Source organism: Pollicipes pollicipes, unplaced genomic scaffold, assembly GCF_011947565.3.
Source record: "Pollicipes pollicipes isolate AB1234 unplaced genomic scaffold, Ppol_2.1 Scaffold_3447;HRSCAF=4054_pilon_pilon_pilon, whole genome shotgun sequence".
In the NCBI taxonomy this organism is placed as follows: domain Eukaryota; kingdom Metazoa; phylum Arthropoda; class Thecostraca; order Pollicipedomorpha; family Pollicipedidae; genus Pollicipes; species Pollicipes pollicipes.
Genome location: NW_023596297.1, coordinates 26,046,224 through 26,188,033, shown reverse-complemented (window position 1 = coordinate 26,188,033; position 141,810 = coordinate 26,046,224). Strand labels below are relative to the sequence as shown.

The following is a 141,810-nucleotide window of genomic DNA, read 5'->3' as shown; positions in this document are numbered from 1 at the left end:
AGACGCGGGTCGGTTCACTGACTCGACGACAGTTGTTGACTGAGGACGTCGTCAAGCCGGGATTATTCCACTTTTCAATAACATCAGGCGTTCGGCGCAATTCAGTTCGTGGGTTATGACTTATGAAAAAATGCGTTGTTGGTACAGTCTCACATACAGTCTGACTGCATTTGTAAATTACGTCAGATCTGTTTGCATCCGGCAACTTGAGCTTTTGTTATTGCTGTAACTTATGGTGACGCACCCTCCTCTGCACCACTGTTAGTTACCACCACGACAAGAGCACCGCAGCAACATTTCACATATAATGTAATCTATAGTGCTACCACAGCTCACATTGGGCTTCACATATCTACTGCACACCCCAGAGTCATTGTATAACGTACGGTAGCGGAGAATTACTCTCATGCGAGCGGTCCTTCATGCGAGCAGGGCACGTCCGGTGCGGCTCTCCCGTAATCTCCCTCCATCCAGCTCTTGCACCGTCGTATCAGCCGTCGCCCTCAGCGCGGTGCGGGCCTGGTCTCGGCTGCGGCCGGGCCGACCAGCCGGAATTTGGGTCACGCTGGTCCTTTGCCGGGTCGCGGCCCGCCCGGCCGCCCCGCCGCCGCAGCCTCGCCCACGTCAACAAGGGCCGTGGTCCGGGCCGGGGCCTTCGGCTCGCGACGGCCCTGCCCCGGACCACCCGTGGCAGGGCTGCCGACCATGGCATCACTGTCACCTGTGGCACCATTGTCGTCTCTGGCAGAAGTGTCGATCGTGACAAGGCTATCAGCTCGTGACAAACCGATGGCTCGTGACGTGCTTGTCGGTCTTAACAGGACTGTCAGCTCGTGGCAGGACTATTGGGTCGTAACAGAACTGTCGGGTCATGACAGGATTGTCCGACAGCACTTTGACGAACTCAGATGGTGCAGTTGGGCGCGGTAATGCGTTCAACGATGGACGGATGGCTGGGTGATTGATTTCGACCGAGTTCAAGCGTTAAAGGATCTGGTCACGCCCCATCTCGCAGGTGAGGCGTCACCGAAGATTGGCACCCGCTGTCAATGTTGCCAACCTACGAATGCCGGTGAAATTTGGCAGATAGGATCGTGGCACACATACCAGTCGTTCAGCAGTTGTATCATGACCCAATAGCTTCAGCCTTTGGTATACGTGACCCTCGTGGGGAGATGCATCCCTTCACCGCGGTGGTTCTGAATCGGCAGGTTTGTCACGTTCGTACTCCGAACTTAACGATTATCTCCTCTAGCACGGATGCTACGCCTATTCAAGGCTGCAGATGTGGCACCTTAATCTTCAGAAAAAATAACCTAGGCAGCCTTATCCCATAAGCACAAACTGACGCCTGGATGGATTTACAAGCACCAAAAATTCATCGGACAGCTATGTCTCGCATGCGGTCACCAACAGACGACCAGCGGCCGCACTGCTTCTGCGCCGGCAGTGGTCGCAGCAGCTGTCCGGCCGGCTGCCGCCCCGCCGCCACTCTCCACGAGCTGGGGGAGGGCGGTGCCAGGTTCGGATGTGGGCCAGGCCGCCGCCGCAGCGTACATCAGCCCCGGGCCAACTTTCAGATCCGCGAGCCGACGGGAAAAATATGGCGGCGCGACGACACGCTCCCGGGAGCCGGGGAAGCGGCGGCGATATGGCGCACGTGCGCCACTTAGGACGACTGTCGGTGTCCCGTGGGACGGCCAGATTCGGCACGCCTGCGGCCGCCACTGCTGTTCGCATGGGCGATTGGGAACGTGGACAACTTGTGGGCCAGATCAACAGACTGCCTCGGCTGGCTTCGTCGTCAAGATGCGGAGCCAGCAAAGCAATGTGCTGTGCTCCAGCCAATAGCTAAACTGTTTGCAACAATGCCATGGAAGTTTGCCAGTTCGCTTGATCAGGCGCCACGGCCGCCTGTTCCCCTTGATGTCGTGGAACTGCAACGCTGACCAAAGCATATCAATTTCATTAATGCCGCACACAAACGTAGCACTACAGTTTGTCACCCAACCAGAACAAGTTAAGCTGTCGTAGACAAAACATCGTACGTACGTACGTAAACTATTAAGTTGTCAGCTAATTATGACGTTTAAAGCCACCTGATAGGCCCGCTTGCCACCAGTCGCGCCACAGGTCACGGTCTGCTTAACGAGACAACGGAAACGCCGCGAGGGTCGACCGTGCTCGAGCTTCTCTTCTACCGCACCGGCATCCGGACTCCTGGGGCTGGAGACTTCGCCGAGGCCCGAGGGTCACTTTCTCTTCCCGCGCGCGCGTGCGCCCGCTGTACACATCGTGCGTATGTGTCCTGATTATTCATGAACCTGACTCTCATGCAGACACGGGTTAGAATCCCAACTATTTGAGTCTGATTCTTAGTTATAGTATAATAGGCCGACTCTTAGTACTTGTCCAAAGCATGATCCCTGGTGTCCTGGCGCCCTAGTTAAGCATTTGCTAGAGCAAATTGGTCTTTAAACGAGTAAAAAGGGGACTGCAGGGTATTACAAAACCGTAAAGGAAACTCGTGCGAATCTTAGGCCTCTTATGAGCAGCGGCCGCAGAGTTATGACCTGTGGTATGGCTGAGCGGTCACGCCGCAGACCCGTCTTGTGGCTTATAGCCTGCGGGCCGATGACCTGGGAAGATGAGACTGACGTATTGGTGAATCCATCATGATGCAAGACAACTTTTGGTAATTTCAAATCTTCCATTTTTATTTTCGCTTCTTGACCTTGCGGCTCCAAGTCTTTTCTTACGTGAGCTACCGACAGTTGTGTTTTGAGCTCCATGAAATGTTTTTATGCGCTACATGACAACAGCACAAATACAAATTATGTACACAGGAATGACGTTCCTCTGAACAGACTCGGCCGGGCGTGAGGGTTTTCAGCAACTGGCGGAGAAACTGCCAGCCGCATATCATTCATGCCTGTGCCAAGGCTGAAGGCAAGACTGTGAAAGATCAGGTACCACCGACCCCTGTCCTGGGATCATTCAGTTTCACTTTGATAAAACTGACCTCCCGTCCCTGGTATGTGGACAATTTTTACGAATATGGTCGTCAAGTGTGAGGGCGTAAACCTTTGGAGTGCTTTGTATCATTAACTGACGGACCTTCACTAAACTCGATTTTTGCCTCAGCCATGTTTTTTAGAAATTTAAAAGGGCTGTATAACGTCGAAGGGATTTTTTCCTTGAAAGAACTAAAACGCCGCTACAGCCGTCAGAATTCGGTACGAGAGCGGCCGCTTGAAACTTTCCGGGTGCATAGGAGCGATCTCTGCTGTCACCTGTGACATCACGGGCACCTTTACCATGGAAGGTGGCCAAGAAATGCCACTACCACTACACGCTCTCTGAACCCACTTTATCACAGAGCTCATTTGAAATTATTTACATTCTGTGCTGCATGCCCATCGGTAAAGTAATCAAGTTTCTTCAGACCATGTAACCTGACCGAAGACCCGGCATCAGTGGCTACTGTATCTGCTGTATGCTTACTGCTGTTAGATCACAATTACTGCTTACTGCACTTACCGCGCTTACTGCTTCGCTGCCGTTGGAGCTGTACTGCAGCATTTTTCCCACCAAAGATTCAGCAGTAGCTCTGAGATAGCACACCCGCAACAACATGTCTATGCACTGTCACCTCGACAGCTGCCATAGTCATCGTCAGCAGTTTATAATACGCGGCCCTGGCAGGACCCGTAGGACCTGGCAGTGGGTCTTGTGGGTCAAGACCTGCAGTGGGTCTTGCTCAGCTGCACTGTTTGCACGCGCGGCGACCTGAGGCAGCCATCTCGGCTCTCACAATGTTCTTCGGCCTGCACCAACCAGTGCTAACACACGTGCAGTGGATCTCGCTGCTACCGCCATCCGCATTATCGTGTAATCGATCTAAGGGTGTACCGGGCGAGTGTGATTTATCGACAACCTCGCATGCAAAAGGTACATATGATGGCCTCGGTGGCGCAGCAAACCACGCCACTGCCAGTAGAGCTGGAACCGGGCGCTCTCGTGCCAAATACAGACGGCGAGACAATTATTTTCCAGAAAAAAATCATCAGCGTTTTAACCGTCCTTTGCGATCGAAAAGAAAAGGTCGCGGAGGCAATAACACAGTTCGGGGGTGGGTTCGCGGTGGCCGACACAGGGACGAAGCCGTTCCGCAGGTTTCCCTTGTGACCTCGTCCGTGCTCCGTGCAGCCATGCTCCTCCACTAACTATCGCAAACCAGGGAAGATCAAAGTCCCATCAAAGCGAAGCTAAATGATTTCACGCCAGAGATCAGACGTGACCGATCTTTCACACTGTGCTTAGACTCAAACACGGATGATATGTGGCCGACAGATCTGCAGCTTGGTCTATGGTTTTGTACTTTTTTGGTAGGATTATAAAGATTATGCATCTACTTACATTTTATATTAATTCTGAGCATGACTTTGACTTGGAGTTGAAAACAACTTTTAAGACCTTCTTTTCAGAATTCTTTAAATTTCTAGATGAACATCATATCAGGTAAATCTTGAATCGACTTTAACTCAGTCCTCAAAATCGCGGTAACGTGGGCATAGATGAATGTCATATGTCAATGTTGGTGGAAGGGTCAACCAAGTTCAAGGAGACGTCAAGTCAACTGGAAACTGTCAAAGATGATGTCGTCATGTAGATGTCTCACAATGCTCTAGTGTCATCGCCGAACATGACAAGATGACAACTTGTTGTGGTATTGTGGAATGGGGACGCCTTTGCAATCCAGATTAAGTGGTGAACTTATGAATAAGCAGGCTCACAACTAACACTAACACAAAGATCTATCACGCGAACATCCCACTGAACGTGCATCCCTTTGGAAAATTTTCCATCTTTTAGGCGATATTCATATCAATTGGAGCATAGCGATTTCCCGTAGTTTGCCTAAGAGCAAGAAAAAACAGAGGGTGTCTGTATTCTCAATCTAAGCAATGAGGTGTCTAAGATCTTTAAGAGTGTCATATATCCAAATATTCCATCGCCTATTTAGAGCGTCATAGAAATGACGCTTTAAATGTAATCTTGATTTAGAAGTGGTAAAGATGTCATTGCTGGTAGAAATTCGACCTATTGGAAAGCTGCGTTCCGGAAATAGGCACTTTCACTTTTTATAACCGCTCGCCGTCTCCGTCCGGACAGCGTACGGAGAAATCCGTCTCACAGACGCGCCCAGGCAAATAGCAAGTGGCTGTTGGTCCTCAAACAAGACTGTAGACACCGCTGCCCCACTCGGTGACACTGCGATTAATGCCCTCATCGTAGCAAGGCAATGCTCCTCTGCCATGAGCACTGACGTCCCCACACAGCCTGGTGCCCAGCGGACAACTTTGGCAATATAACTCCAGGGTAATTCTGATATCCTCTTAAGAAACATTTGCTTCTGAAGATAATGATATGCAAAATCAGAATGCTACGATGTATCCAGTAACTGGTCATACTGGCTTCCAAGTGAACGTGTCATAAGCCATGATACATCAGTTTACTTGATGTTTTTAGGCTTTTCAGAATTATCACATAACTAAAGTTGCATTTGACAAATACTATTATCAACTCTGGCCTATATCCAAGCAGATTCCTAGATAGCCACGCGGCAAACATCCAGGGTGGTGAAAACTTACCGCAATGTTATAGCTGCGACCCGCTGCTTAAACTGTTGGTTTCTGTAACAAGTATCCGCAGTATTCTGAAAAATAAAGGCCATATAAATATCCCAAAATTAAAACGCATCGTGTCAATTGCACAAGCAATACTGCCGGTGGCGTAGGGTCAGGGACTGTACGATCAGGGCATTACATGCTATCAAAGGGTGAGCACTAACGACATCATGCCAGTTGAATGTCGCTTGGAACATTTGCGTACATACCATGCCTTTCACTTCCAGGTCCCGCTTTGCAGACACCAACTTTTCAGCCCATTGCACTCCGTTACCATCCGACGTTGGGCCATCGCTGGTGGGTTTCCAGCATTTACCCGCTCGGAAAGTGGTAGGTTTCACCAAGAGGGCCGATCGATTCTCGACAGAGGCTCTGCGCTGTGCCGAGGGCGCGTGATTGCCCTGTTCCGGTTTTCCGCCGGCGGCAGACAAGGAATCGGAGAGAGAGGGAGAGAGAGAGAGAGAGAGAGGGGGGAGGATGGGAGGGAGCGAGGAAGGGAGAGGAAGACGGCGATTTCTCCGAAAACGAGCCTCGTGGATACAAAATTAGGCAGCTCTTATGAGAGGATGGATCACTTTCTCCACTTCCGAACGCGAAACGCGCCTGGAAATAGTGGCCGTTGCCTGCTGGTTACGCGAACGCAGCTGTTCGAGGAGGGAATAGGTATTTGAATCAGACCAGTATTGCGTGTGATATTGGCTCATTCAGCATAGCTGGCTGGACAAAGGTGATCGGTAACAGCGAGACATGAGAGCTAAGCATATGAGAGGCACAGTACATAGCGCGGCAAGAAAGCAATAATCAAGGAATGACCTAAAATGGAACGAGCCTTGGGGCATAACTCAGGGTTATACTCCTTTGGAGTCAACGCGCTCTTGTAACGGACAGGATGATGACTCTGAGCGCAGATTGAATTCGAGTGGTTGCAGAACAATATTGTGATGAGTAATCCCACTCATTTCCAAGACAATATTTTGTGTTGCACAATTAAAATAGTGGACGATAAAGTATTTAGACCATGCAATAGATGGCAGCAGCCTGAGCAGTATGTAACAGACAAGCGATTGCGTCATCCCTACATGCTTTCGAGCGTCATCCCTACAACCGAAGCCTAGTCTCTCCAGAGAAAGGCTAATTGAAAATTACACTGAATCGCTGGGATGGTTGGGATGGCTGGCTGGGTGTCACTAGCTTAAATGTAATGTGGTCGAGAGTAATGTTTCTATTTGGCTGTATTTTCATTTTTTCATTTTCCACTTGCATTCAACACTTACTGGTGACCTGAGAACACGGGGTGGAAGGGATTTGTTGTCTATGTGAGGTTGTGTTCAATCGGAGGTTTGGGTCAGGTTACATAGCTGCCTTGTGGCAGAGCAAGCCGCAGCTTGCCGGCTCATTAGTGACACACGATCATGACAACGATGATCTTGTGCTCAAAAATTTCCTCAGCGGCTACCAGAGACACATGTAGGGGACAGGCAAACAGGAGCGCGTACACTGATGTTTGATTAAAAAGAACACATGTTTTGGGAAATTTATATATTTTTTAGAGAAGAAAGCGCAGCGACCGCGCCACCTTAATTGCCTTTTATGACCCGTGAACAGCTATGAGCTCCACGCACGTCCTTTTAACACGCATGCAAGGTGCTCTTACTATCTCTTGTTCGACCTGGTCCTGGTTCTTTTGACCTATATATCGGTCAATACCATGCATTTACAACTACGGTTTATGTAAACACCCGGACTTATCTCTGCCGTCATAAGACCGCGCAGGTCAGTGGGACGTCAAGCAGTCCGGAACGTTTTCATGCCCAATCATTTGTTTCCGTACAAATATTCGCACTGTCCTTAACGTCCTGCTTGTGTTTTGGATTACCGAAAACGATACGAATGGTTGCTGGGCTTGTCACAAATAGTCATTTGATGTGAGGCCCCGAGCATCCGTAAAGGATAGGAAACGGGGCAATGGCTCATTTCCTATCCTTTGATATTACGTACGTAGCTCATTTCCTATCATTTTCCCTAGTCTTTTATTTGCACCAGCGCAGCTTATCCCGCCATGTCGGTGAGGGAAAGAGCAAACTGCGATGCGTACAAATCCCGATGTGCTCCCTGGCAGCCCCGACAGGACGATCTGTCAGCGAGCGTCCTCCTATTCCCAAGTCCCACCTCTCCGACGGCTCCGGCCGAAGCTCATTTCAGCTGAACCGAGCGACCGGCGCGGCTGCGTGACCGTTGCGCAGCCGTGTCGGCCGTGACCACTGCCGGAGAGCGGGGCCCAGGAGCAGCAGGGCTTCCGCCGGGACTGGGAGGCGCGCCCCCGCCTAACGGGCCGGCAGACCACATCAGACGCGACACCCGGCGCCGGCGGGCAGCCGGCTCAGGCGCGCCAGCTGACCGACCAGTCAGCTGGCGTCTGCCTTGCGCTTGGACCGTCACTTGGGGCGACGGGACCTCCTGTGCAGACTTATGTTCAGTGGGAGATGTCAGCAATTTTGAAGCTTTTTCTCAAGGGAAAAATTCCGCACTTACCATGCCTGTTCACTCTGTAAAATGCGTCCAAAACCACCCTTGCCCCTTATTGTGGGATCATGCCTTTGCACCAGGGCAACAGGCCACCCATGGTTTCCGGATCGCTGGCGAAACAGTGTCCTTTTCGCCATCCCACACTAATTAAGAGGTCTGTGTGTCAGGTTAACATCTGTTGAAGGTATTGGACGCTGAGCCTATGCCACATTTCCAGTACGGGTGCACTCGATACACACGACTGATAGCGACTCACTTGTCTGATTAGCACTCTACTTCTTTCCCATAAAAACTAGGCGCTTACTTTAAGTTGATTGTGTGACGTTGTATCACGAATAAAGCAATGACAGTTAACCATTCCTTTACCATGAATGCATGTCATGCTCACTGATATCGATGCCTGATGCAAAACCTACTCTCCTTATTCATATTCATTTTGTTTAGCATTTGTTCCATTAATTGATTATTCTATTTCCATGTCTTGATTTGTATCATTTGACATCCATCCTACACTTTTGTTTCACTTTGCTTAAGTGAAAGCAGGCTCATTTTTAGATAGTGCACAACCCTGGTTTTGGACACATCTCAGATGCCATAGGCTTTCATCACCATCTGTCGTTGATTTAGAAAGCACTTAGGCTGATGTCACGTGACAAGTGCAGGGATGGGCAATGGTGCGTTAGGTAAACAATGCCAACTGTTGTCACGCCATGACCACGCATAACTGGTTTACTAAAACATGCAAAGGTCTTAACACGCGCTCGGAATGGGAAGGTCAATTTGCCTCTCCTCTCCCTTGAAGGTTATTTTCCAAATGATTTTCGAACGGCACGGCGTTGCCGCGATAAACTTTGCATAGCTGTAAGCAATTGAATAGCTGATTTTTTGGTAAAGAAATTAGGTTTACCTTGAAAGGTCACTGACCTATGGCAGGTCAAGGCAGGCCGTGGTTGTCAGCGAATGCAACTTCTAAGGAATCGTTCAAGGTAATGGAACAACAAAGTGTTCAGACGAAGCCACACATCGCTTTAAGAGTTTCGTATGCAGGTAACACAATTTATTTTATGACAACAACTAACATTGACCAAAAGTTAGATTTGAAGCTCAGACAGAGGTCTAAGCCAACCGCCATTTTTATTCGAGACATTGCTGTATGTGGGGATTTCTGGCGCCCATTTGCAGTTTATTGATAACAGGGATCGTAACAGACATCTTCCACGGACCTTTTTGAAAGCCTGAATAGATCACTAACCTGAAAAGACCCAGGTTAACATACTGTTTTTTTTTTTGGAAGCGTATTGCTTAATGCAAGCTTCGACCCATATTCAAATATAAAATCAAAATTCAGGACTTTGGTCACCCCGATCTTCTTTAGGTCAAAAAGAGCACTGACCTCAAAGAAACATATGTGACTTTTTGCTTCGTACAGGATATATAGGCTCAAGGTAGCCTCATGACGAGCTCTGGAGGCATTTTGGACACCAATTTGGACTTTGCCCTTGTTTGGCCTAATTTTATTCGAAGATTAAGACCTAAGAGCCTCAAATTTTTATACAAGTGAATTCACATTTAGGCTAACCCAACCCGTGTATTTTGGTGTCTCTGAACTTTATTAGATTCCTAGATTTCAGGGTGGGGTCAAATTGAGCCACCACCTGTGCGAAGGGTACTCAACCAGGCACCTGGACGGGTACTAAACAGAACAGGACCATTTTGAATATTATTGCAACGAAAAAGTATGAAATAAAAACTGAAAACATAAATTTTCGCCGCATTTTTTGACGTTTGAAAGTGCCCCGCAACGCGACTTTTGCGGCATACTGGCTTTATCACTGCATGTTAACTGCTAGGTGTATCAGTAATGGTAAAAACAATTTATTAACAGGTAAACCCGTTCATAGTTAACAGGTTTCGCAAGCTCCCCTCTTACATTCAGGTCGGGAGGGGGGAGGGGCAGAGCCACGTGTATACCCCGCATGTCTCAAGGTGTAAAAGAGCTCCAATAGGGTCTAATGAAATCATAATTACATGTCAGAAACACTAAGCATCCTCATCAAACTACATACAAGAAATAAAGGTTAGCATTTACCTGTCTCCTTTACTATGACGTGCCTTTTGTAGAACGCAAATAAAGATTACCGACATGACCGTGCACCCCAGACAGCCAATGTCATGGATACAGTTAAAGGCCCTCGAAATAGCTTAAGACACCGGAGCGATCAGTCGTCGTCAAAACACAGAAGAACCCAAAAACAGACAAGCGGTCGTTTGATTGCGATTGAGGTTTCACGGTCAGGTCAAAGGGTCGAAGATACATTTCCGAAAATGTTTGTTCGGGCTTGACTGAACATAAAGATGAGACAGCACCCAAAATAAACGAGAAGGCACAAGATTGTGACTGAGTCTTAAGACTACCATTAAGGCCAAAACAATTAACTTCTCAGAGATGACCAAGTATCGCCAGACGTTAAATCAACCAATATGAAAGGCAACTGTGTTCTATATTGTGCCCCTGCGAGGCACCATCCTTCCTTAGTGTAGGATCGAATGCTCCAGTGATCCTGAGTTCGGTTGAGGAGGCTTGTAAAGCGCCCCTTCCCGCCAAAAGGGAGGAGCCAGACTAAACGTGCCTCCCTCAAGGACTCTGACTTCGTCAGAGAATCGAACTGCAGATCATTGGCTCTAGCTTCTTATTTTGCACGGGTCTTGCCGTGCCCCGTTGAATCCATAGGAAGTGGTGATGAAGGTATCCCGTACAATGAGGCGGGGAGGATGTCCCGGCTGTCTTTGAAATCTGACCTCCAATCTGGCGGGAGGTGAGCCGGCGCGATGAGCCGAAAACAAAGACCTATGGAATATCACAACACAGACTTGGACCACAACTTGCCCCTCTCGTAGGGGATCAAATGTCCGCTTCCTTCATCAGCTGCTGGGCCTTCGACCTGAGCTACAAGGAATCCAGCCACGTCTATTATTATCACCGTAAGGAGCGAGTAGCAGGGCCAGACACTCTCGGACTTGAACCCGGTACGTCGCCCCCTCCATGGACTTCTCTCGATGACCGGTGAGCCAAAAACGCCACTCGTCAACGCAGTGGATCTTTGCTCGTAGAGTATGACAAGGAGAGTGCCATCGGAAAAGCTATATCGAGTTGTGTTGCCATCTATGAGAAGACGAACTTAAGACACCCACAACCGTGGCACCCCCACCACCTCCGGAACAAAGAGAAGGGAGCCATGTTCTGCAGAGCACTGGAGCTGGCGCCAAGCTGAATGAGGAGACGCCAAAAAGAGAGTGGATCACGAGCAGAGTGGATCGTTCTTAGACGTGACGGAACCAAAAAGCAAACATTTAGCGTCGCCATCACGTTTGATATGCCAGACTTGTCTGAAAAAGTCATGGTGAAAGACATCAGGCAGCGTGTCTCGATTATTCCATACATACCGAGTCCCTTCGATGTTTCTCGTGGCAGAAGTTCGAACCCACCAGAGGTCGATGTCGAGGACGCGCCGTCTGCTGGTGCTGCTCAGTCCTTGGACGATGCTGCAAAGGACTGCGTAGTAGAGGAACGCCAGTGCCCAATTTATTCGGGTTGGCTCGAGGCGCCCTCTTGTTGCTCCTCACAAAAGCTAAAAAAAGTTACAATGAATGTGACTCATGGCATGTCTTTTCGGAAGGTCCCAGCGATTTGTATTCAGACACCCCAAAGAAGGCTTACACCTTGGGCACCAAAGTCCTTGAACCTCACACTTATTATGCATTTAGCCAGGTCGACGTCCTGAGTAAGTTAGCTGTAGGTGATTTTATCCGTTTTGCAGAAAGACAATGCGATGGGTCTAGCTACCATCCAGAAAGCGTCCGACGCGTCTGCGGCTCGCGGGTCCAGGATGGACTTGTGTGAGCTTCTTACGACCCTGGCTGCGCGCGTGGTGGAACTGATGCAGGCGGCAGGAGCACCGGATGACACAGAGGAGAGGTGGACTCTGGTCTATCGTGTGCGGGGGAGGCGGGAGGCGTGCCCGAAAAGCGACGTCCCTCCAGTCTCCCATGTGAGAGGGATTGCTCCCGTGGGACGACGTGGTAGTGGACGGGCAGCCCTAGCCGCTGCCTTATTCCCTGGGCGAGCGGCAGGTCCTGGGCCGTGTCGGGTGATGAACGACGGCTCATCCGAAGCCGGGTGCCAGCTCGCGCCCACTTCTGATCTGCGAGAAGCTGGTAACGGTGCAAAGTCTGGCGGCGGTCCTGAACAAGACTGAGTCCCTGACGTTGCTTTGTTTTCCAAGGCGAGCACAGGCTCCTGATGAGGTTCTGATTCGGGGTGGAAGCTCCCCTGGGCTCGTCGAGCTCGCCGTCCCGTAACGGCGCCCGTAAGTGGCGAGCCACCCCCGCCCAGGCAGTCGGCCTGAGACGCTGGATCTCGGGGCGGTGGGTCGCGCAGCGCGGCTGGCCCGCCCCAATCCACCCACCAAATCACCACCAGCGCCACAACCATCCATAATGGGGGCGATAGACCAGCCCCAACACCGCCACCGGAAGCTGCAAGCATCGTCCCCTGCCGGCCGTGGCACGAAGCGGGCCCCACCATGGCCTGTGTCGTCCACGGAGCAGGGAAGTCCCAGGTCCCGTCCCAGAGTCCAGTTGGAATCCTCTGAAATCTTACGTCGTGACGTCCAGCTCTTAAGCTGATGGATAGGACCTCAATCGTCTACTCCTATCTCTCCCCTCTTATCTTAGAAATGAATTATTTTCGGCCGCTGATCTGGCCACTGGTGTGAGCTTATAACTATACGATGGCAGCCTCATGGCACGAGCCTTTCTTTTACGACGAGACTCAAGAGGTTTTAAAGCCGACGTCATCAACCTGCAGCAGATTTTACCACCTGAGATGCTGGCCGGTAGGGGTCCTGCAGAAGGCCAAGCTCGCTCCGAACGCTCTGCATTTCGTTGAGCGCTGCAGCATGTCTCGAGCGGAACTACTCGTGAGCACTGTCGCCTACGGCGGCGTCGCAGTCCCTAGCGCGACATGAAGTCTCTTGCACGAGCGTACTCGTGCAAACGTATGTTTCAAGCGGTAGCGGTTAGAATAGATCTGGCTTGCTGCCAATGAGTATGTATTCTTACCTACCTCACCTACCGCCAACAGATAAGCCTTACTGCCTACCGCCTCACCATGTTACTTAATCGCGTGCCTTACCTATCGCCTAATTTTACTCTGCTTACATTTGTACAACCAACACGGATGCTGACATCCCGATAATGCAGGTATTGCTTCATGAGGTACTGACGCCCCACCTTGTGGTTGTTGATTTTAATGCACGTGACGGGATATGTGGTGGGGATCACAGCAACAGAAGACGGCGACGCATAGAAGACATCCTACACAGAGACATTTTATGTGTGCTGAGCACAGGTGGTCGGATGCACATAACACTACCATCCGGCATCGACCTCTCCATGTGCACCCCAACACTCGTCACACGCTTCTCTTGGGAGATGATCAGTACAAGACTGATGTGGTTTCTGAATACTGAAGGTATGCTGACCAGTTTGCAATGCGATTTTCGGGAAAACGATGTAGTGTGGACCATCTGCCTGTTTTCAACACCACAGTTCGGAAGTCTTTCGAACTAGAACATCATGTCTTAGCATCATTCCTTGACATTTAAGCCGCCTTGGGCACCACCAGGCGCCACAGCATTCTCTCGAAATTCCACCAAGCGCCGTGAGTGGGCATCTGGGCTGATTTTTTTAGCCAACTGCCATTATGACCTTACTGTGCCTGCGTACGTAGAAACATTCGTTGTTTGTGGACGATTCTTTCCATTTTTGCCATGGTACCCACCACGGCATCGGCAGAGCATCAAGTTCAGCTGCGTATGGGTGAAATTATCAAATAGAGTATCCTCAACGGCTTTTAAACATAATGGCAAGACGGTGTTGAGGCACTTCTGCAACAGGATGTAAACTGAATTCAGGCACACAGGTTGATCTATATGAATGCATTATCTCGTTGGTTGCCGCTTTTGCGTTTTGAAAGTTTGGCTTTTGATCGTCGTCCGGCCTCCGTAGAATCATTTGAAGCATCTGTGTACTTGGTGTGTTTAAGCCCTAGACCGTTCCAGAAGGTGGTTCCGCTGTATGGCGTATGGGGGAGATCGCAAAGCTTTAACCATGCTGTATCGTTCACTGATTAAATCCGAATTCTCTATACATGCACAGTTCACGACTCGGCATGCAAATCCAGTAAGGAGATACTCGACAGCAGCCATCACCACGGAGCTCGCATCACCACTGGTATTGTCTGTACGTCACCCACAGCACGCTTGCTGGCAGACGCCGAGGAAACACCAATGGAACTAAGGCGCCGCTCTTTAGCCATTTAGCCATGCGTTACGCGATAAGAATTATACCGGTTTCGCACACACGCAGTACACGGCATGATCTTCTCCGCAGATCTGATGATAATCTTTTCTTAGCAAAGGGCTGGGAAGACACGGCTGCTATGTGTGCGTGCAAGTGGATGGCTTTACGACGCTGGAGCAGACGCGCCCTAAACACAGCCAAGCGCTCATCCACTTGCGGAGGTCGTGATTAGCCTTACCTGCCACTTGTGACACATCACTCGCCAGGTTTTCCGAGGGATCGACGCGCGCTGCTGAGCTGAGACGGAAATCTCAAAAGGTCATGCGTTGGACGAACAAACGGTCCGCACGTTGCTACACGGATGGATTCAGGACGTAGCTGGATACCGGATACGCATTCAGTGTCGCCGCGGCGGTCTGAACCGGATTGGGTTAGCGCCATCGGCCTCCGTTCTTACCGCCGAGCTTCTCGACACCCTGAACTGCCCAGACTGTATTTTACGACATGGCGCTCCGTCGTGTACAGCATTCACTGACTCGCTCAGCACGGTATCATGCATCCAGAATGCACTGACGTCAGGCACGTGTCTAGGCGCTGCTGGTCGCAAGCGAGCTTACTAGTCCTGTGGCTAGAGGGGCCAGCAGATAGTGCTGGTGTGGATACTCAGTCCACGTCGGTCTGTCCGGAAACGAGTCGGCTGACCAGGCTGCAGAGGGAAGTCACTCTGCTGCCGCCTAACGGGTCGGGTCAGGTCCTCCGAGTGACCAGCATGGGTCAGTCAAACCACGTGACCTACAGAAACGCTGACAAGGTGTGGTCAGGAGAGCAGCGAGAACGAGCTTAAGTCCATTGAACCTAGGCTAGGACATCGGTAGGTCCTAGATACATGGTCATCACTTCACGAACCCAGGAAAGAAGAAGCCCTTGTGACTCGCCTACGCTATTGGCAACACTTTCAGCACCCGCTTATTCTGACTGAGCAGCGCAACAGAGGCCCTGTCTTGTGGTAGGTGCGGCGAGACTCTCAATGTCAGGCATACATGGGTTGAATGTGCACTTCTGGTTGCTGAGATGCAACATTTCCTTGGACGCGAAGTAGCTCTGACCTCACTGATAGGTGAATATCCAGAGATTGGCCTACGTGATGTTCCGTTGTTTTTAACTACCGTTCGACCTCATGCGGTACACTCTCCTCAACAGCACCATAAACTCACTGTGCGAGTAACACGTGGCGAGAGCGCAAAATGGCCTAGGTAACTGACACGCCCCATAATGCCACTCAGCATCATGATTATCACTCCATGTTGTGCGGTGTTGCGTGAACTACAGGCATCGCGCGGCTTGCTTCTGCTGTTCACGTTTCCTGTTGTGGTTTGTTGTGCGTGTAGCGTACCCCGCTTCAACGTTACCAATGCATTTGTACATCCTGTGGTCTACATGTAAAGATTAAGATGGTCTTAGAGGCTGCCTTAACTCTATTTAGGTATTAACGCTTGTAATCGACATGTTACTGCTACCACATTTTTTTCCTTTTGCATTGAGGCCGCTTTAAGACTGATGACAAGTACATGGCATATATGGATGTCATATGAAGATGATTGGGTGTATTCCAGTTTTCTGGCACGAAATTTTCAACGTGAGCAAAACTGCTCGTAAGCAGGAGACCTGTGTTGCCCGTCAAGGGCAACTCAAACAGCTAGCTGATCAGATCAAGGCTAACTGCCTGACTATACATTACCTGACTGCCCGACTGCCTACCTGCCTTACTCCCTGACTTCCAATATGCCTAACTGTCTGACTGGCTGTCTGACTGACAGACAGTCAGGACTGGCTGCACCGACTGTCCACAAGTCAGTCAGCCTGTGTGTATACCGGGCAGTGGGTCTTGAGCTCTTGATTCATTGGGCCCTGACCACCTGTAGGTCTAGACCTGATGGGCTTCGACCACCTGTGGGACTCGATCCGATGGGCCCTGACCACCTGCTGGGCTCGATCTTATGGACCCTGACCACCTGTCGGGCTCGACATTATGGACCCTGACCACCTGTCGGGCTCGATTCGGTGGGCCCCGACCACCTGTTGGGCTCGACATTATGGACCCTGAACACCTGTCGGGCTCGATTCTGTGGGCTCTGTCCACTTGGCGGGTTCCATCCGATGGACTCTGGGTCTCGATCCGATCTGTCCCGACTAACTGGCCGACTTCATCCGATGCGCCCTGACCACCTGTTGGGCTCGATCTTATGGACCCTGACCACCTGTCGGTCTCGATTCGGTGGGCCCTGTCCACCTATTGGGCTCGATCTGATGGGCCCTACCGATCACCAGCCAGCCGGTACTGTGGGTAATGGCCACCGGTCCGCCTAGCGGCGTTTGAGCATGTGTGGAAACATGCTTTGTAAGCTAAAACTGGCTTAACAAGCGGGTCTTTTTTCTATTTCGTCCACAGGTATTCATATCTGTGAAAGTTGGAGGCATTCTTTTCAAGCCAGAACTGGTTCGAAAACAGCTATGTTAATAAAACTAACCAAATCAATAAACGCATTTCCATGTAGTCACCAGAGGCCAGATACGCATCGTCGTGGAAGACGAGACAACGTCCTCCCCGCTCCCGCTGTCGTCCGGCGAGGCGGTAGCGGCGGCTGGGGCCGGCGGTCAGTCGGCGCGGCCGCTGCTCCCCCGGCTGTGTGTCAGCGCGCCAGACGGCCGACCTGCGGTACCGTTACGGTCGGTCGGACCGTGCGGCCTGCATGCAAACCGACCTTAACGCGGCCGACGCTCCGCTTCGCGTTGCGCACGTGCATTGGTGCAAGCGCAACGCCACGCGTGCAGGCTCCGCCCCCCGCACGGGCAGGGCGCCACGATCGCGCTCTCTCCACCTCCCGCTATATTGGCGTATAAATTCTGCACCATTGCAAGCAGCCGTACATTCGTGTTCCACCACTCGTCTGCACAAGTAGCTAGGTGAGTTCCGGCGACGGCAGCGCGCGTTTTCGCGGCGAGTCGACCTCTGGCGAGTCGGACTCGGCATGGTCAGCCGATACCTAGAGTCGTCGGCAGGCCGCCACAGCTTGGAAGACCGCCGCCACACGGCGGCCGTCGGCTGTCCTGACCCGATCTGGCCTGACCTGACCGTGGGCCGGGAGCCGCGCGGTGCCGGCGACCAGACAGTGGTGCGGTGCGGTGCAGAGGACAGTGGTGCAGTGGTGACCGACGGAACTTCGAGTGGCGCCCGAGAACTGAGGACCGGCGGCGCACGCCGAGCCAAGTCCTAAGTCGTGAGCGGTAGACGAGTTGGCTGTGGTCGCCGGAGTGAGATACTAAAGTAGTGCGTGGTTGTTTATACCGGATGGCAATGAGCGAGCACGCCCCGTGCGCAAGAATGATTGCGCCGAACACCGCAGCCCAAGTCCCAGGGCCAGAACGTCGGTCACGAAACTGACCTTTTCCGATGTACTTATTTCGTTGATGAAGTTTCGTGAAAGCAATTGGAAGGCATAAAAAACCTAGTTATCTCTGAAAACCATACCTATGTATGAATTTATGGAAACTAGTTTTACATCCATCGACAACGGCATACAGAATATTGTTGCTCAAATATTTCGATGCAAGGATATTTTTGCTGTTACTAAGAAATCCGCACCTGTTTTTGTCTTACAGTAATCGACATAAAAACCAGAAAATCGCATTATTTTTGCAACAAATGGTACTTCGGAATAATTCAGTTCTAGCTTGGCATTAAATTAAATCGTTTAACGTCCTAATAAAACATACGCCAATAAAGGAACGCAGGCTAATCAATTTCAAGGGGCGAAAAATGTCTATTTGCAATACCAATTGCGATGTTCTGTCCAGACCTACCGCGCGTCCCTGATCCACCCATCAACAGTCCCGCCCACAGAGGTTCTCGAATTGAACCTCATGGTGGTCATCCGTAGATTTTCACGCACTTTGGGTACACGGGAAGTTACGATTACCATTTGTCTGTGATGTGTGAATTAAGAACAGCGTTTGTGATAAGAGCAGGCCAGTGTGATATTTTGTCTTTGCCATACGGGGAATTACACAACCTTACAACGCGTGAGGCTAGATTAGCCAGCTCACGCAACGTTTGCAGGGATTTTGTGACAGCTTTTGTCTTACATATGTTAAAAAGCTGTCCCATAAAACATATCGCTCAGCGTAGCGTTGTGCGTGGCACTGCCTGCAGTCGCCTGACGCTCTGGTCTCTGCCGACAGGATGAGGCGGCTGCTGCTGTCGCTCTGTATGGCCGCGCTGGCCTCGGCCCTGGCTGTCGACAAGCCAGGAGAGACGACTGCCGCGCTGCGGGCGCAGGCGCGGGACAGCTCCAGCCACGGCAGCCACGGCGGCGGCCACGGCTCCAGCCACGGCTCCAGCCACGGCTCCAGCCACGGCTCCAGTCACGGCTCCAGTCACGGCGGCGGCCACAGCGCCAGCTTCAGCTCAGGCGGTCACGGCGGCGGCCACGGCTCCGGCGGCAGCTCGTATGCCTCAATCGGCGGCAGCGGGTCTGGCCACAGTGGGGGCCACAGCGTGGCCAGCGCCTCGTACAGCGCACCGAGCACCTCGTACGCAGATCCCTCGTATGGCGGCTCCTCCGGCAACCTCTACTACTACTACTATCCGGTGCAGGAGCACAAGTATCCGGTGTACCACGAGTCGGGCGGCGGCAAGCCCGGCCTGTTCGGCATCCTCGGCTCCATCCTGCTGCCGCTGCTCGTGCTCGGGGGCATCCTCCTGCTCTTCGGCGCCATCGCCGCCATGTTCTTCACCAACACCAACGGCACCGGCCGCACCGGCGACAACGCCCGCCTCGACAAGCTTAACGAGTGGAAGAGCGAGGTGGAGCGCGTGTTCTACACCTACGTGGACGTTCTGGAGTCGGAGGACTGCGTGCCGCGCACCATGTGTGAGCTGGGCCTGTACGCCCGCTCCTACAACTTCGCCGGCAAGGACATGCTCTTGAGGTGAGACTCGACCACAGCACGCAAACTGTCGGCGATGCTTGGTTCTGACATTGTATGTGGATGTGCCATGCTCCATTGCCGCCGGGTACAGTTAGCCACAGACGCATCCAGAAAAAGTAGGGTAGGACATCTAATACTGACTTAACGGATGTGAGTTTTTTTGGGCTGGTCTTAGTTTGATATCAGGCTTTATGGATTGTCGACAGCCTTTTGCTTCAGCAGTAGCAAATTCATTTGTCGGACTTAGGTGTCGCTGAAAAAAACAACAGTAAACCCAGTTGTTTCCATTTTGTCTGTGTCATTAAGGTCAATCCAAACTAAGTGCTGCGCAAAGTCCTCAAGTATCACATTTTCTAAAAAAACAACTCCCAGATATGATTACCTTGTAACTATCGTGAGTCTTGTATGCAACTAATAGCATTAGCCCCACTATTTGGATTTTTATCTCTGAGGGCCGTTCAGGGACACCGTGGGGTCCATATCGACGAAGACCAAAATCCCAAACACGGGGCGTCCTGTCTGGGAACGCTGGCAGGTGACCGGCCTCTGGTCCGGCTGGTGACCGGTGACCGTCCTCTGGTCTGGCTGGTGACCGGTGACCGGCTTCTGGTCTGGCTGGTGACCGGTGACCGGCTTCTGGTCTGGCTGGTGACCGGTGACCGGCTCTGGTCTGGCTGGTGACCGGTGACCGGCTCTGGTCTGGCTGGTGACCGGTGACCGGCCTCTGGTCTGGCTGGTGACCGGTGACCGCCTCTGGTCTGGCTGGTGACCGGTGACCGGCCTCTGGTCTGGCTGGTGACCGGTGACCGGCCTTCTGGTGGCTGGTGACCGGTGACCGGCCTCTGGTGGCTGGTGACCGGTGACCGGCCTCTGGTCCGGCGGGCGCCCTGGATCGGTGGTTCCGGCCGGTGTCAGTGGGACACGGCCGGCCTCTCAGCCCTCCACATCCGGGGGAGAGAGGGGAGAGAGGCCGGCCACGGTGCCGCCGCGCGCCGGCGCCTCAGGCGCCGCTGGTGGAAAGCGTCCCGGCCGCGTTGCATGACCTGATTGAAAGTCATTAGAATGCAAGCTCGTGCTGCACCGCCGCTCCGCACGCCCCGGGCGTGAAGTCCGTTCTCGGACCGCTGCGCGCGTGCGCGAACAGGTGATGTGGGTCAGCGGGGTCCAAGAGCAACCTGAGAAGGGAAGGCCTGAGTTTCGGTATTGAAACCATCATAACCGCTCTGGCCTGATATGGCGTGACCAATCTGCAAGCAAGACAGCCGTGTGTCTGAATGTAAAGGTGTTCACCAGCTGTGGCCGTCTCCATCATAACCAATGTGAAAATCGCTGCTAGCCATGTGGCAGTCCAAGCCCACTGAAAAGCCCACGCCTTTAGACTAGCATTGATGATAATCTCGTCTGATCTGACGACAGCAAACGTCTGCTCGAAATTCGACATCTCATGATTCGATCTGTGCATGTTCAAGCCGCACACACGTAGTGTGCCATAATATCACTAAGCTCTCTGGCATAATATTGCCTGTTTTGCGTTTCAGAACTTAAGCCTGTTCTGTCAGTCTCTTACGGAAACTGTCGTTTCTTATTGGAAGCCAAAGAAGAAGCGTCATAACCCCGCTAGTTGGACGTCTCCTGACTTGTTGGCTGGGTGGAAACAACTGGGGTGGCTTCGGTACTCCTCACACTACCTTGTCTCTCATTTTTGCGCATTTGCTTTGAGATTGCCCTTTTCATGCGGTTTGCTGCCATTTGTAACACAATAATTTACCTGCAAAACCCTAAATTTACCTATGTTGTTTCATCTGGCCTCCCAGCAGTTCTCACTTTTTCCGGCTTTATCGTTTTACAAAGCCAATTCAGCCCTTACCCTCCAAAGTTATGAAACATGATCACGATTTCAGCTCGACATTTGCGCTCTGACTCTCAGGAGAATTGCAGAATTGGGGTGTCCACAGTCTGACGACCTGCCCGTGCCTGACTTACGACCTCACCGCCTCGGGCTGCTCACGCCTTCTGTCCTCCCCAGTCTGGCGGAGCACTACCTGCCCGAGATGATGCAGAACAACGCCCGCGTGCTGAAGAAGGCTGCCACTGGCGGTTACGACAAGAACCAGTGCAGGAAGATGTTCAAGTGCGAGCCGCCCACGTCGGCGTCGTAGGCTTACCTGTCGGCGGTGTCGGCCCGAAGGGACTCCTCCCTCTGTCTGAGGGGACCTTGCTTGGGCCGGAATGGCCTCTGTTGGCCTCAGGCGGCCTCTCACAATCTGAGAGGCCTCGCTTGATCTGGGGGGACTCACTCGATCTGGATGGCCCTAGGGAACTGCGTGGAGACTGGCAGCACGCGAAGGCAGGTTCCAAGAGGGACACCGATCCATCGCATTCGGCGAGGGCTCATCATGCTCATCTGAATCACCGTCATGTGGTCTGCACTCTTGAGTGGCGTGGGGTGAGAACTGAGGGTGCTGCAGAGCTCAATTCCAGGGCTGGCCGATTGGGAGCACGTCGTCGGACGGGCTTCTTCCTTTTCAGAGGGCTTTGTTACTTGTTGATGCCCCTCTTGCCTCTGCAACTCGTCGGTTTCTCTCCGCACTGGCTGGTGAGGAAATCTTCTTCGTCCGCAGTGCACACTCATGAAGGCGCAGGCTGTTGTTATAACTTTTATGTACCCCGATCGTTCGTTTCCAGTCGCCGTTAAAATGTCTGCTGATTATGCGTGGTGCTGATGTTGACATCCTACACTGCCGAGGCTAACTAACGGCTTTATACCTATCACTGCTGTCAGTGATTCCGCAAATACAAAACACATCTCCAGATACCGAACTACACCGCAGCTGTAGCACCAAATATGCCTCGTTGATATCAAACTTTGTCTGTCTTGTCTTAGTCCCTCTCCAGAGTGTTGTTGTCCTCGTCCCGGTGTTATGTATTTCGCTGTTGTTTATCTGTGATCTCTCATGTATCCGGGTATCTGTTTAAATGTTTGTCCATGGTATCCATGTGCTGCGTTTGTACATGCTGTCGTTGTATCACAATATTTGTAATGTCTGTATGCTACGTTGTCCTCTGTTACTCGTGTTATGTCCATGATGTCCAAGCTGTTTGTGTCCGACCGCCAGTTTCACGTGATGTCTAATGTCGTCCATATTCGTTGTCGTCGTCTGTGTTTTCTTCAGCCCGAGCTCAAGTTATGTTCGATACATTAAAATGTGGTATGTTTGCTGTCCATGTCCCAGTACTAGCCCTTTCCACCCTTTCTCATGTTTATGTCCATGTCCCATGCAAGCACTGCCTGCTGGCGTGTTTGCGAGCACGTCTCAAGCAAAAACGATTCATTTGTATGTTTGTTACTTGTACGTCTTAGCCCATCTCAGTCACATGTTACGTCATGCAATTCTTCATGTAGCTGCCTGTTTGTGTGGAGCAATCCACAATTATTTATTATTATGACAAGATGTCGTTAAAATGTTGGGGTGATCCAAATACACCAAACCTTTTAAAAGTGTGCTCAACGATCAACAATTTACTGAACGAATCACCGCTATCTTCTCAACGTGACAATGGTAAAAGGTGGCCGCCCACCAGCAAAAGTTGGTGCGTCGAGGAACGACCGAATGACGGCATCCGCGCACCGAATCTTAGAACACCGTCCTTTTATGCGCGCAAACAAGACTATCCAGGAACTTTATAGAACTAAAATGGATACGTCTTATAAATAATGGACAGTAATAATGCTTATTACTATTTATTTGCAGTTGTATTCTTGTACTGCATACAGAGCAGCATGCAAGGTCACAAACAGAAACAACGAACATAAACAAGACACATTCTCGTGGCATCAACCATCGGAAATATAAAGCTCAAGTTATCATGCAGATCGACGTCACCATAGCCCAAACGAGGCTTCTGATCGAGGAAGAGAGGTCTCCAGCCAGACGGCATCGGATGTGGGTGTCGGAGATGCTCCATCAACACAGATCCTGCAGTGAATATGTGTAACGCCGTCCAAGAGCTCTGTGCTGCTGACCCGCAACGGCGCCAGCTGTACTTTGACATGAGCCGGGAGATGACTGAGGTCCTACTGGCCCAAATCGGATCACTGAGTAACGGCTGAACTATCACGCAGCAATAAATTAACCAGCTTCCGCGAGCCGATCGGTGTTGCTCAACGCATGGCCGGCATGCAGAGGTACCACCGGAACAGCACCTCGTCTACACAACTAACATCGTTTGCTTTGGAGTCGTTTGCGTCGGAGAAGATCATTTGCTCAGAGTGCCTCTGTGAGCGCCATTTGAGCTGAAGGCTTAGAAAAATTTACTGGATTGTTGAATCATGACGTAAACTTACTTCATCGCGCTCTCGTCCTCTTGATGTTTTCCGCTGCCACACCGGATGGTTTGCCTGGTTCAATTCGTCAACCTCGCACGGGCGGCTGGGCACTTCTCAGGCGGTTAGGCCAAAAGCGGAGGTATTCTTTGCAGAATGCATGCTCAGGGTCCGGTCCAATTCTGTCCGCGAGTTCAAAATTTAATCCCGCTGCAAGATATTTTTCAACAAAATTTTCAACATTTTTTTAACAATAAAAAAAACATGCAAGCAAGGCCGACCTCAAGCTCTTGGTTTTTTACCGCTACGAGTTGGGAATTCTTACGATAAAAATCTTTGGTCTTCAGTGACAAGAGACTACTGGTTTAAGGGCGTAACGAAGCAAACTTTAGCTGCAATGAGAAAACTAAATTTACGTTCACACTCATGAAGAATATACTATCAACTGAATATAATTCATGCCTAAATGTCTCTCCGAAATAGAAATACATCTCAGCGTAAATTCACTAAATCTCAACATCTTCTAAGGAAAACGTTGTCACGATAAAGCAATTCCTGCATGTTTAAAATATTTGACCAGTACCCCTGGTATACTGATTGGCGACTATGCTCTTCACTAGAACTTCCAATTTTTCAGAGTTGCTGAATCCAGCCATGTCCAATCCGTCACAGTATGAATGGTCCATTCTAAATTTGAATTCGGCTGCATAGCAATCTAAAAAAAGATAAGCGTCAAGTTAAATTTCGCACCTTGCTTATGTCCATTCCACACAAGCCGTTCGGCGTCTATGATCGGTTCCTCGCTTCAGCGATTTCGCTTATGATGTGTATCGAAATTTATGGCTCTGTATGTATGCATCCCCATGAACGATGAGAGTGAGAGAGAGAGAGAGAGAGAGAGAGAGAGAGAGAGAGAGAGAGAGAGAGAGAGAGAGAGAGAGAGAGAGAGAGAGAGAGAGAGAGGAGAGAGAGAGAGAGAGAGAGAGAGAGAGAGAGAGAGAGATTTTTGATCCCCGGTTGCTGAACATAGTCCCTGCACGCAGTTATCAGTGCGTGTGGGAGAAAGTGTTGGATTTCAACAAAATCTAAACCAGTGATGTGATAAATAAAACAAGTATTTAAGTGGACAGTTCTAAGGGCTGTTTTAATTTAAGCAGCATTTTATCATTATCGTTCTCAGTGTATGCAACTTAAAATGTAGGATAAGCATTGTTTGCTGTCTGACAATCTGCGGAGAGGGCAGTGTAACATCTCTACAATTCCCCAAAATGTGGTATTACCGTGTCTTGTTTTGTTTGCATAGTTCATTTTTACATTTTATCATTCAAAATTGTAATTTTCATGTCATTTCCAGGTTTAACCCCCCACATTTCAGTTAAGATCACAATCTTGATTTGCCTCCTATCACTCTCAGAGATATGGTTGCACCACTGATTAAGCGTATCAACATTACGGTACAGACTTCAGATGACTTGCTTGTCACAATCCAAGTCATGCTTAAGATCTAATTGTTAACGTAAATCATTTACATTTTGCAACACATCAAGAAGCCACAATCTATAAAACGCCGCCTATCGTTTACAAACCTGCCGTATACAATCCGCGTGCTAGACTTTTAAACAAGCAGACATCAGCTATTTTGGACCCTTCTTCTCTAAAAGAACGGCCATTGTGACCAAATGGGGGTGGGAGACGAGAACATATCCTGTACGCAGTGGTGACAGTTGCTGAAAAGTGTAACGCATTTAGTAAAAGGATGATGTAGGCAGATAATGTTACGGTATATGGCCTGAGACCACTTGCGTGGGTCAATCGCCAGTGTAAACAAATGAATAGGTTATGGCCCAATGAATGGCTATTATTGTAAAACCGATCACGAGCAACATACTAAGTTCCAAAAACGCGGGAAAGTAGCATGTATTTTAAAACAAAGGAATGCATGATTGATGGCAAAATTCGAATGACGAGGCATCAATAACGCTTGTAGATCTCAGGAAGCTGTTACACTCATCGATGCTCTTTCTCCTTAAAGCAGTGGACCTCTTCTATATCTCCCCGATGATCTCGATGCGTCTGAGGAAGAACTCCCTTGGTATGTATATCAGCCATCCTCCCGCAGGTGCGCATACAATCATCATCAGTGCACCTCCTTTCCCAGGGGTGCGATTTCAAACGTCGGGGAAGTAAGAGTCACTTGAGGCCAAGGTTAAGATTACAGGCCGGACGATGAGCTCTTCAAAGCCGCAGTTGTCAATGATGTTCTGCACATACATGTTCTGCAAGGATGTTCTGCACTATGACTGCAGAGGTCTGGGTCCGAACTTCTTAGGAGTGAGAAACCCCTTGTGCTTTCGCCGCACACCCTTACACTTTGGGTCGGGAACCCAGTGGTGAGCCACGTATCATCCCCTGTCACCAAACGTGAAAAGAGGTCTGCAGGATCAGCACCGTGCGCAGCGAGAAGCCACTTCCTCAATTTAACCCCTGATACCGATCTTGTTGGCTCATGTATCGTGGCACCCGCCTGGCAGACACCTTACTCATGTGAAGACCGTGAATAACAATCCAAGTCATACCACATGGTGCGCGAACCTCAGTCGTGATTCCTCTGACCTTGCAACGCCTGTTTTTCAAGATCGACGCTTACGCTTTCACATCCTCGATCAGTTTGAGGGTTGTGGTCTCAGAGGATCTCCTGAACGAGGATCCATCTTCAAATGAGTCACGCTCATGAGCCGAGTCGTCGGGCCACTTACCTGCCGTGGAGCAAAGAAGACGGGGTAAATTGGGATGCTTCGTGGATAATCGCTATCCTAGTGCCTTTGAGAAGCTACAGTTCAGCAAGATATGTTCATGTTGTTTCCATGGTGATGGCGAGCATGCGCCAAAACCAACCACGCTGCCAAACTCAACTCTCTTCTACGCACGTGGACAAACATAATACACATATAAGACGGACGCATGAACATAAGCAAGTGCATCGTCAACTGAAGCATTAATCATATTTATGACGAGATGTGACCTCTCATCGGAGAGTTTCAGCTACCTGTCTGCCCGCTCTATGTTTGGAGAACTGCAAGCTTAGTTTGGTTGCTGGTGGATGTCGCTTGGTGCTGACTTATCTTTCTTCGTGTCCTGAAGCATTAGCTTCGCGCCCCTGAAGCCTTGGCGCACCACAAGCAATAAAATGCGCAATCTTACAGTCTATTGAATGCTTCTTTACGCATCAATGGACGTTTCATTTCATTCCATTCCATTATAATGCTTCGGAGAGTGACAAACGGGCGGTTAATGGGAATCTTGCCCCTGAAGGTCTGTTATACCAATCATGGTGACCAATGTTTTCGCTAGGCAGAATTTAACCATACTAGATTTGGAATTTATTATAAAACAAACAAGTGGCGAAATAGTAAAGCAGAGGTCGGCGGATTTGATTCAAATTTGGCGTGATGCACTCGGCTGCAGCGTGCGAATTTAACCCATGAAAAGCACTTAATATGAGTAGGGAGTAGCTTTTTACTTTGACGTTGATGTTGTAGTTGGTCATTGACAATCAGGTGGAAGTCATCGTGCCAAAAACTGTCGAACGTCAAACATGTTCTATCCGAGAGAAGAATATCTTCTTGGCAGCCCATTTGGAAAGAGCGCCTCCAAATTACAGGTGCTTTTTTGAGTTTAGGTGTATTTTACAGGTCGCTCTTTTGTTCAGGTATACTGAATATCATTCCGACATCGATCGCCTATAACTAGCCGAACTTTATCTAAACAGAGCGTAATCATCCATTGCCGAGTTGCCAAATGAGTAACACGATTTCACACGATATGACGTCAGCATTTTGCAAGAAATCTCGCGCTCTACTTGCTTCGCTGCAACAGGACGCTGCGCAACTAGATCGCGAGGCATGTTTGCAGTTATTGTGATGGTTGGGTACGTGAATAAATAAAGCGCACTAAGACGACAGTTGCTCGCCTGAGATCAAGCCCTGAGGGACTGCTTGCCTGCAGTGCAGCGTAGCCAGGCTGGCCCGCCCTGCAGTGCAACGTCAGTTAGGCTGGCTCGATGCACACCGCGCTGCTGTCCTTCACATCGTCCTCCCGCTGCGGGGACCGCATGAAGAGGTGACGTAACGGTGACGCGGGAAACGGTAGCGTGACGCGCGCCGGCGTCACCCTCCGTGACGGTCACCCATTGTTTCGCCACCGTGGGTGGCAACTAGAGCTGCAAGCCGGCACTTTCGCCGCGCCACGCAGCCGCGACGAGCCGCCGCTGGACACAATGTCACGAGACCTTTCACCCCGCGTACTTCCGTGACGGGGGGTGACGGGGGTCGGCGACTGGCCGCGCGTCGTGACGGGGGGCAGCAGTATCTCGTCCGCCGGCCCGCTGTCAGGTAGGTGCCCCGGGCGACCAGAACGACCCCGCGCTCCGATCTGTGGCCCAGTGCGCGGACGTCTGCCTTGGCCCTCGGCATCAGCCTGTCACCAGCCGCCTCGTGCAGCACCGCCTGCCCGGCCAACGTGAAGCTAGTTAGTGAGTTTCTAATGGAGACTGAGTGTGCCGCGGGGCAGCTTGAGCGGCGATGACTGGACGGTTTGACTTGCCCGTGACCGTGGCCGCGGACGGGCCACGCAGGGCTCGAGAGTCACGCCGCTGTCCTGCTCCTGCAAATGCGTGTGTGTCGCACATGTAACAGCCGATGCGGAAACATGATCTGGAAGGCGAGTGCGCCTTCGGTCCAGCTCAGTATTGTTGCTGGCTACTGCGCCGAGATTTCTTGGGCTTCTTGTGAATGGATAATTTTTAAAGTCATAACTGAGTGAAAAGTCAGTGAAACGAAACCAATCTGACTTTGATGCGCTTCTTTACTGGGTAAATTGCTATACAAAGTGCATCAATCTGATGTATGTCATTCCAAATATACGTCGGGTACGACTTTACTTGCAATTCCGTGGCTGGTTGACCGATCTTCCTTTACATTTGTGCGCTACGTACTGCCATGACAGTCAAAACTAAGTACGCTCAACCCAGAGTTCTGCATTACACATCTGCGTTAAAGGACCTATGTATCCCCATATCATCAGCTTGGAAGGCGTAAGCGTGCTAATGTGACCGTTCGCACGCCGTACACATATATGGCTGTAATGCTGGGTGGCGTTGGGTCTGCCAATGCCTGACAATTAAAATCGCCGAAGTGAGCGAACTCCGCATGGGCCACATTTTTGGTGACTGCTATAGAAATATTGGAAGTCATTATTATTTGGGATAAGTATTGCCAACAATAAGCCGGGAAATGGCACCCACGTATGCCAAGGCCCAATCTTCTCCGGTCTGGGCCCCGACCCGTCGTATTCCAGGCCGGTTCTGAAAAACGTGACGGTGGAGCCTTTGCAGCCCCTGTGTGAACAGTGAAAAGATCATCCTATTTGTGGGAGGCACAGTCCCATATATCGCGCAGCTTCACGCCTCAGCTTGCTCTGGCCGAGTTAAATAGAGCGCTCGAAGAAGCGCGGATCCATGGTGGCGCACGATTGTGCGAGATCGCCTGCGCACATGGACCCGCACTTTGGCCAGTAACATTTTCCACTTTCCTCTCCGGCAGTGTTGGTCTCATGTTACTGTGGTGCCTGGTCGCCTAGTTCTGGATCATTCGTTCCCTATGTTCTTCATTACTTGAATTTCAATTTCATTACGTCGATATTCGATTCCCAATGTGTCCCATTACAATCGAACGGGGAGGTGAAATAGTGGCCACATTTCAACTTCATGGGAGTTCGCCGCCTGATCCAACAGCCTAACGCATGTAAGCATTTAAAGGATCGAAGCATTCAAATGCCTTACAAATATCACAGCACAATCGAGCTTCTTGCTGCTGAACATTTAACAGTGGCGCTATCAGGGCATGCATAGATATACTCCCGTCAAAGGCGTGTCTGGCAGGTTTGGGCCGGGGCCCAACGGCTGAAGGTTTCACATTTTCCTGATTAGCTAAGGCGAGGCTTTCTCGGTCTACGGCCACGCTCGTAGTAATTTGATTAATTCTATTGTTGTTGCGAACAATCCACAAAGTGAGAGCACGATTGTGGAGTGGAAGGATGCTGTAAGAGCGATCCAATGAAGATGAAGTATATTCTGCGAGAGGTGGACATTCCGGAGAGACGCTGCGTGCCCGACGGACATCTTTTTGGTCACAGGCGCCCATCACTAGGCCAGACGCTTCCAGGCGTTGACACTGTTCTTGGCCTTGGGATCGTAATGATTCCCAGGATTATCTCCTGACCATTCTCATGCCGTCCAAAATATGGCTGTGAAATTTTTTAGTGCTCCTAACTATCCTAATTCACTAAATAAAGATCGGATCACTCCGATTTCCCTTGAAATAATTAATCTGATAGCTACTGACAACCTGATCATTCGAGTGAAATTACTAGGCATTAGCTCCGAAGTACAAAACAGGAATGTCAGATACCATGACAAGAAGGTGAACTATTTAGACTGTCTTTAAAATCGGGGGTACTGCTAGAGCTTAACCTCCTTCTTGCTGCTTCCTGATCATCACAACATGATTTTTCTCGGGCATATCAAATGAAATTAGAAAAATGTAAGAATGCTAAAATGAGCGTTCAAGCTCCCAAGAACCACTCAACTTTGGTCACATAAGGTAAGTCATGCGTACATCTTCTATTACTCTCATGAATAGGCTCTAAAAGATTATTGCCTTCGTGTGGAACGTTTACAAATCAATAAAGACGGAGGCTAAATGGAAATGGAAATTCAATCCAGAATATTTTTTTCTTGCAGCGGGATTGGGCAAAATGTGAGCGTTGTCATGATTGTCACCATTGATGGCGTAGCTGAAAATGTACCTCCAGGTAGGCTGAAGATTGCTTACGCTTAACATAAAACTGTATTCAATATTTTCAATAATCATACAACGAAGTTGAGGTATGAGAGGACCGAAATGAACGTGCCAGCTAGAACAATGTCTGAAATAGCAAGTCGGGGATGGTGTTGAAGTGTGTGACCCACTTTTGGGTCACATTTCAAAAACACACTCCAGTAAAACCTCTTAGGCTCGAGGAAGCTCCGTTACCGAGAAGTGCATTGGTTAAAGTCTGAACTAGTGCGTCATGCGGATCATGTGATATTCCCATTCCCAAAGCCAAAGTGCGCCTCGAAAATAGCCACCGCGGCAAACGCCGCTGGGGAGAAATCAAGGTCATAATGCAACGTTGCGTTGAATTCGCGGGATAATTGTTTCATGTTTGCATACGTTTTGCCCAAGCAGAATGTTTCAAGGTTCCGCAGCATCTATTACGCACTAGTTTTGACACATTAAGTGTGTATTAACATCACAGAAAGCAAACGCTGGAAAAGCGTGGGAAACGAAATACGTTACTCTCGTAGTGGTGGGCATGGATTCCAGTGAAATTTCTCTCGCAAGAGCGGCTGCTTCAAATCCAAACTCTGAGCTTTTCAGAAGGATTGCGAGAAAATCGGCATCACTGATCAAATCTACGTGTTTGATGTAACAATAATTTAAAGGTAAAAAAAGGTGGGGTACTCCTTTTAAGTAATGAAAATCTTCCGATCAGTCATTCTAATGCTCAACCAGTAACAGGAAAATATCGGCTTCTAACAAATGGGCCTTAACTGTCAGGCATCTTCAATGGCAAGAGGATGTCTTACTGACGCGCGCTTTGTTCAATGGCATATTATTGTTGTTTGCTTATGGAGTTTGCTCGGCTCCTGTTCCTTCAGATATGGTCCGACTGACACCTCTCCTACTGGGCTCGGCCTGGCCGCCGGGAAAACGATCACGCCTTCCCAGACATCAGCCATCGCCACCGCCGCCACCAAGGCGGCCAAGACGCTGCAGACGCCGACCCAGAACCGACAGGGCGCCGTCCGCTTCCCAGCCGTGCCGGCTGACCGGCAGGCGTTCCAGCAGCTGCAGAAGGTGTACCAGAGCCTGCCAACCAACGTCAAGAGCCAGGCCGCGTCGCCGGTGACGCCGATCAACAGGGACGGGGGACACCACCACTCCAGCTCCTCCGGCTATGTGCAGCCGAGCCATGGCTACAGCCAGCCCAGCGTCGGCTACAGTCAGTCTAGCTACGATGACTCTGACAGCTACGGCTACACGGAGGCGCAGTCGTACAGCAGCGGCGGCGGCCTGCTGGACAACCTGGGCAAGTACGGCGCCATCATCATCCCGATCCTGCTGGTCATCGGGCTGTTGTTCCTGTTCCCATCTGTGGTCAACGTCTCTGGCACCCGGCGACGACGCGCCGCGGCTCCCGTGGGTAAGCTGCGCAACCGCCGCCGGCAGACCTGCGGGCTGGCTCGCCAGAACAGATCGCGCCGTCGTATCAGGACACAGGACAGGCCAGACCAGGACTGCGCGCGGTACACGGCCGGTTGGCCCTCATCTTGCAGCGTCATTACGAGAAAAGAGGCGTGGATCTACGTCCGCCTTGCGGATACGGGTCATCATGTGCTGAGCATTCATCCCGGCGAACTTGCGCCGTCACGTCCGCCTCGACGACGCGCAGGCGTCGTTCAGCTCACAATGGAGCCGAACGGAATCCGGAACGCGCTTTTAGACGTTTTTGCAGGCCTTTGGTGTCACAACACGTAGAAACCTGACGCGTTGAGCCGCATACGATGAATGGCAAGTGACGAATGATGCATGCTAACCGGGTGCTAGCGCGCTAAAAACCCGCCGAGTTTGCTATCTGCAATCAGCCGTTACTGCCTTCTCTCGGTGCATTCTAGTTTTTGCATGAGCTATACTAGGCTGCACTGTGAAGAAACTGGCCAGCCTTCAATTCAGTCAAAAGCAATTTTAGATGATGATATTTGAGAGCATTGCCTCAGTCCATAAGGCGTGCTTTGATTAATGGCAAATGGCTTTCATGAGTACAAGCTTTTGCAACCCAGATCAAGATACCAGAGAGAGAGCAAAACAAAAGACGAAACCCACTTCTGTACGTCAACGCCAAGCTGTTGTTATCGCTGTGCATTGTTCCTGGCTTGCACACTGACTGATACTAACGCCTCGATCCAGATGACCTGGATGATCCGTCCGATGACCTAGTGTACCGCCTGAGAACCATCTACGAATCTATCAGCGAGGACCCGCTGTGCACCAGCCGGCTGTTCTGCGAGCTGGGCTCGGTGGTCGGCGACACGCCCTACACTGAACGCATCCTCAAGTAGGTTGGAGCGGAGCCGCCGGCACGGTGCCAGGACCTCGCGGGCCGGGCCGGTCTACGTCGGGACCTTGCGATATGGGCTGGTCCTCGTCGGGACCCTCGCGACACAGTCCGGTCCTCGTCGGGACCTCGCGGCGCGGGCCGGTCCTCGTCGGGGCCTTGTGACACGGGCTGCACACGATACATCCCTTATGGCACGAGTTGTGTCTGACTTTTTGCATGGGTATTTTCAAAGCGGACTACGCCAATTGACGGAACGGATGCGTTACATGTAAAATGGACGTCAGATACCTCACAATAGTTTACCGTGAGCATGGAAACATGACGCTGATGACATGAACGTCACGGTTAATGAAGATATTGCGTGAGTGCCGGCACATATAAGTCATGTAAAGGACTAATGGCTACGACGCACTTGGCATAAGGAAGAAAGGGCTGTTCTTTTTTTGCCTTGTGAGTTAAAACACCTCACGTTGAGTTAACGACCAATGCTTTACCATGGAGACACTGGTTAGACGACATTCTAGTGCTTAGTAACAACTACATTGATGGTACTCGACATTTCGAGCCTGCGCTTATCCTCGAGAGTGGCAAGGATTCAGACAGATTCAGCAAAATATTGCACTTGAAAAATAAGAAACGTGAATCCAGAAAATGCTCCAAATCTGTGCAGACACTACCACTAAAAGATGATAAGAGGTCGCGCTGTCTGCGGTAGATAAAGAACACACTCCGTTCTTTGACACGTCCCAGTTTGCAGTGCAAAGGGGTTTAATAAGTCATTTATTTAGAGGGGCCGCCTAAATCAAAGTTTCACTTGATGTTAATAAGGCCTTTAGCTCCTTTTTCGGAATTATGAGTTGAAATCAGTTAATAGCCTTTATACAACTTTATTTTAACAATCGAAATGTCCTTTATTCCCAGTCAACTTCGCATTCAGACACTTATAACTGAGTTGCATCCAGATGAGAAGTGGGAGTGAGATTTCCACGGAAAAAAGCTTCCATGAAAGATGCTATCAAGGCTGAACAGTGATGAAGACCACAGATGGCCGATAAGCTCCACGTGATTGCCCTTGCTATTAAGGAAGCATTATCTCTGACGTCTCAACCAACAATTTCACGGATATGTGGGCCGCCTGTCAAAGCCTATTCTTACAGGCGCATCGGGCGCCGCGCTTCACGCTGACGAAGCAGAACCACTCCGACCATGACCTTGTGTGTCACGGCGTCGGCCGCGGTCGGCGGGTGGCGCGCCGTCGCGTCTGCGCCGGAACCGCCTCCTCCGGGCGCGATCAGCTCGCGCGACCTTCAGAACCAACCTGCTTGCAATATTCCACCCCTCCGGCTGTTGCTGCACTTCGTCCAGTGGAGCAGAGATGAGCGACCGGGCAGGCGCGGCGCGTCGGGCCCTGACCACGGTCGCGGCCGAGCACGCGCCGTACTCCGCCCGCCCGGGGCGGCAGTGGACACGCTCTCAGCGAGGCCACGCGCTCGCACCGTACGCTTGCTGCGCGATTGGCGTGGGAGAGAAGGGACTGGTGCCCAGTGGTTGTAAGGCCTTTACAGTGTTGCTTATCGGATTATGACACATTTGTTTATCCGTGGATATTACGTCCCACACCCGCGTACGCCTGGCATGCACGAGGCCGGTCTGCCCCTCTGTGGGGGGGGGGGGGGCATTTCTTGGCGCCACTTAGGCATCGCTGAAATACGGGCAGGTATTTCCGATCACTCGACGCTCATGGTGTGCTCACTCAGGCGTTGATTACCTGCGTCGGACACACGTGCGACGCACATGACCCCAGGCCATAAGCCAAGCATCCGTTGCGTCGTAGTTTGCTGAATTCGTATACTTTTCGACGTTTAAATGCACAAAGAGTATTCTTTTGGGGAGGAAGGGCGTCTGCAATTTTGACTTATTTTTGTGATGGTTGTAGGCGATAAGCGGTAACACATTGATTGTAATTAGCTTGCATACCTGACTGTTCAAGATTATTTAAGAGGATAATTTGACCTATGGCATGACTCACAATTCGACGGGCAAGCCGTTTTTTTATCTCAGCCTGGGCATTATGGTGTACGTATTGCCTGACAGATCACACTTTTCCTCATGACGTCAGCTGTTTTTGAAGCGCGTCCGACGAGCAACAAAAGGCGGCTGTGTAAGGAAACCTTCAGGTTCGGTTACCATATTGACGATGCGCGTGGTTTCAGGTATATCGGCGTGTTCTACCCCAGCAAAAGCACCAATATGCTGGTGATGAGGAAAGCGGCGCTCGCAGACGATCCCAAGTGCCAGCTGTTGGCGTGTGCGGCCTGGGAAGATGAGTAGGAGACGAGCGGTTGACCTTCCAACCTTGCGTGGAAGGCAGCAGGCGGGCGACACTGGCTCGACGCCGCGGTGCGAGTAGAGGAAGGGAGTTGCGGTGTAGTTCAGCTTGACGGTACGCGTAAATACTCATTCGCTGCGCCCCGTGCTCCCAACGGCTTAGACGTGACTTCCCACAGTCCCACACATTTCCACATCCCTTACCCATGCAGCTGCAAGGGGTGAATTGATAACGCACGCTTCTGTAGGTGCTTCTGTTATATATTAGCTTGAATCTTGCGCATTAACCAAAGAGTTGTGATTGAGCGTGAGCTTGTGCATGCAAGGCCAATTCGTGGCCTTTGTTCTGTTACAATACTTTATTGGTTTTAAGATAGCACAGCTTCCATGGACAGTAAGGGCTGTTGAAGAGGCCATCATGCTGTTGACTCATCACATTAATGAAGCATTTATTGATGACGCGTATTGATTGATGCTTATCATCTTCGTAGCTATCTCTTTGTGTGTCAAATAAAGCGACAACGATGGTGTGAGCGCGGGCTCGGTCACTTGATACGCACTGAAGAAGTCCTGGCCGTATGAAGACCGCTCCGTTTTGGACCGGCTCAGGGCATATTCGGTGAAAGTCTCAGTGGAGGGCCAGGTAAATTCCGATCTGACCAGCATTATAAGTGTGGCGCACTTCCTTTTCAAAATGGCGCTTGGATGCCAGGCATGTTTCTTCGGTTTCTTTTAAAGGGACTGGTGTTGGTTAACTGCTCTGGCGCAGTCCATAATTGGTGAAATCTTCGTAGCTTTCGTTTACGCTGGGAAGAGTACATATCGCAGGCCAGTCGCGCTGCGTATCAGAAACAAATCACACGTTTTCTTACGCTGGAACCATCAACTCTGTAGTGTTCGCTGTAACATGCCAGCATTTAAGGAAACACAGGAATATCATTCAAGTAGCAACTGTATTAGCTTCAGAGGTCAGCACCGTGTCTTTGTCCGGGCGGAAGAGCCGTGAGAACGATCGCTCGAGCTTTCCACTCCGCTTTTTCTACATCGGTGAAAATCACCTACAATCGTAACAACAACAGCTGTAACAAGTAACAACAAAGCAACAATGAGGCTTGATCAGCGGCGAACCTGGCGACATATCACAGGGCTTGAGCTGACATCCTCAAATGGTTGACTGAGGAGTAAGTGTCTAAGTACGTGTATGAGTCTGGACCATGCCTAAGGGAATAAGAAGTGATGCAGACCATTGTGGAAACCCAGGCTTGAGAAGAAATTAGGAAACATAGCGGAAGGGAACTGAAAAGTCTGTAGATACGGTGGGACAAATACAGGCCTGCTAATAATAAATAAACTACTGTGATGAACATGAACACAAAAGCAGCACGGACGTGACTGGGGACGACGATGAACGCGATGAACGACATTTAATAACACAAGGACTCAGAAAACGGAACACAAACAGAAGCATGTTCAAAACGCGTGTGACAAAAACACGGGAGGCACAACATGACAAGTCACAAACAAAGCAGTGCCCAGAAAACAGCGGCAGACACACATACGACAAACGAGGGAACATAAAGCCGGACGACACAACCAGCGGCCAGAGCAGCGCGCGCAAACGCGGCAACAATTAAGACCATCAACAACGACCAAGACATAATTGCACTAAATGCACAACATAAAAAACAATGAAAAAGCAGGCAAGAAAGCATGCAGACAACCGTCTGAATTGCGGACAAACCGGCGATAACGGACGCGGCACCTCCGCTCATGCGCAGAGCGCACACACACGCATACCCTGTGGATCGATTCGTATGAGTTACCACTGAGCATGAGCTACCACTGAGCTTCTACCCGGGTCACACACACACCTCACGGGCACGGCATCAATACAAACAACACGCACGGCGTTCTCCTCTTCAGCACCACCACCTCAGACGTTTCTGCTGTTTGGCACCGGGCCAGCCGCACGCGCCTCCGGCTTCTCTGCTTCCTCCGAGCCGGACAGACCTGAAACCGAGCCGGATGTCAGCACAACCGCACGGTGTTTCCCATCAGCGAACGGCCGCGCGTCCATAGCAGTCATGAGCGGCCGTTGCGGCATGTAGCCAGCCACTGGCGCCCGGCGACACGGTGATATCTTAACCTCACTGGCGCGACTGTGCAAAGGCGTGGCTTAAGGCCGACCATCTCAAAGATACTCTAAGCCCCGCACGCAGTATGCAAGATCACGAGTGGTGACGAGTGAGGGACGCATGCGACTGGAAGATGCATGACTTTTCTGAGGACATATGTCGCATAGCCAAAGATCGCATAGAAGCATAATCGCGCCGACGCAGAGAGTTGCAATTCCAGAGAAGCAGAAATCTACATGCTCGCTGGCTCGCCTGGCCACCAGGCGCACACAGCCGCATACCTGCCCGTCTACCACCGCTTGGCGATGGCCCGCAGCGCGAAGGTGGCGACCCGGTTGAACTCCTGGCTGTGGATGAACTGGTTGACCTCGTCGGGTATCGCGGGTAGCAGCTGGCGGCCGTTGCCGTTGTTGTTGTTGTCGTTGGCGACGTAGGCGGCTGCGGCCAGCAGCAGCAGCAGCCGATGCCGATGACGCCAGCGATCAGCAGCGGGCCGGCGAGGTCCAGGCCGCCCCCTTCCTGCAGACGGCCGGACGGCAGGGGTTAGCACGCGGGGCAGTCACGAGTGTCCGCCCCTCTGTGTCACCTGAGCGAAGGCGTCAGCTGGGTCCACTCGGAGGTCAGGCAAGTTGATGGGACGACGCTAGTTAATATCATGCGGCCTGCTCGCTAATACGTAACAATAATCCAGGCTGTGCCCGCAGTGGCGCAATTGAATCCCAAAACCACCGGCGGGAGATCCCCGCCCACTGAGGGCAGCGCGGTTACCCGCAGCAGGGCAGCCAGAGCCGCGCTGGCCGTCTCAACACCACCGCCCTGAGGCCAGACCACACCCGTTCGGCATGAAATACCAAGGTAAAACATCCCGAGCTCGCTGGTCTCCAGATGACCTATCGTCCTTTGTTGCGGGAGAATGCAGCAGTTAAAACGGGTGTGATTGGGCACGGTGTGGACGGGCACAACCGGCCCGCACAGCGGGCGTTTGTGGCGATTCCGAAAGGCTTCACTTTGTGATTTGACGCGATCGGATAGTTACGGCGTCGTCACCTCAGCCTGTTCTGGTAGGGGTCGTGTGCGACCACCGCCAGCTACAGTCGTTGCGATGGCCTTATGTTAACTGCTGGTACGTAGCCTCAAAAACAGCGTGACCATAAACTGCCAGCGCTGACCCGAGCCGGCCTATGGCAGCTCCCGTACCAATGGAATATTACCATTGGTGGGGCCATATTACCGATAATATTACCATATTACCATTGGCTACGTTACCAGCCACCCGAGTGAAAACACGTAATTATCACGATGTAGACGTGAATGTGAGCCACATAAGGAACAATGAAATTTTCCGAGATAGCTGCTAGGCAGAGCTGAGTAGGAACCGGCGCGGCCACCGGGGCCGGGGCCAACGGCCCTGTTTCCACCGGCTGATAGCACGAGGACTACATCGCGTACGAGCCTCCTGCCGGGAGACGTCTCTCTTGATAAGTGCGTCCGTAACCCGCGACGATGACATCTCAGACGGCATTGTTCGGTTTTGTTATCGGAGATTGGACAAGCACCTGTGCTAGAAATACGCACTCCACCTGTTAGCGGACCATTCTCATGTCGACAGTCGGTTGAGTGAATAAATAAGTAAAGAAAAACAAAAAAGTTCCTGAATTTCGGACCGCTATACCACTGGCTGCCGGTCCGCCACGCGAGCCAGGTCGAGGAAGGGCACTGTAACGGCTGGCCGATGTCAGGCCTGATGCGATCACATCTGGACCCGGCGGCGGGGACATGGAGCAACTGGCCGCCCCGCCGCAGGCACCGCATAGCTGAACAGCCTTAGGCTCATTCTTCCGGACTACGATATTCCGGGTTCGTCGAGTGTTGGTATGGAGCGGTGCGACGCAGGACTAGTTGATAAGAGGGCGTGGCACGCTGTAGCGTAGCGGCCCGCAGTGTGGCGGAGACGCGGCAACTCTCTCGGCAGTTACGCTCGCGGATTCCGTCTCTGTTCAATCACACAACTCCCATAGGCCGATTACAAAACTGGAAAATGACGCGGGGCACCTAACCCCCACAGGGTAGAAAGTTCCGCCTGCGAGAGGACTTGAACCCACACCAATGTCACATATTCGATCAGCGTAGTAACGGAGCAAACTGCTGGCATTCGCGCTCTTCCGCACGCAGCAGAGGAACGCTCGTCTTCGTGTGTTACTTCCATTCGTGCTGAGAAACGACACGCTCATGATCTGAACAATGGTTACGTGATCTACGTGATCCACATGATCTACGTAACCAGGCTGCGTGATCGTAATCGGGTGTTATTCCACGGCTGCCGTCCAGCCAACCGACATACTGGTGTCTAGCGATGTGTCAAAGTTACTCCTAAACCCTGCCGGCTGCCGGAAATAACTTCTGATCAGCCTTGGAGCAGCCTGCTTCGTGTGGTTAGACGTCCGACGTGAAATGAGGTCACAGTGCCCGTCCGATTTAGGAATACAACTGCCTGGTCTTGAGGGTGAGCCTGATGCGAAGGCCTCGTGTCCCTCGTTTCCAGAGTCAGAGAGGAAATGCTGCACGACTGTTGTCGCGCTCACGTCTCGGAATATCTTACATGACGTTTGCTTATCGGTACTAGGCTCCACATCCCTATATTTCTATCGCCAACAGGCGCGGTGTGTTTTAGCAATCCGGTCTTGTGTCGTCTATTGTCGTTTTTACTTACGTTGGACGCCTGGTGCTCCTGCACAGGGTAGTAGTAGTAGTAGTATCCAGTGCTGCCAGATCCGCCGGCGCTGTGGCTGGAGGGAGCGGCGTAACTGGAAGCTGGCACGGAATGCGACGCAACGTGGCCACCGGAGCTGTGACCACCTGAGCTGTGGCCGCCGGAGCTGTGGCCACCGGAGCTGTGGCCACCTGAGCTGTGGCCACCGGAGCTGTGGCCACCGGAGCTGTGGCCACCGGAGCTGTGGCCACCAGAGCTGTGGCCACCGGAGCTGTGGCCACCGCCGTGACCTCCCCCGTGACTTCCTCCGTCTCCCATGGCCAGACCCACACAGGCCAGAACGGCCAACGCCAGGAAAGCTCTCATCGTCACCTTACCTGAAATCAAACGGGCAGTTTAGCGAAGGCACACGACGGTGGGCCACCGGTGGCGGAACGGCTCATCGAACACGCGGCGCACGCACAACAGAACCGCGCCGGCCACCCGGCACCGCGCCGCCGCCGGCCGGGTCGCCTCTGCGCGGAGCCGCGTCGGCACCAGGCCAGCGCCGGCCTGACCGCGCCGGACCGGCGGACGCGAGCCCCGCCCACGTCCAGCCGACGGCGTCCTCGGATGACTCACTTGAGCAACCACCCTAGCTGCGGCTGTCGCTACGACTGAACTGCTTGGCGGCCCTCGACGATTTTTCAACTGGCGTCCTCGTCGGTCTGCGTGATGTAACTCGCGCGCGCGCGCCCGCGCGTTCGGCGCCGTGATTGGTCGACGTTGCTGCGCCGCTGTTACGTACGCACACCGGATGGACGCAGAGAAAATGTCCCCGGGCATGCGGCACGCTGGTCTGCCCGCTTTCTCCCAGATCTGTGCCCCGCCCGACGGATGAGAACAGGGCTCGCCTACACCTTCCACTGCTCGGTGTCCCTCCCGGTGGATGATAGTTAGGCTCCCCTCACACACCTCTCTCCTTAGTGTTCCACGCGGTTACTGGCAACAAGGCTCACCTCCCATTGCTCTCTCCTCAGTGTCCCACCCGATGGATGACAACGAGGCGCACCTCACCCCCGCGCTCCTCTCTCTCTCTCTCTCTCTCTCTCTCTCTCTCTCTCTCTCTCTTCTCTCTCTCTCTCTCTCTCTCTCTCTCTCTCTCTCTCTCTCTCTCTCTCTCTCTCTCTCTCTCTCTCTCTCTCTCTCTCTCTCTCTCTCTCTCTCTCTCTCTCTCTCCCAAAATTCATTGATTCCAGTGAAGACTACTCATCGGTTTGTTAACGGCCCATGGGAGTGTAAAGGGGTCCAAATCGTAGGGGCGCTTGGATTAAGTGTGCATTGAGGGATTAATAGGTTGCCAAGGGAGCAAGATGAGATGAAATGCAGTATAGAGTACACCAGACTCATTCATAATTTGTGCTTTCGTGACACTAGGGCAAGCACTTGCAAGTACTTTCGGGGAACCACTTGTGGTACTTGACAGCATGGCGTACAGATATTTGTACTCTCTCGTATGTCATGAAGACGCAGGTAAGTGATATGTTACGTACTTCAAAGACACCTATACTGTCGAGCAATGAGAATAACCAATTGTCAAGTAGTTAACCGAAGACTTATTAAAGCGTGTAAGATGATAACGTTGGGTATCCTCAATACCATCTTCATTGTATGGAGTTAGCGTTTTTGTTTCCACGCAATGAGGCACTTCAAAATCTACTTTATGCACTAAGCGCTTGACTCGAAGTCATTTGACTGAGCCGTTTCACACCGAATTCATGGTTGAAGGTCCTCCGACCAGCCCTTCGGGCCCCTTGGAGCTCCGCCCCTGGACAACTCGGGGCCGCTTGCCAACACTGGACCAATGTTGAGAACTCTGGCCGCTTACCGACAAAGGGGGCCCCTTATTGACTCAGGGCTTACAACCCATGCGAATCGCGGGCCCTGACCCCGACTGTAGTTGAGAAATGGGCCTTCAGGTCCAGGCTAATACGGAGCCGACTGCTCAGTATTGGCGGTGCCTGATTCATAGAGGCTTTCATCGACTTAGGAGCCCTGATCGGCGCAAAAGGACCTCTGACAGGTCTTTCAGAGCCCAGCCCTGTGGGGCGGGGCCCCTTAATGCGACCTCCGACCAGCCCCCAGGCCCTCTGGCCTTCAAATCGGGCATTGATCGTTTGCGCCTTAAACCCTTTGGTTTGTCCCAAGGGCCCCTCGAGGCCGTTGTGTCCCTCGGGACGAGGTGGGGAGGGGAGGGGGGGGGGGGGGCACGTGCACCTTCACCATGTCGACGCCACTGGCTGTCACGCACCGAGCCTGCAGCGACGTACCTCATCGATAATGGCGGCCGCACCCGTGCGACGAACGAATGAGACCACGCTGCTTGACGCAGCCAGCGTGTGGTCGTGACCTTCACGTGGCCACCACCACGCGACTGCATGTGAAGTGCTGGCTAAAAGCTGGTCAGATGACCGGGGTGTAACGACGTGAAGGCCGAAGGACACATTCAAAGCGAATTGGCATGACGATTTAACTCAGAGTATGCGCATAGATCAGAGCCGGAACCTCTCGTCTGCGATGACTCAGATGACATCGAATGCTCACCGCATGACTTGCATATGACTCTGACAGTGATGACCATACTGAGCACGCTGCGCGGACAACCCTCGCATGAAGGGCGCAGAGACCAGCGCCGGCTTCAGGCAGCGCTCACGGGTGGAGAGTGTCGTCACGACCGTTATACGGTGTCGTCGACTACGAGCGAAATCTCGCCTGCGCAATGCCAGCCGTCTGCGTCCGGCGGGGTCAGGTCGGGGGTCACGCCGGATGCGAAGCTGCTCCAGCCGGGATGCGACGGGCGGATGTTCTCGTCACCGCCAGCTGCCGCCGAGGCCCCGAAGTCATTGTGACGGGGGTGGTCAGGTGACAGATGGACGCCCGGTCGCCTGCTGCGATGAAACCGACCCGTCCTCGCCCTCTCTCCGGCGTGACGCTCCTGCAGAGGTGATGGCGGTGATTATTTTGATTTATGGGTCATACATCTGCCTGGTTACCCAGCGGCCATCGGCGAGTGAGTTCTCTCGGGGACTGTTTCTCGTGTGGGTGCAGAGCCCGACAGCGAATTGGCCCCGTGGGGCGGGCGAGCCAGGCGTGGGGGACGGTGACACGTAAAGATCATTTGTAACCAGTCGGACAAAAAACACAGAAGGGGATAGCTGACCGTCTTGAACCTCATCCAACTGTGCGAGCCCTGCCTAAACATCATTGGTTGGGTAGCTCTCCAAATGCAAGGCACAAATGGTGGCATGTGGAAGGTTTGGGTAAAAAGCCGAATGTACAAGACAATGACACACGTGGTAACATTCGAATGATCCTGCAAGTAGCATGTCACGTACCGAACATAAAAGGCGATACTTTGGGCTTTGACCAAATAGACCCGGTCTTACTTTCAAATGGAATACGCAGCACTCCATGGTAGTAGCTAAAAGGTCTTGAACAATTATGCACCGAGCTACAAACCAGATGTGCCGTGCGCGGAAGGTGAACCGGGGCGTGACAGTCTCCTAGTTAGTAATTTGGGCTTTCATCTGAACCGACCAAGGTGATGGCTAAAACTCAAGGCTTGACAGCTATGAACTGAATCCCGCGCTCTAACGTACTTCGAGTTTGCCTGGCGAGAATGCTGGAACATTTCAGATTGAAGTGCTGTGCATGTTTGCTTTATTATGGTTCTTAAGACCTAATCCAATGTATTCATTACATGAAGTTTTGGGATCAGCACCCACCCCTAAGAGCGTTTGTTGCGTGAATTCCGACTCTAACATCCGATCATCAAAGTCCTGGTCAACTGCAGTATGCTGCCGCATCGCAGTGACCGCTACGGTCCGACCTGCTCTCTGACGCCACCTGACCTTTAGCGCGGCACTCCTCCACGGGTGGGTGAATCGGGAGGTAGACGCCCCAGCCGTTTGAGCTATCGAAACAGACAGCTGACAATTCATAATGGACAATGCATTCAGCCTTTCCATGCATCGACGTGGAAATGACGTTATCAACCCTTTACGCATGTGTGAAGGGCACGTGGTTCCCTGAGCCCTAGGTTCCTGCGCTTTTATTGACACTTGGCCAGTCTAAAATCTTCGTAATTACCCAAACCGGCTACGTCTTGCAACTAAATTGTTTCAATCGCGTTGTTCTGGAAAATATGACACACAGAATATTAATAGGGAAGCGAGTAGGTTGCTCGCTGATAGGGTAACTAAGTTCATGTCAAACGAATGACTTTCGTTCATTGCCATGTTATGTTTCGATGAAATTGATACAGGCAGGACACACTAGCAATCATGATTATCTGCCAATGTGTAATCCTTACAGCCGCCTAGTGTGAAAGCCAGCCATCATCAAATATTTGTACTTAAGCACTGATTGACGGGTTAAAACGTCGCCTTAACCTGACAATGCTTTCACTGCGTGGCACCATTTAAACATGTCTTAAATTCACGAAATGGTTGCGTAATAGTCGGCCCAAATGAGGAGCTTTTAGTTTCAGCAATTTTGTACTATTTCGCTTTTATTCTTTTATCATATTACATGTCCCTTTTTGTTTGCACGGTGAATGGCAAAGGGATGTGGTGGGTATATGAGAATGTTCTGAGATATAAGGCATTGCATGGTCCCGTATTTTTATCACAGGTATCTCCCTTGGGTTATGAGTGTATATCTCCATCGATCTCATATCGTGCAGAACAGGTTACCTATGCCATATTTAGATATGCCGTGTAAATTTCCTGTCAGGTTGCGCCAAACGCACAGTTATTTCGCTACACACAGGTCGAAGAAAACTCACATTTGTTTATACATTAACTTATCAAAGGTGTCACCTGAGGTAATCAGAAGATCATGTAGATCCTGTGGATGGTCTTCACCATGAATGGCGAATGGTGTGCTTTAAATATTTCTAGGTTGGATTATCCGACGTGCAGAGATGTTATGAATCTTTTGACCATGCACCAGTGCGCTGTTTTCTCAATTAAGTGTCGCAACGTTTTCCTACGTGTGTTGTTTGTTCTGTCAAGCACAAGTTTGGGTACAAATCGTATACTGCAATATTGCTGTCTGCATGAGCTGCTGGAGTAGCATGACCTGGGCCACTGCTGACACCGGTTATAGCACAGCAATCAACATTACGGAATAGCAGCGAAGCTCAGAAAACGTGTTATAATACAGCTTTAAATGTCCCGTCCAACGCCTTTTTTGATTTGAGTTGTTTGCTTACCGACGGATAAAGCCAGAGAACTCAGTGCACCAATAGCTTTCATCCCCTTGGTCCAAATTGACACATCAAAGTGGCACCTGTCAATCTATCAATGTTCATTTGGCAGAGGTTTTCCAAGAGTTGTTTATAGCTGTTTTTCACATTCTGAAGTATTGTAATCAAGTTATAATCCATCCATGCAGACTAGTTTTTCAGAATTAACGTAATATGCAAGGCATAGAACGAAAGTTTACAAAGCAACGCAGACGTGCATCAGGATAAAATGACGACACTAGAGGTGAAGACAATACGCAGGTGCACACAAACTTTGCAAGTAAAAGTCGTTAGCCAGGGAATTTTCTGAAAAGCCAGTGCTGACAAGCACAGAGCAAGCGTCTTTCAGGCCCTCAGTGCTCTCAGGGCCGCTCGAAATAGTGTCGAACGCTCAGTGACGGCCGAGGTTACGAAGCTTAGAATTCAGGCTGTGCTAAGGACACTTTGTTGAGGAACAAAACCATCAAAGGTGCGGCTGGATTTGATGGATTATTTAACGCGCATGTAAATCTGGTGCATACGTTACGGCGTGCTACGTGTTGCTAAGTAGCGAGTAATCATGTGTGGAATGTTAACCAGTGTTGCTGTATGCATGTTCATCAGTGCAGTGTCTGTCATTAGGGCTGCCCTAGAGGCCACCATCAGTCACTGGCCGGGACAGTGCACGGTAGGAGTAGCACTGTCTGCCAGGTTGCCAGTGAGGTTTTTATGAGTGGTCCAGAGATGCATCTAGAGATTGAAAACTATCCGGTTTGTCAACTTGTCTTAGGTGAGACCTTCTCCGAGCCAGGATCCAGTCTCCAAGCTTTCTTAACTTTTCTCAGATTGCTCAATAGCTGTCATTACTACCTCAACAATGATCCCATTCTCAAGAAGGCTTAGGTCACCATTTAAAAAAAAAATAGGACAGCTGCAAGCTCAGTTTGGTCCGAACTTCCTCCCCGGCAAAGGTCGTCTGGGCTCAAAAATACAAGACAGCTGCCAGCTGATGCAGCAAAAAAGAGACCCGTGTGCTGCAGCCTAAGGGGAGTGTTCCAAATTTGTATGGGCTTTCCAACTGAAACATCCATCTTGAAGATCTTTTGGTGCGGTTCATAGCCTTTCCCTTCTTAAAGCCTGAACCAGCTTAATTTCTGAGCTACACATCCGCGAAGATGTGTAGACCTTTTAGGGTACACTTTTCCAAGGTCAGCCAGGCATCCATGACGCCACGATCACGTCACTCAAATCCTGCCTTTGGACATGCGGTGATCAAGACCAAGAAAAATATGATCGTCGAGCCGTTCATATCTGGCGTGCGTAAGCACGATTTCCAGATATAACGACCTTCAATGGGCTCTTAATCAATGTCGTGCAGTGTGCGCTGACGTAAACAAACAATGGCGTATTGATGAGCATAATTACTAGACGGAGAAATTGTGTCGTCTGGAGCAGCCTAGATACATGTGATGTGATAACCTCAATCGGCTCATCCTGTTTCTTTTTTAACGTTGCCATACGCAGGGACTGGCCTGTGCCCATCCATGGCCTTCTGGTCACGCACGCCACCAATCTTTGGTGCCGTGCAACGCCATCTCAAAAATTTAACTAAGCATATAATCTTTTGCTTTTTCGTTGGCGCTGCGCGAGTGCCACACGAGCGCTGCTTCAGCTTGGTCTCGTGCAGACACGACAAGTCACGATGCACTTCCTTCAGGTGACGTTCCTTGCTCCCAACACCGTATATGGTGCTGTTGTCAGCTTGTCGTATTACTGTGGAGTCGTTGATCTCAAATTCTCGTCCAATACCACTCAAAGGGAATGTTTCACGTTTAAAGGTATTGAAGCGAGCATCAGGTATGGTGAAACAGGCCCACCTTTAACTATTGGTATGATTCAATGTACGGTTATATATATATATATATATATATATATATATATATATATATATATATATATATATATGTGTGTGTGTGTGTGTGTGTGTGTGTGTGTGTGTGTATATAGATATGAAGATATATGTATATATACTTATAACTCCGCATTGACGAGCTTTTTATGCACCGTTCGAGTTTCCGGGCCCTTCTAGGCATTATCGTTTAGATTAAAGATAGTTCGTGCATAGTCGTCGTATATTCGTCAGTTTGTACATTCTTATGTTTTCGAGACCTCATCTCATCGTTGGAGAAGTCTGAATGGCACAGCAAATAGGTTTTGATTTTTCGGGATGACAATTTTGCATTATGATAGGAAAACGTTTTTTAGTACGGAGAAAACAAGTGGAGCATGGCAATTGAAGTAAAACAGAACCCTATGTCTACTTTGACACATGAAACGTGCACATGAGAGAAACACTTCAAAGACACGAACATATCGCCACAATCACATCAACAGTACTCGCCGTCCACCTCCTAATAACTCAATGGTTGTGCAAGAATTTGTTTGTCTGTTTAGGGCTGGAGAGAGTTCGTTAATTAATATACTTTCCCAAATGATTAGGCTTGTGCCATGACATGTTCCATTTCCCACGCATTAACTAGGTAAACACGTCATTGCCATGATTTCGCCATGCATCCCGATGGATCGCTGACCGACTAACTCACTCTTAAACCCACCGACCCCTGTTCTGGTGTATAACAGTCAGCGTGCATTAGGCACACGCTCTTTGACCGACGACATCGATCGGGGCGTCTTGACCTACGCGAACAAAAATTATTATCCTCGAAACGAAGTCTGTGGTCACCTGGTGTTCCCCAAAGTCCGCAACATGCATTACGGTGGGTGTCGTTCCGGCACCATTTTCGCCGCCCCGGCGTGTCCCCCTGCGCGTGGCGGGACTTCCCCGTGGCCGTGCCCGCCCGGTCGTCCCGCGCCCCCGCTCGGCCCCCGACTGGCCCGCCCGCCGTCGGGACAGTGAAATTGGCGTGATTGATGGCCCGCCTGTGCGGCACACGCATGTGAGTGGTGGTACCGCCGCGGGGGCCGGGCATGCCGAGTCGTTTTCACCCCGGGCCAGCGAGCCAGACGCGCCGCTGGCCCGGCCACGACCGCTGGGAAGTGCGGGTCGTAACCGGAGACCTCACCCGCGGTCCGTCCGTACGCAGCCGAGAGGCTTCACTGATCTCGAGTTGGGCACTCTCTCTCTTCTCGGGGTAAATGGAGGGCGGGTCAGATCCATTAGAGACTCGCTGGAGTGCATTAAAGACAGACTCACTCTGGTCTGCGAGACTCATTTAAGAAAAATCTCAGGATCTTTCCTTCACCAACTTTTGTTGGGAGCGTCATATCTAATTAGTTCAGCATGAAACATTTCGATGGGATTTAGAGCGAACTTTTTCGGCGGGATGTGTATTATTCAGGCTGTTCTAATATTTGCTGTGTGAATATTTTTTTTTAAAATCCTTAAGATCTAGATTTTCAGGGATTTCCTTTAGCAAATCCAGGAACCCTGTGGGGTCGGGATAACTGCGGAAAACTCAAATAACCAGTTAAAGATCTGGTTTCTTTGTGTGCTTAAGTCTGGCTGCTTCCACTGCTATGGGGCAACGCCAGCACCACAGCGCTACCTGCTGGTGACGCTGACACCTGACCAGTAATACCCTAACTGTATTGGAACCTGGCCAGTCTCCTCCCAGGAAAATGATGGACCGTGTGAGGTTTCTCTGCCGATGCTCGCCGCGTGGCAACGCAAAGGTAGTGCGGCTTTGTCTGCCGCCATCGCCGTGCGTCACGGGCTGAAGTTGCCCCATTCCTCGCGCAGCGGGTGCTGCTGGCACAACACAAACCCGCACATCCCCGTCCGCACGGCATCTGCGCTTTGACCGCAGTTGGCTCCTCGGTCTAGCTGCGAGCGCAGGCGCAGTCGGTTGGTGCGACCATCGAACTACGTGTCACAGCGCCATACTCCGGGTGCTGTAACGACGGTGGATGCCTGCCGGCTGGCTGTGTTGGTGGCATAGATATCCGCAGATGAATTCGTACCAGATTTCGCTGGCATCGGCTGGTTGGCTGGCAGATACATGTCTGTTGTGGTGTTCTTTATTAAGGCCGGCGGCAGCCTTTTGGGGCGCGCATATGGCGCAGTCATGTTGTCGATGAATATAAAGAATGTAGCAAGGAATCGATGATTAAAAAGAAGCTTGGAATATCACCCAAAGATCTTTAACAAGAGGGGCAGTATGACATTAAAAAAGCTGGAACGATGACATGGTATCTAGGCCGTCTTCAAGTTTGTAGCTACTGGGTGGCAAGCGATCTCAAGCTCCTCATTCTGGTCTCATTTAATTGATTGAATTCATCAATGACCCGTCAGTTCATCGACGAAGTTCTGCTTCACTTAATAAATTGAACTGTTTAGGTTTCATCATTATTTTGAACCTTTGTTCATTTTTGTTGATTTACGAACTACAAATGTGCTTGTGATGACTTTTGCAAACTCGGTCGACACGTGGCGCATTTGAATACTATTCAACCTGAACTTATTGGCGAGCGCTCTAAAAAGAGTCAGCTGGGAACAATGGCTGCAACACCAGACATCAATGATTCGGAGCAATTTCATGTCATTGGGAGAGGCTGGGGGGGGGGGGGGGAGGGGGAAGACTCAAGCAGATATTTGAGCAGGTGATAATGGAAGGCTTGGTGTTAGTGTCGACTGCCGGGGCGCACTTGTCTTGATTTGTCTCCACGGACCACGAACGGTAACCACAAGACGTCTCCGGGTCCGAGGCGGTATCTCCAGCCGCTTCGAATGTGCTACGAATGAGCCAGATCAGAGGTGAAACTCAGCGCTGGACGGAAGCACTAGCACGTGCGGACACATGTGACAAGCCACTCACACCCCAACATACACACTCCTCCCACACACACACACACAGACACACGCGCACATACGCGCGCACGCACGTGTAGTGCTCAATGTATGGGAAACGCATGCCATGCCATGCCATGCCATGCCATGAATTCATGCAGCCTTCTTTCTCGTTGTGTAAGTGCCTGTGCATTTGTGCTGTGTACGTATGAGCGTACCTGCCAATCATTGCCTCTGTGTACCAGTGTATCGCATTGATCTCATTGTAGTAGCGATGCTATGCGTGCTTTTATAGCAGAATGCTCCAATGCATGCGGTTGTTTAGTAACATTTGGTGAAACAGATTTTCGATGAGGAATGAACAGGCCTTCTGATGGTTGTTTTGCTTGGGCGGCTGATTTTGCATCGTAATGCCATGACACCAACTGCCCTTATTTACGGATTTTAATTCCCGATATTGCTTCCCTGGGGCACCTCATGCATGATGTATTATGAACCATCTGATGCCGGCGGGTCATATCCCACATGCTTTGGAGCTGCTGGGATCGATTGGGGGCTACCGAACGTCAGGCGCTCGGGCGATCCCTGCTGGATATGGTCCAACGTGGCCATCCGGTGTCATGAGTTGAAAGCCGGACTGATTGCTACCTGTTGGGACGAGGGAAATACCCTTGGTGGTTCCACCTAGCGGTAATAATTAAAACTAGTAGTTGATGAACTGTCGTTCATTCAGCGATCATCACACGTTGTGACCGCTGAATGATGTTATCACTGGATGTGGTAAATTCATGGGTTTTCAAAAAGTGCTTCAAAAGGTCTTACGGCAGCGGGTTATCACAGGAAACTTGTAAGGAGCTTTTACTGGGGATGAAAGCTTGGCAACGGGGGAGTGGATGATTTTTTTCGGTCGTGATCCCGGAAATACTTTTAAGCCGAATAAATAGCATGACTACTATGCTCTGTTTAAGCACTGCTGCTTTCTCTTCGTGCATGATTTCACGTGGTCGACCCAGCTTTGCTTTGCAGGTCATGCTTTTTGGCATACGTATTATCTAATTTCCCAAAAAAGGATGCGTCTCAGCATGATTTCCAATGGGGAGGCAAAATTTCACAATTGGGAAGGCATTTTGAGTCAGAGTTGACATCTGAAGCTAACATGCTTAAATATGGACAGGCCCCAGGCTGATCAGCGTTTTGAGGTTGACTGCACGGCTAGTAGTCCCCCAAATATCAAACGTGTTGGGATTTCGCCGCCTTCGGTTCAAGAGATGAGCTATAATAGCAGCATGTCAGACATATACAAATTGAGAAGCTTCGAACACTTCTTACCAAAAGCATGTGACCGAAACCCTAAGACAGGAATGTCTTCTAAAAAACGAAGTCGCTGAATGTCATTCCTCCCTTCAGGTGCTTCCGCCCGAGCCTTACCCCCGGCCGTCGGCGGCGGTCACCGCCCTGGCGTGGCCCGCCCTGCCTGGCCCGTCAACGGCGGCCACCGCTCTGGCCTGGCCCGTCATCGGCGGCCACCGCCCTGGCCTGGCCCGTCATCGGCGGGCATCACCCGGACTGGCTGTGAACTCAGCGTTGCCGTATGTTTGTGAATCGGCACCACCACTCAAATAAAGCAAGGCCCCCAGTCGCACCAGTCCGACTCTGTTGTGACATACTGTAGCAAGTTATCCTAATTCGGCTATTTATCGTGTCCTTGAGTGCGTTTTTAGTTGAGGACGTTTAACGCGCCCTTCTTGCTGATGGAGATAAATGAAGTGCTCTTGGGCCTTGTCCGACCTTTATGTCTGACCTGATGCTGGCGTATTCTTTACAAGGTCAAGCAGGTTGAAACAATACCGATGTTTGACACCTGGGCCAGTTTTCAACCACCAAGCACGCAGAATGCAGCATACTGACGGACGAAAAGCCCTCTCGGCATCATCGGACTGCTGTGAACTAGGGTCACTTCCCGATAACAAGTTGTGTGGCCTAGGCAGCAATGGTACTAACATTTACAATTAACCGTAGGACTCAACTTGGCTTCTCATAAAAGTTTGTGATGACAAAGTTGTTCTTTCAGAATTAGCTTGGCGTGCGACGTCATAAGTTCCTTGAAGTAACCAAAACCAGTGGGTTTTGGTCCGCGAAACTCTATCAATATGAGTAGGCGGAGTCGGTATATTAGTTCCACAGACAGGGAGTCCCCATCCAGTCATTTACAGAGGCTAGATGCGCAGTCAGTGCCAAGCTATCGTCGCGATATAACGTACTAAGGTTGATCAAATTAACAACTGCACCGCTGCTTTTTACGGCACCTTGCCAGGCGCCATGAGCCTTGCCAATATTAAACAAATGACTGATGCATGCACGCAAAGCATGCGGCATTATATCCGCGTGGAAAATGTATAACGGAATAATACATACAAAGCACATGCCAATATATTCATGGTCCACACCACAAATATAAAACAGCTAGACGCAGAACCGGTCTTTACGAACCTTCGCGAACGAAAATGTATTAACGGACAGAGGTCAAACCGATCAATGTTGGAATTATAAGACAGGAGACACCGTAGGCACCGACTCAATCACATTTGTGAAAAGATCACAGCGCGAGTTGTGTAGTCATTTACAACAATGCAACATTTTAAAACACAAGTTTACTTCTCCGAACCCACACACAACCGCTACACAGCGTACTAAGTGATGGCGTCATGGCGGCTCACAACAGAGACACAGGGAAGACATCTCAGACCGTCAGGTACGTCGGGGATGTGTGGTTCATCATTTCGTTGATGCTCCACCAAATAACTACAGCGTCTGCCTTGCAGCGCGCGTCCGTAGAACAACGCTTTTACTTCCAGTGACTTAAAACAGACGTTGAACACAACGCGAGGAGGTACGGCGTGGAGCGCGCTAGCTCCACGTCACTCCGAGACGCCGGCTCGCCACCGCCAGGGCGGACGTCCGCCCGGCAATCCTGGAGGATACCAGCTGTGCGCTCCCGCAGCGGGCTCGAGCCAGCTGGTCCCGCGGAGGTGCCGTGTCTGTGGGTGCCGCCGAGGACGGCCGTTCGGCGGCGCGCACGGCCGTGTCACTGGCGCGGCCCCGGCAGCCGGCAGAGGGCATTGTGCACGGGCAGCGAGACGGCTCCAGCCACCGCCACGCCCATCGAGTCGGCCAGCGACACCGTGCCCAGGATAAACTCGCGCTCGCGGCTGAGGAACTGCCGGCCACAGGCGACGTTCGGTCAACGGTGGCCAAGAGGCCTCGCGGCACTCGCCGACCGGCGGCCGCGCCACTCTCATTGTGGTTCGCTTGGAATCCGATATGCATGAATACACATCATATATATATATATATATATATATATATATATATATATATATATATATATATATGACGCACACCAGTTGGTGTCTTGTTCATATGATAAAACTGGTTTCCATACGAACAGAATAGGATTAATTTGATTCCTCACATATAGGGAATTGCCAACAAAAATTCGATCAAACACGTTGTGCGAATGGGACCAGACTATTCGGTACAATGAGCACAGTGTGAGTGCGGCATACACGTACAGCGCCCGAGCGACGGTCGCCGCGTTCGACTGAAGCGAAGACGCCCAGTCAACCACTCCCGGGTTTAGCGGACAACTCCTGTGTCGGTCCGTCGTGTCAGTAGTACCGAAGTCTCGAGTCTGAACATGCCAAACACAGCCACAAAGCCAAACACAAAGTACGTGTAGGCCACAAAGCGGCAAAACGCCTGGCGCCCTCCCACCTGAGCTGCGTGGACGGCAGGGACGGCTTGGAGAAGCCTGCAGAGAGTGGCGCCATCCAGACTCCGTCATAATGTCCAGTGATGTCCCGGGCCTCCTTCGCCTCCCCCCCCCCCCCCCTCCCCCTACCTCGCCTTGCCAGTGACCACGGACAGCGACGTGCCGGACGAGGGGTGGCGCAGGGTCTCGCCCACACACCTGGTGGTAGACGGCGTAGAAGGTGTTGACGTAGGCGGCGCCGCCGAGCAGGCCCTCCCACAGCACGAGCAGCGCCACCAGCCAGAAACTGGGCACGAAGAGGAAGTACGCCTCGCAGAAGAAGAACGTCGCGTTGACGCACTGAAGCGGGAGTGGTTACAGTGAGAGCCATGTGTTCCGATCACGAGGAGGGGTGTTACGAGGAATTACATGAGAGTGACCTCCGTTCAAACTACCCGTGGTGAAGGTAGCTAGAACAAGCAACACTGTTGCCATGCCTCACGTGCCCTAGTCTGTCAGCACGCAAGGCATCTGAGCTGGCCGTTCGATGATTAAGGTGTGGGTCGTCTCTTCTGTCTCCGAAATCAGCATGCCCCATTTCTCATAACGGACTAATCACAAGCCAGTAAGTTTAACCACGCAACGGACGGTATACTGGCGGACCGCCCCTTTCTCGAATGTAAAACTGCTCACAACCAGCATCGGAGGGACCAGGGAAACGTGCTCCAAGGACAGGGAGCAGAACAATGGGTCATGCGTCAATGAACAGCGGGTGAGCATACGCCCGGCCGGCCACGAGCGCGAGGGGCGCGCACCTGCAGCACGGTCAGGACCCATATCCGGCGGATGTGGAAGAGGTTGACGGACGAGCGCGAGACGAACACGCCGATCTGGTATATCACCTGCAGCCAGCGGTACTGTTCGCTGTGCGACAGCCAGATATCTGCCGGACGGAGGCGCCGCGTCACGACGATCGGATCATCTGCGGCGCTCCCCGCCACACGCCGCCCAAGGCGGCCCGCACACAGTGGCACGGAACGCAGCGACGCCCGCCGCATCCAGCGCTGGAAATACGGAGATGACGCTGCGGCGGGCTTCTATTATTCTATCAGCTGACCACGGCGATGATCAAATAGCAGAGACGCTGAAAGATCATCCGTATCTCGGACGGTGATACCCGCGCCACCGAAGCCCGCCCGTGCTGTTAAACACCTGCATCCAAGGCTAGGAACTGCCGGTAAAATGTCGATTAAGAGTTCAGAGTCCTTGTGCTCAGTTATCAACCTTCGGTATCCCAGCACGTACAGGTTAAATGACGTCATAAGGCAATTATTGGTTATATTAACAGCACTTGAGGTTTTAAGCTGTGATTATGGTCGCGAGTCAACTTGCTTACCTGAAGGAGTATATGAAATTTCAACTGTCCGCCCAGATATACCCATTGTGTGATACCCCCATTGTGATCGTGCTCTGGGACAACTGCACCCAGGCAGTCTCGACCATGTCCAGCTAAGGGCTATGAAAGCCATGGTCCGTGCATCAGGGCGTCCCGCCGGGGGTCGCAAACCTGCGCCGTATCAGGTCAACACACGGCTGGAGCCGCCGCAAAGGTTCGGGACATGGAGCGAAACGCTTCCGTACGCTCATGAGGGGCAAAAGAGTGCGACACTTTTTGTGCATTTCACTCATTGTAAGATCAGACGCATACGATTTGATCAGCAACACCAGCTTTCTCGAAATTCTGCTGACTAGCTCAAAATTTCGATTCGAAGTAGCCGCGCCTGCGGAAGAAATCTCATTGGACTCCCTGCTCACCATTATAAGAGTGATACACGTCATTTGTCTTGTTCAAAGTTGTGTGTTCTGTAATGTTTACAACACACTAGTCTGTCAAAAGATTTGCGTGCAAAATGCCACGAAAGCTTGGAACACTCTGTTAAGACGGGAAAACATTAACATGAGGCTATCATTTCGCGAATTCAACGACACGTTAATTGTCATGGTGCTATGGCTTTGCTTTCTCCCCCATGGCATTTTCTACAATGTCTTTTTTCGAGGTGCACCTTGGCTTTGGGAAACGGATTATCACATGGTCCATAGTAGTTCACTGGTTCAAATTTCAACCAACGCGCTTCTTTTGCCAATCACAAAAGTTCATTTATAGTGACGCTATTCAGTAACAGCTGACAGCGGACCGCCAACGGATTCCACCGTCGTCATGACGACGGCTGTCGCGACAGCGCGAAGAAGCGTAGTGCTGTTACAAAGTGAGCGTAATTTGGGTTTGTCTTGATGGTGCTGCAGCGACACTACACAATGCTATTATTACACGTACTGGCTCTGAGGTTTCAATAGTGTGTGGTTTTGAAATATGTCCCGAAGGTAAGACACTCCCTTTAATCGTCTGACCTTACTGTAATGTTGGTAACTTTGCCTGATCGGTCTCGCTCATTGCTAAATACGGAAGTCAACTTAATGATTTCCCTAGAGTCACCCTGAGCTTTTATTGAATACTGGCGAGTTATTACCATGGAGTCTAGGTATGCCCAGTTCCCTTTTGCACAGTCAAGAATGTCTCGCTTTAACGACGGGAGACCAATTAATCATTTACCACCCCTGAGGACACACTAACATGCAACAGGGTTATGCGAATCCCGACCCAGAGCCTGCAATGGTCTGCAACGAACGGAATGTGAACGCTTCCTTCAGACGGCCAGTCCGCACGCGCCACGATGACGTCACATCCCTGCAGAGAGCACACCGTCCGAGGCCGCGCGCCGGGCGAACACACGTACCCCGGAACCAGATGAGCTCTACCAGGCCCTGGTTGATGAAGTATTCGGCCGTGTAGACCAGGCCTAGCGGCACCATGAACACGGGCAGCTGGCGGAGCAGCGCCAGCTTCTCGCGGGTGCGTAGCGGGGCCGGCGGCGGCCTGGCGTCAGGCTGCGGCGCCGGACGACAGCAGACGGCGTGCGACGGCGGGTGGCGCAGCAGCACCACGTATCTGGCAGGTGCGGAGCTTGAGGTCAGCCACACTCGAAGTCAGGACAGGACGGGACAGGCGGGGTCTGGCGGTCAGTACCGGGCGGAGCAGGCGGGGTCAGGGGGTCAGGACAGAACGGGGCAGGCGGGCTATGGCGGCCAGTACAGGGTGGGGCAGGCGAGGTATGGCAGTCAGTACCGGGCGGGGCCGACGGGGTCTGGCGGTCAGTACAGGGCGGAGCAGGCGGGGCCTGGCGACCAGGACAGGACAGGGCAGGCGGGCTATAGCAATCCGTACAGGGCGAGGCCGACGGGGTCTGGCGGTCAGTACAGGGCGGAGTAGGCGGGGTCTGGCGGTCAGTACAGGGCGGGGCCGACGGGGTCTGGCGGTCAGTACAAGGTGGGGCAGGCGGCCGGCATCTCGACGACATTGGCTCATCCCAGACAGAAGAACCCTGTCCACCGCTAAATATACCGGACGACGAGCGAACTGTTCCGATAATTTAAAACGGTCGGCAGATGCGTTGTTGGCGACCTATTACTAAGTGCACTGCTGTTCCGGCCGCGTATCTGTTATGAGCCATGCAGCTGATGAGGCTGCATGTATCACATAAAAAGCGCAGTTGTTGAGACACAAGACATCGCCACCATAAAACCAGATCGTCACCATGAACCCTGACTACCACTATGAACCCTGACCACCACCATGAACCCTGACCGCCACCTTAAACCCTGATCACCTCCACGAACCCTGACCACCACCATGAACCCTGACCACCACCATGGATCCGCAGGATGGGGGATGGGGGCGCAGTCAGTACAGCCGGCAGACCGGCGCAGCGGCTCCTTGAGACATCAACACGACACACCGGGAGAAGGCGCCCCCCAGCGCCGACCGATCCGGCGCCAGGCCGCCGCGCCAGTCGGCCGGCGGCACCCGAGCGTGCTCACGTGAACACCATGACGGCCGGGCAGGTCAGCATGACGAAGAGCGTGGTGCGCGGCGAGAGGCCCACGCTGATGAGCGCCGCGTAGCTGAACGAGCCGAGCACGCCCGAGAAGCCCGTGCCGCTGGACCAGGTGGAGACCACGTCACTGCGGAACAGATGGCGCCAGGTCAGAGGCGGCGCGGCTCCTGAAGCCACTGAATGCCGCAGTCGGCCGTCAGCTGACCACTGGACCGGCCAGATGACGTCACCGGCGTCACTGGCCCGCATCGGTGGCTCGACTCCCCAATAAATACGAGGGACTGAACTAGTCCAAGGCATGCACATGCTATCATACAGATCAAATGCTACGCTTTGCTTTCCTTGTTACGGAAAAACGTCTTCAGCTCAAGGAAACATTTTGCCGTTCACCGGCGTCTGAAGACCACACGATGGGGTTAAGGCTGGCGTAACAATACTGCTTAACGTAGGAGCTGATCTTACAAATGCATCCAATTAAAACGCTCGGATCAAATATTTTAAAAAGAAAATAAAAGTGTATGTCTCGTCTAACACCTCACTGCAGCCTCACTGCAAACATGGGTGTGATATTCATTTGTCTGCATTACTAAACAGGGTGCGCGGCTGATTTTGTTCTGAACATCTGGAGCTGGAGCCACAGCTATTCTCACAGAGGAACAATGGAACTTCGAAACAGCTGGTGGAGCCCGGAACTAACCCGCGACAGCAGCCTTTTTAATTTCGACAAGAGTCGTAACTGCTCACGAGGGCAGACCGTCCCGGTAGGCCACCGCTCACCTATGGAAATGGGCTGTGTAGGCCAGGAAGGTGACCTCGCCTATGCCGCTGGAGAGCGATGCGCACACCACGCCCGTGTAGGCCATGACCGAGTCCACCGAAGAGGCCACCAGGACGAAGGACAAGGCGGAGAGCAGCACCGTCACCAGCACCCGCACACTGCAGACAAGGGTCATTGTACACACGAATAAAATACACGACAGAGGGCAACACTGACGCTGTCACGCGCATGCCGTAAACAGTGTACACCAGTTACAAGGAAATACTACATACAGGACAAGGAAGGCTACAGCACTTTGTGATGCTATTAGTGGAAACCCGCACACATCGGCCTGACGGGAATGCACGGTCCCTTCACTCCACAGACGCTATTTTCCATCCAGCACCTCAAATGTGGTCACTATCGACCCAGCGGCAAGTTGGGGCAGGAACGTGTTTTCCACGATTCCGACAACACAAATCTTTGCCATAACCTGATGCTCCCACTGCTCACTCTGCTTGTCAGAGCACATAACGAGCACGAGCAGCCACGCGGCTAACTGGAACAAAGCCTAGGCAAGGATTTCAGGAGTCATCTCCCAAACCGGGCACAATCCCGGTAGCCAGCGGCCGCCGGTCCGCACGCGCACTCACTGCGTGTTCACGTTAACGGCCGGCGAGACGGCCTTGGCGACCAGCGCAGGCAGGATGTCGGCCAGCAGGATGGCGCCCGTGGAGGTGGGGTTACAGTCACGACCTGTGTCATCCACCACACGCATCTGCAACGGCAGGCGTGCGCGGTGGGGGTTCGACGAGCCATCACCTCTCCGAAGCACGCCAGCCTGCCATGCGCTCCGTTCCATTCGAGTCGCCTGAATATTATGCGAATTTAGCGGCGTTGATCTGCCGGTTCAGTTCATCCAGCACGGCACCACGCTCAGAAAGAGCAACCATGGCCCATACAACACATTATCAGTGCAAAGCCACACGCTGCAGACGGAAAGCAAGCCACGGCAGCGCGCGACAACGCACCGCGGAACTGAGATTTCAGTCCGTGCGCCACGCATCGGGTGAACGTCAACACCATCCGTTTACGGGGTGACAACAGCCAGAGGATGCACACCGCCGCGGCCGGCACCGGGCACGGCGCCCCTCACCCACCGCATGGAAGCCGCCGTCCAGGATGTCGTGCGCGGCGCTCAGCATGATGACGTAGGCATAATTGTTGCAGAGTCCGAGCAGCCAGAAGGCGGCCAGGCTGCGCCAGCTGCGGACGGGCGTCGGCTCGTCCGAGGCCGGCCGGGACTCGTCCGCGGCCAGCACCAGCTCTGGGGACAGTGGCGGCGGATGACGGCAGGCCACAACGGTTGCTGGCAGCAGGTCACACGGGCTGAGCGGCAGCAGATCATACGGGCTCAGCGGCAACAAGTCACACGGACCCAGGGGCAGCAGGTCGCACAGGCCCAGCAGCAGCACGTCACACGGGCTGAGCGGCAGCAGGTCACACAGGCTGAGCAACAGCAGGTCGCACGGGCTCAGCGGCAGCAGGTCACACGGACTCATATCATCAGCATCGTGATCACATCAGCCGAGATGCAATGCAGCATCTATAACGAGGCACAGAAGCGAGGGAGGGGGAATTTGGTAAACCACAGGTGAAAGAAGCTTAGCACTTCACACATGCAGCATGTCTCAAACAAGCATGGAACACAGGGACGAGACGTTCACGGGTCACTGGGGGCACCAGTGCACGGCAAAACGCACGAGCCGCAGGCGGCGTGCGCGGACAGGTGTGGTCGGCGCGGCGCCGGGAGGCCCCGTACCCCTGCCGCTGAATGGGGGGGGGGGGGGGCGCCAGCTGCGTGGCACCGCCAGGCACGGACACGATGTGGCGTCGACAGGCTGCGCCGGCACTCACCGGCCGCGCAGCCGCCGGCGCCCGGCATAGCCAGCACAGAGAGACCCCGCACACCACCGGCCTGCGCGGACGGCGGCCACACTTCCCACGCCGGGCAGAGTGCCACCCCCAGCCAGCTATCTATCAGTGCCACGCTATCTGCACAGAGGCGTGCAGGTTCGTGTCACGTGACTTCGGGTCCCGACAGTTTGTTTACCCTCTTCTGAGGAGCATGGTGACGAAGTGGCCAGACTTGAGTACTGCTGAAGAACTATTGGCATTGGGGCCTCTAGTTGAAATATGGTGGGTGTCAGCTATGGCGTTTTCTGTGAAAGACAGTATTATTTCATCAATTCATCAGAACTATTGCCTTAATTCAAGCAGATAAAAAATTCACATTTTCAGTTCAAGTGTGTCAGCGAGGCAGATTCTTCATAGTTTGTCAGAATGTGTGCTGCACTGTGTGTACAGATGATATCAGCTGAACATTATGAGGTACTTCACTGGCAGGTAACTACCATACCTTTGTCAAATATCATACTGATAAATGCACTTTTTGATTTAACCTTCAACTTCTTGTTGAATGTGATGAGAATGGTTACAACTAAAACAAAAAATATGTTGTTCTGCTTGTCATTTGTCACATAACTTCTCTAGCACAACTGTTTACAACTTGTGGAAATTCTATGCCAGCCATAACTTTGCTCCAACATGCTGCACCATTTTTGACTGATTCTATTTAAAACATGTCAAAATAATTAGGAATGCTTCCCACTTTAGCACCTGCAGAATTTCCCAAATATACCACAGCAAAGAGCCTCCCACAGATAAATGCAGCAGTCACAAAAGCCACATGTCCAATCTTATGCACACTTACATTACTTATTGATATCCTGCCAGCCCCAAAACATCAAAGCACTTTCAACATGGTAATCCATCTTTGGTAGCAGATCTCAGCACATCCTGGGATATGTAGCATCAAGCAACTAGAGCAGTCTTGATCCATCCCTGAAACTGGTGGGTTGATTGCACCAAATTGACATGCAGTGTGTAGTCCTGCCCTCTTTAAGCCACAAATGTCACATTGGATGAGTTTAAGGTCACTGATGATGTCGTATGTGCAGGTGTCATGGGGGGGGGATCTCCAGATGGGTTGATGCTCAGCCAGGCTGAGCATCAACACATCTGGATATCACTTGCTATCCAGAATATGTAACAGCAAGGAAGACAAAAAGACAGTGCAGGACTTAAAAGAATAAGCTGCAACATTATATAAGCCTTCTTAATTAAATGTGCATTTTTAGTGTGGTTAGCTCAATTAAAGCTTGGTTTAGACAATCTATCCTTTCATAAACATGGATGAAAAGAGCAAGCATTTGAAAACCATCAAAAGATGCAGAGTAATAGCCACATGTTGGATATATAATTGTGTACTGCTTGATTAACTCATAATTTAATTATGAGCCCCACTCCCATCCAACCACACTGAGCCTGGTGACCTCCCAACAATGCTGGAGGCACTAATTCCTTGACTTTCTCCCATGATGGGGCATCATTTCATATACTCCCGGGGGGCCTAAGCCTCCAATGCTAATCCTTCCCCCCTTCCCCCCCCCAGCTCCTCTCAGCCCCCATGATGCCTATGCGCAAAGAGGGAATAGTGGGCCAAATAAATGCAGAACACTTATCTTAGCCCTTAGCATAAGGGGCAATAGGTCCCTAAACATGTCACTATAACTATCATGTCACTTTTGTACCAAATAGTATTGTATAGGTACCCAGTGTTTTGTTATGCAAACTCCTTCATATGTTAAGCCAGTCTGCAAATGTTTGACAGCTGTTTAAAATAATCATACCCGGATTGGAATAAGGAACAATTGACTGCAATATGTGGCAGCCTTAAAAAGTATACTGCAGTGGTTATACAACACTATCAGCAATAATGGGAGCTATCAGTGATCCCTTCCTAAGATGTACTAAGCTGTTTCCCTGTGAATCACTCCACATTTTTAGCTTTTACAGAAAGGCAGCTTGCACTAATTTTATAACATGAAAACAATTTGAATGCATGGAACATTTTTTAATGTTTTTAAAATCCTGATGTCAAGAATTAACACAAGGGGAGAAATCAGGTTTGTGGGGAGGCTAGGTCAACTGTTCTGACTGGCTTTCACTGCATTCACAGAGGCATTTCCATGTATAAATGAAATGCATGTCACTGTGAACCTGTTGAGTTGAGAAATTGGTCACACTTCTTTAAGGAAGGTATCATTCATTGCTCAGCAAGAAAAGACCAGCAATACAACCCTTGCCAGTTAAAGCATCATTTGTCTTCTACCACAAACATAATACAAAGTGAGAAGCAAGGAATAGCACAAAGCGGCAAAGCAAAAATTAGGGTAGAGTGGCGATGGCAAATAGCGCATCTAAACACCAACTATCATTGAAACGCGTTCGCCAATACGTACGCTTATGTCCAGCTCGTACTCTAAGCCTTCAGCACCTAGCTGCAAAAAATGTTTTTCTTTTAGACGTACCGGCTCATGTGAGATGTTCGGCGCCTTAATCGTGCGTATCAAGATTCTAAAATATGAGTACTAATTAGCCAACTGATTCCTCCAATCAGCCCCATCTTTTTCCTCAGCCCCACAGAGAAAATAGCCTTTCCGTCACTTTTGAGTTCTGTGCGTCATTATCGAAGGTGCTACCATATTAATTTTTCTCTCTACTTTTTTGGCCATTGCAGGTCCTTTTCCCCAACGAGCAAACGGGCAGTCAGCGGTCCGTTCATTAAACGTTCGTCCGAGATTTTGTGCTCATTGTGCTCAGGAGATAAAACTGCATCTGTATGCAAATTTTCGGGCCAATTTGAGGAGTCGGCTGAATCGTGAATATGAACCCGAATCTGAATGTCAATGAGGTGCCAACTTGACGAACGTGTTTGTCAAGCCCCGACAACGATACCAATGAACAGTTTGTTTCTTCCCAGATTTAGCTCACTCTGTTCTCGGAGTCAGACTGCAGGCCAAATATTTTGGGGGACTGGAGCCCCTGAATGAAAAGGAAACTGCACACCCGCCAAATGTCAGTCATTGTCAGGCATGTCTTCATAGTTAGGTACTGGTGTCAAGTGTGGCCTAGCACACACATGACAAAGATGCTCTTATGTTTCTGTATGCTCAAAACACAAAAATACACCATTGTGCTCAAATTGGAATAAGAAACACGTCTGTTTAAGTTTTTTGGCGCCGCAAAGAACTTAATTGCATGTACAATGCTGCAAAGCTGAAAAGTGTAATTATCTTGAAAGTGCGACATTGGAACTGCCATAATGGGCTCAATTGTTAAACCAACAGCTTAAAAACTAGCACCAGTCGCGAAATGCCATTGAGACCAAACCAATGGTGCTTTCTGCCAATTATGATTGCAAACGCGAGGGAGTTCGCATGCTTCGCCCATCAGTCCGTGTTAGAAAAACGGTGAATCAGGGCGAGGATTACGAGCCAATCTTCTGCTTTGATGAAAATCCATACAAGATTCGAGAACAACATAAACACGCGCATGGTCCGCCGATGACGTCGGCAACGATCTTCTTGTATTAGGCTCACTTGCCGAGGACATATTTTCAGCACAGTCGCTCCAGCACTCGGGGTCGTATTGCTAGCAGAACACATTTCACATGTGCCAGTTCTAGACCCTGAACAAACCGGCTGTCCGACGAAGCGTTAGTCGTGTAAAATCTCCCGTGCCAGGAATGCATGGAAGCAACCACAGTACCAGCAGCTTTCTATTGCAGAAGGGTAGAATAATGCGCGCTAATAGTGTCACTAGCAGTGATACGCTTTCACGTTACCCAGCGCTGGATGCCACAGTTACAGCTGAGCGGCAGATGATCTTCTGTTAAGGTACCATCCTGGCCGATTGTAATTATTGGTGGATACCCATGGTAAGGTTTGAGGCCCAGCCGTGGTAGAATTGAGTCCGGCGGCGTTTCAAAGCATCTGACTCCCCTCGACAGATCAGATGGAGTAGGTGATGACCTTCTTGTTTACGACTGCCCTCCCCAGCCCCTCGCTGCGCCAGGCGGGGGAGCTGCACAGGCCGCCGCACCCGGAACGGTCGCGTCGGTTCCCGTGCGTTGGCCAAACGCTATGAACAGCATGACTGCCCGCATGCACCAGGAATCTTTCTGGGGTTAAAGCTTTGTTTGTTGCCTGGTCAGCTCCTGTCGAATCGAAGCACTATGACCTAACATTTAATTATTTTCTAAATTGGAGACCGATTCGCGACAAATTTTTAGGAAACGCGGTCACTGGTTCTTTAAAGATTGATTAATCTTGCTGCCTTAAATATTTAATGTGATGTTAAGCAATCGTGCAAGAAGATAAACACGTCTTCTGTGTTCATTATACAGTTGAGCACCAAACATCTGAGGAGATAAACACATTATGCGTTCATATTCGTACCACTACATCTCGGCATATTTCCATTACATCTCAGCTTGTAGTGCTTCAATTTGATTCGGTATCTGCTGTTTTTTCTCTGATTGCAAATGATTTGGGAATAAAAATCCCGGAGATTAGAAGTTAAGTAATGGTGTCATTTTATTGAGAGCACATCAAGCAAAGGCAAGAGTTTAATAACACTTTTCAAGTTTTTAAGGAAAAATACGGAGCTACGTAAATCACGCTACCAGGTTCGTGTGTTGGGTTGTGTTTTACGCCAGAGCCAACGACTGCTATATTGCCGAGACGCACTGCTAAAAATCACTTGATCAGTCCCAGTCCCATAGACTTAACATTGGCTTTCCTTTTTTAACGTGGAAACCTAATTTTCTGTGATGGTTAGCTGAATTTTGGAGCTAATACAAAAGTTTGACCATGGCTGTAAAGGTCGGTGCAAGTTGTTTATTCCCTATAAGCTATCTGTGGGTGCCGAAGGTGCATTGGTACACGCATCTGCTGAACTCCTGCACTTCTGGGGAAACCAGAGGTACGGGGCTCAGGTCCCTACGGTGCCCGCCTTTCCTGCCAGGGTAAGAGGCATGTGACGCCATATAGCCTCAGCAGCTAAGTGAGTCGTAAAGCAACAGTGACGACAACGACCTGTAACCTATCTTAATGTGCATACAAGTGTGATGGTTTTGTTTCCACTTGACTTCATAACTGTACCATTTTTGATAAACTTCTACACATTTCTAGCTTTACTGTCCAACTTTTATCAACGGCCAACATTGTCAGTCTATGGATCAGTACGTTGCGAAAGAAACGGTAATTGGCAAACAGCGCTGAGCAGCGCGTCCAAATATGCGTTAAGTGCGTGACGACCAGTGGCAAGCGAAGCAACTTTTGAAGTTGCTTGCCTTTTTTGGTATAGTTCCTTACAATGTTGCTTGTTGGTTAACTCGATTTTGAAACAAGATAAGCACTTGCGGTTCATCGTACCTAATAGGTGCGAGCAATATCTACGTTATGTAAGAACCACTAAATTGGCCTAAAATTGGTCCGTTTGTGGTGTCTTGCTAATTCGACCCAACTTAGCTTGAAACGTCGACGAACCAATAATTTTTTCGTAACCGACTTTCTGCAGCCCGTCAAAATTTGTGGCAAATAATTTACAGCAAGTGGAAATCAACGTATTTTTAAAGCTGCATGTACATTTTGATATCAAATGATAAGGTATTATTAAGCTCATAACTCGATTCCCTTACAAGATGGAATGACGCACATGGTTTCGATCAAAGGACAATACAAAGCGCTATCTTTTGTAGGAAATATGACTAGAAGTGTTAGATGATTCGCTTTATAATATTCAAACAACATATAAAACACGTTAAAGATACCTCCAAGGGCTCTGACTAATGTCAGAATGCGAAATCTATCACAACAAAGAATGTGAGTATATTTTCGTGCTTTACGTTTTGTCACACAATATCATGTCCGTGACATGGTCAGTACATTTCCAGAAACATAACTCTGATTGTCTAATTCGATCTCCAGCGAACATTGGGACAATATTTGTTACTTAACCAATAGGCCGATTTCCAACTCATTTTTCGGAGATAGATCGCGCAAGAAACGGCACATCATTCCACACTGAACATGCATGAGTGACCGGGATCGTAAAGTATTGTGTTTTATAATAACCGCTGGCGATAACCATGTTGTACGTGAATGTTGTGTTTTGTGGGGATTGTGGGTGTCTGATTTTGGGAACTAATACAAATGTGGTGATATTATCTCTGTCGGCGGGGAATTTGTTCTCGCTCGGAAAGTCGATGCGATAGATTCATCCTCAATTCCAAATGCCCCTCCATGTTGCTTCCGATTAAGCTATGGTCATGAAATTTACCAAGGTACCAGTTCGATCCATTATGCTTACAAAGTTTAGGAGACGGAAGTCAGCAAGACGATTTGATGTGTTATCTCCGTTCATGCGTATATGGGTTACTGTTGGAACGTAGTGATGAACCTTAATTTAAGTTAGTGCGAGAAGAATGCCGCCCAACGGATCTTCCCGTGGTAAAACATAGATAATGCGAGACGTCAAAAGGAGTCTGGAAATTTTAAACTTTTGAAATAATTCACTTTTGGATCGAGCTACAGCCAAAAGCTGACCTTTGTGTAGCGCTATTGGAAAACGTTTCCTTCATGTTTTACATACCTATGAAAGCCTGGAGGCTTATAACCGGCGCTCCGATATGCACATTATTGGCTGCAATGTACTCGGCCCAGTGTGACGAGAGCGGCGCTTCATGTTCATATCATAGTATTGGAGGCGGGTGACCGATCCTTGATACTTACAAGCGCCAGACATGCACTGTGATCTAATTTCGTGAGGCTGAGACAGCGCAGCAAAGTAAAGTTGGCTTGTTTTGAGCATAACGAATCTTATAGGTCCACATACGGACGCAGGCAGGGAGGGGTGGAAGCGAACATAAGGGGCACGTAGCCGCTTCGGTCCCTCGGGATTCAGAGGTTCCCTCGGGATTGACAATCAAGGGCCCGATTACAGGGCTCGAAGGGCCGAATGGCTGGCCGGGGCTCTCCAGTCCGAAGGACCGGAGCCCTCTGATATCAATCAAAGGGTCTCTGGTGGTGAAAGAGGCCCATCTGAGAAAAGACCTTCACTTCGGTCGAGATCACCAACAATCGGCCCTTTGTCGGACTAAGGCCCATTTCCCAAGCACGGACAAGGTCTGAGCCCACGAATGCCATTCGGAGGACCTCGCAAGTCGCGTTGGTCGGGGTTCTCTTGTCGAACGCGATGTCCTCTGATCACAATGCACACATAAAAGGAAATTTTGTGCTGCTCGAGCCGGCCAGAGGCCCATTTGGTACCCATCACAGCCCACCACAGGGCATCTCCGTTGGTTCGGACCCTCTGAGAACGACAGAAGATTGATAGCAGTGGAAGGATGCATAATGAGTCAATGAGCCAGTTTAAGGTCTCCGATTCTCACAGGAGGCCTCAGTAACAACTGGGAGCCCTCTACCCTGCTTCGGCCAGTGGCTCGTTGATTGGAACTGGGTTCCCTGTGCAAATTATTTGACCCTCTGTGCCCGTATGTGATCTTTTTGCATCAGTGAGAGCCACTGCGTCGATCCGGCTGCAGCTGCCCCGGTGAGAAGGCAGCCTGCGTCGGTAGGGGACCGGTACACAATACATTCCATGAAGGCCTCGGAACGGATCAAGGGGCCCCGATTCCCACGTCACAAGATGGCAGCTGGTGAATACCTTGCGCGGGGATGGAAAGGTTCTTTAGCCACTGGCCGGAAAAGGTAAAACCCCTTCCCCTGATGTGCTACCATCTACTGGTGTAGTGCGGTGTGCTATGCATCAGTATATCTACCATCGTAGTGTACTACCCACGTCCTCCTCCGTCCCGCATATCCGAGGGTCTCTTAAGTTTGTAAAATCCACTGATGTCCTCTAGTAGCGCGAACGCCGGCGGAACCGGATTATAAGATGAAGGCAATTAGGTAAATTCCGGTAAATCTTTGAGGATTTTCATCAGGAGCCTTTATTGCGCTGTGTCCTCCCTTTTCAGCTTACCCAGACTCTCCTCTATACGACATTATTCTCCAGCGCTTCTGTTGCTCTCCTAAACTCTTCCTAAAAACATTCCTTCCTTCATATGGTTTCACACAGCCCTAAACTTCGTCGTGGTCTCTAAAATCTCCCGAAAACTCTGCATCTGTTTCCATTGTGTAGTTTTCGACGTCACCTCCTTTTAGAAACAACGTAGATATACATCGAAACACAATGCACCATGAGTCACAGCATTTATTAGTAATTCAATAGTTCACATAGAATGTCGCATAGCCATGCCTGCAACAAAGTACACTTAAACGACCACACACAAGTTGCATCTCTGGGCTGACTGTACACGGTCCACCACATTTTTCTGAACAGGAAGCATGCTAACAAGCTTGACCTAGCGGAGATCGCTATGCCATGCTAAAGCTCCTAGCATCGCACCTGAGACAAATAGGCGGTTACGTAGCACTTCTGATGCTCTGCAGCGGTTTTTGATGCACAGCATCGGAGCCAGTGCCGTCAAAATGACTTGGCTACAGAGCATCAGCGCTGGATACCCAGTAGTGTGCCCCAGTTTAAGATCAGTTGGTTTTTCGAGGGGGCCGGCACCTGCTGCAACTCGTACCCCGCTGTGCGTGTGGGCTGCCTGAACCAGACTTTGGAATCTGCAGACCGTAAAAATTCTAAGATTTGTCAAGAAGTGATATGGCAGTGTTTACGCAGCCCTTAATCGTGATACCACGAAGGTGGCGATGACGCACCGAAGACGGTGAAACTACGTCGGAGCTGGTGACATGGTGTTGTTACTGACGACACCGCGCCGGATCTGCAGGCATGACAACAGAGCCGGCCATGACGGAGGCCGTGAACGGGGGAGCCCGTGCACCTGAAAAACATTCAATAGCATATGAAATCCTAAGAGTGGAAACAGGGAGCCCCAACAGAACGGCACGCTCGGCATACAAAGCTATGGTAAACTTGAGTTCACTTCTAGTTGAACATGGGGGAATTTCTTCCACTGTCTACACCACAAATCATTTCACACCTCCAAATGATTTCTAAACGGATGGCTTAGCCCGTCCGTGGCATACGTTGGAAAATCTTTTGATAACCCACATTTTTTTCTCACTTTGCGAAGGCTGACAATATTGGGGTTAAAAAGAAAATGTTGTAGGTTGCACCATCGTGTACCATTTTTCTCAGTTAAAACGCAAATAAATGGAGCGTTCCTTTCACTCGTCATGCTAGTAACAACGCTGAAGTCAATTGTAGGTAAAGGCCATTGTGATGCATGCTCTGACGTCAGATTCGTAGCAAGGACGTTCTCCTGGCGCAAAAGCTAGATACCGGAAGCGACGGGACAGGATGGGACAAACGCAACAGCAGAGCACACGGTAGTGCATGACAAATGGCACGGTAGGACAGAAGACTTGGGCGGTGGGGGGGGGGGGGGGGGGGCAAAAATCCAAGGATTGAATACAGAGGGCAGAAAGCGGAGGACAGAGGACAAGACGGCCAGAATGAAAAATAGAAAACGGATGAACACAAAACCCGTCCGCCCTGGCCAGCGCACATTTATATGTTCTGTTCAAGACAAAACAGAACAGGACAGGACAGGACAGGACAGGACAGGACAGGACAGGACAGGACAGGACAGGACAGGACAGGACAGGACAGGACAGGACAGACCCGGCAATGACAGGCTCGGCCTTATGGGAGTTTTTACCTTCGCCCAATGATGGGGCCTCGGGGCTTCCCCGAAAGACGTTGGAAATTAGCAGGCTATGGCCACGGCAGACACGGCATCGGAAAGCTCTAGTCAAGCTGCATTAAATGGGTGTGACTGAATATGGGTAAACGCAATATTGGACAGATTAATCACGTCATATGCATCTAATTAGAACGCCTAGCTGCCTCCTATGTGAATAACTAAAATTGCTAAGACAATGCAGAGGATGACGTCATATGGGTTCGGAAAGCTTTACCAGGGAGTTAAGATATTGAACATCGCCAGGTGTGACCTGTGATGTCGTTTTCGCCGCTTGGCTTTTACAGCACACTCAGATGCTGAAGATTTGTGGCATTGCATGCCTCCCATCCCGGCAGGAACAGTGGGCACCGCGAAGAATCCAACCCCGTACCTCTGGTTTCCTAGACAACCAGCCCTACACTATTGGTACCCATGCGATATGGCATGCCAGATCAAAGCTGGTAAGGCTGTTGTTGCATTGACCCACTCAGCGATCTTAGGAAACTTTCATACTTTAACACTATAAAATGTCACATAGGAACACCTTCAAAAAGCAAATCTGTTCACAAAAATCATAGTTCGACCTAGCTTGACCTTGGGTGAGCACACGTGAAAAAAGAAACTAGGACGATATTAATGCACAACAGTGATATTGATATCCGATTCAAGGGTCACAGTCATCGCTCTGTTTAGTATCTATACGTACTAAAACCTGCCACTTTTAGAACGAATTGGTACTAAACACCGTTCCCCTCTTAGTTACGATACGTACTAAATATTCTCGAGGCCGTGTTGCCACGGTAGCGACGGTCAAGGCCGATAACAATGGGTTTCGCCGCCTTTCAGAGATCCGCGGGGACCATTTGATATGCGCAATATTGGTGGTCTTCATCGCGGCATTGGTATCTCATTTGACAGGAGCTGTGTGGGCAGTAGGTTTGGGATATGACGCTATTCAATTTCTTTAAGAGGCACAGGGAGGTAAGTAAATGCGCTAGGGGCATTACGAAGTGTCGAACTATTGAACATGCTGTTCGGTGGTACCACAAAAGTGTAACTACTGTGTTTTCAATTGTTTGCTGGAATGATTGTTCTTTCCTCCTATTATTGCAGCGTAGGTGAAAACCTTTGATGCTATTTTCAGGTCAGACAGCAGCTAGTGAATGAAATGTAAAAATTCCTGGCGGGATGACACATTTCCAGAGTGCTGTTGGAACATGGGCATTCAGAGGTGAGCCATTTCCAAGTTCTCACTTGTGTGCATAATTTATTGTTGGCAGGTGATTGTTGTATGCCCACCAAACAGGGATGGAGACTTACAGGTAGTCCAACAACAAGGCATATTCTAGGGGTCTCCTTTGTTGTTCATCGGTGTTTTCAGGTGCATCAATTGCAATGGTCATTTTGCACCCAGTTCTAGGGGTCTCAACACACCATAGTTTTCTGCTCATACAGCACAGATCATTGCTAAAAATGAATGGCACAGCTGCATGAATCTAGGCTGCCGTGTTTGGACACCTTAATTTAAGGCTGACTTGGGGCTTTCTTGATCTCTAGGAGAAGTGAGGGTATTATGGGAGAGAGGCCTGCCAACCTGCAATACAAGTTTACCACTTCATTCAAGGCTTGCAGAGCCTGCATGATTGTATAAGGTCTTGGAAAACCAGAGCTGAGTAATTTGTTAAATAGGCCAAGAATCAGGCATCTCCCAGGACTTGGTCTGCATCTTAAAGTTGGAGAGATAGCCTTAGGTTTGTCTGTGCATTTTGTGTCTGGTGGCAGAGTTGAACAGCTCAACTTGCACAATTTGCTCTGCCTATAGGTATGATTATATGAACATTTGCAGTATTGAATTGTAACAGTGTCCACTCTTCTTATCACAGTGATGTGAGTACAGTAAGGCAAGTACAGTAAAATGCTATGATGTTGGCCTTATGATGCTACAGTCGTGTTTTTTACTCAAGGGTTGTACACATATACATAATAAAATATTCAGACGGGGGATTTTAAATGCTACCAATCATTCAAGACAAACTGCACAGGAGATCTCTCATATAAGGCGTAGTCATGGCACCTGATCGCAACCCTCTGATATGAAGCATCAAGCAACCACGATAGCGATGCCCTACAAACGCTGTATGACGTTTAACCCCTAGTTATGTACACCCCAGGGAAGAATATAAAATTCTGATCAGGTTAAACTGTCCCGGGATTCAATCTCCCTTCCAGAATTGTGTTTGCATGACAAAACCGTGGACCATTCTTTCAGAGTCCAACCGGGAAGCGCTAGCCGCACGCCTCCAAAACGTACTCGCCATTCAAACTAATGGGTTGTGTAGCAGTCAGCTGGCTAACTGAGAAGCTTCCGTGCCACTGACGTGATCAAATATGGTATACTTGACGTCATGCGGGCTTTGCTTCCAAACTACCTCTATTCTCACGCAAGCTGGATGTTGCCACTTTTTGATAGTGTTAAACGGTACGGGCAGGCCCCTGGGTAGGCCCAACTTGATGGAAACTCCGCCCCTGATTGGTTGCACGCATTTCATTCTGTCAAGTCTTTTAATTGATTGTCATGTGTGCATGTTTGTGATAAACATGACATAATTTGGAATAAGGCCTGACCTTGTGGGCAGAAAGTGTACCAAAAATCAGCTATGACATCTGCTTCTGCTGTCTTACTATCAAATATGAAATTGTAGGGCGAAGTCATGAAGACTGCTAGTGTGAGACCCAAGGTGTGAATGATTGGCAAGAAAATTGGGTGGTGATTGCAATACTGTCATCATTCTGCCCTGGCTTAACACTAGTGTATTGGGATGTATTATAATTTTTGTCTGACAGTCTGTATTTGTATTTTGTCATAATGTTTACTGTAAGCCGATTTATTGGATGTATATCTAGGTTCAGTGCTACATTTCTGTCACCAGTGTTTGGAAAAATGCAAACTTTTAGGTGTTCCTTATCTTTCTCAGCATTCATGGTCAGGGTCTACTTTCTTACCTAACGTTAGAAGAAAATAATTGTACACCATTCGTCGTGTTTAAGGCAGGACATATCGTAAATAATCACAAAACAGGTAGATTCATGCTTTTACCTTCGAATTTTTTATAATTACGATGGCGAGCTCCCGAGCGCCACACACACACACACAGCAGCTGCGACACCGGCGCCGTCACTGCGCGCGGTCAAAACATTACCGGGACACCCAAGCGTGATTTATCTCATTTGTGCCGCGCCCCGTAGCAGCAACTGCTCCTCTCGCCCCCCCCCCCCCCCCCCCCCCTTCTGCCTGGCCTCTGACCGTACCCGACACTCGCCTGCTGGACTTCGTCGGAATCATAACCTATGAGGTCATAGACGAAGCAAAAGCGAGACCCTCATTGCTCTCATTGTGTCAGAAACGTGTGCAAAGCTAAATAAAAACCGCTGTGAAAATGTCGAAATCCCGAGGGAACGGGCGTCAATATTTACAATTCGTTAGCTTAGTTGGCATGGAGTAGCCATAGTTGGTAATTATCGGCCACACAAACGCTGTACGCTAAGGGTCACGTGATATACCTGGGTCATAATGCAAGGACACGTCTATGGACTAAGCCGAGAAGTTGTGGAGGACGGCGCTGACCTATTTCCCATGGCTAACGCCGTTTCCATCCCCCACAATAGAAATACGTACCGTCGTCTATGCAACGTATCTATGCCAGATTAATGCGACCTGAGGTCAGGTAAAAAATTACCGAGAAGTAAAACACTGACGAAGTCGGGGGCAGACCATTGTAGCCTGCGGAGGCGATCGCCACCAAACTTGTATGAGCTAATGGACCGTATCCAATCACTGATTCCATCCAGCATGTAGCGGGCTGGAGTACGGTGGAATATAACAAAAGGCAAAAGAAGAGAAAGGATAAGCAGGACAGACCTGCAGCTCCTGAGTTTTTTTTTTTTTTTACTTGCGTTGGGAGTTCTCGCTATGTGATGGATGTTTACTATGCCTGGAAGTAGAGGTCAAACGATGTTGTCGGGATGCATTGGCTACTTTGATAAAACCCGAGGCATATTGCTGTAGTGGCTCCTGCAACACGTGCCACCATATCATGTTTATCATTGGCATATAAATATGTGCGGGAGTAAATGTGGACAACGAAAATTTGATGGTATTCACGTAAACTGAACCGATCGAGAACACACGATGCGGTTTTACACTATCTAAAACATTTTGCGCACCTGCGGTCCGCCAAACTGTTTTTTATCGGACAAATTAAGTCGTGCCCCCACATTGTAAACTCCTGAGCATACCCCTGACAAACCTCGTCACGGGTGAAGAATTTCAGGTCAATAATTGTCATTCAAGAAGTAAGAAATGTTTCCAGCGGTCAGACGTGTCCTATTCGTGGCACTCAATGCATGCTACCCTGGTAAGGTGGGAGCCTTTCAGAAGCATGATGCTGCCGGATGATATTGCACTACAAACGTCCCGAAAAAACAGCTACTAACTAAATCTAGCCGTTCAAATCCTCATGGGCTCGGTCCTCGGGATGACTGCATGCTGAGAGCAGATGGCTGCCTCTGGATATGCACATGCTTCAGCCGGGCATTATCGCCTGCGGCACCAATATTTGAATTCCGACGACAGGCCGCCCGGTGCCAGCACACTGCCGGCCGCGTTCCCGTCTGCGCGCCATGCTGCCGCCGCTGTCCTCGCCGGCGGCGGGGCTGGCTGCGCCCCTGCGGCGGCGCCGCCCGGGGGCAACAGGCGGTCGATGGTGGCGGGCGTCGGCGCCTGCGCGTCGGCCCTGTCGCGGTCGGCGGCGACGGCGGCTGCCGGTGACTGTGACCTGGCGCGCCGGCGGCACCTGAGCGCCGGCGTCCGTCTGCGGTGCGGCGCGGCGCGGGACGAGGCGCGGCGGCCAGGGCGGGCCTGGAGACGGCGGCCACTCGGACGGTGACGGCGGCGACGGCGGCGGCGCGGTACATTGCGGGCCGTTACGCGGCGGTGCCGGATCGATCGGACGTGCGCCATATGTTGCCGACGGTGGGCCGGCCGCACTGTGCACAGGCCCTGGACACGTGCTGACCGCCGGCCGTCCCAGCATGAAGGCTGAACACATCGAGATGAGCAACGTCGGTAAAATCCTGAGAGGTCAGTGGCGACCGCTGGCGGCATGCGGCGCATCTGGGACCGCCAGTCGCCTCTGGCGGAGTCGGCGGCTCGTCGGACGGTGCATCCGGCTGGGTCATGCGTCATGCAAAACCCTTGGCTGCAGGCGGGCATTGGTGGCGCGCAGGATTCCATGCACCTTTATTTTAAGGCGCGTCCTCTCGCCTGCTGTGCTGCCGAGGCGCGGGTTCTGGTGTTTCTGGACGACCTGGAGGCGGTCTGCCTGAGGTCTAGCGGGATTTTGGACTTGGCGGAGCTGTGCTCGTTCTCCCTGAGTAAGCGAGGTTCCGTTGTCGGTTGAGGTAGGACATTCTATCATGGACAGCGACACCACCACTCACATAGCCTTCACCTTGGACGGGGATCCGTCGCTTGATATGCACGTCGATGAGGCTGTACGAGGTCTTTAAGTTATACAGCGCCTCTCGCTACAAGCGGTTCCGTCTTCCGAGGCGGTAAGCGACGGAGTAAGGGGAAGGGGATGGTGCCGCGGTGGCACGATGAGAGGAGAACCTAGTCCACGTCCCGGGCTGATCGCCCGGCGTTGTCGCGCGTGAGGGCGGCGATGAAAGCCAGCGCACTCAGCCGGAGTCTGTCTGTCAGTTGGTGCGGTCTGAATCTCGGCGAATGAGGCGCCGGTGATGTCCAGCATGTTGTCGTCACCACCGTCTTTTCACCACAAACTCTGAGCTGGTTGTTCTCCTGACTGGCACCCAGCACGCGCCGTCATCGTTACCACCGAGAAGGCAGGTGGTGTGTCCTGTAGTAGTGCGCAGGTATGCACCGGCGGAACATTCTCACCGGCCTCTGGCTTCAAAGAGGTTCCACTCAACCCGCACTGGCCGATGAACCAGTGACATTGATCACGGCCGAGTTGAGGCCGGGAGAGCGACTGACCTCGTGCTGAAGACAGACTAGGTGCGGGATCACGGCCGTCGCGGTCCCAGGTGAGGGTGACTGACCTCGGCCTGAGGCCAGGCTAGATGCGAGATCACGACCGTCGTGGTCCCTGTGGAACGTGCCTGTTCGCCGACCAAATGGCGTATCAGCGTTCTCTGGCGGACGTCCGTGCGGTGGGAGGCGTGGGGGCAATGTGAGAACGGCGTCTTCAGCCCCCGTCCATACAGTTGGAGGTTTGAGGGCAGCGTAAGGACGCCGTCTTCAATCTCCGTCCATGCAGTTGGAGGTGTGAGGGCAGCGTAAGGACGCCGTCTTCAGTCCCCGTCCATACAGCTGGAGGCGTGAGGACAGCGTAAGGACGCCGTCTTCAGTCCCCGTCCATACAGCTGGAGGCGTGAGGACAGCGTAAGGACGCCGTCTTCATTCCCCGTCCATACAGCTGGAGGCGTGAGGACAGCGTAAGGACGCCGTCTTCAGTCCCCGTCCATGCAGTGAGAGGTGTGAGGGCAGCGTGAGGACGCCGTCTTCAGTCTCCGTCCATGCAGTTGGAGGTGTGAGGGCAGCGTGAGGACGCCGTCTTCAGTCCCCGTCCATGCAGCGAGAGGTGTGGGAGCAGCATGGGTACCGCGTCGTCAGCCCCATACCGTATACAAGGCTACCACGAGCGCTTGAACAGCATGCAAAGCATTGATATTCCGGCGGGGAGAAGTTATGATATCGAGGTTTCAATGAGTTTCATTTCGTGCTACCTGACATCCACGATGTCTGGTTGTGACGGCTATTTGTAGGCTCGAGCTGTTTGTCCTCGTCGACGCTCTTATGCTGATAGGTTCCACTCGCCCGTCGGTCAGAAGGCGGGGAGGCCATCACGCCACGCGGCGTGGCTCTCAGACTGCTAGTGGTGCGCACATAACGGGCGGCGCGACGCCCGACTCCTGATCGGCAGCTGATTGGGCACGACTCGACCTGCCAACCAGCAGGCCGTCGGCGGGCAGTCTCGGTCAGGTGGAAGGTGTTGGAAGCAGGAGGCCGAGAGGAGTGCATGTCTCGCTGGTGCACACCTGTGCGCTGCTGCAGGACACGCTACCTGCCAACTGTTCTACCTTCGCGGCGGTGGCGATGGTGGCGCGTGCTGGGTGCCACGGCCAGGAGAGGATCTCATCGTTGGCTCATCGCTCTGGGGGGAACGGCCGGATTTGAGTTTGTGGAGAAAGGATAGTGGTGACGACCACAATGTGTAACGCACCAGGGACCATTCCACTGCACCTCTCACTATTTGGAAAGAACCGCACACGATTTGTGCCTTACTTCGGCACCACCTGGCTTAAACGCACTTGCATTCCTCCAGCCACAGGTACAATCACACATCTGACGGTTAAGTTTACATGACATTTGGATATTCGAATATTTAACTCAATGGATTAAGTGCCAATCCTTTTGATCTCGCTCAAAATGTGGAACAGTGCACCACTGGAAGCTGTTATTTTGCCGGAAAATCATCGTCACATGGATATATTTTTGCCATTATTGGTTATGGAAAATCCGAACGGCCATTACGCATGATGTAACCAGGGCTGATTTCGGAATGACTCATTCGAAACTGAACCCACACTGGTTTGTCGCAATACCGTCCGTCCGTCCGTCCGTCAATACCGTCTTTCCGTCGCAATACCGCAATATCGTTTGTCGTCTCCGTGGTCCAGGGGAAAGACCCTGGACTTGTAATCCGGCGGCACTGGGTATGAGTCTCAGAGCGGCCGGGTTATTCTGCTCGGCTGAAATGCAAAGGTCAGCTGGAAACTGGCCAATGAGGGTCAACCCAGGCCCAGGGCGGCTGCCAGCACCTTTGTGCGGCACGTAAGACGCTCCGCCTATCGGTGCGGTGGAAGGACGGAGGCAAAATAATCCATTCAACTGTACTGCACGGCTTGGGTAGCGGGTTCAGGATACACGAAACCAGCTATGCCCAGCATGTACTTTGAATCCAAAAGCCACCCATGCAACTGCCGTCGATAGTAACTGTCGAAAGCTACAAATCACTGAAGCCGTCAGGTCCCGGATCCGCAAACCTCGGCTGGACACTCAACCAGAGCATGGCGTGGTTTTCGCGTGGCACAAATCGATGAGACCAACACGGTTTCACTCGGGCGTACACGTGGTGGCTGGTAGGGGGGGGGGGGGGGGGGCACATACTGGACACTCAACCAGAGCATGGCGTGGTTTTCGCGTGGCACAAATCGATGAGACCAACACGGTTTCACTCGGGCGTACACGTGGTGGCTGGTATCAATATGTACAAGCTCAAACATTGACAGTTCAAAATGTCAAGCAGACGCGTAGAGACGAGAAAATCAAGCGAATGCAACGTTTTTACACCGTACAAGACTGCGCGCGCTAAACATGTTTTTTAAAGAGATTGTTAAGCTGCGCCCCCCCCCTCCCCCCTCTCCCATTGTTGTCAAATTCTGGGTTCGCTCCTGCGTATGATCCCACGGGCGATTTGGATATTCCACAACCTACAACTGCCAAAACGTCGTAAATGCCACTCTGTTTTCACCAACATGTGATGATACCCCAGCTCAGGGGCGGAATTCCGCAAAATGAGGGGATGGTGGTCGGAGCCCAGAAATGTGACGCAACCTACCCCCAAAATACGCCAACGAGGGGCTTCTCCACGGAATCGGCCCGCTTTTTCGTATTTGTCGGTAGCCGACATTAGTTGTTTTCAAAATATATGTATATGTTTTTGGCATAAATCGGCTGATTGGGTATGTAGCTAGTTATCGGTTGGTGTGGTATGGTTGGTATGGAACGAATCTTTGTCTCGAAACAACATATTGTTAGCTGCAGCCATGCGATGATTGGGCTCATTGGTGGCCGACAACTGCCAAAATATCAGTTGTGTGACTACAGGTTTTTACAAGTGTATCATTCCAGTCGGCTGCTGCTAGTTTCTTCTACTTTCGGGTTTCAATCGTTGTTTTCTTTACTGCTTAAACCGACATGAGCTGGCAGCAACTCAACAGCCTGTTATCTCAGCTATAGCAATAACAACGTACATCTGTGTGTGCATATTTTGTTAGCAAGACGTACAGGACCGGCGGTTACACAGATGGCAGTGGAATTGGCACCACGGGGCCGACCGTCGTGACGATTCGCGATATGAAGTCACGCCCGTCCGACACGGTTGTCGGTCACGGCGCGTCAAAAAGAGCTTGGGTTGTGAAGGAGAAATGAGTTTGGCGCAGACCAACCCTTAAGCTCGAGCAAAGAAGGCTTAAGTCGCTGACCATGCTGCTTTAACATACGTCACGATCACTCGTTATATTGAATCGCTCGGGATTTTTTGCGTTGTGCATTCGCCGTTGAGTGTTTCCTTCTATCGTCTTTCTTGCTAGTTCTTTGTGACAGATCGTAATCTGAAATGTTAGCTGAAGAAGCTGTCGTCGGCGGCATTTCGCCGCTCAGCGACGGCGCCTGGACACCAGGGTGGCCTGTTGAGGCATTTAGCGTTGGCGGCTCAGCTCGGCGGCGGCCGGCCGGGACGCGGACTGGCGACAGGCCTGCCGCATTATCGGGGCGCGGCGAGGAACTGCCAGCTGGCGAGAGCGGCCTGACCGCAGCTGGGGCCGCTGGCGCCGGCCGGGCCGCCAGTCGTCCAGCGGACACGGAACGGCGCACGCGGCGTCCGTGATCCCCAGCGTCAGCCGCGCGCAGAGGCCGCCGGCCTCACGGTGCCGACGTCGCCGTCCGCTCGTGCGGATCACGATGGCGCTCGTTGGCACACTCCTCTGCCACGTTCGATGCGTGCTGCCACCCTCGTGTAAACGTAAGTTGTGTGTTGGATGGATGGCGGAGGGAAGAGAGGTCACCAACCGTGGCACAGGGGAGGGGGGGGGGGGGGGCGCAGGTGGCGCGAACCACAGACGTCTACCTCGCCAGATGGGCGTGACGGGTTTGATGCATAGCAGCTGCGTAACAGATGGCACAGGTGCGATCAGGCTCTAACGGATTTATGGGGGGGGGGGGGGGGGCTGCACCGAGATGTTGTGGCCAGGAAGCTGTGGACCACCGCCGCCCACTGATCTCTCTGGCTGCTCAGGGACACCACTGGCCACTGGAGGTTCCGGGTTGTCAGGAGGAGCCAAACCCTGGCAAACCCAAAACCTGCCTGCTCAACGTCCCGAAGTGGGGGTTCAGGTTAAGGCATGGGGAGACGTCTTGGGTTTGCGCAGCCCAAAGAACGGTGGTCGTCCTGAAGGGGATGACCCATTGTTTAAAACCAAAGTTTAACTTGTGACAGTGGCGTAGAAATGCAAACAGTAGCAGCAGCGTGGCGCCTGGACAGACGGCCTTCATGGCCTCAGCAGGCCCCGTCTGGCCGCTGTGGGATCCTTTCCCCGTTCAGTGAGCCCTGCCTGGCCACCATGGGTACTCTGGCCACTTAAGAGCTCTTATAGCTACGTAAGATCCCTTGGTTATTTACTTAAGTAATAATCCCTAGGTAAAGTCCTCCGTGTGCTCAGCGTCTCTAGCCGCTCATGGATCGTTTAAGCTGCTCAGTGCCTTTCGTGATGCTCAGGAGCCTACGGCTGAGGGCCTCTGACTGCTCTGGGACTCCAATGGCCTTTCAGGGTCCCCCGGGTCGCTAGGGAAGTATTCCTAATCATTGCCGGTCAGGACCTCTGTAGGCGTTCAGAATTATTATCGTCTTCACGGCGCTCTGGATACCGTGGTCCCTCTAGCCGCATAGTTGTTCTGTCTATGGTCCCCATAGGCAGTATAATTTCGGTTAGGAAAGCCTGAACGGATTTTTGCTGTTGTTCAGAACGGTGCTGCTAACAGTCACCGTTTTACAGAAACACATGCCAGGCTATCGCCACTCCCCCTCCAAAAAAGAAAACAGCAACAGAACCGCGGCAGCTACTCAAGTTACGCAAAAAAAGTACTGCGTCTTCGGCGTGTCATAATAACGTTCGTCCTTCGCAAGCTGCGCACCCGGCACGAGTAAAAACGACATGTTTAGCTTCTGTGTAAAAAAGATGATACGATAGGCTTGAATTACCTATAGTTTAATTTTTGAGATTGATAGATACGTATATAAAGTCACTGTTCGAACGGCGACAAGCGTATGCTTAAGTGCCCTGACCGAGGTCAAGTTAATCCACTGTAAGTTTTCCCCAAATAATTTCCGAATGGCATGACGTAGTGACGCCAAAATTTGCACAGTGGACAGTGGAAAAGCCGACCTCGTGATGTAAAAATTAAGGCATGTCTTACAAGCCTCGTAGCGGCTCAAGGCCGGCCCATATCCGCCGGCAAATACAGGTCAGGGGCAGAGCAGCTTTCGAGCTGAGTGGGCAGCAGAGTTTTGGACGAACTCATGCAACTTGAGGTGGTATCTCAGAAAATTAAGGTTTTAATTTGGGCTAGGACTAATTTTATCGGCTTTGAATCAGTGACAAAAGTCAGGTCAAGGTCAAAACTAAACCGTTTTTTTACGGGAAAATCTGCTTGGGGATGAGGTAGCTTATGACGATCATGCGGAGTTTGCTGCTCACAAAGACGTTAGCAAATTTTTACGGTGACTTTGTGAAGGTTAGGATTGTTCAAGATCGTTCTGGTCACAGACCCAAAATGACCTTGAACATACCTTTACTTGGAAGAACACAACCTAGTGTAAATCTAAACGCCTGTTTGAAATTATAACACCAAAATAATTTTGATTTTTTGTCAGTTTGAGGTTCTAGAGATCAGATAAGGTTTTAAGATCGAGGCCTGAAATAACCTGGATTGAAATTTTGTTTCAGTAAAATATGTGGGTTCCAGTTGGTTGCGTATGACCTTATTTGACCTAAGTTGGCCGATTGTCATGACCTAGAAACGAAAAAAATCACACAAACGAATTACGTTGTCATAAATCGTCGAGGCTTCTCTACTTTGCGAATGTGTTGTCTTCAGCTTTCTTATTTCCAATAGATCACGGGGGGGGGGGGGGGGGGGGGGGGAATTGACGTCCCACCGAGGGTATTGTGTTCAACCAACCCCGGCTCTAGACCCGCAAAGTTTTTGAGAGGAATCTCAAGCCTTGTTGCTGACCTAGGTTGACCTTGAAATGTAACTGGCTGGACAACTGCGTGCCGTAAATGAAATGCCAGCAGCACATAATTATCGGTTGAATAAGTTGATATGGTACACCCAACACGGTTTCTTTACTAACATATTGAAAGGACGGAGACGATTCGCGTGTCGATTGTGTGCGAATGAAGTGACGAACGCCAAGTGAACTAGTAAGACCTTGGACTTGTTGATGTGGCGTACCCAACCGTTTGTTTGCTAACAGATTGAAATGGCAGACGATTGGCGTGTCGATTGTGTGCGAATGAAGTGACGAACGCCGAGTGAACTAGTAAGACCTTGGGCTTGACCTCAAATTAGTAGACAACCTAGGTGAAAGTTCTACAGGCTTAGTTTCATGAAGCAAATTTACGAACTCACGAATTTACGAATTTAGGCCATGTAAGAATACGAAGCGTAATGAAGCCAGTTGCACCAGGGTACATTGGTTCATAAATTCGCTCCACGCAACTAGGTCCAGGGGTCATCAGTTGTGTATTGACGCTTCCTTTTATGCATGCGTCTGTGTTCTGTTCCGAGGTAGCAGGGGCTGAGGTACCCCTTCTCAGTTTTCGGTTTGCGCGAAGCCTCGGCGGTGCCAAGATTAAAGGAGCTTCGGAGGCTAAGAACGACAAGAGACATGCCAATTGTGAATGATCCAAAACAGATAGCTGCGTAACGATTCTGGATGATGCTAGGAAGCTGTGTAAAAAATGTGGATTGGCTCGAGGAAGCCCCGCGAAATCATGTGACCAGGTTTGCTGGCGTCAGCCGGCGTGTGGCTGGTGCAGGCGGAGCAAAGGCGCGGTGCGGTGCATGATGGTGTGTGGAGGTCGGGGCACATGCGAGTGATGTTTGCCGGTCGTGTGACTGATTGCAGTGGTGTGAGGAGGCCACGTGACAGATGCGAACAATACCAGGAAGCTTTAGGCAGTTGTGCAACCTACACGACTGTTGTGTGACTGACACGACGCCGTGTGACAGCCGTATGACGGATGTGTTGTCTGTCTCGTCAGACGAGGATGCGCGCTCGATGGCGACGGAGGCGGCGGAGGCGCCCGAGCATCGCACGGTATATCTCAACAAGGAGCAGCCGGCCAACAAGTGCGTCTCCAACGCCATCACCACCGCCAAGTACAGCGTCTTCTCCTTCCTGCCCAAGTTCTTGTTTGAGCAGTTCCGCCGCTACTCAAACATATTCTTCCTGTTCATCGCGCTGCTGCAGGTCAGTTGGTTGACATGCCAAGACGCCTTCTCTCGCTGGTGGAGGTTTTGTGTGGGTTCTTGTGTTTCGTGGTGTTACCATTACATAATGCGTTTGTGCGTAGTGTTTATATATCAGCATGCAATGACACTGGTGAGGGCTCGGAATTATGCTGAACACCATCTCTGTGACACTTGGGTTTTCATTGTTATCCGCCCCTCAATGGCGGGAGGGAGAGGAGATTCCTTCCGCTTGGTTTCCCCTGCGTTGGAAACTAGGAATATGTGTGTTCCTTAAAATCGGGGACAAATATTATCTTTCGCACAATGTCTTTAGACGTCTTTATATGTGACAGATGTCTGCGTCCTCATCCTTCGCTTGATCCCGCGGGCCACTTGAATTTTGCTGTTCGCTGTCCAGCTTCCCTCGTACACCAGCTGCTTGAGTGTGCTCCAGGTGAAGTCGATGGTCCGGACGCGGTGCTTGTTTTAAGCGTTGTCTTATTCTCTTCCTAGTGCTGCTCGTAACATTATGCGGCTGGCTCAACCTGGCTCATCTTTTCTTTTCACATTTTACTGGGAGCAATGGCAAATACGTAGTTGATGCTTTGCACCAATTGGAAGAAAATTCCACGTACTTCAAACCTGTGCCGAAATTGCTTGTCTTGCCTTCTTAACATGCTGAAAATACATCATGAAACTTTGTTTTAAATTAGGGGGACGTTAGCCTGCCTGTCTTTGAATCTCAGAAATGCTGACTGCCATAAATTTTGCGTCGTAATATAGTGTGGAACGTCACAGTACGTGACGTCGCAGTAGATGCACTCGGCACCACCACGCAGCCGCGCCATCCGCTCCATCGTGTGACGGCGCCCGTGTTTGCACAGCTTATATAAGCGCGGGCCTCTCGTCAGCAGTGGCGTCGTTGTCGCCGTGATGCGGCCTCATGGCGCGCCTTATATGGGGGTGGATTTGCTCCGTCGCCGTCGAGCGCGGCATGCTTTATTTTGCCCTGTCACGATCCGGAAGTGCGTGGTCTTCCGGTGTACGCTGCACTAGCATGCAGCTATTTGGACAGCATATTCGGCTGGCAGATGTGGAATTCCAGCAAAATGTTCAATTCCTAACCGCTGCAACATGGGCTGTTTGTTGGCGAGGTCCCGGCTGCAGCACTCTGCTCAGCTTGTGGTCAGCCACGTGGAGCGGCCCGCCTTCGTTACGGCGGCCCTTTGTCGGGCTTCGAGCGTGATCGAGCGATTTGCGACTCCTGAGGGAGGCGCGCAGGCTGATTTAGGGCTGTTTTTTGCCGGCGCCGGTGCGTCCGCCCTTCACGGCGCATAGCTCGTGGTAATGAGGGCGGCCGGGATGGAGTCGGCTGGACGCGGCGCCACCGCTGACGCCGGGCACGGCCAGGCGCCCGCCAGGCCGTCCCAGTCGGAATCAGGCCGACCGGCAACTGCCCGCCTGCTTAGGCACGGCTGAGGCGGGCTTTGCTGCGGTCTTACAGGGTTTGAGCTAAAGATATTCGCGGTTTAGGTTTCCTTGACCGAAGGCATCCACTACCGGTGAGGCTGTGCCCGTGCCCACCTGTCGTAAGAATTAAACGAAGCGCAAACAGAAGTATTTTATAGTATTTCTGCCTCCAAGCCCCAATCATCATCCTGAGCTGTCTATCCGACATTTGTCAGCTCTTACCCCAAGCAATTTTGTCAAAATATGCACCAACCCCAATCCGTTGCCAGTGCTATACGGGTACCCATGGGCCGCTCGTGTCTGAACTGCGGTGCAGAGCGGCGGCGCCCGTGCAACGACCGGCAGGATGACATCACCGGGACTCCCAGAGCCGGATGTGGCGCCATTTGAATTTATTTATAGTGGGCCCCGGCGGGGGGGGGGGGGAGGGGGATGGCAGAAGCCTCACGCGGCCGCCACGTAGGAAACAAGGGAACTACCTGCGGTGGCCTGTACCAGTGTAGCTCTTCTCGGAAATGGACGCGGATTTCTCTCCCAAGCCGTCACCCATGAACAAATCACCAGGACTCCTTACTCCCCTTCCTCTATCCTTGCGACTCCTTACTCCCCTCCCTCTATCCTTGCGACTCCCCCCCCCCCCCAAAAAAAAACGTGTGGACTAGGAAGCAAAAAAGATCGAGTCGTCGCACTCCCAGCTAACCAGCGGAAGCAAAGTTACAGTAACGCACGAAGAAGAACATGACAGCTGTAGGAAGTAGGAGGGCAGAGGTGTCAGTTGTACGCAAACTCGTTGAAGAGGGCTAAAAGTAGTCGTAGCTTAAGTCAGAAATTTTCCCGCAAATTGCCCCCCCCCCCGAGGCTTATTCATTGACAAAGTCATCCGCATTAGGAAATGATATCGCTCACACAGATCTGATCATGTTTTCGTCATATCTTCAAGCTCAGTTCTTGTGCTTCACCCGAGGCAGCCTACCCAGCCAAACGATGTTTGTGGTTGGGTGACACTTCAGGAGTCGGCGCCGATGATGAAAATGATATGATGAGACGATGGCATGCGCCATGATGATGACACATGATATACATCATGAAGTTATTTTTGTATCGATCCCGTGTCCTTTTGGCGGTCCAGCAGTCATTCGTGTTTCAAACGTCTGCTTTTTCAGCCTTTTCGAATGCCAGCGTGCCGCCATTTAAAAAGCTGATTTCGAAAGCTGCATCGTACATTTGCTTCAACAAAACCCAGCAAGAAGATCTGCCATACTAGAAATACGGGCTGCACTTCCACAAATGGATTGGGTTTCACTGTCTTTTTTTAACTTTATTTGCTTTTGCGTCGAAAGTCGTGCTTTCTCGTCCTGGTGTTTAGGACGTGTTTTACGGACGTTCGCTCCGCACCGTAAGATTTTGTGAAGTGTTGGTTTTGATACGCAATTCTGTTGAAGGATGGGGGTGCTTTACAATTTGGCAGTACATATGATGGCACACATTTAGCGCGTATTGGTCGGATATTCTTTTTTCAGAAAAATTTAAATGAATATGGTGCCCATCAAATCGTGTTAGATAGATATAGCCGAAAGAAAAGGGACGAGTCGAAATGAAACGTCGACCTTATGTCTACAGCACAAAATATACCTAATATTCACGTCATCGCACTTTCGAATGTGATAGTGTTTTCGGGCATAGTGGTGCGGCTAGGTCCACTGAACATAACATTGCGGAAGTTGCCATGCTTTAGTCATTTTGCATCTGTTGGGACTGAAAAGGACCCTTTGCTTTTGTTTCATTAGCTATCCTCCTGCTGGACAATCTGGAAGCTTCTTTGCTTAACCGTTGTGGCTTTTGAAACTCAACGGTTGTGGCGTTAGGTGACGGCTATTTGCCTGTCTCTTGCCTGTTGCTTGTGTCGGCTGTACTAATTATAAGGCCAGTGGGCCGAAAGCTTCGAACGATCATCTCGGCATTAGATCTCAGCCGGCCCAAACCCCTTTAATTGAAAAGGCGCAGTACGCACTCGCGCAAATGTTAAAGACGTACTACCACATGTGAAGTGTGTACCGTCCGTCGTAGTCCTGACGAAGGGCACGACCATGCGGCGAGGATGTTGTTCCCAACAGCACTGTTATGTTTTCTGAAGCTGTCCCATCACGTTCACGAAGCGGTGCAACGCTTGGTGATGGGCCAGTCGCATCATGCTGGAAAGGTCGCCGGGCGGGCTGGCATTTTGCCAGGGCGCCGCCCCACACTGTCAATAAGTCCGGTAATGGGGCAAACACAGACCTTTCAGAGGCCTCTTGCCATCTCCATTGTCCTGCTGTAACGAATCGGAGCGACTTTGTCGACGACAGTTTGGTCGATTCAACTTGTGTCTTGTCTCACCCAAAATGGTCTACTCTCCATTTTTTTCCAGTATGCATATTGGCCGCGTCATTTCGCAGTGGACGCCATGCGCGACGCAGTCAACTGGATATGGAAAAAGCTAGAGGAAGGCGAGGGTGTGTCGTTAACGACGCTGGACTTGAGTAAAGCGTTTGATAGCGTGAACCACGGCGTCGTGGACCAACTTGAGTGGCACGGCGTACAGTCAGCGTGTTTGTGGAGCCTCCTGGGCGACCATAAATAAACAGTGAGCGGCGTCTCCTACACCCCGCCCTCCCCGATCCACCGAGTACTCAAAGGGTCCATCGTCGAACCAAGGCTCTTCCTCATCCTGATCAACAACCTGTCCTCATTCCTCAGTTGGTTGGTTGAATTTTGAACCATTGCGCCACATGGATCATGTCATGGTTCCATTCCCGAAGGCAAAGTGCGCTTCGAAAAGAACCACTATGGTAAACGCTATAAGGGAGAAATCAAAGTCAGAGTATTACGTTTCGTGGAATTCACGAGATAATGGCTACATGTTTGCATATTTTTTTGTTTAAACAGTGTTTCAACCTTTCGTAGCATGCAGTACACAGACATTTGGACATAGCGGTGTGTTGCAAACATTACAGAACATGCACGTGGGAAAAACGAGGCAAATACGAAGTTGCTGTCATAGTGGTGAGCAAGGAGTGAAATCAGATTTCTCCCATAGGGCCGGCTACTTCAAATATAAATTTTGAGCTATTCAGGACTTCGAGAAAACTGGCATTACTGATCAAGTCGTATGCGCGTGATGTGACAATAAGTGAAAAGTACAAAAAGGTGGTGCACTCCCTTTAAAAGCCGTCTTGCAGGTGCGGCATCCCTTATCTCCGGGACGTTGTAAGTCGATAAATGTAGGCAAACAAAGTGGTCCGGAGCCTATTGTGATTTTTTCAAAATGAAGATTATGTGCGATGGATGTTTTTCAATAGTTGTTTTGTGCATCCCCTGGCTGTCTTTTTGCATTGTTTTATTGTTTTGACGAACTTCTCCACTTGCGCTTTTTCCGCGACGGAAACTTTTCCTAAGCTAACTCACCTTTTCCACATCGTCTAACAATCAAGGCATTGCCTTCTTAACTTTCAACTCAGCCTTATGAAACAGGTTTTCATCTACGCAGGTGATATCAAATGTCCATCTCATGGTTGTTCTGTTTTTGTTCCGGCTTTTAGGAGTGCCTAAGAGAGGCTGCCAAGGTCAGACTGCCTAGCCTCCTGAAGCGGTTCAGTGTGTAGGTTCTACGGATATCCTTTACCTTGACACGCGCTCGGGTGGGGGTCAGATTGCCCCCCCCCCCCCCACCCAAGGTGTTTCCAGAATGGCTTCCGAACGGCGCGGTGCAGCCGCGCCAAAATTTGCATAGCTGTAGACAATTGAATAGCGGATCGTTTGACATCAAAAATTTGGATATACCTCGTAAGGTTGCTGACCTATGGCAAGTCAAAGTCAGGCCATGGTTTCAGCGAAGCCAATTTCAACGGAATCGTTCAATCTCATGCGACTACGAAGTGTTAGGCAAGGCCATACATCACTGAGATGCTTTCTTAGGCAACGCAAGTATTGAATGAGCAAATTGTGTTGACGTAAGGTCAGGTATAAAGGTCAAACCAAGGTCAAAACCAGTCTGTTTTATTACTCTAGGGCTTGCCGTACGGAATAGTTTCTGGTGCTCATTTCGAATTTATCGAGCAGGAACCGCATCATATATCTTCCAAGGACTTCATGGAGGTCAGAATAGGTCATTAACCTAAAATGACCCAGGTCAACATTTTGTTTTTAGAAACATACTGCTTAGCGTAATCTTTGTCGCTTATTCAAATGCAAAACTCAGAGCAGTCTGCATGATTTTGGTCACCATGACATTCAAAAGATGAAACAAGGTTACTGACCTTAACTGAGCATATGACCTTTTGCTTAGAAACGGTTATCTAGGTTCTGGGGCACTTTGGAAACCAACTTGCAATTTGACCTTGTTTGACGTTATTTGACCCGAAGGTCATGACCGAGAAACTTAAAACCGTGACCTAAGTGAGTTCACGTACAGGTTAACACACTCTAAATTTGGTGTCTGTAGCCCTCTTAGTTCCCGAGATCTCAGGGGGGTCAAATTGACTCTCCCCACCCGAGCGAAGGGTATCTAGCCGGCCACCCGGGCGCGTGTTAAAGTAAAATCGAATTTGCCAATTTAAGCTTGATAGATTCTCCTACTCTGGGCTAACTTCCTATTTCCTTTCACTCGGATTACCTTTTAATGGTTCGCCGGAGTTTATTCCGGATCATTTTGTGTTTGGTGGACAGAGGATTGGCTGAATCAGAATGAGTTACGATGTCTGAACTTGTGCGTTTCATGCGACGCTCAGTTTCTCCCTTGTTTATGTTATCCCACGTTTCCAGAGCGGTGAACGCTGCTGATGTTATCCTACTTTTCCAGAGCGACGAAAGCCGAGTGAGACTGAGAAACTGACTGAGAAAGCCACCCCTTACCCACCACCCGAAAGCTCTATTGAAAACCCCCGGGCCCGATGCAAGGAATTGAAGTACGCGTAACAGCGGCAGACTTCCCTGCCGCAACGTTCATCCACCGCTTGCTCCTTGTTTCAGCAAATACCGGATGTGTCTCCTACCGGCAAGTACACCACGCTGACGCCACTGGTGTGCATCCTGACCATATCGGCCGTCAAGGAGTTCATAGAGGACTGGGTGAGTCACGGTCGGTCATCGCGGCTGGGGGCTGCGACCGCCCGGCGGCCGGGGCCCGGCGGCGGTGGCCGGGCGCCTGCCGGGCGCCAGCCGAGAGGCACGTGACACGCCGCCTGCAACGAACTGACTCATCGGCTCAGCGTACAGGTCGCTGGCGGTGGTGTCCGCATGTGGAGCGCGCGGCGGGCTGGTGAGCCGGTCGGTGGTCGGTGCAGGCGCATATGCCATGGAGCCGTGTGCATGCGCTTGCGACAAAGGCTGCGATTGTGGTGTCGGAGATTGACGGGGGTATTTTCCCGATGACCTCACTTGGATGTGGCGCATGGGCGCGGGACCGGCGGGGGTATTCCCGGACACATACATCGCGCTTTCGGCAGTGAGGCCGCACACAGCGCTGCAGGCCGGCCGTGAGGCCTAGGAGCGGGGCCGGTTGGACACTCCATTTGTGCATTGCTTCACGCCACCGGCATCACGCGACACATGAGTGTTTGTGTGCCAGCGGAGCATGCAACGAGAGCAGTCTGCTGCGTTCGAAGTGGTCACCGTTTGTTTAAGTTGCGCTGGTAACGGCGGCGCTCCGCTGCGCAATGGCTGACCGGGGGGAGGGAGGGGGGGGGGGGGGGGGGAGCGGAGCCAGAGAGCGAAGGGCAGCATGACGCTGGAACAGGACGCGTCGCCGGAACAGCCGGCCCCGCTCGTCTGCGGTGCCTCAGAGCCGACCTGACAGGCAGAGCCAGTGTGTGGTCGGCGAGCGGCCGTTCGGACTGAGACACGGGCTTCGTCGCTCATCCACGGGCGAGATCGCACAGCGTAGCAATATTGGGCGTGTGCCGCGGTCGGCACGACCCCGAAGCTGCCCTTATTTCCGGTGGAACGTCGGCCTGTCCGTGACAGCGGTCGTTTGGCTGGGTTATGTCATGTCAGCTCAGACGGTCGTCAGGGAAATCAGTTCCCTGCCGTCTTGCTCGTATTAACGAGCAGAGCTGCGTGTGCGAATGTGCCGTAGAGGAGTGGTGCATCGCTAGATGTGCTTCATCCACCTTTACCCATTGGCCTGCTGCCTTGTTCCCCGCTGTGCTGACTCGGTCAGCCCGTACAGCCGGTTGGCGCTGAGCGTGGCACCTGCACCACGGTGTTGGTGTACGTGCGCGCCAAAGCTACGTCATAATTATTCATTTGTATATGCATTTGAGGGGCATGGGTAGCAAGTATTTTGGACGTGTTGCCAAACCACCGCATTTCGGACCCATCCAACAAATGACAGCAACAAACCAGTGACCAACAAGCGACCAAGCATGTGTTTATGTGCAGACATGAGGGGGCGGTCCCTCGTTGACAGACCCCCATCCATGTGCCACACATGTGGCATGGGTAGTATACTTCATTTACCGCAATAGCAGCACTGTGACCAACATCAATTTCTATTAGTCACTTAGCCGCCTGTTTTCACCGCCTGAACAGGCACCTGAGGCCTGCTGACGCCCCACTAGGCACCTTAGCTCTGCGGACGCCCACTTCCTACATGGGACTAGCCCTGCCCTTCTGATGGCAGGGCAAAGGGCTATCCCTTTTGCTCCGCATGCGCTCAATTATCAACCTGTTTTAACAATTTTGTGGGATTCCGTTTTGCGTCCTCGGGATACGTTCCTGAATCTTAAATATTGAAATGTTGTCATTTTCGATCAATTTCGAAATCATTATCGATTCGCGTTGGTCGCGTCGAAAAGGTTTGGTAAATGTGACAACCACCCGATCATCTGATCAACAAGCAACTGATCAAAATACCCTATATTTTCTTTGGTTTCTTTGGCCTCTGCTGTCCTTCCCCCCGACTAGAAGTTTTTGAGGTTTTAAATTTTATCTGCACTTCGTCGAGAGAGATCAAATGCTCTTGGGGTGTTCAAAATGGGCCGGGCAGTTCCCCGAGATCTCACTGACCGCGGGATCTGACAGACCGCGGGATCCACACCCACTATGCCGGAGTAGGATTTCCCGGAGGCCGGCCGGCATAGAGTTAAACTACGGAACTTTTCGTCAGGCACCACCTACTGGCGATGTAACCGGAGCTCCGTGTGCGGTCAATTGCCGACGGCGGACAGCCGGTCCACGGTCAGGGACCGACGGCGGGCAGCCAGTCCACGGTCAGGGACCGACGGCGGACAGCCGGTTCACGGTCAGGGGCTGACGGCGGACAGCCGGTCTACAGTCAGGGGCCGACGGCGGGCAGCCGGTCCACGGTCAGGGGCTGGCGGCGGACAGCCGGTCCACGGTCAGGGGCCGACGGCGAGCAGCCGGTCTACGGTCAGGGGCCGACGGCGGGCAGCCAGTCCGTGTTCGGGGACCGACGACGGGCAGCCGGTCCACGGTCAGGGGTCGACGATGGACAGCCAGTCTACGGTCAGGGGCCGACGACGGGCAGCCGGTTCACGGTCAGGGGCCGATGGCGGACAGCCGGCCCGTTGTCAGGGGCCGACAGCGGGCAACCGGTTCACGGCCAGGGGCCGGTGGCCGACAGCCGGGGCAGGTGCGCTGCTGCCGACCAATCCCATCAGTGCCGCTCGCCCCCCGCGAATCGGTGCTCGCCTGACGCCCGGCGACCATCAAAACCTGCCGGCGCGTTGTCACCGGCGGTCACGGCCGGGGCCGGCTGCCGGCGGCGATGGGGCGGACCGGCGCCGAGCCGCCGGCAGCGACGGCGGCCAGCCGGCCCCGCCCGTGATGTGTCAGCCGCCGCCAAGGCCGGGCGGTCCGACCGCGCCCTGGTTATTTATCGTGCTGCGCCTCGCCGTGCGACACACGGCGGCCCCGACCACCGCGCGTCGCACGGCGTGGTCGTATCAGTAGGTCAGACGCCTGCTCTGTGTCACCGGCCGCCAGGCGCGCCGCTTCCCAACGCTTTGCCGAATAGTCACGCTTCTAAAGCCGCACCTGGTGCAGCCGGATGCACTGCAACCGAATGTAATAACCATGTGTTTTGAATCCGCTTCAGAGACGAGCTGGCGGTGACGGTTCAAGTTTTCTATGTTAATAGCTCATGCATAGAATGGTGACCGAGGTCCAAACACGCGAAGCTAGCGTAAAAGATGAGTATATCCGGAAACAGTGACTCATTACTATAACGCCAGTGCCAACCCGGGGTGCTGTCTCTTTGCAACCCGATAACGCTATTCTAAGCATAGCGTGTCGGGTAGTTTTCATTCTTCCGTGAAGCGTCATGGGTTGATCTGCGAGGTCGGCGGCCATCAGCTCAGCATCTGGCCGTAGGCTCGGCATGAATGGTGGCAATGGGAATAAAGTGCAGGCAGAGGGGAGGTGATTTTTGACGATTAACGGTGATCCGCGTTTTTATTAGAAGCAAGAGGATCTTGCTCACCAACAGCGAGAGAGATGGCGAAGAAGGGTGCGGGGAGCAGTTCGCATATGATTGGGGGTGAATAGTTGTTACTTGTAATGAAGAGTAAGTCATTAAGAATAATGCTAAAAATATATATAAATTCGGTTGAATACATTTAATATAGGTCTATAAGTACGAGTACTTCAACAACCTTGGCTTTGTTATCCTGACTCGTCCCATGAGTGATCTGTTGCTTCCACTGCTTACTGTCGTATCAGGAGGTTTGTTGCTTCCACTGCTTACTGTCGTGTCCGGAGGTTTGTTGCATCCACTGCTTACTGTCGTGTCAGGATATTTTTTGCTTCCACTGCTGGCTGTCGTGTCGGATGGCGTCGGTGTATCCACGTTGAGGTGCGCTTGCGTGAAGATTGATCGTGTGAGGCACTCCGTTTTCGGTCGCGACCTTCGCCATAGAAAGCGCATTCTTTCCCATCAAGGTCAAGATGTCTCACCCCTACTTTGTCGTAAAACCGTGTGATCTACCTTCCAACGTGCAATCAGGCTGTGGAAAGTAATGAAATTGAAACTAGAGGAGATGGAAGGACAACATATTGACGAAGAGCATGCCTGCAACCGAAAGCTGTCTTGGTATTTTAGGTGGAAGATCATCGAAACTTGTGCTAATGCGTCATTGCATAAAAGAAACAGACTGTTAGAAAGGCTGAGCTCATCTCTGACAATTGGCTCAAACTTCGGGCCACCATGTGTAAGTCGTTACATGCCCCCTGTTGAGAGTATTGTTTTGGGTTAATCTGTGGGTCACCCAGCATTTTCGTGGAAACAATAGCAGACTTTCCGACGTTATAGCTGGTATGTTGGCATATGCGACCCGGGCCACTCCATTACTTCGAAATCAAGACTGAAAGAAAACCGGTTCTCAAATTAAGTTATCATGTGAGCTTAGATAACAAACTTTCATTTTCATGTTCTTCTAGGCACCGAAGTCACCTGTTTTCACACCTCAGTGTATTGCAACGCCACTGATGTCGGCATATGATTGAAGGGAGCATTAAAACATTTTCATGTCTTTTTAACTGAAATGAACATCATGAAGATCATTCGGTATAGTTAACAGCTCTGTCCTTCGTAAGACCTACACCGTTCTAGTTTCTAAGCTTCGCGCCTGCGCAGGTGTGAAGACTCGTGCAGAATTTCAAGGTCACCCAGGCATCCATGACGCCATAATAACGTCATTCAAATCCTGTCATTCCATTGGCCACGTGGCGATCAAGGCCAAGAAAAATACAGTTGTCAAGTCGTTCATAACTGTCGTTTGTGAGCACGATTTCCAGATATAATGGCCGTCGATTAGCTCTCAATCAGTGTCGTGCAAGGTACGGCGACGCAGTCAAACAATGACGTATTGAGGAGCATATCTACTAAACAGAAAAATTATGCTCTCTAGAGTGGTCTTTTTCACATAACATTATGTCAATAGTTAGAAGTGAGCTTATTTCGTGATAACTGGTGCTCGCTTCAATATCTTCAAACGCGGGACATCCCCGTTAAATAGCGATTGCGAATGTTCAGGTGGGCACCAGAGGTGTGGTGACCGGAGCCAAATCAGAAGCGAGGAGCGTTCCGACGCTGTGCTGGCATGTTTTGCACGCGGAGCTCATGAGATTGAAACAGATCCCGACCAACAGCGGACGCTAGCGGGCGATGACATCTAACACCATCTGAACCAGGAAAGCTAGAAGCAAGCAGATTATAGAGGTCTAGAGACACCGAAAAATTTAGCAATGAAAGTATCCATCTTTTTTGCAAAACGCTACATTTTTCCGAAACTTTCCACAGACCTTTATAGAACGTGTCCGTCGCACCATCACCGATCATCAGCCGTCACCACGGGATGGCGTCTTGTACAGATAGTGGCCCAGGCATGAAACTGATCATAAGTTAATGTTGATCATGTAGTACTCAGTCAGTAGCAATATATTATCACTAGCATGAAGCTATTTGCCTTCAAGACCGTCAAGCAATTAAGTTCCGGGTTCAAATGTGACCCAACGAAGCGATGTCTGCAGGTTGTTTCGGTAGAGGCAGGGACACCTGTCCAAGAGTACGCTGCCCAGCATGACACGTCGGATGACTGATGGTGTGTGGACGGTGAGATACAGTGCACGCAGAGCGCCGCCAGATGCCACGTGAAGGCATTGGCAGCCCCAAATGTGCGGTTTGAGTTGCACTAACCCCGCGCGTCCTCCGCAGAAGCGGCACCGCGCCGACGACGAGGTCAACAACCGCCAGGTGGAGGTGCTGGACGAACACAACTGGCGCTGGAAGCGCTGGGCCGAGGTGGGCGTCGGCGACTTCTGCAAAATCCGCAGCGACCACTACTTTCCAGCCGACCTGATGCTGCTCTCCTCCAGGTTAGTGCATCTGGACCGGCGGCGTACCGGTCGGGAGTGGCTCCAGTCCAGCACATGCACTCTTGTCGACGATCTGTCGGGAAACTAGAAGGCTCTGTTGGAAGTGAAAGACAGTGGGATCCGGTACCGGAGACGATGCGTCAGTGTTTAAATGTCTTGATCAATGCCGCCATCGTTTTTGTTAGTTCTGCAATAATTTTATGGAAACGTTTGCCTCCTTCTAAAAGCTGGCATGACTATCCTGTGTAATTTACACGTGTTTTTCGGGATTGGAAGGTAGACGTTCAATCCGTAATGGGTCAAATGCTCGGAGTGTGGGCTACACCACTGGCGTCGGGGAGGTGGCGTGTCCAGCCTCCGGTCCGGTCGGGACGTGCGTGGTGTGCTCAGCGGTCGTATGCGCCGCGCCCACATCCGGCCGTCAGGGGTGTAGGCTCTCCCCTCGGGCCTGCCGCGTTGACCCGGCACGCGCGTCCCCAGTGAGCCGCAGGGCTTGTGCTACATCGAGACGGCCAACCTGGACGGGGAGACGAACCTCAAGATCCGCCAGAGCCTGCCGGCGACGGCGCGGCTGCTGGACACGCGCGACCTGGACCAGCTGAGCGCCCGCGTCGACTGCGAGCCGCCCAGCCGGGTCCTATACGAGTTTGTCGGCACGCTGAAGGAGACCGGCAAATCGTGAGCGCCAGCGATCGGGAACGGCCGCCTGTTGGGGAAGCCCTACCGGCTGTGTGTGGTGTGGTGTCGGGCTTACTGGGGATCATCCGTTGTCACGCCTACTCTTCGCACGTCACCCTTGTCTAGCCGCCACCGTTAGCAGCATGTTGTGAGAAATCATTGTTTTTTGCGGCACGTTGTAGATGATTGATTGAATCATGAATCATCATCATTGCGGCGACTGCTAGTTTGTGGTTTATTTTGTCGCCCGGAGACGAGACCAGGACTTGGGTCACGCCCACCGCCCCAGCATTGGTGGCCGACCGGTCGAGACTGTGGGCCCCACGCGGAGGGTTAGGCGTAGAGTCCAGGCTGTGCCATGACCCCTGGGTGCTAGCATTACCGCTGTAGTCTGACTCATGTCATGAGAGGGCTCGCGGTTGCGTGCGTCCCCCCCCCCCTTCACCCCCACAAAAAACGCGCGTCATCGACTCCGTCGTTTTGTCTCATCCGGCAGAGAGGTGGCGCTGGGCCCGAACCAGCTGCTGCTGCGCGGCGCCAAGCTAAAGAACACCACATGGGTGTTCGGCGCTGTCGTCTACACCGGCCACGAGACCAAGTTGATGAAGAACTCGTCGCCGGCGCCGCTGAAGCGCTCGACGGTGGACCAGCGCACCAACACGCAGATCCTGTTCCTGTTCGGCCTGCTGGTGGTCCTGTGCGTTATAAGCGCGGTGGCCAGCGAGTTCTGGACGGTGCGACACCAGGCTACCGACTGGTACCTCGGCCTTGACGGTCAGTGGCCGCTCCCCTCCGCCCACCGACCAGCTGTCGCCCACACAACATTCTGTACACTATTGGTAGGCATGCAGGGGATTATAGGTCAGAAGCGACAGTCACGAGATTGTGCGAACTGCAAGAAGTCGCTGGAGCTGGCCGGGCTGCAGAGCTGGTCATGTGTGGACAGGTCATGTGTTGGTAATCCACAGGATGTGTGTGGATTGTGATGAGGACCACATTGTCGGGCGAGCTTTGGAATCGCTGGGTACAGCTGTGTTCCGGAAGTGCTGGGCCAGCTTGTAGATGGTAATCCGTGGGACTCGTCAGCAGGTCGGTGCATAGTGTCGGGCTGCGCTGCGTTGTGTTGTTCAGGGAGCCGGGCCGATCCGTGCCGGACCGTCAAACAAATGCCGAGTCCTGCGTGCTTGTTGGGACTCGGGCTCGATGCATGTCTTAGTTTCATATCGGCCGTTTTCGCGGAGGGTTACGGTGGCAACGTCTTAAACCGTTCTGAAATCCTCAGATTACTCCCAACGGGTACTTTTGGTTGGAAGCTGTTTCAAGTAAGCTGTTACATTGCCAAACCTTGGGCAACCTTGCACAAGAAGGAATGGACAGATAAGTCAGTAGTAATGGACTTATTTCTCGTAGAGTAACCAGGAGAATTTATAGGTAGATGGATTGATGTTTCTGCTACATGCCTTTATGGAAACGAACATCAGGAGTGATATTCTATTCTTCTGATACTAATATTTGTTTCGATAAAGACATATCACCGAAATATCAATCCATGTAGCTGTACATTCTCATGGTTATTCCACAGAGAATAAGGGTATTAGTACTGCCCCATTTATATGCGTAATGCTCCTCGCAAATGCACTTTACGATTTACGTAAAGGAGCAAGCTGTACTTGAAGCATAACATATGCACATTCAACTTAAAACATGTCTCGGAAAATCGTATGGGATGGGTATATGAGGATGACCGTTGTTTATCAAGACAAGGTGTGCCGTGCTGTTTCAGAGATGTCGACTGTCAATTTCGGATACAACCTCCTGACGTTTATAATCCTGTACAACAACCTGATTCCGATATCGTTGCAAGTCACCGTTGAGATTGCTAGGTTTATCCAGGTAAGGCGTCCGTTTGTGAGGAAAGGCTTGAATTTTTGCATGGTATTTGGTGGGAACTCTTCGCTTTTTGAGCTTAGATGAGACAATGCTAGTAGCTTATGCAATACTTGTATTAGTCGTAAGATGACCAGAGACGTGGAGATATAGATGGATTCATCTTTCGGCTGCATGCTTTTATAAAAACGAAGATCAGTGGCAATTTCAAAATTGCCTGCCGATCCTACTCGATTTTCTGTTTTTTTTCTTCTTTGAATCATAAAGCCACAGTTTTAACAGGTAACCAACATTTGGGAAAGGCCAGGCATCACGCATCACGTACCAGTCACACATACAAGCGATTTCGAGTAAACAGGCATCACGCATCACACATCACTTATGCACGCAAACGATTTTAATTACCGGACAGCGCGCATTACGCGCCAGGCATCGCCCATGCATGTAAGCGATCTTAAGCTATCACGTATCACACATTAAAGCACTAATCACGTTCGCATAGTCGGTCATGATGAGCCCTGTGCGTTAATATCTGGCCTCCGACTTGGTATAAGAGTAGATTTAGTTGTTTTCCTGGCTGGATGGTCTTGTGCTCTGTATATGGCTTCGAACTCTAAAAGGAAAAAAGGTCCGCACCTCCCTGGATTTCAGCCTGAGCGCGTTTTGTTCAAAAGTGGTCGCGGAGAGGGATTTTCTCTTTTGTTTGTGGCGCCGCGCATGTGTTCATTATATACCAAACGAATTGGCCGCGTTGACTCCCAACGCAGACTATGTCCCTCCCATGACTTCCACACAGTTTACCCTTCTTCTCTTGGACCACGTTTTCACGTGCAAACCCCTTGAAACCCAGACTTGCATAAATGACATATATTGCCCCCCCCCCCTTCCCCCCGGCACTTAAGCTTCAAGGTAGAAGATTTCATCAGATGATTTTTTAGCTTATTGCTCTTCCAAGCTATGCGCACGTGCAGTTTTGATGTTCTAACGATATGTTTCATTTTTCAAAGCAAGTGCTCATCTGTGTGAGGTAGTGCTAAGAATTCGTCGTCCGACAGGGCATGTTTCCGTTTCCTGCCGGCCTTTCCCCACGTGCTCTAATTTTTATGGTTCTGTATCTTATTATAGTCTCAATGAAATACAGATGTTGTTTTTATTGATATAAAATAGATAAACTGTTTAATGGCTTTAGCTCTTCCAACATTTTCAAGTCACCGAAGATATCCATTGTCCAACAGCAAAGTTTATAATTTGTTTATGCTCCTCCTTTTTCACTACTCGATCATTTGTTTAGAACCCTATGGAGCATGCTACGATTACATGTAGTGTGCCTAGTGGAAGTTAGATGCGCAGATTTGCGGTGCAGAATTATACCAGAGTTGGTGGGCTTAACAAGGAGCTCCGTTTCTAACGTTGTGCGGCTGTTCGTTCTTTCTGCTGTCACTGGTGTATCCCGGTATTGGATCCCCACTTCTCCTGTATGCCCCATCACGAAGGCTAAATTGGGGTGCTGATTATTCATGAACCCTAAAAATTATTGAAAGACACGGTGTCTGTGCGTCCACACTGCGGCATAATCATCGATGTATCTGGCTAAGAAAGTTGGGTTTAATGGGCTGGCGGCCAGGATTTTCGCTTCAAATTGGTCTTAAAATGTTATCGTTGAAGGCCGAGAGCGTGGGCTCCCCATTACTACGCCCGATTTAGGAAGAATAATATTGTAAGAAGCAAAAGAACCACGCAACGTTGGAAACGGAACTCTTTATCGAGCCCTCCGATCCCGGCATGATTCCGCGCTGTGAATCTGTGTGTGCAACTTTCACTAAGGACAATGTGATTCGTAACATTTTCCATAGGGTCATGAATAATTTAACTAATGAACAAGAAAGAAAGAGCATAAACAACGTATAGACTGCTGTTGGGCAGTGCATATTCTCTACTTCTAGGTAGGATGTTGAAAGAAGTAAAATAATAATTAGAGCACGTGTGGGGGGGGGGGGATGGGTGGTAGGAAACGGTAACATGCCCTTTCGGACGACGGATCCTTGACGCTACCTTGGAAATTCAAACACATCGTTGAAAATCAAACCTGCTCGTGCGAATAGCTTGGAAGAACAATAAGCTAAAAACAGTCTGGTGAAATGTTCTATCTTGAAGCTGAAGTGCCCCGGGGGCGGGGGCGGGGGCGGGGGGGGGGGGGCAGTAGATGTCATTTATGCAAGTGTGAGTCTCAAGAGGTTTGCACGAAAAAAAACCTGGTTTGCGAAATTGAGTGTAAACTGTATGAAAGTCATGGGAGGGACATAGTCTGCGATGGGGAGTCCACGCCCCCAGTTCGGAAGACGGAATAATACCCCTCTCGCCGATCACTTTTTAATAAGACACGCTCGGGCTGAAATCCAGAAAAGTACGGCCTCTATTCATTTTCGAGCTCAGAATCATCTACAGAGCACAAGACCATCCAGCCAGGAAAACAACTGAACCTGTTATAAGACGTCGGAGACCAGACCATAATGCACAGAGCTCATCAAGGCCGATTATGCGAACGTGATTAGTGCCTTGATGTGTGATGCGTGCTAGCGTAAGATCGCCTACATGCATGGGTGATGCCTGGCGCGTAATGCGCGCTGCCTGATAATTGAAATCGTTTGCAAGTATAAGTGATGCGTGATGCCTGTTTAGTTGAAATCGCTTGTATGTATGACTGATGCGCGATGCGTTTACCTGTTAACTGGAATTTGTTTGCGCGTAAACGTATTTTTAACGTATTTAATTCTTAGATATGCACTGTGTCTTATTAATCGCTGACAACTGCTCCTCGTTTAATCCTCTGAATGTTGGTGACCTGTAAAAGCTGTGGGTCGGTGCTTGGATTTGTAGGCAATTTTGGATTTGCCACTGGCATTCGTTTTGATAAAGGCCTGCAGCTGAAATATCAATCCATCCATCTCTCCATTCACCTGGTTGTTCTAGGAGGAATAAGGCTTTTGGTATTGTCTTATTTGTGTGCATAATATTCCTCGGAAATGCACTTGACAACCTAGCTTCTTTGATCCTTTGGATGCCTTGCCTTCGTCGACGGCCATTTTCCACATGGTGTTGTGCTTGCATGAATCCCACACGTCTGGTGATGTGCCGCGCTCTGCACTAGTCCTTCATTGTCTCACTGGTGGCCGGGTAGACTGTTCAAACACACAGTGAACTAATAAGCGGCCATTGGCTTGTGGCGGTCTTGGTCGCCATCGGGAGGCGGCCGTTGCTATCGACAAGAAGGTATGATGGAGAATCCGCGGAGCTATTGGGATAACAGGCTGGGATACGGTTGTACCATAGCTTGGACTAATTCCTTTGGCAAAGTATGCAAAGTGCACTGATGCCGCCATCGGCAAAATGTTGCAAAATATTTTTGACCTCCCTGATCATCTTGCGGCTGGAGTATTGCCTATGTGCTTAAAGCTGCTGAGTATGCAGGTGCTGCACCACGTTGTGGGATTTTCGCCCGCACCCAGTGTAACCCATCATCGTCTTGTTATACTTGTTATCCTCCTTGCTTGCGAACTCGTGCTGCCGTACTCGCTCTTTCTGCCCTGCTCGGCCATGATCGCTGTTCTGTTCAAGACCGGCTTCAAAGAGGCGGTCGAATATGTGGTCTTCCCGACCTCGCGGATTCTCTGCCATCCCGATTAGTTCGTAGGTTCACCAAGTAGCATGTTGCTGTAGCGGGCGTAGCACTTATTTGGATTGGTGGGAGTCCAGGCTGGGCCGTTATTGCTCTCAGTTTAGCCTTTGGCACGCACCCTGTTGCCGTCTGAGGTCGGTGATCGCAGTCTGCTACATGATTGTTGTGAGCTGTGCATGCTCCACAAGGCGAGCACAGTGTATCTGTTTCATGCGCCGTTGTCGTTATACACGTGTTACGTCTTAACAACCGTTAGCGCTATCAAGGCGCCTGGAAGGTTATTGTGACAACGTTATGCAAAGCGACAGCATGACGCACACAGAGTCATAGTCCAAATTTGTCAAGCCTTTTTGCGACAGTGCAATGCATTAGGGTTCGGCTGACTGATGTGTTAATGCGTTTTAATTGAAAATGCCTCCAAAACGGCTGACGTCATAGCGTCTTCACTTATGGCCGAATGGGCCGTTTCCACTCACGTATCATGAAAACTCCAGCGCCAATAACGCATCCTAATACAGTGCCTGCAATGGCCGGTAGTCGCGTGGAGCATCTATGAGACAATCAGTTAGACAATCAGTTAGACAGACAATCAGACGATGCAGTATTAGACAATCAGTCACCCCGTAAAAAGCCTGAGAAGCGACGCTGTTAAACTCGAGCCCTTCCGCACAGGCCCTTTACATAAATATGGACCATGAGATGTACTACGAGCCGACGGACACGCCGGCCATGGCTCGCACTTCCAACCTGAACGAGGAGCTGGGCCAGGTCAAGTACGTGCTCACGGACAAGACGGGCACGCTCACCCAGAACGTGATGGAGTTTAAAAAGTGCACCATCGCCGGCACCAAGTACAGCTCGGCCGAGGAGCTGGATGCTGCGTTGAAGGTGAGAGAGCGAGGGCGGGAGCGAGCGAGAGCGAGAGAGAGAGCGAGCGAGCGAGCGAGCGAGCGAGAGAGAGTGCGAAAGAGAGTGCGAGAGAGAGCGAGAGAGAGAGCGAGAGAGAGTGCGAAAGAGAGTGTGAGAGAGAGCGAGAGAGAGTGCGAAAGAGAGGGCGAGAGAGAGCGAGAGAGAGAGCGAGAGAGAGAGCGAGAGAGAGAGAGGATGAGCAGAGAGAGAGATGAGAGAGAGAAGGACGATGAGATAGATGAGAGAGAGAGAGAGAGAGAAGAGAGAGATGAGAGAGAGAGATGAGAGAGATGAGGCAGACGAGGAGAGATGAGGGAGAGGAGACGGAGGCTGAGAGAAGGAGACGAGAGGCGAGAGAAGAGATGAGAGGAGAGGGAGAGAGGAGGAGAGAGAGAGAGAGAGAGAGAGAGAGAGAGACAGGGAGACAGGAGGAGACAGGGAGACAGGGAGGACAGGGAGACAGGGAGACAGGGAGACAGGGAGAGAGAGTCTTCAGACATATTTAAGGATCAACTGCGAGTGGCCCCCAGTTCTCCTGCTTCATTGCGCACCCATCCCTGCCCTGCTGCGATATGGGTAGAAACCCTTTCGGTAAGCCCATGCTTAGTTTTGTTGTTCCGGCTCTCGCCCACAATTTCCTGTCACCGTTCATCCTGCAAACCTTAAAGTGTCCTTCCTACTGGGGGCTCACGGAGTGACGTTTAGCGCGCCACCGACCAAAATGCCAGAAATACCAGTTTTGGTTCGTCTGAAGATGTCGTGTTCGGTTGCCGATCAAAGGCCACAGGAACAGCATGGTCGTGTTATGGACAGTAGCTGGGGACCGTGGGTAACGGAGCCATCGCTGCCCCCGCCGGAGCGGTAACTGGCTCTGTTTGGGCCCGAGCTGCGGCCGCGCGTGGTCCTGACCTCCGCCGACTGGTTAGCGCCGCCGTGCTGCCGGCCGGGGCCGTGCTCCTGGCCAGCGGCGGGCCAGCAGCCCACTGAACACAGCGATGTCCTGTGCTGCCTCGGACGCCATTTCCCAGCCAGCGGGGTGCCCTTGTTCGCCGGACGGTGTCCACGTCCGGAAATCGAAACAACGCCGCTGGGTGGTCCTGGTTTTATTTCCGGTTGGGGCTAGCGCCAAAGCAGGCCATAGTAGGGAGCATCTGCACCGCCTTGCGTTATGTTCGTCAGCACAAGTGGTCCGTATCATGCATTCGTGTGTTGTTTTCCTGATCCCGAAACCTGGCAGCTGATAACCGTCTACTTGTGATCAACTAGCGACTTCGCCAATGGTCTCATCCTTTCCTGAAGCCATTGTCTGAGTTTCAACTGCCGCCGTGTCAGAATCATTCCGCAACTTGTTTAGATCTAACTAAATAATGTGGCCTCGCTTGTCCCCAGCAGTGCTGTCTAATGTCATGACTCTGGAGCGGCTGAAGGCAGGCTGAGCGACCGTGACCGGCCTGCGGCGCCGCCCCTCGCTGCCGGCAGGACCGCGACCCCAGCCTGCAGTCGGGTGACGTTATCCAGGACTTCCTGCTGATGGTGGCGGTGTGTCACACTGTGATCCCCGAGGAGCAGGAGCGCGCCTCCGGCAAGGTCGTCTACCACGCCGCCAGTCCAGGTCAGCGGCGGTGCGCGGTCCGCGCGCACCGGCCGAGCCGCCGCGGCGCCACCGCTCAGGCGTCAGCGACGCCCGGTGTCCGAGCGGTTGCCGCGTGCGACCGTGACTTGGGTCTCGAGCGCGTGACGGCGGGCTGTCTGACCGTGCGACAGTGGTGCCGACGCGGCGCGGGTGCAGCACGCATCGACCTGCGCCGTCACGCCCTCGCGTGACGCAGCCGCTGGCATGGGCCGCGTCCGACTGCCAGCGGTCGGCTCGTGTCGCCCCTCGACCGAGGGTCCGATCGGTCATCATGTCGACCCTCTCAGCCGTGTTCTAACCGCTGTGACTGATTTGCCGGACACCTGGCGCTGTGGCAACGCTCGGCTGACGCGGCTGACGGCAGCGTTTGGCGGCAGACGAGCGCGCCCTGGTGGAGGGCGCCAGCCGCCTGGGCTACACCTTCACCACGCGCACGCCGCAGACGCTCTCGGTGGATGTGCACGGCCAGCTGCTGCAGATCGAGGTGCTGAACGTCCTCGAGTTCACCAGCACCAGGAAGCGCATGTCGGTAAGGCATGGCCTCGGTGTTGTCGCCTATCGAGGGTCGGCGTTGGGACGGCCCGTCCCGCCCCGGGGCGTGACTGCTCGCGCCGTGCGCCTCCTGGAGAGGCCGCGGCAGTCGACGGCCACCTCCGAGCCGGTGCACGGATGGGGCGCGGCGCGTGCCCCGTTTGCACGCAGAGTCGTCCCAGGGGAGGGTGCGGGCCGCTGGCAGGAGGTCACAGCCTGCGGGCACGAGGCGCAGTTGCGTCGGCCGGCGGGCGGGGGTGTTACCCGGCTCACCGGACGGGACCGAGCCGGACGTGACCAGAGCTCATGCCGGTGGGGACGAGACCGAGCCGGACCGTGGGTCCCGAGCCGGACGTGGCCAGAGCTCATGCCGGTGGGGACGGGACCGAGCCGGACCTTGGCCAGAGCTCTGGCCAGTGGGGACGGGACTGAGCCGGACCGTGGCCGGAGTTCTGGTTGTTGTGGACGGGACTGAGCCGGACCATGGCCGGGGTTCTGGTTGTTGTGGACGGGACTGAGCCGGACCGTGGCCAGAGCTCTAGTCGGTGGCGACGGGATCGAGCCGGACCGCGACCAGGGCTCTGGTCGGTAGGAACGGGACCGAGCCGGACCTTGGCCAGAGCTCTGTTCAGCGGGGACGGGACCGAGACGGACCGTGGCCGGGGTTCTGGTTGTTGTGGACGGGACTGAGCCGGACCGCGACCAGAGCTCTGGTCGGTGGGGACGGGACCGAGCCGCTGTCGTGTCGGGCCGGGGCACGGCTGACATACAGTGGCGCCTCGCGTGTCGCTGGGCTATGGCGGAGCGTCACGCTCGGCTGGTGGGGTCGCCGGCGCCACCGCACAGCATCGCTTCGCCAAATTATGACGATAGGTGCTGTTTTTGTGGCGCGTTTTGTATTGGTGTCTGACCTCATAACGGGCCACCCAATTTGCTCCCTAGAGCTAGATGAGCACATTTTTCCGCTGCTGCGTTTCCCGCATTTCCCACACGCCATGCAAGCATGTATATATATATATATATATATATATATATATATATATATATATATATATATGTATATAGGCTTCGTGTTAATGCCTTTGTGTTGGCGCGCGATGTTTGTGTGGAAGTCAGCCTGTCAACCGTGTGTTTTGGTTAGCCACGCATTGGTTGTCGCACGCTACCAAGCTGAGTGTCTCATGAGTTCGGAGGTCATACGCTGATGACCACGAGCGCAGCTTAAAGCGTAGAGTTTTGACCATGTCGTCTGTTCGCCTTGTGGCGTCGGTTAAACAGTGTCTCCTGGTATGTTAAAAGTCGTTTATTATCAGCACGAAAATTCCAAGCTCATGTTGCTGGTCAGGCTGGAGCGCCAAGTCTTGCGTGTTAATATCCAGCTGACTGCCGCCGGCGCTTGCTGGTCACTGGGCGGCGGCGACGGCACGCCGGTGGTGATCGGCCCGGCCTCCCCTCCAGGTGATCATCCGCCAACCCAACGGGCGTATCCAGTTGATGTGCAAGGGCGCCGACACGGTCATCTACGAGCGGCTGGGCGACCCGCGCTACAAGGACGAGACGCTCTCGCACCTGGCCGAGTTTGCCAGCGAGGGCCTGCGCACGCTCTGCCTGGCCGTGGCTGACATCGGCGACCAGGAGTACACGGTACGGTGGCGACGGCTCCGCTGCTGCCTGGCCGTGGCTGACAACGGCGATCAGGAGTACACGGTACGGTGGCGACGGCTCCGCTGCTGCCGCCGCCGCCGGTGCCGGGGTCAGACGCTGACCGGTGCGCCCCATCACTGGGAGCCGGCGCGTGGGGTGACTGAAGAGCCGCGGCGCACGTCTGGTGCGCCGGATATTGTCGGGTTAGCCGCGAATGCTGGAGCCTTATTAGTATTTTTACTCGACTGATCATCGCGGGTGCGTGGAGTGGTCCTCCATAGCAGAAGCCTTTCCCAGACATTGTACACGGCAGTACCGTTGTAGCTGTCGACAGCAGCGATAAGACCACCACTGACCACGTAACCGTGATTGACGGCTGGAGAAGAGCTGCAGGGCGTCAGGTGACCTCATCCAATGCTATACACTGGTCTGTTTTGTTCCAGTATCATAGTTACACCAGCCCTGCTGCACTGATGCAATGACGAGATTTTATTACGAGGCGGCTTGATTTTGTTTGGATATTGTAGCTTGTAGACTTCAGGACAGTCAGGTGCACCTCAGACACAGCCCAGACACAGAACATGTCTCCAACGCTGCAGGTCAGTGGTCAGATGTCGATATTTTGAGTTGGGACTCGGGCGCGATAGCCCTGGCGCGCGTAACACCGTCAAGATGTGTTGCAACCACGACAAAGCTGTCGGTAACCGACGGAAGGGAGCACGCCAGCGAGAGGCCGGAAACCGGCTAGGGGTTTAATTCCGAAAGCAAGCTTACGGATATTGGGGCTCTGACGGCTTACGGGCAACGGCCCTCTACGGCCGAGATTTCGATCGGCGAGCAGCTACCTGGCCACTGCAAGTGTAAGTACAAATTTCGTCGGGCGTCGCGTTTAAAAGATGCGGTATTTTCTACCAAAAGTATGCACCGCAGTTGTGCGTGCCCATGCACTGCTTCACTCGTGTGAAGCTGTGTCGCACGATCGTGCCACGCTCGAACTGGCCGCGCTGGGTGTGGACTGGAGCCTCCGATGGCCGCCGGGCCGCACCCGAACTGGCCGCGCTGGGTGTGGACTGGAGTCTCCGCTGGCCGCCGTGCCACACTCGAACTGGCCGCGCTGGGTGTGGACTGGAGCCTCCGGTGGCCGCCGGGCCGCACTCGAAGTGGCCGCGCTGGGTGTCGACTAGAGTCTCCGCTGGCCGCCGGGCCGCACTCGAACTGGCCGCGCTGGGTGTGGACTGGAGCCTCCGGTGGCCGCCGGGCCGCACCCGAACTGGCCGCGCTGGGTGTCGACTAGAGTCTCCGCTGGCCGCCGGGCCACACTTGAACTGGCCGCGCTGGGTGTGGACTGGAGCCTCCGTCGACCCCCGCAGGAATGGATGGAGACCTACCACAAGGCGTCGACGGCGATCCAGTGCCGCGAGGAGAAGATCGAGGACGCTGCCCGGCTGATCGAGACCAACCTGGTGCTGCTCGGCGCCACCGCCATCGAGGACAAGCTGCAGGACCAGGTGCGCGACGATCAGGGGCTGGAACTCAGCTATGGTGCTGGGGCCTGGGGCGGAGCTCTGCGCGACTGTCTAGAGTCGGGGAAGGGGCACTGCGTGACGGTGAGGGGCTGGTGGTGGGGCACTGCGCGACGGTGGGGGGCTGGTGGTGGGGCACTGCGCGACGGTGGGGGGCTGGTGGTGGGGCACTGCGCGACGGTCAGGAGCCGGGGGCGGGATGGTCAGGATCGGGGGAGGGGTACCGCGACAGCCTGGGGCCAGAGAGGGGCACTGCGCGACAGGGGTCGGGTTCGGGCGAGGCACTGGGTGACGGTAGGGCTCTTGCCGTTACCTCCGGGGTTCAGGACGCCGTGGTCCGCTGTTCCGTCACCAAAGCCTCTGTTCGGAGCGGTATTCTGTTGTCAAAAGAGCAGCAGGAGGACCGTGTGTCATCGGATATTTTCTGTCGCAAGCATCACATGGGCTATGCGTAACATTGACGATGCTTAAAACTGGGCAAAACTTACGTCCTCAAATGGCTGGGTGTGGGGCGGCGGCGCAGATGGCACGAAACACTTGCCAGCTATGTTTATTTGGCCCGGATGCTGCGGATAGCAGGGTGATTGTTCTGGCCCTGCTGGCGTGCGGAATGCGGTGCAGAGGACCGTACCATGGGCCGCGCGAACCCCAGTCTGTCACACGCGCAACCTCTTGGACGCCGGGCTGTTCTTTGCTCCAAGTGGGGGGTCAGCGGGTGTGGCATGCGATCTCGTCGGATACGGTCATATTTTCTCGGTGTTCCACTATTACACCCTGATGAAATTCGGAGGGTTTGGGTACAATAGGCGAGCGTCCACAGAGCGTGGCCGACTGTTGGTCAAATGGACGTCGGATGGTGTTTGTGAACAAGCTTTTTAACGACCATAGAAGATCACGTTTCAGTTGGCGCCAGGTAGTTTCCCAGTGTGGCTATACTCAGGTAACCCGTTGGCTTGTTGATTTATTACGTTACTAACGCAGGACGATTCCGCCATGTCACTGGACGAGTTGCATGGCTTGCTCTCTAGAAAAATGTGCACAGACATAATATAAATGCATCTCGTGTACAAGTCAAAACGTAATTTTCTATTCCGGCAATCCGCACACATCATGTCAGGTCACCACCGTGCATGATATCTAGTGGGCCAGTCTGTTGGGACAACGCAATTGTGGCACCAAGGTGCGCGTAAACGCGTGAGGTGCGTAACGCTGGTGTGCTCGCCGCTCGCGGCGCGTGCGCTGGAGCCGGTGCCGCGCCGCGCCGTGACCGGACGTGTTGCCGCGCCGCCAGGTGCCCGAGACCATCGAGTCGCTGCTGGCGGCCGATATTCACGTCTGGGTGCTGACCGGCGACAAGCAGGAGACGGCCATCAACATCGGCCACTCGTCCCGCCTGCTCCACTCCAAGATGCCGCTGCTGCTTCTCAACGAGGACGGACTGGACGTGAGCGCGGGGGCTGGCCCGGGCTGGGGCGTGCGGGGCCGGGGCGGCCGCTTTGGTACCGGCGGCGCGGGGTCAACCACGTCATCATCTGGGTTTTGGCGTGCTGCGATAGATACGCCGCGTGCGGACGAATGCACGCTGCTGATTGTTGACTTGCGTTTGAGTTACAATGGCACGGTGCTCGTTTCGTGAGCGGATAGATGCGATGAGACGCCCCTTTAACGAACTACGTCTTGCTGTGCCGCGTCGGCCGCTGTGTACATTGCGGCCGTGCCGCTGGGCTGGCCGGACCTGACCCCCGGCCGCCGACGGGACGCGGGGCAGCCGCGCCTGCCGGCCGGCCGCGATGCTGACCGTCTGATGGCGCTGCCGGCAGCGGACACGCGCCGTGGTGACGGAGCGGCTGAACGAGATGCGGGAGCACCGCGAGGAGGCCGGCCAGGTGGCGCTCATCATCGACGGCCGAACGCTGCAGTACGCGCTGACGCACGAGCTGCGCGCCGAGTTCATGGAGCTTTGCCTGGGCTGCCGCAGCGTCATCTGCTGCCGCGTCAGTCCCGGCCAGAAGGCTGAGGTCAGCGCCAGGCGGCGGCGGCGGCCGGCAGTCATGCTCTGGCTCCGGGTGTGCCGCGAGACCCTAACCAGCGCGGTCAGATCACAGGCCATGGGACCCTAACCAGTCTGGTTAGGGCCTGAGATGGGCCTCAGTTGACTGCACTTGCTCGGCAGAGAGAATGTTCTCCGCGTTCAGAATTCGGTCCTGTTTGTTTCTGCCGAACACTCCTGGGTGAGAACGTTGTGTCGGAACACGCTTATTGCTAAGTTGACTGGACACCGTGGCGTCCGCAGTCCCGAACCCAGGAGGTATCACGTGACGTCTGTCCGCGGTGTTGCGTCCACCTTCCGCTGGGCCTGCGCGCCGCTGCTCGGTGGTGTCGATGGTCGCCGTGGCGCTGGTGACCAAGTCCGGGTGCCGGCAGATCACCGAGCTGGTGACGCAGCAGACCAAGGCCGTCACGCTGGCCATCGGCGACGGCGCCAACGACGTGGCCATGATCCAGGCGGCGCACGTGGGCGTGGGCATCGCCGGCGTGGAGGGCCTGCAGGCGGCGCACGCCTCGGACTACGCCATCGGCCAGTTCCGCTTCCTGGCCCGCCTGCTGCTCGTGCACGGCGCCTGGAACTACAGCCGGCTGACGAACGTCATCCTGTACAGCTTCTACAAGAACATCTGCCTGTACGTGGTGGAGCTGTGGTACGCCATCTACTCCGGCTGGTCCGGGCAGGTGGTATTCGAACGCTGGACCATCGCCGCCTACAATCTGGTGAGTGCCCGCCGCGGGCGTCTCCTCTGAAACATTGCCGGGAGACGGACGGAACGCTTTTGGATGAGGTGCACCCAGTTGTCCCCGGAATCGTGTTCTCCTTTCATAAAGCCAATTTGACACATAGAGCTACAGAGACGCTTTGAATGATGTGTGGCGTGCCTCACAGTTCCGGCGTTTATTACCCCCGGTGTTGTTGGGTTTGAGGACGAGGTCGGAATGGCGGCTGCGCTTCGGTAGCACCACGGACTTGGCGTCGTCGTCCCGGGAGCAGTCGTGAAAGGCTTGCCGCATGACGCTGGGCAGCCGTGGCTGGGCTGGGTGGGGCGCCGGGCGCCGCTGGCAGGTTCTGTCGCTCTGTGTGTCCACACCGGTGTCAGTGACGCTCGGGCCCCCGACGCCGCCAGCTCTTCACCTCCGTGCCGCCGCTCATCATGGGCTTCATCGACCGCTCGTGCAGCGCCGAGACGCGTATGAAGTACCCCCAGCTCTACAAAACCTCACAGCAGGGACAGCTCTTCAGCGTCCAGGTCGGTACTCCGCGGTCACGTGGTGCCCACTGCGGGCGGGGTCACGGTGGATCGCAGTGGTGTCGGCTATTCAGCACCTCGGGCGTCGTTGGGCGTCGCGTGTGTACCTAGTTGCTAAGTGGCGGGTGTTATTAAGTGGGTGGTCAAGGCTAGCTGACATAAAGCAGCACTGTCGAATGCAATTTGTGAACAAGAGACGGAACTAGATACCGTCTTAATGACCAGAGTCCTCATTTTGGTCGTGCGATGATGACGGGGTTAAGTTGGTCAGCACTCACTGAGCCCACAGCTGCCATTCATTGAAATGATTGGATGGTCTGGTCATGACGTACTTCTGGGCGGATTTTTTCATACTGCGATACTGCGCCCGGGACAGCCTGCCGACTCACTTAGAAGGCAGATTTGTGAATCTATTCGGACGATCAGGGCCCTGGCTGCCGCGTGTCCCCGGATAGATGCTCTGCTACTGGGACAGCATGATAGCTTCACCGTGATAGTTAGCTCATCGTAGCTCACTGCTCCCCGGAGAAACGTTGACTCACCGCCCCTGCACAGCCGTACTGGCGAACATTTACAGCAGCACGGTCGCCTGTGTAAATTGCGGTCTCCTTCGGTCCGATTTCCCCGTCAGATGCACTAGATCTTGGGACGAGGTCCAGTCCTGATATTTGGCCCTCAGTGCTGTCGCGCCCCCTCGACATATCAACAACACACGCTTCATGACAACAGCAGGCATCCTGTGAACGGGCCACATTCGGTCAGCAACGTGATGCCGCCCAGTGCCGGTACGGCGGTTCTGGCCATCGGCTTGATCGTCCGCCATCGCCGCCGGCCCCAGCTGCTTTTCTCAGCGATGTGGCCTCAGTGTTCTCATCGCCAGTGTCTGTCTGGACTCGCGCGGTCTGACTCGGCCCGATCTGGCATGACCTGGCACGACCCGGACATTTGTTCTGAATTTGACCTCCCCTGACCCTCATAAATGTGGCTGGGGCGGTGGCGCTCTCGGTGACCGTGTGCTGACTGGCCTGACGTGACCTGACCTGACCATGGCAGGTTTCTGGCTTTGGATCATCAATGCGTTGGTGCACTTGGTTGTGCTGTGCTGACTGTTCTGACCTGACCTGACCTGACCTGACCTGACCTGACCTGGCCTGGCCTGATGACCCGACTCTGGCAGGTTTTCTGGCTGTGGATCATCAACGCGTGGGTACACTCGGTGGTGCTGTTCTGGCTGGCCTGACCTGGCCTGACCTGACTTGACCTGACCTGACCTAACTTGACCTTACCCTGGCAGGTTTTCTGGCTGTGGATCATCAACGCGTTGGTACACTCGGTGATGCTGTTCTGGCTGTCGTTCGGCGCCATGGAGCAGGACGTGGCGTGGTCCAGCGGCAGGAATGCTGGCTACCTCATGCTCGGCAACATGGTCTACACGGTGTGTACTCTTGGCCGCTGTCGCGTGGCAGAAAGCAGTAAACATATGTTCTATCTGACGATCTCCTAATCTGAGGTGTTCCCCGGCGATGTCTGTGGTGTGATGAAATGTACTTTTCGCTGTATAAACCGTGTTAACTATAGTCGTGTTCCGCGGATTCCCTCAGTATATGCGTATTGATGCTTCCTTCACTGCTCTGGGAAGTTACGGAGTATTTTTTATATTATTTTCCAGGTACCTTTATTTTCACTACCTTGATTACTGTAACATGCCATCGCTTAATCAGCCGACAAGCTCTGGCGTCCCTTCTGCTGCTTTCTCGCGGTAAAGTTTCTCCCAGCGATCAATTAACATCACACAGTCGACCATTCCCGCTCGTGAGCGTTCGCCACCCTGCGGGGCTCGGCCGGTACGGCGGGGCTGGACATCGCCCGATCATCGTCGGGTGCCGGGAGGGTGCGTGCTGCCGGCGGCGGCCACCGCGCGCGGACGCAGTGGTGCCGCGGTGTCGGCCTGTCCGGCCCGCGGCGGTGCTGTGTGGTGACGGCGTCTGACCGTCCGGCCCCCGGCAGTACGTGGTGGTGACGGTGTCGCTGAAGGCTGGTCTGGAGATGAAGGCCTGGACGTGCCTGACCCACCTGGCCATCTGGGGCTCGATCGTCGTCTGGTTCGTCTTTCTCTTCGTGTACGCCCAGCTGCCGTTGGCGGACGACATCCTCGGCCTGCACACCATGATCTTCAGCTCGCCCGTCTTCTGGTTTGGCCTGCTTCTGGTGCCGACCGTCACCATACTGCCAGACGTGCTGTTCAAGAGGTGGGCACGCCGCTGCTGTCGGCCGGCCTCGCGCGCTGGACCGCCAGCACGGCCCGCGGTCCGCCGCAGACGCCGCCGGCACGGAGCTCCCGCGCGACCTGAGCCGCCTCACAGGCCGCCAATGTTTGAAGCTGGTCGTGTCAGTTGGTATGGGCGCTTGTCATTTCCGGCAGAGGTAGCCACAGTTTGCAGGTAACCACCTAATCTTGAACTGGGCACAAATTATCTTTATTTTTACCCACCCTCAGCCTTTTAAAAAAGTTGTCTGTTTATCAATATTTTCTTTACTTAGTTGAGTTCAGCTAGTTTAAGACCCCAGGACCCGTCTTATTATCTACAACTCTGCCTGGTCCTTTCGTGTCGCTCCGCGGCAGGTATGGTTCGATTTCGTCAACAGTTGAGTGGTCCAGCGCACCAGTTTACACCTCACCCCAACTCATGGCAGCTGCCTCCTGGCGTCAAATTTAGTGATAAATCGCGCGCAAACCGGTCTCAGCGTGAGCCGGTGCGGTTCAACGGGCCCTAATCTCGCGCGTATCTGTCACGCGCGAATCGGTCTCAGCGTGTGCCCGTATGGTTCAACTGGCGCTAATCTCGCGCGTATCTGTCACGCACAAATCGGTCTCAGCGTGGGCCCGTACGGTTCAACCGGCGCTAATCTCGCACGTATCCGTCACGCGCAAACCGGTCTCAGCATGGGCCGGTGCGGTTCAACTGGCGCTAATCTCGCGCGTATCTGCGAAGCGTTTGTCCTTGCAAGAGCGTTTGAAGCATTTCTGCAGTGTTTACAGCAACAGCATAATTCGTTGTTAGTCCATCTCTGTTGGTAGCTAGTTGGTATGAGACGTAGTGGAAAGTAGAGGAGAATGGGTAGATGGCTAGGCAGTTAGAGGGTACGTGGAACAGCCAGTACATCAGAGGTAACAGACACAAACAGCCTCATAATAGTCCAGTTTCCGGACAGGGGTCCCAATGAAGTGTGCTGCGGTCCAAGGCTGATAGCGGCGCGTGAAGGATGACCTTGACTTTGGCATACATATTCCATCCACCAGCTAATTTCATGCGACATTATCTTGCAGCTTGACACGGACGTGTAGAAAAACTGCATAGCGTTGCGGATGACGTTGAAATAAGGTGTTAGGGTGAAAGCTGCATCACGCACAAGGCATCACGCTCGGTGCTCGGTGAAGCCGGCTGCTGGTTGTGTGTGAGCAGTGCCGCCCGCTTCATGAGACGGCGCCTACCTGCGGGGGCACGGCCGGTGTTCTGCCGTGCCTTCGGGGCGCCCCTTCCCCCTCCCCGTCCGCTGACTGGCCGCCTCCGTTTCGACAGCGTCGTCAACACCGTGAGCACGTCGCTGACGGACAAAGTGCGGGAGAGCGAGATCAACTCCAAGGACCCGGCCGTTCTGCTGGCCGGAGACGGCAAGCAAAAGTACGGCGCGCGCGTCGCACCCCTCGCCGCTCAGTAGCGCCTCCAGGCGCTGTCCTCCCGCTCCCCTCCGTGTGCTCCCCCTGCGACTGCAGCAAATCTCTGGTGTTGTCTGCTTACTGTGTTAATGTCTTTCATGCACATTGTTCAGTGTGTGTTATCGAGTGCTTGGCTTACATGAAGTCTTTTTTCCTCAAAACCTTCGCTGCTATTGTCGATGCGTGGCTGAATGTGTGGGTTTTGTTTTTCAGTCTAGAGCCCATTCGGTTTGAAGACGCCATGTTTGGGAGCATCCCAGGCAGCTACCTCTCTGTTCGCGACTTTGGTTTGTAGCCGATCGTTTTTTCGCCCTGCTAATTTCACTTTTGGCCCTGTCACTTGCACATGTAGACTGAACGTTTCTCGGTTTAGTTTGCAAAGTACGTTTTAATATCCGTTAAGTTGTCGGGTAACGTTTCGTTGTTATGGAGAGTGATATCAATCGACTTATTGGCGTTTCGGTGTTGGTGCTGCCATATTGTACGCATAATGGCTGTGTTATGTCGTAGTTTTTTGGTACATTGATTTGCGCTGTCTTCCTGTTGTGCCATGCGCGGGCACAACATTTAATGCGTCCAGATACTTGCTCACCTCCTTAACGTTGTTAAACGCATTCTGTTACGCTATTCAATAACATTGCAACCCGATCTCCTGCCTATGGTCTCAGCATGCCGCTGGTAATTGTTCCTCGCCGACGATACGCTGCCTGCGCTGGTCGAGGCATCTTAACCCTAGCTAACGCCGTGACGTGCGGGCTGCCAGCTTAAAGCCTGGTGGCGCGACCGGCGGCCATGGCCGGGACGCGCGCTCTGGCGGGTGGCGGTCGTGTGACGCGCCGCCGCCCGCCGCGTCCCCAGCCGCGCCCCTCCCCGCCGACCCCGGGTCGTGCCGCTCCGGAGATGGCGCCTTCGACGCCGGCCTCGCGTCGGACGAGCGCCGGCCTCTGCTGCCAGAGCAGCAGACCCCGTAAGCAGCGGCCCGCGCCCGGCCGCCGGGCTCCGCGGCCGCACGGGCGGCCGCCGCTGGTGGTGGCTGTCCTATCCGGGGTGGTGGTGGTGGTGCTGCTGCTGCTGCTGCCGCTGCCGCTGCCGCTGCCGCTGCCGCTGCCGCCGCCGCTGCCGCCGCACTGGCGACGTCCGTCTCTCGGCTACTGGTCCGCCCGGGCGGTGGCGCCGACGGCCTTGTGTGGCTTCTGCTTTCCTGCGATCTCTCTTTCTCTCCCTCGGTGCCCAAGGACGCTACGCGGCCTGCGCTTGGCGCGGGGGTGCTGGATGGAGGCCGTCCAGGAGGCCTCGCTTTCTCGCCACCTCTCATCGCACTTGCGTGCCGCACGAGCCGTCGCATGCGTGCCCTCCGTGCCGGGCCGTCGCATGCGTGCCCTCCGCGTCGCGTGCCGCGTGAAGCTCGGCCCGACGCGCGAACCTTGCTGACCGTGGCGCGGCCGTTGCAGGCTGACGGAGACGGCGCGGCTGCTGCGCAACGTCAAGAACGTGTTCCGACGCACCACCACCCGCGTCGACCTGGAGGTAGAGCTCTCCCGTGAGTACTGGGGCGGGCCAGCTCCCCTCCCCCCCCCCTTCGATGGGTACCGAGGGGACCAGTTGTTCGTGAGTACTGGAAAGTGGAGCTCTGTTTTGGGTGCCGGGGGAAGGGGGACTCCCCGTAAGCACCAGGGTCTTTCGTGAGCACTGAGGGAAGGTTGCTCTCGGTTGGGCACAGGGCATTGGTCTCCCATGAGTGCCTACGAGCTTCGGGGATCAGGAGGTTCTCTGTCGTCCAGGGGGTTCTCTGTCGCTGCTTGTTGGAGGGGTGGGTCCCCCACGTGGGCCGGAGAGAGTGTGTCCTCGAGCGGTGTGTGCCAGCTGATTGTGATGGCTGTAGTCTGGCGGCGTCACCACTGGTGTCGCGCTGAGTAACACGCCCACACGGGCCGTGTCTTGCTTACACTGGTAGTGTGGTTCGTGTTCGTTGCTGGCGTTACATGTCGGTTATCAGGTGTCAGTCAGCCAGAATGCGTCGCGTTGTTTGCGTCATCCAGTGAACCAGAACTGCGTTCCGATGGATGGTGGCTGAGGTCAGGCACGCCGGCTTACCTGTCGTGCATGCGCGGCCAGTTGTGAACATGTTCTCGTAACTACCGTTCGTGTTCTTGCAGATGGATATGCGTTCTCTCAGGAAGAGGGTGGGGCCGTGGCCCAGGCTGCTATAATTAGAGCGTATGACACAACTCGGCCCAAACCCACCGGCATGTAACTTGGCCTTGGGCGGGCTCGCGATGCTGCCAGCGCAAGACTCGACGTTCGCGTCGGCAAAAGGTCGGCATTCAAGGTCTCCGTGGATGTGTGGCACGAGCCCCAAGACCACCGCACTTAAGATGTTTGTAAGTGATGCATGGCAAGACCAGTCCCATTTTCACAGGCATGTTAGCTTACGGCAAGACCGGCCCCGCCCTGGGGCCGGACGGCGCTTAGTCGGTCTGTAAGTTGATATGTGACATGGCAATGGCCTCGCCGCCATGTAGGCGGTGTTGTGAACGGCGCGACGTCGCGAGTATATGAAAAGCACCGCAGTGCAGAAGCCGCTGCGACTGGCGCATGTCGTCGCTCGCTGCTCGCTGCTTATGGGCGGATCGTCCATGAGCCAAATGAAAGAGAGGTTGGTCGCTGGGTTCGCTTCGGCGTAGCTGCTTTGTCATCATCGTACTCGTAACCGGTTTCTGTTGTAATGTGCCCGTCAAATGACCCGCATTCTCGCACTCCACACATTCAGCTGCGAGTCCATCGAGGCACACGTGTTCCTCCCCGGCATGCCACGACGTGCCCGAGCATCGGGTCGCGCAGGTGACTCCCAAGGTCGACGGGCGTGACGTGGGGCCCGACGATCGCCACCTGTCGGGCCACAGCGGGATCCACCTGACGGCCCACCCGTGCACTCTCCGCTGTTGTGTGCGCCGCCGCGGGGCCGTGCCGTGCCGTCTCCGGGTGCGGTGCGGCGGGCGCCGCCGCGGCCGCACACTCCCGTCGGGGTGGGACGATGGCGCGACGCTCGGACGGCCTGGGGGCACCGCCCTGCCCAATCAGGCGCCCCTGCCGCGTCGGCGGCGCTGATCGACGGCGTGTCTGCCGTCGGCTGGTCTGCTGCCAGCCGACGGCGTCCGTGCCCCCCCCCCCCCCCCCTCCCACCGACCATCGCCGGCGCCGGGACGGCGAGGGCAGCCAACTGCATGGCAGCCCAGCGTGGGCAGGACTCGGGCATTACCGGAGCGGGCGGAGGGCAGTGGGGCTGGGAAGTGCTGTGAGTTGCGCACGCTGGCGGAGGAGGCGCGACACCGCTCGAAGAACTGCGAAGGAATGCACGTTTGATATCGACGAAGATCAATCTAATCGGTTGATTTCACAACAGGCTTGTTCGATTCGCTTGCGGTGGTTTTGTTGATGCATTCGCCTGGTACAAATGTGTTCTGATCTCAGTTGTTTTACGCGTTCGGTCGTGGGCGACTCGCTGGAGGGTACGCTTCGCGCGCAGCGTGCGCGCATGGATGGGGAACACTATGTTGGGGTGGTTGGCTACGGCGGTCGTCAGTCGACTGGCGAGAGTTGTCTGGAAAGAGGCGTGCTTGCGCTCCCGCTGATGCATTAAAGTCTTCTCGGGCGAGGGACGTTTGTTATACCGTGTGATTTGTTCGATGCCCGTGGTACGGGGCCGAGGCGCGCTGTCCCCGTTCGCGGCGCAGGCTCGCCGGGGCTCGCGATTTTTATTATGTTGTTTCTCTCGGCTATGCGTTGCTCGCTGGTGTCGGCTGCCGCAGAGCAACACCGTTCTGGTCATGACAAGGTTGCACAGGTACCGAGTCGTGGGCGCGCGCGAGTGATCCGAGCCCGGGCGTCGTGGCTTCCCATCGGGAGAAGTATCATGCCCTTTCTGTGCGAATTCATGTATCAATACATGTGCATACCGCTTGACGTTTAGCTCCCCAAGCCCCCCAGCCGCAGACCGCGTTCGTAGCGGACCGGTGGTGCGGCCGCATGTGCAGAGCGTCAAACCCCCGATGTTGCCCACGCAGGACACGGCTGTGTTGGCGGTGTCCTGCGTGGTGGCAGGGATGGCTGCTGACCGACGCGTTCGCCATCGGAGGATGTCCCATCATCGCGTGCCGGCTACCTCGGGTCGCGTTAGCACCAATCACAGCACTTGCTGTGGTAAACCCAAGATTTGATCCAAACCCACGAAAACCCAAGATTCGATCAAATTTAGCAATTCTTCTACCATACTTCTGTAGCTTGACCATTTAAGCACGTGCTTCTTGCATCTTCAGCGAACGCCATGGTGCCTCAACCAAGTGGCTTTGTCGGGCGCGTATGCGCCTGTCACGTTCGTTCCTCGCTGCCCTGGCCACGTACCGCACATCCTCCGATGGTTTTTGCACTGCGTCGCGGACTCCAGAAAGGGACTGGGGCAGAACCTGTGCGTAAGTCTGCCGGGCTGCCGAACGGAAATACAACAAAAACGAAGCGCCGCTCCCTGCCAGGTGCAGGCGAACCGCCCAGCTCCCACCGGTAGATCCAGTTTGCCCCGGTCGCCTGCTTGGCAAAAGGGCTGCGATTTGACCAACTAGTGAGATCCCATTCCCAAGTGGCCGTTTTTGTGCTGACCGTGCCGGTGTGACGAGCGCCGAGCTGAGGTCGAAACAGGGAGTTGGCGGTGGCGATGCAGCGGGTGTCGCCGCCGAGCGCGCGCGCGCCACTGCGCCTGTAAGCGTGCTCCGTTAGTTCGGGAGTCGGCGAGTCTAGTCTCTGTCGCTTTCGTGGGCGGCGAGACACTCTGTTGGATTTTTGTCACAGTGATGGCGTGTCGCGTAGCCTTTTGTACGGGTTTGAAGCCATCGTCTGGAGCCCACGTTTCGCCCCCCCCCCCCCCCCCCCCAGCTCAAAAAGTCTTCCGTAACGACAGCTGAGCTTCGGACACGCTTGGAATCGTGGCAAACATAGACGCGCAATCAGCCGGCCCGACTCTGCGCGATCAGCTGACTCGGCCCTGCGCAATCAGCTGATACGACCCTACGTAATCTGCTAACCCGGCCTGACGCAGCCTGGCCCGGGCCACGGTCACGACGCTGGTACGTCGCAGCGGCGTAGGAAACTATCAAGTCGCGCTAATCTTTAAGATATTTGAAAAACTTACACCGGATACCGGCGACGTCCTCTCGTGGTAAGAAAACACGCTCGTTTTGTTTCACACTTCTGGATCACTTAGGGGGAAATGGACGCAACATGTGAGGAACGGCACGTTTACCGCAGTGTGGCCTGGGGAAGAGTTTTTTATCCAACGTAACCAGTGCGCGACCAGGGAGCAGTTGGAACGAATTTTCAGCGTAATCGTAATGGGCGGCCCCTTACAGTAGAATGACTGGGCAATTTATGAACAGGTTAGGCCCGACAGCATCCGTACCCCTGTCACACAAGTTTTTAAAACGTTTAAATAGGAATGGCGCACCATGATTTAAAGCGAAGCCAAGCAACCCTGGCACGGGGGAGGGGGGGGGGGGGGCAGCTAGGGCAGCCCCCCCCCTCCCCGGCAACCCTATTTGAAGGGTCTGAAGAGGGCCCGTTCTGGTATGTTACGGGCTGGTTCTAAATTGTGAAGGGATTGCGTAAGCACCTAAAAGTCCATTCTGAGCTGTCGAGAGCCTATGCTGACTTATTTCGGTTGAATCCCGACCAAATGAGGGCACGTCAGAGCACCTAGAGCCCATTCTGACCTGCAAAAGGACCATTTTTGACTGTTGAGGACCCATTCCGGCCTGTGAAGGCCACCTCTGATCTGCAGACGGCCAATTATTGACTGGATGGCCATTCTGGCCTGCAGAGGGCTAATTCTGGCGCGTGAAAGGCCTATTGCTGATTGTGACGGGTCCATGCCGGCATGTACAGGGGCCCATTCTCGCTTGTACAGGGCCCATTATTAACTGTGGTGTCCATTCTGGCTTGTGCAGGAGCCATAATTGACGGTACAGGGCCCATTCTGGCCTGTAGGGGGACCACTCTGAGCCGAACAGGGTACATTCTGGCCTGTACAGGGCCCATCCGGCCCGCAGAGGGCGAAGGTATAGGGGCTTGTAGAGGGCCTATTCTCAGACCGTTTCACTGATGCCGTGCGTGTTCTTCCGATAAGCTTGGAATGACCACTTCACTGTTACGTACAGAGCCTCAGGCCACTCTGGCGGGGCCATTTCCCATTTCCCAAGACAGCTCGCTCGCATCTTGACACGAAAACGCGGTCTGACCAGCAGAAACGGCTTCATTGTCACGCCTCTTCAATGAAACAAAAACGCCGTACTCGCCCGGCCAAACGGCATTTGTACAGCTGGCAGGACGCATACAGGGCGCTCTCGCAGGGCAAGCCGTGCTCCCGCTCAGTTTCGCGATGTTGATGATCCATGCCCAATGCTTAACCTAGCACGAGTCCTTAGAATGCCAACGTTGCTGTTTGCACGGACACGTGACCGATGTCAGTGATCGGCTCCGAGCGACAGTGCCGGTCAACTGCGAAACTCGCGAGCTCACTCTGCGCCAAATGATCCGACCTTAGAGTGAAAGCCTCTGCCAGTCGCCTGAGAACTACACCAACCTGTGTGCCTGTCGCCGCACTTACGCACACGCGCACGAGACCACACTGGCCAGCATGGGACGACTATCGCCGTCCGGGTGGCGGTGAGGTGCCGCGCATCCGTCCACTCCGCGAGCCGGCACCACTCTAATTGGTGCTGCTCGAGCTCGACGAGCTGGAGCGGCGCTTCTCCTTCCGCCTGCGTGCGCGCGCGCGTCGCGAGCTGTCGCTGTCGCCCGTCGACGGCGTCGACGACCGCGACCGTGAGCGTGAGCGGGACCGGGAGCGGGAGCGCGAACGGGAGCGGGAGCGGGAGGAGCGGCCGCCGGAGCCGGCGCGACGGTCGCGCTCAGCCAGCCGCATGAAGTAGCGCTCGTACGCCTCGTAGTAGCTCTCGTGGCGGACGGGCGGCGAGCCGGAGCGTCGCTCGCCGTCCCGATCCCAGCTGGAGCGCGAGCCGCGCGGCACCCAGCCGCGCCGGCCGCCGCGGAACGGCCGGAACGGGCCGCGGCCGCGCAGGAACGGGCGCGCGCCGCGGCCGCGGTCCACCCACTCGCGCTCCACCCAGCCGTGGTCGCGCGACCAGACGCGGCTGAAGACGCGACGCTGCGGCTCAGCGCGCGGCCGCTCGCCGCCCGAATCACTCGTGTCCTCGCGCACGCGGATCTCAGCCTCGTCACCCGACGAGCCCGACGAACTTTTCCGCTCCCGGTCCTTGTCACGATCACGGTCACGGTCATGGTCACGATCACCGTCACGGTCACGGTCACGGTCACGGTCACGATCACCGTCGCGGTCACGATCACCGTCACGGTCACGGTCACGATCACGGTCGCGGTCCTGGTCGCGGGCTGGCGAGCGCTTGTAGTGGAAGCGCTCGTCGTGCATGCTGAGGCGCATGGGCGGCCGCGAGCGGATCCAGGGCCGCCGGCCGCGGCCGCGGCCGCGCCACTCGTTGCCGTCGGCGTCGTAGAGCAGCGGCGCGAAGCCGCGGCCGCGCATGCCGGGCCCGGCGCCGCGGAACGGGCGGCCGCGGCCCCGGAACGAGACGCGCGGGTCGGACGAGCGCGAGCGACCGCCATCCTCGTCCGACCAGTAGTCGCGCGACGGGCTGTTGTCCATCCGCATCCGGCCTGAAGGGGGGGGGGGGGGGGCGGACACGGCGGTCAGGCCGGTCGGCACAGCCGGCGGCGCCGGCCACGGCAGTCACGCGCCACCGGTCAGCGCTGACACGGAACCACTTCACGGCCGGCTGCACATACACAATTGTAACATTAAGTCGAGAAACCTTCATTCGAAAAGTTCGGGATCAGGATAACTTCCACGGCAACGGCGTCGGCAGACGATGTGATTACATATTTCACGTGGGGCGCAGGTTGGGCTGTACAACCTACGAACGTCTGCTCCGCATTCAAAGGGAGCAATGAATATGTTACGCAAATCACACAATCTCGAAATCCAGCACGATTAACCGGCTGTTGAACACATAGGTGCTTTGAGACCCCACCACATACAATGAAAGAACAACAAACAACAACCTGGCTTGGTTTACTTCAATGGGCAAGCAACTGTACCAGCCAATGTGCCAGCCAATTATGGATATCATCGGGTTCCGGCAGTCCGAAGTGCCCTTTTTGTTCTCCACAGTACACTTACCCACGAACCGACGCTGGCTATTCGGCGACCGGGACCTTGACCTCGACCTTGAGTCGGAGTAGGACCTGGAGCGCGGACGCGACAAGGATCTTGACCTCGACGTCAATCGCGACCTGGACCGCGATTTGGACTTGGACCTTGACCTTGACCTCGATTTTGATTTCGACTTTGACTTCGAGATGCTGAGAGACCGCGACGAGATGGTCGACCTGGACCGCGACCTTGACTTGGATCTCGAGGAGATTGACGAGCTGGAGGAGCTGTCTACCGACGATCTCCTCGACACCGACGCCTTAGCCAGCACGCTGCGCAGCTGGGAAACATAGGCAGCCAGACGTCAGTGGAGAACACACTGTGGTGCTGGGAGACACTACGTGGTACTGGGTGGTATTGGGTGGTACTGAGTGGTACTCGGTGGTACTCTGTGGTACCGGGACCACTACCTCAGCAACTCAGCCGCGGCACCAGCATACACGCAGATTTTCTTACAAGGTATGTCTCATCTTCAAGTTCCCTGTGCTGCAAAACATGCAAAGAATGTTACTGAGACCCGATTCACCTTCGTAGTCGAGGACAACGCGATCAAATCAGAGCATGCCATTGTGAATGATGATCGTCCACGCATCAGATCATTTTCATTGCTTTTTCACTAACACTTATCAGAGTTCTTGAATTCAGGCGGCCTCTATTTCTCTCCCTACGCCTGACACTTACGCGCGGAAAATGACAGTCTGAGCACTCGCTGGGGTTACTACTTGCGCTTCTAGTGTCTCTTAGACAGTATTGCCCAGTCAATCTGATACTAAGCTCACCCTCTGCCCGAAAGACTTCTTTTGATACGAAAAAACATACTGTCTGTACATTACCTTTGCCCTGCAAGAACTGACCTACCTTCCCAGCAGAGCGCATATGATCAGAACGGAGGTGCGACACGCTGGCACCAGCATCAACCCTTTTCAATATCTCTCAACCCCGTCGCAAGAGTTCTTCGCATTGGATATGGCGCATAATGTCACTCGCACTTCACGCCAGTCCTCCCCATGACAGTAAATGTTCAAAGAATTGAACCTGTTCCTGCACAGCCCAGAAGATTTCATCCGAAAAGTAATACACTTTTTCCATAGTTCAATCAAGAGTTTTGACTTCCGATAGAAGGTAGTGTAGAAATTATGGACTGTAATAGTGTTGTTTCATCGCAACCGACAGCGCGCAATAACTTTCATGCGCGATCTGCCCGGGATCTGGTCAATAAGCTTCGAAAGGGATGCAGCGTTCATTGCGGCGCACCCAGCTGGAATTGCTGAACATCGTCTTGGACGACGAAAGTGCAGTGATCTGAAAAGTTTAAAGTGATCAAAGATTCGTTCTCGGGCATTTGTTATAAAGGTCATCGAAACCTTTACCCAGGTGCTGGGCCGTTAAGTGATGTCTGGTCGCTGCAAACGTGGCTTCTGACAATTTGGCCCAAACTCATTCGTCGGCGGGACAAGTTCAGTTAGAATGCAGCGGTCGGTGCCCGCCCACAGGCTGCATCTGATTGAATTGACCGACTCCAAAACGCTGTCTGCTTGCGCATTGATTGCGTCAGTCAAAAAGGATCGCACACCATCCTAAACGCGGGCAATTGTCTCACTCCCGCACCATACAGGATTTTCTGTGAACATTTCACACGTGTGACTCAGTTGATCATTTTGGGTGACATCCCGCAGGCCAAGAGATCCAAGAATCGGCTTCGCGCTCTGTTGATAACAGCACAAGCAAACCGCGTGAGTACCGCTGCTGTCCATCAGGACGCAAGTGTTTCGGGCGGAGACTAGCAAATTTGGAAAATCCGACTTGTGGGCTGCTCTCGTCGTCCCTATTGAGATGGCAAATTTCATGCAGATTGCCTAGAATACGCCGCTTTTATTTTTCACCTTATCAACATGTTCATATCTCACAAATACATAGTCTTTTCCGGGGCATACATCATTTCATTCGTATATCATCCGTAATCATTTAATATTCGTGTACTGATTCGTATACCCGGGAAATTTCCTATCGATTGTACACCTGATTCGCAAAACGAGACAATCTTCTGGCTTTCTTTTCAGATGTTTCCCTCTTCGAGTAGAAAAATAGCTCACGTAAAATTTCGTGCCCTCCACTGAGTTTAAGACGACGGGACTATGAGCTGAATAACTCGCATTCCGGTTCCGCAACAGGCTCAGCGTTACTGTCCTTAGGAAGGCCTCTGCGCTCTTCAGTAAGTTAGGTGCGACACTTTGCAACACAGAAGTGTTGCGACTGTTGGACACGACTGGCCGGTTCATTTGATGTGGTCCTTAAAGGGTGTGTCCCACCTTTGGGGCATATTTTAAAAACATTCCCCTGCGAAACCTCAGGACCAGTTAGTCTTATAATGCTACTGGGCCTATAATGCCTATAATGCTACTAGATATGCCTATAATGCTACTAGTCTTATAATACTATGCCAATGCAGCACCATCAAGACTCACTACGTTAAGTTTTTACCCTTTAATAATTTCCGAGCCCAAATGAAGCTGTCAACACTGTAACAGCGATACATTTCTTCTATTCCTTTTTCGGTAGTTCCAGAGTGGATCCCGAGTCCGCGACATCTGCAACTGTCGCGACCGCCGCACGCCATGACAGCCGCCGTCGTCATGACGACGGCAGAATCTGCTGCGGGTCGTTGTCAGCTGTTAAGGGCAGGAGGTAACACTTTTGACTTGTCATGATACTCCTCTTGTTTTATACTCCCTTTAAGCCTAGCCTTACTTTCGCTTTGTGCTTCACACATGAGTCGGCACAACTTGGGTTGTATGAGCGCTTTACTGTTAAAAGAAACTGCCAATACAGCCACGCGCTCCTGCCGCACAACAGGTACTAGCCCAAGCCTATGTCACTGGGCCTTTGCCTGACTGCTGAGTCGCCTCACATGAACAAGAGACATCAACCTCACAGTACGCACTCACCTCCCCTTGCCCCAATTAACCCGGCCCCGACAGTACATATGGGGGGGGGGGGGAGGGGGCCGGACGGCTGCCGTGGTGCGCCGCGCGCCCTGTCTTCGTGCGTTACGCATGATTCGTCCGTGCATGAGCCACGCCTTTCTGAGCGAATAACTACCTTTTTATTTTCTAGCCTTGGGGATAAAACTACGGTCTTTCACAGGCAAATGAGGAAGATATACACATCACATCGGAAAATCGTTCTCGCGCCTTGCACAAATTCCTAATGTCCCGATCGTTACTTACCGTTATTTATTGTGCAATGACCATTTCGAGAGTAGCACACGCATATTCCGGAGCTCTTTGATCATTTCAACCAGTAGGTTTGCCAAATTATCTTTCAAGCAAGTGGAAAAATCACCACCAAAGGTAGCCCTGCAACAAAGCAACTCGAAATTGCCGGAGGCTCTAACTGCGAAACGGTGCATCTGAAAGGTCTTAAAATCTCACAGGTGACTCCAGCGCTGATGACAACCTCTATGACCCAATTCAATCAAAATCCAAGGGATAAGGGTGTAAGGCGCTTGTCGATTTGCTGTGAAATGCCTCTCCTATGGAAGGAAACACATCCTTAAATCATAACAACTCCCACGAGGTCGAAGATGCCAACAATCTACGGATATGTCTGCAATCCATCATGGTCAGTATGAAGACAGGCAGCCCTGTGGCGGACAAAGTTCGTGCTTTAACAGGCCGCCATCAAGGCACCGGAGCACAGCGACAGACAACGCTGGGTGGAGTGCATACCTGCTGCTTGCCTTCGATGGCCTTGCGCAGCTTCTCCCGCTGCTCCTCCATCCTCTTCTCCTCGAACACCTTGTAGGTGTTGACCAGTTTGTCCCGCAGCTTCATCTCCTTGAGCAGCATCTTGTCCTTTTCCTCTCTTTCCTTTGCCTGAAACGGCTAGCCATCAACAATGGAAAGAGTGATAACACTACCGCTTCGGAAACCAATAAACCAGAGAATCTCGAAAACTGCACCACATGGACATACCAGTGTCAGATTAATGTGCGAACATGATAAATGCTACGCTGAATTTATCATTAGTACAAACCCAACGTCCCATCCCTCCCTTCCCCCCCCCCCCCCCGAGCTCTTTCGTTCCACGTCGAATGAACTGGACGCAAACTGAGCGCACGGCAATCGGGCAGGCTACGGGGTGGGGGGGGGGGGGGGGGGGTGAAGGGACGGCGACGACACCGGGTGGGAACTGCAGGGTACAGCTGCGGGGGAGGGCGCCGACTGCAAAGTACACCTGCCGGGGGGGGGGGGGGGCGACACCAGACGGGGACTGCAGAGTACACCTGCCGGGGGAGGGGGGGGGGGGGGGGGAGCGACACAGGGCAGGGGCTGCACAGTACAGCTGCAAGGGCGCCGACACGGGGCGACAACTGCAGAGTGCAACTGCTGGAGCGGGGAGCACTGACCAGCCTGCGCCTCTCCGACTCGGCCTTCTTGTGCTGCCGCTCAGCCAGGAAGTCGATCAGCTCGGCTTCGCGGAGCTGCACCTCGGTCTTCTGACGCTCCGTCTGCGGCACGGGCGGCCAGTGAGACAGCGTCGCCCCCCGCTGGCACGTGGCGCGCCTCTGGCAGCCCGACTCGATAGCCCCTCCTCCCCTCCTCTCCGAAAGACTCGCACTCAGCATCGCTTCGTCCCCGATCTGGGCGAGCGGCGCATGGAGGAGACTAGGATCTAGACCCAGAGGAGCGTGTTACCAGCCGGTGTCAGCTACGATTTCGATTCGGTCGGATGCGACCGGCACAGTCCCGATAGTCGACCCGGGTGACAACAGTTCAGCGAATAGACCGATCCTCCGCATGTACAGCTTATGTGGGAAACCAGTCTGGCTGAAAACATAGGAATATCTCATATGTTCTTTGCGTCGTCAGTAAGCTGTCAGGCTGAAATCAGAACATCTGTGGGGGCATATTCATTTTTGAGTTGGCTAACGGTCACCAAGCACCAATGTGCGATATAATTTTAGCTCTGCAAACTAAAACCTTTGAAAAGACCAATTTCTCCTCAATTCCGTTGATTTTTTGCTGATACCAACACCAAACCCAGCCCCAGGGCTCCATGGTCCAGGCCTTTGACTCGCACAAGAAGACACGGGATTATTGATGACCCATCGAACACAACAGCACAAAGCGTGCCACACGTGACACGAGCGAAGAACGCTCGCGTTATTCTTCGTTCTTGTTTGAGCGGCGTGGTCAGACCACTCCGCAATGATGTGTACCACTCACTGTTACCACACTTACCAGGTATGCATTGATAAATTCCAGTAGTTTATCCAGCTATGATTACGCACTTATGTGATGAAGACACGATCGAAAATGAAAGCCAAGTAGCAGTACATAAGCTTCTATGCGATTCATTTGAGCGTCTACTCCAATGTTTCTTTCCATTCAATTCGCTTCCGTGGCTCTGTGAAAACATTCTCAGTTCATATCCGGGGCGCGTCAAACGTTGTGGATTCCACGATCCGTCACGCTACTCGGCCCACGGCAAAAGGCACAGGTCACAGGTCAAGGACAAACTGTGAAGTGTCCACCTGCACTTAAGAACAGTGAATGTTAAAAAGTGTGACGTATCTAGCTCATGCCTTCAGGCAAAATTGCAACACACCCGGTGATTTTAAGTTGTGGGGAAAGGAGACTGACACCAAATTCGGGCAGGTGCTCTGCGACGCCTTCCCAACAACTAAAGAACAAAACAAAAACAAAAACAAAAACAAAAAACATGCTGAATAATTTAAGGTAATATTGGCATGAACTGGTGAGCATACAAGTACCCTCATATCGGCGAGTATTTTCGCCAATAAACTGAAAAGATTCTACCACGATCGCAATGGTATGACACACCAACACGGATATGCTCACCTTTACCCGATCGAACAAGGTATCCAGAAGGCGTATACTCTCCAGTTTCCTCTGTGCTATCAACAGCTTTCTCTCCTCCAACTCGATCTTGGTTTGCATGGCCTTCTCCTCCTCCTTTTGCTTTTTCAACTCTTTAGCTCTTCGCTTTTCTTCCTTCTTCCGCCGTTTCTCTTCATGAGCCTTGTGCCTGCGTCTCTCGCGCTGCTTCCTTTCTCGTTCTTCATCTTCTTGTTTGCGCCTGAACGAAGGGGCAGTATTGGGTAAGCATATTCAACACTTCATGCAAGCGACATCCATGACAAGGAAACCATTATTTTAGCTAGGTCCTTTACGCTTGCACTTATCAGGGCCTACCTCAAAATATTGTTAACACCGAAAAGCTGTTTGCAATAAAACGTTTAGAAAACTGAAGCGCTACCTCTTCAAAATCATTCGGTTTCCTTATTTTCGCCGGTTTTGTTTTTACCATTACGCTATGTTAAAAATAAATACATTTTCTCATCATAGGTAAACATGCAACCACAACGCAAGTGATAACCAAAAACCACAACTACAACGTAACAGATGATTTGTTACGTTGCAAGGAATTGCAAGGAATTCGTGGAGTCCCACGGGCATTTTAAATCAGACACGACGACAGCGACAATGCCAGCCACACGGCGGCCGCCGCGGCGCGCCGCAACTGACCGTGCCGAGGCCTGCTTCAGCTCGTCCAGCTGGCGCGAGCGACGGCCGTGCTCGTCCAGCTGGCGGTCCTCCTGCAGCAGCCGCTCGCGCTCCAGCCGGCGCTGCTTGATGCTGCGCTCGCTCAGGTGGCGGGTCCGGTCAAAGTCCACCCGCACGGCGGCCGTCCAGCAGCGCTCGCCATCGCGGTGCACCAGCCGCATGCCGCGCAGCGAGGTCATCGCCTTGACGAAGCCCATGTACTCCTTGTACTGGATGTATGCCTCGAACGTCTCGTCGTCGGCGTGGTCGAAGGTGGCGCGCACGCCCGAGATGTCCGGGCGCATCTTCTTGCGCAGCCGGTCGAGCGCCGGCACGTCCACGCAGCGCACGTCGCCCCACTGCTCGAACACGCGCCGCACGAGCGCCTCGTCCACGGCGCCCGACGTGGCGTCGGCGAACCAGCGGACGGGCAGGTTCTGCAGGTGCACCGTGTCGGGCCGCTCGCCCGGCCGCATCTCGTTCATGGTGCGGTCGTCGCGGAAGAACGAGTCCCAGTCGTGGCGCGTGGGAAAGGTGAGGCGCGCCTCGGCGGCGCGCACCAGCACCGCTCCCGAGAAGCCAGACAGCTTGATGGTGCGATTGTCCAGCTGGCCGAGCACGCTCTTCAGCGAGCGGCGACTCTCCAGCTCGCCCTCGAACCGGATAAACTCCAGCGAGCTCTTGGTCACTGCGCAGAGCGAGATAGACCTCGTGACGGACTGAGAGCGATAGCCTATAGTCCGCACAGCTTAACGGATCACCTGTCCGGTATGTTTTTGCCTAGTTGGTGCTTCGCAAGCGCACTGAACAGGACACTCAACGTAAATGAGCTGGTGCATGGTGGTGCAGAGCTACGGATTCGTCGCTCAGAGTGCTTTGGTCCAGAGCATAGCCAGTCCAAGCTCCGTCGACAAGGTCTTGCGGTTTTCCGGACAGCACAAGCATGCAAACCTCTGCACTCTAACAATGAGGGATGAAACTCACTATGAAAGCTAATAGCACCCATCACTTATCACGAATGCCAGTGAATACATAAATACAAAATGCAGTTTCCATGGGTATACTAAGGATGACATGCGTCACACACGGGTAGCACAATCACCATCTCCACTTCACCAATCTTGTTCATCCCAAGGACACAAAATCATGCAGCAGCCTATGGACCCTGAAGCCAGCCACCCCAAACCCTGTGCATGGAACAGTCCATCAAGTCCCAATGGTGTGGGGCGTCAGGTGGCCATGCACGCAGCCTGGTGCCCCAAGCCATTTACAGCCAATGGCTCCACCAAAAAAAGCTTTTTAATTCAATGTGAGTAATATCTGTGACATACTCCTCTCATTCATTTTGGTTATATGCAGAGAGTTAGCCCACTGCACCATAATAGTCCTGCAAAGACCTGGTCTTCACAAAATCCAGGACCACTTAATGTCCCTTTTGTTGCAGTAGCAATTAGTTATCATGATCCCCAAAACATCTGGTCTGTTAACACCTGTTTTCAAGGGGGCTGGTGCAGCAGCTCTAAGTCAGTCCACAGTAAACATGGATGAATCTCACCTTTGAGAGAGACCAGTTTGCCCTCGTCGATCATGGCGGTCACCTTCTCACGGACGGCCCAGCTGGAGATGGACTTGCCGGGCGCCTTCAGCGGTGGCATCTGCACCGAGATGTTGATGCACGCGATAGGGCGCAAATACAGGCCGTGGGCGCGCGACAACTCCACGCACTCGTCGGTGTCCTTGCACGGGTACACCGACGCCATGGTGCCCTCCTGTGGCACCAGCATAAGATGTCACACATATACCTCGTGCAGCTACTGTGAACAGGCTACCTGGTGTGGAGAGGCTAGGTGGCACTTTTAATGTCTGAATGAAGTACCAACAAAGACCTGGCCACATGGCAGAAATTCTTGCAGTGTAGATCAGTGCCAGCACCCTATTTCTTCCAAAGCACCTTCAAGCTCTGCTCTTGTTGGATGCCATTATTCAGTAAACAGCAGTGCAACAAACAAGTCCTTATAAATAATGCCTACTTAACTTTGTTATCAATCTTGACATCAGCTGCTTTATCAGGTGTTAGACCTGAACTGACTGCATCAAATGTAAACAAAATCAAGCCAAACTGTTGCATTAGAATACAAAGTATGATAGCTACAATATAGGGTGAGAATGAATATCATGACCAAAAATCAATCCAACAAGACCAAAGCAGTCAGCCAGGATGGAAAGATAACACTCATGGGCTGCTACAAAACAGAGAGGTTCCCCTACTGCCATGAAAATAACCTAATGGCCAAATGTGTCACTATCACCACACTCAAGGCAGAACATGAGACAGGAGCACAGCTGGCAGGAACCCTACACAGCCTCACAAGGAACATCAGTATCACAATGCCAACATCAAACAGAAGAAAGTTTTATGTTCAGGAGACTGTCCCCATCAAAACACTGTCTATGGAATTCAACAAACAACCTAGCCACTCAGTCCTCCTTATCTCATTCAGAAATGATTGCTACTGTCAGTTTGGATGGTGTATCTTACTTTTTGGCACATATTTTTCCATTCAAATTATCATGCTCCTTGAAATTCTAACAGACTAATTTTGACTATGATTTGACAACCAAACTTAAACAGGCTACATACAGCTTTTCTGTCATTATATTTTATGTTAATATATTGTGTGTAAATCTGGAAGTGGAAAATGTGTTCAATCTGAATCACCAGGCCAACTAATAGATGCTTTTCATTGACAAGTGAATTTCAATCTGAATGCTGAACAAAAACAGTGCTAAGAAAACTGAGAGCAGGTGCAAAAATGCTCAGTAAATCTACCTACAATCAGGTCTTCAACCACAATCCCATGCATGTTCTGTGACAATATATATATATATATATATATATATATATATATATATATATGTATGTGCGTGCGTGCATGCGTGCATGCGTGCGTGCGTGCGTGCGTGCGTGCGTGCGTGCATGCATGTGTGTATGCATGTGTGTGCAGTTCATTGTAAGTCTTTGGCTGAACAAATCTTATTTTAATATTGGGATAAGGGGCCTATTCAATTATGAGGGACAAAGCCTTTAGGGAACGTGACTAAAATGCAAGAAGGGGCAGGGGATGGAAAAGCAGCAATGTTACACCAAACTGTAGTTGCACATTAGGTCATGGTATACATTGGTACCTAGCATTAAAAAAGAGCATTGTACATCAATTGTCATGTTTAAGGCAGAACATACTGCAAATAATTGTAAAACAGGTCATCTATCCTCTTACCTTAGAACTTAAATAACAATGATAGCAAACATTTGAGCGCTGGAAACACACAGCAACTGTGACCCCGGCACCATTGGAAGGAATGGTCACAACATTCCTGTGCATCAAGAACCATAAAAATGTGTGGGGCCAATGTAACAAGAATCCATTGAAATATGTTTCTGCATATCCAAGCAGTCTTCCATACTATTTGTAGATTGGTTGGCATGGGTGGCAAATATGACGTCTTTGGGTGGGGAATGAAAGGTAAAATGAGAACATGGCAGCTTCACAAAACTTCATAATATGATGCATATATGACATGGAACATGGATGCCAATGGGACACTGTGTTGAAGGGGAAGATGGGGAGGTTAGGTTAGGGTGTATGTGTACTTCCTACCAAATGTTAGAAAAAATCATTGTACACCATTTGCTGTGTTTAAGGCAGAACATATCATAAATAATCTCAAAACAGGTAGAATCATGCTCCTACCTTTGAATTTTGATCATTTTGATGGCGAGCTCCCGAGCGAGCATGCACAGCACCGCCTGGACTCCCCAGCGACGTTTCTGTGTTGCTATTGCGTAATTACAATATTTCTGCTTACCAAGAACTATAAAAAAATATATGGGACCAAGGAAACAATAATAATGCAATGAAAATCGTTTATCGCGTTTAGGTACATTTATGAAACGCACAGGCCAGAATAGTCCAGAACATAGCCTGAACTAGCCTAGCCTAGCCTAACCTAGCCTAGTCTAGCCTAACCTAACCTAACCTAACCTAACCTAACCTAACCTAACCTAACCTAACCTAACCTAACCTAACCTAACCTAACCTAACCTAACCTAACCCAACCTAACCTAACCTAACCTAACCTAACCTAACCTAACCTAACCTAACCTAACCTAACCTAACCTAACCTAACCTAACCTAACCTAACCAAGAATAGACCAGAACCCTAAGCTGAGCTGAGCTAAAGCTAAGCTAGACTACAGAATACCCAAGCTAGCGGCTGAGCTGAGCTAAGCTACTAATCTAACCTAAGACTAACTAGCTAACCTAAGCTAAGCTAAGCTAAGCTTAAGCTAAGCTAAGCTAAGCTAAGCTAATCCTCCACACCCTACATCCCTTCAACCCAGCATCCCATGGGCATCCATTGTTCCATGCCCATATATATAGGTGCTGTTCATCGTTATGAGCTTTTATTTAGCCACCATTGTTCTCATTGGCTTTACATTCCCCCACCCAAATCCTCCTGCAAACCATCATCCCCTTGACATCAAGGCTCGAATTTCATGGCATTCTGTTGACCTTGGCCCCATGTCCATTTTTTATGTTCTTAATGCATGCTTGATGTCCAGTAATGTTGCGACCGCGCACAGTAATGGCGCCGGTGTCACGGCTGCTGTGTGTGTGTGTGTGTGAGGCGCTCAGGAGCTCGCCATCCTAATTATAAAAAAATTGAAGGTAAGGGCAAGAATCTACCTGTTTTGATTATTTATATGTCCTGCCTTAAACACTACAAATGGTGTACAATGATTTTTTCTAATGTTATGTAGGAAAGTACACCCTGACCCCCCAATTGCATTGTAAAATGTCAGCAATTCAAGGAACTAAGATGTTGCAAGGCCATGCCAGGAAAAACGTTTCCCAAAGAATTTCATGCAAAAATAACTGGAAAATCTAGCGTCTTGTGGCCTAGCTTGATTTTGAGTGAGCCTATACCAGCGTCAGATCCAGCACATCTTAATGTACCAGTATCAGTTTTAGCAAAACTACGATGTTTAACGCGTACCACCGCCAACACGCACCAACATGACAGGCTCTCAAATCGAGACCGCCGGAAAAGAAACATTTTCTTACCGCTCACCCTTCCTACTCTGTGGTCCGTGCTCTTAGTAGGTAGTACAGTTCAACTTGTGTCGCACCGTTTGAACGATCGCATCTTTACGTCTCGACAAGAAATTAACTGGCACGTTGACGCCGATGAGCACACGAGGGCCACCCGAACCCAACCATCACAACCACGACAACCACGCGCACCACATTCCATGCGCAATACAAGCATTTTCGAGCACGGTGCCTGGAAATGAAAGAAAATCATTATTATGTTCAAACTTAGCGTTCTGCTGCGAACTTTTTTTGTAAAACAGTGTCTTAGCCAATGATTAGGCCAAAGCTGCGAAAATAGGTGCAACTGCATGCTTATAGCGAACACAAGCCGTGGCCGGGGTGTTGCAAGGTTGTCAAAAAATTTGGACGTTCGGTAGCTTATTATACTGCTAGTAGTCTTTTGACCATGCAAATAGTGTTAAAATCCATGCTTTCTTGTTACAGTAATTCGATTACAGATTTTTCAGGCGTTGTCCCATGACACAGCCCTGGTGATGCCAGCTGAAAGAGGCCCCTTGGTAATCCTATGTTACATAGTAGTGTTAAAAGGAGGAACCAGTTTGATACAGGGACAGGCATGGTAAAATACCTGCTGAAAAGCTGCTAGCATTGGTACGGGCGACGGTTTCGTTCGAGTAGGACGAAATGTCATTTGGGAGGGCTTGCAAAATTTGCACGTAACCAGCGTTTGACGGACAGTGGGCATTTGTACGGCGGTAAGTCCATTCATACTTATTTTCATACATACATTCCCCGGACGGGAGTCCCCACGGGTAGTATACAGTCTGCCCTGGCTTGCCCCAGCATCTGTCTCGTGCGGGGACGGGGGATTTGCATTACCAAATAAGCCGTGGGATCGTATGGTAAATGTTTGCATTTTACAGTGATAAAGCACATGCTGGTGTGGTGTAGGTTTGATGAACTTTGTGGCGACCTTTGTTGTGATATGCATGTGGAAATAATGCATTTGGGGCATGATTTAATGTCTTATATTCCTACGCTGATTGGTGTTATATTTGTCATATTGCTTGTGCACCAGGAATTTTTGTCCTTAATGTTCAGCAGTCTGCACCATGGATTATGTGTTTGTGGTGTGTTTTGGTATGGAGACTAACTTGAACTAAAGTAGTACAATAAGTTTGGATGAGTGGGTAATGATACACTAGCTGAATAAGACTAGAGTGGGAACTGAAGTTTCCTAGCTAATGAGAAAGTGTCTGATTGCTTGGAAGCATAAACATGGATTTTGTACTACACATAAATAGTGCAAATGTCCCTGTGCAACCCAAGTTTATTGAACTGTTATGTTCAGGAAGGAGTTGGATTGCAATATAAATGTTTACATTGATAATATTATAGCATTTACATGTTACTGCATAATTGCCCTTAGCTGGGACATGATTGCAGTCGTTAACATGTATGGGATTTTGGTCTGTCGAGAGTGTACTTGTAGACCCTATGTGGATTCCAAGAGATTACTTTAAGGTTGTGGGTTATGCTAGATATATTAGACTGGAAACAGCTCTAGATCTTGCTTCAAAAGTGTTGAGACCCCAACTGCAATGAGATATCTAGCCCCAGTTTCTGAGACATCTGGTGGAAATGGCATCCAGTCTGCATATGTATTATATGACAGGTGGGTTGTGATTGGTGGTTCTGTTCATGCGGTATGAATTTTAGCATGTTGCTGCAGATGTAAGTATAATTGTAACACTCAAATGTTAATTGTGGTTACAGGTATCTTCCAATGCTTGAAGGCATCAAGTAAGAGATGTCATGTGAGGATTTAGCAACATGAATGGGTCAATGCATGAAGAGCTGTGACATGGTGGTTGCAAGCTACTGACCTGTTTTATGAAGCAATTGAATCTTGAAGGCAAGAAAGGCAAGAAAGGCATTCCATACTGAGGTAGAATGGCATTATCAAAGCCTTTGCTAGGTGCTGAAACATTTGATGATGGAAACTGGTCTGTACCATCATTTCCAACTGGCAAAGACCAAGCTGTTAACAGCACCATGATGGTTGTAAATGACACTCCTACTTCAGAAGACATATGTGGCAACAACCTGGTGATGCCTTCATCAGGGCCAACAGACCAGGGTAAAAAAGAAGGTGGCAATACAGAGACTGATGAAGATGGTGCATGTGGAAATGAAAACATCCACAGCAAGGACCTGGTAATGTCTGTGATACCACCAGCAGCTGAATCTCAAAATGAAAATGGGGTCTGGAATGGTAAAAGTCAAATTCCTCCCACTATGAACAATCATAATGATGATGTGACAATGTCTTCATCACTACTAACATGGCAAGATCACAATGAAGATGCTGCACTGACAGGTGAGTGTGAGGAGTCTATTGGAGACACCCATGAAGAAAATCTGGCAATGACCTCCTCCCTGCCAGCAGTGCAAAGTCAAAATGAAAATAGTGCTGTTACCATTGAAAATGATCTTGCCATTGCCAAAGGCAGCCATGATGCTAAAGCTGAGGAGATGGATGTGTTAGACTTCACAGTGCTTTCTGAGGACCTGTCACTCTTGTCCTCTGGACCACCAACTTTGCTGCCTGAAGTGCCCAACTCTGCATGCAGTGAGCCACATGAGGATGCTACTGGTCCTGGGAGGAGCACAGATGCCATGCCCAGCAGTAAATCGAGCAGGGGCCCACCGGTCTTGGAACCAGAGGTCATCACAATAGACGGTGACGACGAGTCCGGCTGCGTGTACGACGAGCCACCCGTGCTGCTGCCGGAGGTGGCGCTGACGCGGCGACGCAAGGGAATCGTGCAAAAGAGAACCTTTTTCGGAGAGGTTGTAGACAGCTGTGTGTTGAATCAGACGTCCATGGCAAGAAGCCCGTCAAAGAAGGCACTGAAGAGCATCACAATAGATGTGGGAAGATCTGCGCCCTCGCCACGTGTTGTGACATACGAAGGACGGAAAGGTGGCTTGCCGTTGCTGGTCGCGCGTTCTGTACGCGCAGGAAGTGGAAGTCAGGGGTCCGGCGCGAAGTCCTTTAAGGTCATTAACCGGAAACTTTGCTTTAAAATTGATCAGAAGTCCGTGTCTGGCACCAAAGCACCTCAGGATGCTTCAGGCCCGCGTCGTCTGCTGGGACGCCGGCCTCTGGAAAAGGCGCCCTACGTGGCGTCCTTGACAGCGGACGACGGCGTCAAGACAGGGCGGACCTGCCCGGGTGGTGGATTGACCGAGAAGAAGCAGCAGGTGCGCCGCATGGGTTCGTCGGTCCAGCAGTTGCGGAGGACCGGTGCGGTACGCTCTGGCGCGCGCTACTCCACACCCGGCGGGGGCCGCTTCGCTTTCACGGCCGCTAACCCGGCTTCCACGTGGGATACTCCGCTTGTGACGGGATGGCGCTCCAACCAGCCGGTGCAGAGGGAGGAGGTTTCGGCCCACTGCGGGTACGGCGCGATCAGCGAGCTGGCGCGCGAGGCGTTCGCACCTGCCTCTCCACCGCCCGGGGACCTGGTGCAAGTGCCGCCCTGTGCGACGCTGGCCGAGCGCTCCGAGCAGCTCTCTGGCGAGGAAGCACCACCACCGCACGGGATCTTCCGCAGCAACACCCTGGACGTTTACCTGGCGGGGGAGGGCCCGCTGCAGCTGAGCTTTCCCGTGCCGGGCTGCCTCATGCCGATGGAGGACCCCAGGCGGGAGGAGGTCCCACCGCCGCCGCCAACCCAGGCCCCCGTCCACTTTGATCGTGACCCGACGCAGCCCAAGTTCAAGACGGTGCTGGAAAAGCAGGTCTGGCTCGGACTTCGTTCCCCAGAGGAATTGCGTGCCGCGCGTGCGGTGGCAACGGCGGCAGCCGCGAAGGACGCGCCGACCGGCGACTGGCGACCGCTGCACGCGCTGCTGCGGCCGCCGCGCGCTCTGGCGCCGCCCCGCTCGTCGCGTGATCTGCAGGTGCACCGCGCCGGCCACCTCCTGCCACTCGGCAAGGTCATGCACCAGTCGCTGGGCGTGCGGCGCGCCTGGGACACGCCCAGCCGCGACGCCGACTGCGCGCAGTTCGTGTACGATGGTCACCGCCAGGTTCTCGTGCGCAGCTCGGAGGTGACGGCTGCGGCGCGGCGGGGCGGCGCGTTCGGCAGGATGGTGCGTTCGGACGCCGTGCGCGGCGGCCTGGACGCGTGGCGGAGGCGGGATTACCGCGTGACGACCGAGCTAGTGAGTCGGGAGAGGGCGCTGCTCGCCGTGGCCGCTGTCTGCGCGGCACCGTTACCGGGCGGCGACGGTCTCCCCACCCCTGAGTCCAAGCTGGTAGAGCGACGGGCGATGCCACAGGCTGTCCTGGATCCGCAGCCGGCCTCAGACACGGACCAGCGGATGGACTCGGCTGACAGCCAGCCGTCGGGCCCTGCCGCTAACCAGTCAGACCTCGCTGGATACCTGAAGCCAGAGCTCACCACCGACCAGCAGATGGACTCAGCTGACAGCCAGCCGTCGGACCCTGCCGCTAACCAGTCAGACCTCGCTGGATACCTGAAGCCAGAGCTCACCACCGACCAGCAGATGGACTCAGCTGACAGCCAGCCGTCGGGCCCTGCCGCTAACCAGTCAGACCTCGCTGCAAACCTGAAGCCAGAGCTCACCACGGACCAGCAGATGGACTCAGCTGACAGCCAGCCGTCGGACCCTGCCACTTACCAGTCAGACCTCGCTGCAAACCTGAAGCCAGAGCTCACCACGGACCAGCAGATGGACTCCATCGGGTATCTGCAAGTGAACTATATCCGGAACCAGCCGACGGACCCCGCCGTTGACCAAAAACCGGAGTCATTCACTGACCGAGAGACAGATTCAATCACTGATGAGCAAGTGGACTTGAAGCCTCATGAGCGTGCAGACGACGACGTTGGCCTCTGGGACAATGCTGGCTGCGGACCGGCGACGGACGCGGTGAGGGCGTTCGCCGCTGCCACGCGACGGCAGGATGTTGTGGGCGGCTCGGCGGCTCTGTCGGAGGTGCTCCCGGAGGGCGGGCTGAAGGTCGAGCGCTCCACCAGCCGCGAAGCAGAGGTTCAGGCGTGCCTGGGTCCGGACACTCTGGAGGATGAGAGCAGTGCCGGGACAGATGCGTTGGGGTTGGACATGTTCGGAAGTCATATTTTGATGTCCCCTAATGCACAGTGCCATGCAGTCTCGTCGGAGGACGAGAGCCCCGCAGGATGTTCAGCATCAGCCGAAAGCATGCTCCGGGAAATTCCAGCAACGTCTGGGAGCAGAGTCATTGAGACTGCGTCCTTGGGCGTATCCCCTCCTCAAAACAGTACGGGTATGTCAGGTGACGTAGTCGTTGGCACTGGTATGAATGTGTGTACAGTCGCGTCTATCGAAAAATTTGGGGCTGCCGATCAGGGCACGTTCCACAATGCCGATATGGGGTGCGGGTCCCATGCGGAGATGTGGGAGACAAGTGAAAACGTCGAGGATACGCTTCATGCAGCGGCAAATAGGATTTACACAGAGGCTGGAGGCACCCTCGATGCCGAACCGGAGGACGCAGTCTGCGCAGAAGCGGAAGACGCACGCTATGTAGCGGCGAAAGACATGCCGCATGCAGAGCCGGAGAACTTGCCCCGTGCAGAGACGGAGAGAAGTCTCAATGCGGAGACGGAGAACGTGCCTCGTGCAGAGATGGAGAACATTCTCCATGCGGAGACGGAGAACGTGTCCCATGCAGAGACAGAGAACATGTTCCATGCACAGACAGAGAACATGCCCCATGCAGGTACGGAAAACACGCTCCATGCAGAGACGGAGAACATGCTCCATGCAGAGACGGAGAACATCCTACATGAAGAGACAGAGAACATGCACCATGAAGAGACGGAGGACATGCTCCATGCAGAAAGGAGGAGCACGCCCCATACAGAGACTGAGAATATGTTTCATGCAGAAACGGAGAACGTGCTTCATGCAGAGACGGAGAACATGCTTCATGTAGAAACGGAGAAAATGCTTCATGCAGAGACGGAGAACATTCTCCATGCGGAGACTGAGAACATGTTTCATGCAGAGACGGAAAACATGTTCC

At 52.5% G+C, this 141,810-nt stretch overlaps 6 protein-coding genes across 14 annotated transcripts; 3 read left to right on the top strand and 3 right to left on the bottom strand.

Moving 5' to 3' along the window:
• Positions 1-18,945: 18,945 nt before the first annotated feature.
• LOC119092360 (uncharacterized) lies at positions 18,946-22,452 on the top strand (the record flags this gene model as incomplete). Its single annotated transcript, XM_037215324.1, has 2 exons — positions 18,946-19,568; positions 21,595-22,452. Coding segments are annotated over 2 exons (756 nt in total), but the record flags the coding sequence as incomplete, so codon positions are not given.
• Positions 22,453-30,360: 7,908 nt separating this feature from the next.
• On the top strand, positions 30,361-35,517 carry LOC119092359 (uncharacterized). The gene is made up of 4 exons (XM_037215323.1): positions 30,361-30,371; positions 31,652-32,196; positions 32,961-33,108; positions 35,325-35,517. The coding sequence occupies exons 1-4, from the start codon at positions 30,361-30,363 to the stop codon at positions 35,440-35,442; spliced, it is 822 nt and encodes a 273-aa protein (XP_037071218.1). The 3' UTR covers positions 35,443-35,517.
• An 856-nt stretch (positions 35,518-36,373) lies between these two features.
• Positions 36,374-41,017, bottom strand: LOC119092707 (loricrin). 2 transcript variants are annotated; one of them, XM_037215685.1, is made up of 5 exons: positions 40,906-41,017; positions 40,536-40,661; positions 40,285-40,475; positions 37,856-38,093; positions 36,374-37,449 (listed from the first exon to the last, which is right to left on the bottom strand). In XM_037215685.1, exons 2-5 carry the CDS (start codon positions 40,648-40,650, stop codon positions 37,373-37,375), a joined length of 621 nt encoding a protein of 206 aa, XP_037071580.1. In that variant the 5' UTR covers positions 40,651-40,661; positions 40,906-41,017; the 3' UTR covers positions 36,374-37,372. The 2 variants fall into 2 exon arrangements, with proteins under 2 accessions (XP_037071580.1, XP_037071579.1); XM_037215684.1 differs by having other exon boundaries at positions 40,285-40,661.
• Positions 41,018-52,520: 11,503 nt separating this feature from the next.
• LOC119091688 (battenin) lies at positions 52,521-63,342 on the bottom strand. Of its 2 annotated transcripts, none has more exons than XM_037214508.1 (10): positions 63,252-63,342; positions 60,932-61,040; positions 59,979-60,145; positions 59,472-59,596; positions 58,839-58,997; positions 58,045-58,188; positions 56,904-57,115; positions 54,924-55,051; positions 54,328-54,468; positions 52,521-53,574 (listed from the first exon to the last, which is right to left on the bottom strand). In XM_037214508.1, the coding sequence occupies exons 2-10, from the start codon at positions 60,993-60,995 to the stop codon at positions 53,443-53,445; spliced, it is 1,272 nt and encodes a 423-aa protein (XP_037070403.1). In that variant the 5' UTR covers positions 60,996-61,040; positions 63,252-63,342; the 3' UTR covers positions 52,521-53,442. The 2 variants fall into 2 exon arrangements, with proteins under 2 accessions (XP_037070403.1, XP_037070404.1); XM_037214509.1 differs by having other exon boundaries at positions 63,183-63,308.
• Positions 63,343-71,336: 7,994 nt separating this feature from the next.
• Positions 71,337-119,685, top strand: LOC119091239 (putative phospholipid-transporting ATPase IA). 7 transcript variants are annotated; one of them, XM_037213902.1, is made up of 22 exons: positions 71,337-71,485; positions 71,649-71,735; positions 83,696-83,904; positions 90,363-90,461; positions 96,067-96,227; positions 96,708-96,905; positions 97,402-97,679; positions 98,689-98,798; positions 103,141-103,356; positions 104,857-104,989; positions 105,388-105,539; positions 107,000-107,185; positions 108,556-108,693; positions 110,000-110,152; positions 110,529-110,726; positions 111,133-111,477; positions 111,885-112,007; positions 113,302-113,442; positions 114,015-114,256; positions 115,589-115,690; positions 117,177-117,265; positions 117,882-119,685. In XM_037213902.1, exons 2-22 carry the CDS (start codon positions 71,693-71,695, stop codon positions 117,977-117,979), a joined length of 3,414 nt encoding a protein of 1,137 aa, XP_037069797.1. In that variant the 5' UTR covers positions 71,337-71,485; positions 71,649-71,692; the 3' UTR covers positions 117,980-119,685. The 7 variants fall into 7 exon arrangements, 5 of the variants coding, with proteins under 5 accessions (XP_037069797.1, XP_037069796.1, XP_037069795.1 ...); XR_005093386.1 differs by lacking the exons at positions 71,337-71,485; positions 71,649-71,735 and adding an exon at positions 80,242-80,391 and having other exon boundaries at positions 117,882-118,106; positions 118,496-119,685; XR_005093387.1 differs by lacking the exons at positions 71,337-71,485; positions 71,649-71,735 and adding exons at positions 80,242-80,391; positions 115,939-116,012 and having other exon boundaries at positions 117,882-117,899.
• A 2,794-nt stretch (positions 119,686-122,479) lies between these two features.
• Xe7 (A-kinase anchor protein 17A) lies at positions 122,480-135,897 on the bottom strand. The gene is made up of 10 exons (XM_037215322.1): positions 135,717-135,897; positions 132,146-132,359; positions 130,573-131,278; positions 129,886-130,123; positions 128,430-128,531; positions 127,750-127,896; positions 123,989-124,301; positions 123,357-123,465; positions 122,886-123,221; positions 122,480-122,531 (listed from the first exon to the last, which is right to left on the bottom strand). Exons 2-10 carry the CDS (start codon positions 132,348-132,350, stop codon positions 122,480-122,482), a joined length of 2,208 nt encoding a protein of 735 aa, XP_037071217.1. The 5' UTR covers positions 132,351-132,359; positions 135,717-135,897.
• Between the last annotated feature and the right edge of the window lie 5,913 nt (positions 135,898-141,810).

What these genes read in the sequence shown, in the direction of transcription:
- LOC119092359 (XM_037215323.1), top strand. An exon ending in ACGCGCCGCGGCTCCCGTGG is followed by an intron (nt 32,197 to 32,960) that starts GTAAGCTGCGCA and finishes GCCTCGATCCAG; the next exon opens with ATGACCTGGATGATCCGTCC. An exon ending in TACACTGAACGCATCCTCAA is followed by an intron (nt 33,109 to 35,324) that starts GTAGGTTGGAGC and finishes GCGTGGTTTCAG; the next exon opens with GTATATCGGCGTGTTCTACC.
- LOC119092707 (XM_037215684.1), bottom strand. Translation starts at nt 40,650, where the DNA reads ATGAGAGCTTTCCTGGCGTTGGCCGTTCTGGCCTGTGTGGGTCTGGCC. An exon ending in AGGAGCACCAGGCGTCCAAC is followed by an intron (nt 38,094 to 40,284) that starts GTAAGTAAAAAC and finishes GGCCGTCTGCAG; the next exon opens with GAAGGGGGCGGCCTGGACCT. An exon ending in AAGCGGTGGTAGACGGGCAG is followed by an intron (nt 37,450 to 37,855) that starts GTATGCGGCTGT and finishes GCTCGGTTTCAG; the next exon opens with GTCTGTCCGGCTCGGAGGAA.
- LOC119091688 (XM_037214508.1), bottom strand. Translation starts at nt 60,995, where the DNA reads ATGCCAATAGTTCTTCAGCAGTACTCAAGTCTGGCCACTTCGTCACCA. An exon ending in GCCGTTAACGTGAACACGCA is followed by an intron (nt 58,998 to 59,471) that starts GTGAGTGCGCGT and finishes CCTTGTCTGCAG; the next exon opens with TGTGCGGGTGCTGGTGACGG. An exon ending in GGGTCCTGACCGTGCTGCAG is followed by an intron (nt 54,469 to 54,923) that starts GTGCGCGCCCCT and finishes CTCCCGCTTCAG; the next exon opens with TGCGTCAACGCGACGTTCTT.
- LOC119091239 (XM_037213900.1), top strand. Translation starts at nt 80,331, where the DNA reads ATGGCGCTCGTTGGCACACTCCTCTGCCACGTTCGATGCGTGCTGCCA. An exon ending in CTACCACGCCGCCAGTCCAG is followed by an intron (nt 104,990 to 105,387) that starts GTCAGCGGCGGT and finishes GTTTGGCGGCAG; the next exon opens with ACGAGCGCGCCCTGGTGGAG. An exon ending in TCGGCAACATGGTCTACACG is followed by an intron (nt 113,443 to 114,014) that starts GTGTGTACTCTT and finishes GGCCCCCGGCAG; the next exon opens with TACGTGGTGGTGACGGTGTC.
- Xe7 (XM_037215322.1), bottom strand. Translation starts at nt 132,350, where the DNA reads ATGGCGTCGGTGTACCCGTGCAAGGACACCGACGAGTGCGTGGAGTTG. An exon ending in CAAACTGGTCTCTCTCAAAG is followed by an intron (nt 131,279 to 132,145) that starts GTGAGATTCATC and finishes CGCTCTGCGCAG; the next exon opens with TGACCAAGAGCTCGCTGGAG. An exon ending in CTGAAGCAGGCCTCGGCACG is followed by an intron (nt 130,124 to 130,572) that starts GTCAGTTGCGGC and finishes CCCTTCGTTCAG; the next exon opens with GCGCAAACAAGAAGATGAAG.